We start from the raw sequence: 144179 nt of genomic DNA on the forward strand, positions 1-144179 counted from the left end.
TATTCTTGCTTAATTTCCTTGGCTAGAACCTCCAGTACACTGTTGAGTAAAAGTGGCAAGAGCAGACATCTTGTCCTGTTCTTGATCTTAGGGAGAAATCATCCAATCTTTCACCATCAAGTATGATGTTAGCTGGGAGCTTTACATAGATACCCTTTATTGAGTTGAGGGAGTTCCCTTCTATCCTAGTTTGTTGAGTGTCATCTTCATTTCTGAAGAAGAGTTTTGTCAGATATAGAATTCTTTGTTGAGATTTTTTTTCTTTCAGCACATCATATGTTATTCCACTGCCTTCTCACCTCCATGGTTTATGATGAGTTATCAGCTATCAGTCCTATTAACAATTCCTTGTTCATAATGAGTCACTTCTCTCGATGTTTTCAATGCTCTGTCTTTGGCTTTCAGCAATTTCATTATGGTGTGTCTAGTGGATCTCTTTGTATTTGTCCTACCTGAAAATAATTGAGCTTCTTGGATGTGTAGATTCATTTAAAAATTACATTTAGGAAGTTTTTTGCCATTATTTCTTTAATTTTTTTTTTTTTTTTGGATATACAGAGAGAGAGTGCACAAGGGGGAGGGAGGAGCAGAGAGAGGAACAGAGGGAGAGGGAGAAGCAGACTCCCCACTGAGCAGGGAGTCCGATGCTGGGCTTGATCCCAGGACCCTGAGATCATGACCTGAGCCAAAGGCAGATGCTTAACTGACTGAGCCACCCAGGCACCCCCAATATTTCTTTAAATATTCTTTCTGCATTGTTCCCTCTTTCCTTTCTTTCTAGGATTCCCATTATGTATCATATGTTGGTACATTTGATGGTGTTTCACATGTCTCTGAGGCTCTGTTCATTTTTTATTACTTTTTGAAGTTTTAGTTCCTCAAACTGGATGACCTCAATTGACCTATCTTTTCATTTGCTGATTCTTTCTTCTGCTAGTTCAAATCTGCCTTTGAGCCTCTTTGAGTCTGGTTATTATACTTTTCAACTCTGTATTTATATTTGTTTTCTTTTTCTTTTCTTTTTTATAATTCTAATTCTATAGACATGGTTTGTTTTAGCTCTTTGAACATATTTAAAATAGCTGATTTAAAGTCTTTGTATAGTAATTCAAACATCTGGGCTTTTCAATAATAGTTTCTGTTGATTATTCTTTTTCTGGTCTATGAGCTATATACTTTATGTCTTTGCATGCCTCATAATTTTTTTATTTAAACTGCGCTGTGGTTTAAACTGTGGTAACTCTGGGAATTGAATTTTCCCTTATTCCTAGGGTATGCTCTTATTGCTAATTGTTGTAGTTGCTCTTTGTTTAATCACTTTCTTGAACTAATTCTGTAAAGTTTATATGCTTTGTCTCATGTGGTCACTGAAGTCTCTACTCAGTTATCTTAGAGGTCAGCTAATGATTGGACAGAGATTTTCATAAATACCAAGAACAATAAATCACCCAGTCTTTACTGAGGGACTCTGTGCATTTTAGAGCACATAGTCACTACTCAGCCATGCAGTTCACAACCCTGCTTTAGCCTTCATTTCCTGCTTTTGCAGAACCTGAAGGTCAACAAGAAGTGAGAACGTAGGACATTCTTGGGCCTTTCCCAAGCATGCTCACAGCCCTCACATGTCTCTGAGCTTCTATATTCACAGAGATATGCCAGTCTTTTTCAGAGCTTCTACAGATATCTCATTCTACAACTTTAACTTTTCAGTCTTTTTTGGTTTGTTTATTGTTTACCACAATGGTCTCCATTTTCTCAGACAGCCACAAAATTAAAACACTTGCCTGCTTTGTTTTCAATAAATGTCTCCTTTCCCCAGAAAGCTTTTAATACTGTACAAGCTCTGATCAGCTGTGTAAGTCAGGTCTTCCGGGGAACTACCAGACAGGTCGGATAATGACAGTTCTTTGGAAATGAGGATTTGAACGAGCTCCATTTCCATTTTTCTTCCCCAGTGGCTGTCAAACTTCCCTGGGAATGTAAGCTGTTATTTTTAAGGCTCTACATAGCTGGAGAGAGGAGAATAGTTTTCAGACAACTTAAAACTCCACAAAGCTCTTTGTTCTTTCCTTGACTGGACAGTTTTTCTTGAATAAATGCTCTGCAGGTGGCTGCAAGCCTATAGTTAACTTCCAGAATTATACACAAGTTGACTCTAACAATTTTTCTAGTTTTTTTCATAGCTTTTATGGAGGGCAAACTATTGAAGATCTTTACTCATCCATTTTTACTGATGTCATCTCCTTAATATGGTTGTCTTAATATTAAGATGAGATCAAAATTTCAGGACATGTTGATACAATCCTTGTCATAAGTCTTCACAGACTTTCTTTTCATTATTAAAATAATGATAAATGATGTTCAAATAGCACTAACCACTTGGCCCTCTGTCCTAAGGTGGGATTCTTCAATTCTCTAGTAGCATCTAGGCCCCAAGCAGGTGCTGTTCTTCCAGCGATGAAGATTAGACAAAATAAAAACAAATAGAAGCAAACAAACAAACTAATATACAGATGTAGTCTCACTAGCGAAACTCTAAAAGGACTAGCTTTGTGCCATTTCACACAAGGGAGCTGTTCTGACCCCTTTATGTACATGATTGCATCCCTTAGGGAGAAACTGTGAACCTATAGTAAACTTTCATCATAAATTTTACCTCATTTGGAACACCGTGGAGGAGAATTTCCCCCCATTTTATAATAGAGATATAGAAAATAAAACAATATCCAAGCAAAAAAAATTTAAAAAGCATTCTTAAACATACGTGCAGAAATGTTCTTGAGTTGGCTTAAAGCAGTTTCAAAAACCAATTGTCTCTTTCTTTCCTGTTCCTTGTTTTTATGTTTTATCATTTAAAAAGGGCAGGTGTTTCATATTTTAAGAAAATATGTAAAATATATAGAAGAAAATACAGGAAAATAAATTTATGACAACTGGATAAGAACTTATTTCTTATTAGAACTCAAAAAGCACAAATCATAAAGTTAACGCTTGACAATTGTGATTATATCTACATAGAAAATGTCTGTATACACAAATATAAAATAAGTGAAATGATAAGCATCAGCCTGAAAGCAGTTTTTGAATAATAGGAAAATAACTATGAGACAATCCTATAAATAAATAAATAAATAAATAAATAAATAAATAAATAAATAAATAAATTTTAAAAAGACAAAAATTGAAAGAGAAAATGGGTCAAATAAAATAAGTAGGCAAATAAAGACAAGGACAAGGACACCTGTATGTATAATATATATTTGAGAATATATTTGCAGTGAATTCTGTGATTTGGCTTTTTAAATCTCCATTTAACATTCCTTTTTTTGAAAAGTTTAGAAAACTAAAGAATATATTTTTCTCTGAATCACTTGCATCTACACATCTGAATGAAATTTAACTTTCTTCAGTTGGATGGACTCTTAAAGATTTAACAGAGAGAAGTAAGTCAGAAATCATGATTTCCTTCTTCCTCTTTTTTTTTTCAAAAAAGTTCAAAGAGAAAGTTTTTTGTTTATCTGTTTGTTTATTTATCTGCCGCACTCTTCCAGTATGACTAGAATGTGGACGTGATAGCCATCGGTGGTGGTGTCGTTGGTGACTCCTTGATTCTAACCTAGGATGTAGGTTATAGAGGTTTTTCTGCAGCTTTCTGGGAACTGAGAATCACCTGTGGTAACGTTCGTGGCAGAAGCGTTAGCTTCTTGATTCTGGTGTTTTTAAAGTTGTGACCCCCGATATAGTAGCTGCCCTAGTAAAATATTGATCTGACAGTCATTGCTGTGTTCTTGGAAACTGTTCCTTCAATTCTGTCAAATACTTTTTTGTATACATAAAATTAGTATCATTCTCCATAGTTTCTTTTTTTTTTAATTTTTTATTTATTTATTTATTCATGAGAGATAAAGAGAGAGAGAGGCAGAGGCAGAGGGAGAAGCAGGCTCCCCGCAGAGCAGGGAGCCTGATGCGGGACTTGATCCCAGGACTCTGGGATCATGACCCGAGCCGAAGGCAGATGCTTAACCGACTGAGCCACCCAGGCGTCCCCATTCTCCATAGTTTCTGTGCCTAATAACAGTCATATGATTTTATATGTACATTGTGTGAGAATACTCTTTCCCCTATATCCAAACACTTACAGTTTATTCAGTAATATTTGTTATTGAGTGCTTACTGGTAATAACTGAACGGATATAGTCATTGTTCTCATGGAAATTATATTCCAGTGGAGATAGATAATAATAAGTAAATAAATAAGTGAATCCATAATATGACAGGTTGTGATAAGTGAAATGAAGAAAAATAAAGTAAGGTAATGGGATTGAGAACGATGGGGGTGCAGATAGGTTTTATTTTACATAGGGTCAATCAGGAGTGAGGTCCTATCAGATACCTGACTAAGAGGAAGGAAGCAAACATTCAGAGTTCTGGTTGAAGATTATCCCTAGCAGAGGTACAATTAAGAGTAAGAGCCTAGAGACATGAAGTTGATTGGTGTATCTGAAGAATAGGAAGTGATATATCATGACTGGAAAATTGGTGGGGGTAAGTGATTGGGTGGGGAAGAGACCACATCATTCAGGGGCTTCAGTAAGTCATGCAGTACAAATTTTACATTTTATTCTTAGTGAACTAGAAAAGCATAGTAAGAGGTCTTAAAAACTTTTTAAATTTTGAAATAATTATAAATTCATAGAAGTTCACACAGAAATGTACTGGGAAATCTCATGCACCTTTATTCCAGCCTCTCCCAATGTTGACGTCTTAAATATCTATCATACAGTATCAAAACCAAGAAGTTGACATTGGTGCAATCCATAGAGCTCATGCCAATTCCACCACTTGTCCATGCACTCATCTGTGTCTGTATGTATAACTCTAGGCAATTTTATTACGTGTGTTGCCTTGCCAAATTACCAGCAAAATCATGATACTCAAATGTAACATCACCACAAGATTCCCTCATTTTATTCTCTTATAGCCATGACTATACTTTCCCTCTTCCTAACCCTTGACAGCCACTACTCTAATCTTCACCTCTGTAATTATATTATTTTACCAATGTTTCATAAATGGAATTATGCAGTATGTACTCTTTTGACAATGCCTTTTCACTCTGCATAATTTCTTTGTTGTTCATCCAAGTTGTTGACTGTGCCAACAGTTAGTTTCTGTTTGTTGCTATGTAGTATTCCATGATAGAGACACACTACAGTTTGTTTGACAATTCACTTTTTGAAGGATATTTGTGCAGTTTTCAGTTTGGGGCTATTATGAATAAAGCTTTATAAACATCCAACTATAAGTTCATGCATGAAAATATCTCTATTTCTCTGGGATAAATGCTCAATAGTGCAATTCCTGGGTCATATGGTAAGTCTACTTTTAGTTTTGAAAAGAACTGCCGAACTATTTTCTATAGTGCTGTCAGAAAGATTTTGAAGTGAGAAATTATATGTTATGGCTTACATGTTTAGAAATATTACTGGCTTTTCTATGGTAAGTAAACTGAAGAGAGACCATGTAAGAAGCTATTACAATTTTCCAGATGAGAGATTATGGCCATATGGACCAGAGACAGAGAATTAGATGTTTTGAAAATAAATTTTGAATGCACTTTGATAGCAGAGCTAAAAGGATTTAATGATGATCACACAAGTGATATAAGAGAAAGAATCAAGAATGATTCCAAGGTTACTGGTCTCAGCAACCGGAATAAAAGAGTTGCCATTTACAGTGATAAAGATGGTTTAAGGAGAAGGAAGAGTCTGATTTTGGACATGCTTAGCTTGAAATGGTTACCCAGCATTAGGTAGAAGTGCTGAGAAAGCAGTTGAATCTAGGAATCTGAAACATAAATTTAGAAGTCATGAGTGAATAAATGGTGCTTAAAACACACACACACACACATACACTTTGTGGAGTAAAAGTAGAGAGAGAAAAGCTGAAGACAGAGAGACAGAGTACTGGAGTAATAAAAGATTCAGAAAAAGGAAAGACAGAGGACCTAGAAAGGGAGAAAATAAGGATCAGCCAATGAAGTAGAAGAAGAAACAGGAGAAAATATAAAAATCGAGATATGAAAAGAAAAAAAAATTAAATTAGGTGGAAGCGTTCATAGTTTTCAAATGCTGGTGATGTGTTGAGTAGATTGAAGACTGAGAACTGCCCATGAGACTGGGCATTATGGAGGTCACTGGGTACCAGAAAGAGGGCAATTTCAGTGGGTGGTAGAGACTGGAGAGTGTTTATGAGAGAATTGGAGGAGAGAAGTGGAAACTATAATGAGGGGAGTATTTTTTCTCATATTCTTAGGAATTGTTGTAAGAGAAAAGAAATGCCAGTGATTTTTAAAAACACTATCTTGTATCCCATTACTGTAATAAACTCTTATCTTAGTAGTACCTGGTACAGAAAACTTACAAAGACTGTACAGAGATTTCCTATAATTAATAATACAATATCACTAATATCTTACACTAGTATGGTACATTTGTTATAATCAATATACTAATATTGACATATTATTATTAATGATAGTAAAGCGATATCAACAGAAGTTCATTTCGGATATAATTTATATCAGAAAGATTTACTTCTGTTTACAGTATATTTGCAGTATGCCAATATGTAACTAAGATTATTTGTACAGAAAAAAAGATGATGATATAATGATAGGCGACATATACATACATATATATTCTTTATTATATACAAGAGCTAATAATAATAGTTAAACATCTTTTGAGCATTTACTATATGTTTTGTAGGTTCAGGAAATAACTCATGTTTGTTAGAGCTATAACTCAACATTATGTATTGTGATATAGCATTCTAGATGGTATATATCTTTTCATTTTCAACAAATCATTTTATAATTAAATTTATTTGTTCCAACGAATCATAATCTTGATGGCTTAATAAAGAGGACAGCTGATGGTAAAGATAGTTTCTCTTTCTGTGAGTCATTGTTTCTTAAGTATATTTTGTTTACCTCGTTTTACGCTCAGAGTATGATATATTTATTCTATATTCCCAAATTGTCTATGTTAAGAACTGCAAGAGTCTGAAATTTTCTTCTACTTGCAAGCTAACAAGTTACTTTGCCACAGTTTCATGGTGGCTGGTAGAAGACACAGGAATCCTGGGTCAGAGACAAAGGACAATTTAGTACATGCAGCCGTAGCAGATTTCTCTAGTTTTAACTGATGTTCTTTTTCTGTCCCAGAGTCCTGTCCTGGAAACCTCATTATATTTAGTTGTCATGTCTCCTTAGGCTCTTCTTGAATGCACAGTTTAGTTTTAAAATGTTTCCGTGTGGGGGCACCTGGGTGGCTCAGTCGTTAAGCGTCTGCCTTCGGCTCAGGTCATGATCTCAGGTTCCTGGGATCGAGCCCCGCATCGGGCTCCCTGCTCCGCGGGAAGCCTGCTTCTCCCTCTCCCACTCCCCCTGCTTGTGTTCCCTCTCTTGCTGTGTCTCTTTCTGTCAAATAAATAAATAAAATCTTAAAAAAAAAAAATGTTTCCATGTGTTACTATTTTACTTTGATTTTTAGAAATGGAGTTTTTGAGTATGTTATGTGTTTTTATTTTAAAATGTTAAACTTAGTTTTTTATATTGTTGGAATGGGTGGGGTTGGTGTCACCCTGTGCTCAATTCAATTTTTTATTCTGGAATTCCCACTTTGACTGGTTGAGATGAAAGAAAGTCAATTTCATGTAAGTTGCCTAAAGATCTGCAAGAACTCAGGGACACAGCAGAGTCAAAAGAATATATTTTCAGGGGAGGAGGAGGTTAGTTTACCCATTTTTATTTGCCACAATTGATACACCAAGCTAGTCAGCATACAACAACCTTTAATACTCTGGACTGTTTCCCCTTGAGATATTCTGAACTTGATACTTTTATCTGATTTAGTAAAATGGAAAGCTTAGTTAGCACCACAAAATTGCAATGTATCTTCAGCTCTTTCTGCAATAAGCAAAGCTTGCTTTGCTTATGTATCTGTCATACTGTTTTACAAGACAATTCAAACGTGAAAGGTCTCTGTAAGACACTAAGACCTGTGGTAGTTTTATTTTTTTTTGGCAATACAGTAACAGAATCAATAATATGAAAAGAAAATAAGGAAAGTGAGAGAAAAAGTGGTTTCCAGAATAACTTTAAGGTCTCTGCCATAAGCATCTGGATGTTAATGATAATCTCCAGAAGTACTGTAAACACTGGATAATATGCAATGACCTAAGGGAGTTGTTTATGTAAAAGATTAACTCATCTTGCTCTGAAGTCAGAGTTTCTTCGAAGTACCTCAATGCAGTTACAAATAGAGACCAGAAAGCCCCATTCAGTGAAATAGAAGGTGGTACTCATATGGGTCCTACAACCATATCATCTGGAGCTCACCCACATCCCTAATCAATCGATTGTCTTTCTCCAAACACATAAATATCTGGGATCCAGAGTTTAAAGGGTTATTATCACACCTTTCTTTGAAGTCAGAACCTAGAGCCTAGCTAACTTATATTTGTTTTTTCTTTCCAAAATTACTTTTTGAATTCTCTATAAATGACTACTCTACAAAGGCTGAAGTATTCCACTACTTCCTGGTTCCTCCTGTCTGTCCAAAACCCGGAATCATACCATGTTTGTGTACAATGTCATTTCTAGACCAGGAAAACATTAATGCAAACATTTATATACTAATACTAATAGTATTGACTGGTGACTGGAGTCCCTGGAGTCCCCCTAGAATTTAGAGCCTTCACTTTTCAGTCTTTCCATCCCCTGAGAAAAACAAAGAGAAATAAAAGCTTATGCTGTCGAGGTGTGTCTGTCTTTCCTGGCTGGAATTAAATTTCTTTGTTCCCATGCCTCACCTCTCATCTGGGTACCCTTCTCTTTATATGTCCTCCCCAACTGTTTTGTGTTACTTCCTGTATCTTTCTGTTCTCATCTTAGAACTATCCTCTTCAAGCCCTTTATTGGTTTCCTAACATCAGGATAAGGTGCCTGTGAGTATAATCTGAGTGTGGTAATGGTGGTAGGAGTCTTGGGGAGGCAGACTGGAGAAGATCCTGGAAAAATCCAGGGAAAGAATTTGGTAGCTAGAATAAAGAATGACTCCTCAAGGATATGCATATCCTAATTCCTGGAACCTGTGCATAAGTTATTTATATGTCAAAAGATGTTTATGGCTGCTAATCATTTGACTTTATATTGGGTTATCTGGGTGATTCTGTTGTAATTGCAGTGGTCTTTAAAAGTAGAAGAGGGAGGGACGCCTGGGAGGCTCAGTCGTTAAGCGTCTGCCTTCGGCTCAGGTCATGATCCCGGGGTCCTGGGATCGAGCTGCACATCGGGCTCCCCGCTCAGCGGGAAGCCTGCTTCTCCCTCTCCCACTCCCCCTGCTTGTCTTCCCTCTCTCGCTGTGCCTCTCTCTGTCAAATAAATAAATAAAATCTTTAAAAAAAATAAAATAAAATAAAATAAAAGTAGAAGAGGGAGATAGAAAAGTTCGGAGTCAGAGAGAGATATGTGACTATAGAGGTTAGAATAAGGAGACTCGAGAAAGACTCAATCCACTTTTATTGTCTTTAAAGACGGAGGACAAGACAATAAGCCAAGGAAATGTGTGTGTGTGTGTGTGTGTCTGTGTGTATTCAAGAAATATATTCAATATTTTCTGGCCCAAACAGGACACAATGAAAAAATTAGTAAAGAATGACAATCTTGAAATATTAATTTTACCACTGAGGCCGTATGAATGGTTATTCTATGTGAAATCTTGCCTTCTTTTATTCTGGCAGAGATGCATGAGGACAGAAAATTTGTCCTCAAGAGGGGTTCCCAATCATTAACAGAAGATGCTCACACATCTAGAAAAGAGAATCCAAGAGAATAAGCAGGAAAATAATGTGAAATTCAATACAGTCATCTGATAGTTTGTTTGGTAAAATGATTAAGAACTTGATTTTACAAGCAGGAGAAGGGACTGCTTGGTTCAGGATTACTGGAGAAGGTGCCCTGGAGACATCTGTGTTGGTAAGGATCAAGAGCAATGAATAGAATTTACACATGTTGAGAGAAGACAAGATTACACTGATGGAAAAGGCAGCAATCGAAGCAATGAGATGTAGGAACGAGGTAGAAATCTATGGACGCCTTGTAGGGAAGAATGTGATACACATTCACATAGGTAGAACTAAAATATATAAGGAAACTACTGACTGCCAACAGGAGATAAAATATATTCTGTAGGTATAATGGGGGCAATGACAAGCTTTTAGACAAGGTTGCCAATGTCTTAATAATTTCATATTTTTAAGAGAGCAATCTGGCAGCATGAGATAAAGAACAAGACTCCCAAGATATTGGAAGAACTGGGATTTTTATTGTATGGCTCCAACTGGTGATTAATGACTTGAGTAGGTGAGGAAGTGGAAAAGTGGAGTAGGCAGATCAGACAAGGATTTTAAAGAGGATCAGAAGAGCTGGCAGATTAGATACAGGGACTGAAGGAGGAAGAAGAGCCTCAGTCAACCCTCAGATCACCATGCTCTGGTGGTGGAAGAATGATGTGATGACGAAGTGAGGTAGCTGGTCAGGAAGTTAACAGGTGGAAGAAATAATGAGTTTTGGAGAATTGTTGATGAGTTGACAGAAGAATATTTAGATGGAGATCTTCTTCCAGATATTAAGGAAGTGGAGCAAATAGGCAGTAGTAGATTGGTTTGCCAGATTCCTAATCATGTATTGGCAATGAAGAATGCATATTTGTTAACTCATACCTGGTCCCTGTTATTTCTTTGAATGGGCACCTCAGTGAAGATTTACTGAGATCTGTGCCAGGTAGGATACTTGACATTTACATCTTTGAGAAATCTCAGACTGAATTACTTGGTGAGGGCAAGATAATCTTGGAACTTTAGTTGACAACACAGGCCCAGCAATGATCACAGGTCATGGATCTGGTGGGACGTGGTCCCGATGTAGTAACAATGCTGTTATTGTTAATGTCTATAGATAGAGAATTATTGGTTTAATTCATGGTTTAATTCATATCTCTTGGCAGCCTTTGGTAAGTGTCTGCTGTAGTGTTTGTGATGTGATGGGAATGAAGGGATCTTAGTTCCGGAAAAGACTTAAAGGGAATTCATGGCCAGTAAGTTCCAGGAATAAAATACTATATTTTGTCCTTAAGGAATTACAATTACCATGATGGCCACATTGAATTTAACAAGTTTCGATCCAGGCTCCTTCATGTTGGTAGGGATCCCAGGGCTGGAGCAATTCTATATCTGGATTGGGATTCCTTTCTTTGTTATCTACCTGGTGGCCCTTGCAGGTAACAGCATCCTTCTTTACCTCATCACTGTGGACCATAGCCTCCATGAACCCATGTTCTTCTTTCTCTCTATGTTGGCCTCTGCAGACCTCATATTATGTACCACGTGTGTGCCCAAAACACTTGGCATATTCTGGTTGAAAGCTCAGAAAATCACTTTTCCTGGCTGCCTTACCCAGTTGTTCTTTCTTCACTTCAGCTTTTTTCTGGACTCAACCATCTTGTTGGGCATGGCATTTGATCGTTACATGGCCATTTGTTCTCCTTTGAGATACACAAGCGTTTTGACACCTAGGACAATTGTCAAGATCACGGTGGGCATTGTCGGTCAGAGCTTTAGTGTCATTCTGCCCGTTAGTTTCCTGGTGAAGCGTTTGCCCTTCTACAGGACACACATCATCCCTCACACATACTGTGAGCACATAGGTGTTGCCCAGCTCGCCTATGCTGACATCTCTGTCAACATCTGGTATGGTTTTGCTGTGTCTGTAATGACTATTATCTCAGACCTAATTCTCATTGGTATTCCCTATTCTCTCATCCTTCATGCTATTTTCCACCTTCCATCCAGAGATGCCCGACAGAAAGCCCTCAGCACCTGTGGTTCCCATGTCAGTGTCATTCTCATATTCTACACACCAGCCATGTTCTCATCACTGCAGCCACAGTATCTCCCTCACCTTTTATATCATGTTTGCCAACCTCTATGTGGCAACCCTTCCTGCACTCAATCCCATCATTTATGCTGTAAAAACCAAGCAGATCAGGGCGCCTGGGTGGCTCAGTCGGTTGGGCGACTGCCTTCGGCTCAGGTCATGATCCTGGAGTCGCTGGATCGAGTCCCACATCGGGCTCCCTGCTCAGTGGGGAGTCTGCTTCTCCCTCTGACCCTCCCTCCTCTCATGTACTCCCTCTCTCTCATTCTCTCTCTCTCAAATAAAAATAAATAAAATCTTTAAAAAAAAAAAAAAAAAAAAAAGCAGATCAGGGACAAGGTCATCCTCCTATTCTTTCCTAAATGGATTCAGTGTCCCAGGGCTGGGAACATAGAGAAAAAAATTGTGGGAAGTCAAGTAATCATATTGATTTAATAGAATTTCTTATATAAATCAGTAGTAGGAAGCCCTCCAATAATGGACTCAATTCCTATGACTCTCAAGACCTTAATTTTGTTGGGGAAAATCACTGATAGAATTAGAGGAAGAGAGGTAAGGATTTTTCAAGTCCCTAGAAAATGACAGACATCAGATAGAAGAATCCCAATTTTCTACAATCAAAAACTTAAACGCGGGGCGCCTGGGTGGCTCAGTCGTTAAGCGTCTGCCTTCGGCTCAGGTCATGATCCCAGGGTCCTGGGATCGAGTCCCACGTCGGGCTCCCTGCTCGAGGGGAGGCCTGCTTCTCCCTCTCCCACTCCCTCTGCTTGTGTTCCCTCTTTTGCTGTGTCTCTCTCTGTCAAATAAAAAAATAAAATCTTAAAAAAAAAACCAAACTTAAACGCAAAAAATGTTTACTCTTCCTTTGGTCCTTTTATCTTGTTTCAATGTCCTTCTTAAATAAATTTTAAAAAAGAAAGAAAAGAAAAAATAGTACTTTATTCATAGGCTTGTTTAGCACCCAGTAAGCTCATAAATTCAATAACCATCTGCATGCTGAAAATTCCCACATCCAAAGTTCTACTCCCAATTCTTTCTCTGTCCCACATAGCCGACTCTGTATTTGGTAACACCTCCTGGCCATCCCACTGAAACTCCACAATCAACATGAACTAAAATTCATTTATTCTCAATTATGTCCTCTGAATATCCTTTAAATTCATTCACATGTTTCATATTATAATATGATCACCACTCTGTGTGTGTGCGTGTGTGCATGTGTGTGTGTCCTGGATCTGTTCAGCAGCCTCATTTGGAATTTGCTCACTCTAAATTTTTCTCTCTTGCATCCATTTTTTTACTCAGAAACTAGAGTGGTTTTACTAAACCCCAATTAATTATGTCAATCCTCTACTTAAAAATCATTCAAGTTACCCATTTTGCCTGCAAGAAAACTCAAATGCCTTAACCTATCTTCAAAGCCTTTTACAGCATGGTTGGTGCTAACCAGTTGTTGCTTGATGTCCGCTGATCCATCTCTCCCCCTTGCTCTCACTTTGGCTCACATGCCCTTTATGCTACAATCACCCTGTACGTCTTATGCTTTTTCAAACTGTGTTCCCTTTCCTTCTGAACTTTCACACATGCTATTTCCTCTGGAATTTGAAGCTTAGCTTGCACTTGTTATTTGCTTTTTAAGTGAATAATGATAATCTATTCCTGATCTAGAACACTGTGTGTGTGCAGGAAAGGGAGTGAAAGGAAATATTTTTTCAATTCCCTTTTATTGTTCTAGTTCACACCCACCAGGTAACTGTAATTTTTTTAAAAATGGGAAATAATAAGTGTTGATGAGGATGTGAAGAACCTGAACCCTGATGCTTTGCTAGTAGGACTGTAAAATGGTGCAGCCTCTGTAGAATACAGATTGGCACTTTCTCAAAAGGTTAAATATAGCATTATTAAATGACCCAGTCCTCCTCCCAGGTATATATCAAAAAGAATTGAAAACAGATGTTTACACCAAAACTTATAAATAAATGTTATAGTAGCATTATTTATAATAGTCCCCCAAATAGAAACAACTCATATCAAATGCATATCAACTGATGAATGGATAAAACAAATATGTTCAATCTAAACAATGGAGTCTTTTTCAGCCATTTGAAAGAATAAAGTTCTCATACATAATATCACACGGATGAACCTTGAAAACACTATGCCAAGTGACAGAAGCCAGACACAGAAGGCTGATGTATTATATGATTCCATTATTGTCAAAAGTCCAGAATAGTCAAATCCATAGAGACAGAAAGTCAATCACTAGTGGCTAGGTGGCTGGGGGAAGGGGAAATAAAGAGTGATTGCTTGGTGAAGATGTGGTTTCCTTGTGGGGCAATGAAAATGTTCTGGAATTAGATATTGGGGATGATAGCACAACATTGTAAATGTACTAAAAGCCATTAAATTGAACACTATAAAATGGTTAAGATGGTGAATTTTTATGTTATGTGAATCTTACCTTAATCAAAAAGTTAAATAAAATGTTCAGTATCACATAAATAATATATGATGAGCATAAAGCTAATTAGTCTGTCTGATTTCAAAGTATTTGCTCTTACTCATTGTCCTAGCTCCCACGAAGGCAGGATTTCTCCAGCACAGAGATCTCACTCTTTCACATCTTTTCTGAGCTAAACCAAAGCATTTTAAATACTCATGTTATCATTTTTGTCCTGAATGCACACACAAAGTGTTCTAGATCAGGAATAGATTATCATTATTCACTTAAAAAGCAAATAACAACTGTGTGGTTTCCCATACCCGATTCTTACAAAGGCTATACAATGAAGGCTAGGTCAAATGTCCCGTGCATGCAAAATCAAAGAGTGAAGAAAAATGTATTTTCCCTGCTTGTAGAAGCCAGGGAGATTATTGTTCCTTCCCCCGACTCCCCCTTCCTTCAGGGAAAGTTTCTTTGGAGTCTGATGAGAAATAAATCTCTCCAGAGAAAAAATGAACACTTGTTTTCAGCAATAAACCCAGCCATGTCTTTGTCCTTCTGGAATTAGATGAATCTCTCTGGAGATTTCTCACTATCTTTAGTTATCTCACTATCATTGTAAATTAACTTCCCAAGACTTGCTCTTGGCCCAGGATGCCAAGATTTTGGCAAAAATTACTCAGAAAACCCAACTCAGGGAAAACACAAAAATATCTTCTCTATACCCCAAATATGCCAGGAGTCTGAGCAGACAGTTGAAAGGAAGTTCCATGGTTATGGAGGAAGGTAGAATTTCCTTGAAAATTCTTGTAGGGACTTCTGAAGGAAGTGCAAACCCAGCCCACACTGCCTGGAATAGGGGCGGTGCAGACCGAGTATCTATGGTCATCTCCAATCCCAAGTGGGCGGCACATGACTGATAGGAAAAAGCTGTGGGAGGACACCTTCCTGCAGCTAGATTAACCCTGGTGGGAAAAGAAAGGAGGCAGGAGATAGGACTTTGCTGTATACAAAGGACGGGGGGTTTTGCTTTGTTTTGTTCTTAACCTTTGACTATAAGGAGGGTGAAAGCTCATACCAGGGAGTATAATGAAATTAACGACAGTGACACAACACATTTGTACAGCATTTTATAATTTCTAAAGTGAACTTGAATACAATTTTTCTTGGATCCTCATACCACAATCCTGTGAGATGGATGTTAAGGAGTCTAAAAAGAGGGTTGCTCAAGTGCAAATTAGGAGGGTGGCACAGGACACGCAGCATCCAAGCAGTTTGTGTTTCCAAACACCTAATTGTCTTGTTTTTTTTTCTCCCAATTTACAACAGTAAATATCAGTTCATTTGTGCACTCATGAGATCTATTATCATCAAATATTCCCATTTGTGTTACAAGATTGTGAAGGTGTTCTGTGAATAAAGTGAGCTAGAAGGGAGAACCTCCGTATTTCCCTTATTTATGCACAATTTTGGTGTGAACTGTAATCTGTATTCAATATAGCTGTTGGGGAGGACACATAGAGATCTAAAAATCTAAATAGTACATGGAGAAGTGTTCTATAAATCTTATTTTTCTTTGGTAGAAATAGAAATATGTTGTTATTAAATACTGAAGAACCCTATAGACATTTAAAATAGTAACTTTATGCCTATAAATACATGGGTTTTCAAGAACGTATTTACCTTTGAAATAAGGGACACATACAATTTGGGTCATCTCTATTCAATGAAAAAAGACTAATTTCACAGCAAGTAGAGCCTATCCTAAATGACAACTTATCTGTCCTCTTTTCTAATAGGACCCTTTCTCCTCACCTCTAAAAAACCACAAGAGTCAGTTATCCTCAGCAACATTTCCTTTTCAAATAAAACACAAGGTCCACTCAGCCACCGAATCTGTTTGGTCTTTACTCCATAGATAATTGAGTTCATCATGGGGGGAACAAGAACATAGAGACTGGCTAACAGGATGTGGACATGTTTGGGGATTTTTTGACCAAAGCGCTGAGCAATGACAGTAAAAATCCCTGGAAGGTAGAACATGAGGATGACACAGATATGGGAACCACATGTGCTAAGGGATTTCATTCACGTATCGTGGGATGGCAACCTGAAGACTGCCCGGAGAATGAGCCCATAGGAGATGACTATTGTCACCATATCTAGCACAACACTGAGTAATGGCACAGAGATTCCATACCAAATGTTGATGGTGATATCAGCACAAGCCAGCTTTGCCAGCCCCAAGTGTTCACAAAATGTGTGGGCAATGATGTTTGTCCGGCAGAAGGCAGATGCTTCACTAGGAAGATAATGGGGAAAACAGTTGCAAAACTCCTGAGCACTACAGCACCCCCTATTTTGCTGATGACACCATGGCTAAGAATGGTGGTACACATCAGTGGGTAGCAGATGGCCACATAACGATCAAAAGTCATGGCCAAGAGAATGCCTGACTCCACTACAAAGGCAAAATGCATAAAGAAGAGATAGGTTACACAACCACCAGAAGAGATGTCCACATCATCAAACCAGAAGATGCTCAGGGCTTTGGGTACTGTGGATGTGGATAGCATCAGATCCCAAAAAGCCAACATGGAGAGGAAGAGGTACATGGGTTCATGAAGACTGCATTCCACTGCCACCACGAGGATCAGGATAACATTTCTTGACACAACCCCCAGGTACATCAGGCAGAAGGGGATGGAGATCCACACGTGCAGCTCCTTCAGGCCAGGGATGCCAATGAGGATAAACATATCATAATTGACAATGGAATCGTTGGGATGAATGACTCCTGAATTATGGTATGGAATTTTCACCACTTACTTGTAAGGAGAGAGAAAGTTTAAGAGCTAGACTGTCACAATCAACTAGCATGATCAAAGGACTCAGACATCTGCTACATAAAATCTCGGTTAGGAAATTCCCTCCTACTTAAAGGTGGTAAGTATGGACCTAAATGTGTGCAGTATTCTACAGTGAGGAGAAAGATTCCAAACATTCAAAGTGGGATCAAAGAATTTCACAAAGATGCTTCTGAGGAAAATCCTGAGGCTGGTACTGTTTTCTCACACAACGGTCATAAATTTAAAATGATAAGTAAATAGGAAATTTTAAAACCTGTAATAATAAATTGTACTCTCTGACTAAATATTTTAAGACAGGGAAGAAAATTATAAATTTTTGTAAAGCATATTAAAAACCAAATAAAAACAAAAGTTTTTTTTTTTTTTTAATTGAACTAGTTAAACAACAATCCTGTTATCTGGTACATATATTTACCTAATCAACTATTGATCTTTTGATCAACTAAACACCTATTAATCACCTACAATGAGTATAGAGATATCCACATGTGCATCAAAGGGAAAAGTTCAAAACCTATAAATTAGAAATCTCACATATCAAGGTATAGTTTATAGAACCATGGTGCCAATACAGGTGTTTTCTGTTTAATTATTATCCATTGATTATAGGTACCCTTTGTTTTGAAGTTTCAATAGTGAAAAATTTTAGTGAATTATGAACGGCCATCATCACAGGTGGGGATACAGCTGCTTGAGAATGGGTGGAGCTGGTTATAGAACACCTCACTCAGATTGAGACTCTATACACGAAAGTTTACTTAGATTATTCAAAAATATAGTTTCCCTATCTCAGAGTTTTCTTTATTAACACATCCCAACTTCATTATTTTTTTTCCAACTTCATTACTTTAAAGAAGCATAATCATAAATAAGTAACTTGAGGAAGTTAAAAATGTAAATCATAGATGTAATTGGATACTGATACAAACCACTTCTTATTTAAACTCCTTTAAAAATAGATTTCATAATTTCTTTCTTTGTTGGTTTTTAATTCCTTCAATGTTTATTTCATAGGGTGCAAGCACTGAGTTTGAATAAAATTAGCAAACAAGAAAATTCTACCCTTCAGGAAACATAATACAGTTGACTTTCCTCAAATCGCCCCTCCCAGAGATTTTTGTGAAACCCCCTACCTCGTGCTAAATGCGTGTCATCACTGAAAGGTAACATATAATGGATACTATACTCCTTAAAGAAAATCAAAATAAAATTTCCAACCCTGCCATCATTTTAAGGTTTGTTTGTTTGTTTGTTTGTTTTGAGAAGGGATAGGGTAGGGGCAGAGGCAGAAGGAGAGAGAGAATCTCAAGCAGACTCCATGCCCAGCGTGGAGGCAACATTGGGTTCGATCTCAGGACCCTGATATCATGACCTGAGCTGAAATCAAGAGTCAGAGGCTTAACCAAGTGAGCCACCCAGGCACCCCATCCTGCCATCATTTTAAATAGACTAAAATCTTCATTAAAAGAAAGTTAAGCCTTCATTGAAAAAAAACTTAATTTCCTTACTAACAGAAAAACCTTGTTATTCTGTGTCAGAAAAGATAACTTATATACAAAGATATCTTAATTCATTTTATTTTAAAAATAAATGACATTTGGGTGCCTGGGTGGCTCAGTTGGTTAAGCGACTGCCTTCGGCTCAGGTCATGATCCTGGAGTCCCTGGATGGAGTCCCGCATCGGGCTCCCTGCTCTGCAGGGAGTCTGCTTCTCCCTCTGACCCTCCCCCCTCTCATGTGCTCTCTCTCATTCTCTCTCAAATAAATAAATAAAATCTTTAAAAAAAAATAATAAATGACATTTAATAGTTGCCATTTTTTATTGAATTTTTAAAAAGGTTACAAAATGCCTATGCTTGGTGTCATTGTTGAACAAATCACTGGCACATAAATATTTGCATAGATAGGCTTTCTGATGGATAAAACATGGAAATAATTATTGTTATATCTGCATAGTAAACTAATAGGAGATTTTATTTTATTTTTGTTTTGTCTTGATAGTTTCTATTTTTCTATTATATGGAAAAATACGACACTATTTTACTATTGTCAAATATATGACAATAATTTGATGAAGTTGTTTTGTTGTTATTAAAGAGAGTGCCAAAAATGCAAGCTTTTATTAGAAGTTATTTGATTTATGTCTTCCACCTTTCAAGGAATTTACCCAATATCCCTTCTAATCTAACTCTGTTGGACTAGCTCCAGACAAAGGACCCATCTATAGTTGCTCTTTGACTGTTAAAGAAGATGTGGTATATATAATACAATGGAATATTATGCAGCCATCAAAAGGAATGGAATCTTGCCATTTGCAATGACGTGGATGGAACTGGAGGGTATTATGCTGAGCGAAATAAGTCAATCAGAGAAAGACATGTATCATATGACCTCACTGATATGAGGAATTCTTAATCTCAGGAAACAAACTGAGGGTTGCAGGAGTGGTGGGGGATGGGAGGGATGGGGTGGCTGGGTGATAGACATTGGGGAGGGTATGTGTTATGGTAAGTGCTGTGAATTGTGTAAGACTGTTGAATCACAGACTTGTACCTCTGAAACAAATAATACATTAAATGTTAAAAAAAAAAAAAAAGAAGAAGATAGCAGGAAGGGAAAAATGAAGGGGGTGGAAATCAGAGGGGGAGCCGAACCATGAGAGACTATGGACTCTGAGAAACAAACTGAGGGTTCTAGAGGGGAGGGGGGTGGGAGAATGGGTTAGCCTGGTGATGTGTATTAAGGAGGGCACGTACTGCATGGAGCACTGGGTGTTATATGCAAACAATGAATCATGGAATGCTACATCAAAAACTAATGATCTAATGTATGGTGATTAACATAACATAATAAAAAAATAAATAAAATAAACTGGGAGTCTGGTATTGACTACCATCAATTAAAATATTCATTGGTGCCATAAATTTGCATGGCAAAGAATAGGGAATTACATTTACCAACAAAAGAGGTGTGTATAAAACAATACACAATACATTTGTTTTTTACTTCATATTAAGATATTTTCCTAGTATTTAAGGTTAAAAACCAGAGCATTCTCCTTACTTATACAGAGATTAACTTGCTGGACAAAATGACATATCTGATGTGGTGTCTCATGCTTTTAACGTGGAAGAATCTGTGTGCATGAGCCCAGACTTCATAGACAGGCAACCAAGAACTCAAAGTCAGGATTTCACCACCCACAGAGGAAATGATTTGAGAAGGACCCATAGAATCCATGATTTCCTTGATCTATCAAGAGCTTCCTTTCCCCAGACCACCCATTCAGGCACAGTTCAGATCTGGAGTCCCAACTGGGTTAAAAGATCAGAACACTCTCTTGAAATAGACTCTATTAAGAGCCTTTAGGGGTGCCTGGGTAGCTCAATCGTTAAGCGTTTGCCTTCGGCTTAGGTTATGATTTCAGAGTCCTGGGATCAAACCCTGCATTGGGATTCCCTGCTCAGCGGGAAGCCTGCTTCTCCCTCTCCCACTCCCCCTGCTTGTGTTCCCTCTCTTGCTGTCTCTCTCTGTCAAATAAATAAATAAAATCTTAAAAAAAAAATAAGAACCTGTTTCAGAGCAGACATTTCTCTAAAGAAGACATACAAATGGCCAACAGATACATGAAAAAATGTTCAACATCATTCGGTATCAGGAAAACACAAATCAAAACCACAATGAGATACCACCTCACACCAGTCAGAATGGTTAAAATTAACAAGTGAGGAAATGACAGATGTTGGCAAGGAAGTGGAGAAAGAGGAATCCTCCTCCATTGTTGTTGGGAATGCAAGCTGGTGCAGCCACTCTGGAAAACAGTATGGAGTTCCTCAAAAATAGAGCTATCCTATGACCCACAAATTGCACTACTAGGTGTTTACCCCAAAGATACAAATGTAGAGATCTGAAGAGGCACATGCACCCCAATGTTTATAGCAGCAATGTCCACAATAGCCAAACTATGGAAAGAGCACAGATGTCCACTGACAGATGAATAGATAAAGAAAATGTGGTAAAAATATACAATGGAATACTACTCAGCTATCAAAAAATGAAATCTTGCCATTTGCAATGACATGGATGGAACTAGAGGGTATCATGCTAAGTGAAATAAGTCAATCAGAGAAAGACAATTATCATATGATTTCACTCATGTGGAATTTAAGATACAAAACAGAGGATCATAGAGGAAGGGAGGAAAAAATAAAACAAAATCAGAGAAGGAGAAAAACCATAAGAAACTCTTAAACATACAAAAAAACAGGGTTAGTGGAGGGGAGGGGATGGGGGATGGGGTAACTGGGTGATGGACATTAAGGAGGGCACATGATGTAATGAGCTCTGGGTGTTGTATGCAACTGATTAATCACTGAAATTTACGTCTAAAACTAATAATACACTATATGTTAATCAACGAATTTAAATTAAAAAAAAGAGTCTGTCTCATTCAGTGATGGACTACTAGTGTTCTCATCATGCGCTCTCCTGTGAGTAACCAACTAGAATGAGATCATCATAGCTGTAAAGTGTCGCTGTGGGAGGCTCAAAGAGCAAGGTACAGGAGTGGTCATTATTCTTGGAAAGAGCACAAGAAGGCTGAGCCTAGAGGTAGGGAGAAATTGCTGCAGGGAGAGGAGAGGGGAAATGCAGATCCAGAGAATGAAAGTCATGGGGAAGGATGGTCAAAAAAATACAATCTAAAAAAATTACATCTTTTTTTTTTTAAAGATTTTTATTTATTTATTTGTCAGAGAGAGAGAGAGCGAGCACAAGCAGGGGGAGCAGCAGAGGGAGATGGAGAAGCAGACTCCCCGCTGACTAGGAGCCGATGTGGGACTCGATCCGAGGACCCTGGGATCATGACCTGAGCCGAAGGCAGAGGCTTAACGACTGAGCCACCCAGGCGTCCCTAAAAAAATTACATCTTTTACCTCCTACTCATGTGGCCAGTCCACAGAAAAAGGAATGGCTTCTTGAAATGTAGCTGATTACAGTAACTGCTACATGTCTGTGTCTAAGTTCACTTGTTATCTGTGCAACCTAGCTCAGTCACCTGCATCCATTCCCTCAACAGAAGGGAGACTCCCACTGCACAGAAGGCAGAATGAGCCCAGGATCATTTATTGCTCCTGGAAAATCCCAAGGGAGTGATCTCTGGGACTTGGTGCCTCTCTTGTCTCCCCCTAAACTGCAGACAGGGACAAATGAGTCAAGAAAATACTTACCTCCTTTCTTGATGAACTGGCAATAATACTTTGATTGTCCGTGTACTGAACCCCATGGGGACACCTCAGGCACACAGTTTAAGGAGGCACTCCCTCTCAGGGTCTTAAGTGCTCACTTAAATCCCTGAGAGGGAGTGCCTCCTTAAATTTTGTAACCTGGGCACCTCCCTAGCTTCACTCTAGTCCCAGCTCTGGAGGGAACATTATTTAATTCATTCTTGTGTCTTCTCAGCCTGCCTCATTCCTCATCATCTCTGCCTGGGCTACAGTGAAATTAATTAATTTTGTTGACTCTAAAGCTTCATTCCAAGTGCATCTTCCCCATTCGCGCGGCAAGTCCTTATGACAGCCAGAGTGGACTTTCCAATATGTCAATTTTATTCTGTCTTACTCCCAAGTAAAACCTTCTATGAGCCCCTTCATCCTTTAGCCTTTAAAATAAGATCCAAGTTCCAAAGCATAAGGAACAAGTTCCTGCCCCCCCACCCCCAAACTCTTCTGATCTCCTGGTTCCCTCTAAGCCTCACCCACCTCCCAGATGTCCCTCCACTCTCACTGGGTTCTCATTTGCTTTTTCACATTTGAAACAATGTTCTCTCTGACTAGCATGTTTCTAATCCCATGGTTTGCCTATTTTTCCTTCAAACACAGCTCTAACATAAAATAACCATCCTTCCCTCTCCCCTAATTCAGTGCAGCACCCTCCTCTGGTTCCTCACAGCTCCTTGTGCCTTTTAAGATCTTAGATCTTGTCACTCTGTCCTGGAACTGCCTGCTTCCCCATGAATCTGTGATCTCCCTAGGACAGTAAAAAAATGCCTTGGCCATAGCTGCTTCCACAGCCTCTGTCACACAGTGACTAGAATAAAATAAAACATGTAAAAATGATTGTCATGTAACGTCCCAAACAATGTACAAAATGCCTTACATATAGCCTCGCAGATCAATCCTTAAAACTTGTGAGTTGGTAAGATGTCCAAGCCCACATGAGGACTGGAGCCTGGATGTTTAAATACATTTCTTAATTCAAACAAGAGGACTGCTGGAGTTAGTAAATTGCAGCCAGCAGTCAGTGTTTGGCCACAAACCTTATTCCCTCCTCTATGCTGTCCTGTAGACTACGCCAACAAACGGGGTTGGATGAATGCGTACAGAATGGGAAACTGGGCCAGGGAACGCGCCGCTAAGCTGAATGTCATCTTTCAGTATGGTTCCTAGAACAGGCTATTCACTTACCAAAAAAGGCTTCTATTGCCCATAACTTGTTATACTCCTATTCATTTTTTTTAAGTATATGAGCCCAAATGAAAATAAAATACTTGCTTCTAAGGAGCTTATATTCACATCTTCCTCCTTCTTGCCTAACGGTCTTTGCATATACTTTTCTCTGTTTCTGGAATGTTCTCCCTTTTTCTTTTAGTCTACTGGAGATAATGTAGTGTAACGTGAAGTAGGGTTCAGGAGCCAGACTATCTAAGGTAGAAAATTCTCCACTTAGCAGCTGAACAATTGGATAAACTTCCTATGTATCATTTTTCATATCTATAATATGGAAACAATAAGGGGATCTACCATAATGGGAGGGAGGAAGGGCCACATTTGATGTTTCTAAAGGGTTTGGTCCTATAATTGACACATAGCAAGAGCCCAATAAATATTATCTCTTTTATTAGCTTTTAGTTAAAATTGACATCCTCTTTAAAATATTTTTTCTCACAGAATCTTTTCTCACCTTCCCCAGCTCTGACCAAATATCTCTATTATTTACTTTTATAACATCTTATAGATTTTCATCACATTTATCAAACGTAGTGATTATTTTTACACACATAATCTGTTGATTATTTGAATAATATATTCTTCCTCAATGGACTGAATGCTCCATGAGGAGAGGCATTGCATCTGTTTTGTTTTTCACTGTGGTTCTGGTGCCTAGGAAAGTGCCTTGCTCCTAGCAGGTGCTCGGTATATCTGCATTGAATGATTGAATGTGTGCGTGCAGGAAGGAATGAGTGGTGGCCTGCCCACCAAGCCAGTTTCATTTCTGAGCACTTCAGAGAATGTACCCGAGTCTGCTAAGTGACACCCATGTCCCAGAATACGTCCTATCCCCCCACACCTCTAATCTGTTGCACATGCTGGTCTCTTGGCCTGACATGTCTTTTTTCTGTTGATCTTTAACCTTTTTTCATCTTGAGACTCATAGTAGGTTAACTTGTTCCTCAAGATCTTTTCTAGTTCCTAGGCTGTGGTATGATTCCTCCACTCAGTTTCCATGGACATCTGTGGGTTTCCTGGGACTCTTATTCTGTATTGAAATTTCATTTTACAAGCCTGTTGACCTTAGCAGGTTATGTTCTCTAGTGGAATACTGATATTTATTTCTGAATATCCAGGGTCTAGCATAATGCCTGGTTTCTGGGCCTGACATATTATTCTTGTCTTAATAAATGTTTGTCGTGTGAAAAAAGTGATCTTGAAATCCTTTGACAGATATCATGCCTGGTGCTTACTGTATTTCACAGGTGCAGGTGGCCTCCCCTGTTGAAATAATTTCAAAGGGGGTGATTTAAGTAGAATTATAGTGGATTATCTTTAAGTGGCCCAAGTGGCTAAGAACTGCAGTTACTTTGCCTTGACCTTCAGTTCCTTATCCATAGGTAGGACTATATAGGATAATCTGTGTTCCTTTTTCTATCAGCTATCTATGCTGTGTAACAAGTTACCCCAAAAATTAACTTAACAATAAACATTGATTATCTCAGGCTCTGTGTGTCAAGACTTCAGGACTGGCATACCTAGAAGGTTCTGTTTTGAGTCTCTTACTGGTTGCAGTTCACAAGTTATTGGGGTTGCAGGCATCTGAAAGCTTGGCAGGAGCTGGAGGAACTGGTTCCAAGATGATCACTAGGTAGTGCTGTTTGTTAGCGAAGAGGTTTCAGCTCCTCCCCACACAGGCTGTTTGAGTGTCCGCATGGCATGAAGGCTGGCTTCGCCCAGAGTGGGCAATTAAGGAGAGAGAGAGCAAAGAGGAATCCTCAATGCCTTTTATGGGCTAGTCTCAGAAAGCGTGCATCCACCAAATGCTGTTTTTTAGAGATGAATCACTGAGTCCAACTCATACTCAGTTGGAGGAGAATTAAGCCCTATCCCTTGAAGACAGGAGTATCATAAAATTTGTGAACATATTTTGAAAGCACCATACTTGTTTATATTGAAATCACCTGAATTCTTTATCTTTGTGATGTTTCGTCATCTCGCCGTGGGGGCCCCTATATCCACCAGGCTATCAGCATCAAAATGCCCTAGGCTGCACATATACATCACAATACCCATACTGTATCTGGCACCATTGATTCTACTCAGAATAACAACTGTTTCCCAAAATATGTTATATGAATAAATGAAAAATTTATGTAAAACATGGCAGACACTTCCCCAAAGACAAAAGTAAATCAAGGGCAGCAATTAGATGCCATAGTTCTTTATTTTCCTCCCTACTAATCATGCTTGTCATAGGACATAAATTTTCCTGAAAAAGGAACTGGGATGGGGTAGGTGTTTGAACTGAGAGAAGACTATGGAAATGTTACAGTAAAAAAGAGGTTTCAGGCACCCAGTCAGTTGAGGGTCCATCTCTTGATTCCGGCTCAGATCATGATCTCAGGGTCCTGGGATCAAGCCTTGCATCAGGCTCCAGTCTCAGTGGGAAGTATGCTTGAGGATTCTCTCCCTCTCTCTTTGCCTCTCCCCCTGCTCATGCTCTCTCTCTCTCAAATAAATAAATAAATCTTTAAAAAAAAGAGAGGTTTTCATGTAATGTACACTTCTGTAAAAATATTCTGTTTTAATCTGAGTTCGTGATATCACTGTAACTGATAAACTGTTTAAGATTCAGCAATGAGAACTATTTCTCTTCTATATTATGCTATAACTTCAGGAAGACAATGACCATAAACTGTGTGTGAAGAGGTGGGTAATAAGATTTGTGAATATACAGGTATACATTTCAGGCTTTTTCCAGATGCAATGTAAAATTATTTTCTAATTGATATTATTATTGGTAACTTTATAAAATGTTATAAAATAAATGTCATACAAATACATGCTAATAACATTGATTTTACTACTAGTAATTGAGAACATAGTTGAATGCCTACTTTGTGAACAACCATAGAAATCTAATGGCAAACATCAGGAATAAGGTCCTTATCATCCAGAAACTTGCCTTCTAGAAGCAGAAACAGAAAACTAAATGGATAATTGCAATATAATGTGATTAATGCTAAGGCAGGGGTAAAGTCAAGGGGGTATAAGGGGTAACTTTCCAAATAGGTGATTCTAGGTTTTAAGCTTAGTCAGACAGAAAAGGATAGGAAGGATATTCTAGAAAGAAGGAATACCATATGCATAGGGATGATGCTTGCAAAATTATAATGTGTATTTGGAACTCCAAATAGATTAGTCTGGAATTTAGGGTGTTTGGAGGACAAGTGACAGGAGGTGATACTGCAGAGGAAGTCAAGGGCCTGAAATCACTAGATATTGTATGTGTATATTTATTTACACAAAAGGCTTTATAAACTCTGCAAAAATGATGATCATATTTCTCTTTTAGGAAGATGATTATGGCTTGAGAGAAGAGGATGGATTGGTGGGAAGGAACTGAAATCTTCAGAAGAGTGAGGGTCCAATAGCAGAGGGATGACAAGGGACTAAAGAGTGGGGACAAAGGAGGAATGTGTTCTAAAAATATCCTCAAGTCTCAATTGCTGGGGCTGGCAAGCATGTGTGTAAGGAGTTTTACATGACAGTTCAAGTGTTTGATCAATAAGACTGATTCGCGATAGCAAAGGCATTCCCTTTCTAGGCTTGAATCAGAGAAGAACCTGTACCCCTCCTTTCATAGGTCTATTTGCATTTTCATACTAAAATCACCATTACGTAAAGTTACACAAATGATTATTTATGACATAAAGGCAACAACCCACAGAGACATGCAATTCCTCTCTCTCTGTCTCTGTCTCTGTCTCTCTCTCTCTCTCTCACACACACACACACACACACACACACACAGATTTCACTGCGGATGGCTTTAGCAGTGGTGGAGAGTGTACTTGCCATTTTGTAAGCCCCAGGGGACTGTGCCCACTCAGAATACTGCCTGTTCTAGAAGACAGGAGTCTGCAGGGACTCAGTCCACCCCAGCCTTGGGACCTCAGAGCCTCAGGAGCTAGACCCCTGGGAAGTGCTTCCTGTGCAGGCCACAGCCACTAATTGGGTTTGTGGTTGTGGTCTCTCAGGGGCCCACAAGTTTTGAGTGCCCTCTCTAAAGTCCAGGAAGAGAAATAAAAGGACTGGTTGCTTGAGGGTGCCATTTCTGTGTATCTTCGGTCCTCACCAAGGACCTAGGTTTGGTGAGTGTTGGGGAAACCAAGGGCAGAGCTCAGGATCCTGGGGCAGCTAACTGAAGGACAGACAGAGGACCCAAGAGGAGGGCAAGGACATGCTAAGAAAAGACAGGGGTGGGCTCAATCCAGTATTCCCCATGAAATAGAGTCTGCAGGCCCAGGGGCCAGATTTTAAACAGTCTCAGGGGTTGGCATGAGAATGGACAAATGGGGCAAATGGGAATGAACAGGACTGGAACTTTTCTTCAGGACACAATTCAACTGCCCAGACCACATGGTCTGAGAGCCTGGATCTGGAAGAGCAGACTCAAACTCTGTGTTTTCTGTGTGATTTGAAATTTTCTGTTACTGTGTGGGTTCCTGGCATTTGTGTATACTTACAAGTGTTTGTAATAATAATGACATTACATAATAGTCACTACCTACTGAGAGCTTAACACTGAGCTGAGGACTTTTCTCATGTAATGCCCACAAAAATTCTATGAGGAAACAGGCATTTTGGAGAGATCATATAACATGTTTGGTATAATGAAAAAACAGGCACTGATCAAATGCAAATCTGAATCTTGACTCTAAAATGCAGGTTCTTAAGAAGTAACAATAATGTGACTTTGTGTAAACTTTGCCTAAGATTTCCGTGTGTGTGTGTGTGTGTGTGTTTTATTTCACTCACTCATTTATTATTTTAGTCACTTATTAATTAAGCTGTACTTTAAGGGAATATAGAATAAGTAGAAGGGAAAATGGAGGTGGAGTAGGGAGAGATGTGGCAGAAAAAGGACACAGATCCCATATCAAACAGAGACTTGTGTGCAATGATTTAAACATTATTTATCTATTCAACAAACCTTAAGTGTTTATAGAAATTAAACTAGAATCAAAATATAAAACTATGACTATGAAAATGTCTTTATACTCAAGACGGGTAGAAGATAGGCAAATATAGACAATAAAATTATGTGTGCTTCCATAGGACATAAGTACATGGTTCTGTGGATATGAATAAGAGGACCTGGTCTTGGAGTTAAGAAAACGTTTTCTGGAAGAATTTTCACCTCAACCGAGACAAAGGGGGTGGGCAAAAGTAAACAGCTTTATTTCTCTGGATAAAACTTCTTGAGCAATGTTAATACAAATGTTTTGATAACCATGATCTTTTTATCTTAAGTGGAAATGCCTTTAGCACTTTCCTGGTTTGGCATATTATTGGCTGCCACTTTGCATGGGTTTATTTTCCTTTATTTATTTAGTAACAGATATCTAAAGATTTCAAATGTATTTTCAGAGAAAATGAGAATATTCTTCTTGTCTTGACTCAATAACAGCATTCAGTTCCGGAGATAGTCACTGAGCACTTTTTAAGTGCCACTATTGGGCAGATATTGAAAGCATTTTTGAAACAACAATAACAACAACAACAAAAGCAGGAAGAACAAAACTAACATGATCTTTGCCTTTATAGAGATTGCTGTCTAGCAGAGAAAATAAGCAGTAAACAGGTGGTGGCAAATACGATGAATTTCAGAAAAGAGGAAATACGATTTGGAAATAGAATTTTCTAACATAGATCAGAAAGACTGTTCCCGGGGGAGTAATATTTCAGCTGAATGAAAGGGGGCTTAGTTGAGACCTGAATGATAAGTAGAACCTAGCATTGCTTGGAGATAGGAAGAGGGATGGGGACACTTGTTCTAAAGTCAAGGAGGAAATATGTGCACAGTCTCAAGAGTCAGGAGACTTTGGCACTGAGGACCATGTGGTAGCTTACCTGTTTTTAGAACGGCACACTTTATCCATTTAGACTTTATTTATCTACAATGACGGTTGTTCAGAGAAGGGCAGCATCGAGGCCTGGCCCTCACGGCCTCGGGTACCACTTTGAATAACTTGCAGTATGATAGCTCACCTGCAGGGAGTCATAGTGGTCTCACTTCTCTTCATCACATGGCTTTCCAATATCTCTGGCCTCATTTCTGTTCATCTGCAGAGAAGAAGTGTGAGTCTCAGCAGATGCTTATGTCAAAATTTGAAGAAATAACTGAATACTATAGTTGGAACCCTGGAAATAAAGTAGAGGAATTTACCATATTTCTTATATGGAAATTGCTTTTAACACACACATTTTTAGAAAAAGCAGGACTTCTTTTTCTGGCAAACATTCCTGGAGTGTAACAGGAAGACTGAAGAGGTAACAAGACCAGAGTGTGGATACCTTGTTAGCTATGCTGAAGATTTTTAATTTTGATTCCAAAAGGATTAGATCAATATAATCAATTGCACATGGGGATTTAAAGAGAGAAAAGTGTAAATGCAATTCAGGTTTTTGCTTTGGCTCATTTAGTGGATGGTATTAGTTTTCTGTGAAATATTATACACAAGAGGGGACAGAGGGTTTCTGAAGAAATATGATGGGTCTTAATTTTAATTTTTGAAAATTAAACTTGAGTGCTATGAGATATCCATAAGAAGATATCCAGAAAGGAGTTGAATATATGTGTCTTGTAAGATGTAAAGGAGAGGTAAAGAATTGGGAGATGTCATGTATAGCTATTAATTGGGATCTTAGGAATTGATGATCTAGATCAGGAAAATTGTGAAGAGAATAGGGGGCATCAAGCAGAGCCTTGAAGAACCCCAGGACTTAAGATACATGGAATATCTTCTCTCTTTTTTTTTTTAACATATAATGTATTATTTGTTTCAGAGGTACAGGTTTGTGATTCAACAGTCTTAGAAAAATGAACGGGGGAGAATCAGAGGGGGAGATGAACCATGGGAGACGATGGACTCTGAGAAACAAACTGAGGGTTCTAGAGGGGAGGGGGTGGGTGGATGCGTTAACCTGGTGATGGGTATTAAAGAGGGCACGTTCTGCATGGAGCACTGGGTGTTATACACAAACAATGAATCATGGAACACTACATCTAAAACTAATGATGTAATGTATGGTGATTAACATAACATAATAAAATAAAATTTAAAAAAAGATACATAGAATAAGAAGAACAGGCAAAGGATGAGATGAGATGCCAGAAAGGTTGAAGAAAAACTAAAAGTGTTGTGATAAAACATTGACAGGATATTTCAAGATGGAGGGGATAGTGAATAGTGTCAGATGCTGCTGAGAAGTCCAGCAAGGGTGGGGCATGGACTTCATTGGTAATGTTAGCAAAAGCTGCTTTGGTGTAAAGTTGAGGACAGAAATGAGATTAGCCTGGGTTAAAGGATAAGCAGGACATGAGAAGCATGTACGTGGTGTAGACAACTACATATCTAATTTAGACTAGAAACTATTTGAGCCATTTTAATTGTTTAAATATTGAAGGAGTAAACTTTTTAAAAGGCTAGGTTGAAGACAAAGGCAAGAAAGAGAATAAATGATTATGAAAGATACCTGACAAGATTGGAAGATTTGAGAGAGAGGGATGGGTTTGTTTTTGGATCCAGATACAAAAGGGATTTTTTTCCCTTTTTTTCTAATTATACACACACACATACACACACACACAGAAGTGATAGCTGTCTCACATGATTTCACACACAATGCCTTTGAATTTCTGTGTGAAGTGAAATGAAAGATTATCTGTTGAGAGAAAAAGAGTTGGAGTTGGTGGATGTGCTTGGAGAAAAGCAGGAAAAAAAGTCATCCAGGGAGACTGAGCTGAACAAGATCATGTTGTTGGGTCATTCGGCAGTGTTGTGGGTGAAGTTTAAGGTTGATGATCGTGAAATTAAGGGAACATAAACATATCTAGTTAAGTGCCTTCCTGTCTTAATCTGAAGAATTTATTAGGGTGGTGAATCTAGGAGTTGAGTTTTGCATTCATACATGATGGGAGCAAAGGCGAGCAAAATATGTATGAGAGAGTTGTTGACATGATGAATCAGAATTTAATCTAGAAAAGAGGAATGAAAAGACACCAGGATAGTGAATGAAAGTAGCGAAAAAGTCAATGCCCTGAGGGCTCAGGGTTGTTGAAGAACACATTGGTAATCACTGAACTGCATAGCTGAGCAGATACGGTTAGCATGTGTAAATGTGTGATAATGAGGCCAGTGAATTCTAAGTAAAAGTTCTTCAAGATAGAATCCTAGAATTGGGTACCTGACCTTTCAGGAACAAAATGAAGCTATTCAAGATGATATTATACCTTGGGGGCACCTGAGTGGCTCAGTCGTTAAGCGTCTGCCTTCGGCTCAGGTCATGATCCCAGGGTCCTGGGATCGAGCCCCGCATCGGGCTCCCTGCTCCGCAGGAAGCCTGCTTCTCCCTCTGCCATTCCCCCTGCTTGTATTTCCTCTCTCACTGTGTCTCTCTCTGTCAAATAAATAAAATCTTAAAAAAAAAAAAAAAGGTGATATTATACCTTGAGGGAAAAGGTTGGGATAGGCGACTGACAAGGATGTTACACTTGCTGTGAAATGATTATCACAATATGCCTAGTTACACCTATCACCATGCATAGTTGGAATTTTTTTTTGTGGTAAGAATTTTGAAGATCTATTCTCTTGGCAAGTTTCAAATATATAATATATTATTATTAACCTGAGTCACCATACTGTACATTCCATCCCCAGGACTCATTTATTTTATAACTGGAATTTTGTGCATTTGACCACCTTTACCCATTTCACTAACACCCGCCTCCACCTCTGTTTATCACCAACCTGTTCTCGGTGTCTGAATTCCATGATTTCATGTTGTCGTTGCGTTTGCGGTTATAGATTAGACACACACAGCATTTGTCTGTAGGTTCATAAGGGATTTATCTGTGTTTTCTTCATGTGACTTAATTTTATATCTTCTGCTATATAGATATCATGTATGTGTCACGTGCCATATACCCTATGGAGAATTTTTTTTATTACATGACAGTTTATGTAAAGACTTACTTCTCACGCAGCCTGTGGCAGGTTACTTAACTTCTCTGTGCCTCCATTTCTGCATCTTTGAAATGTAGGCCACATTATTACCTGTCTCACAGGGTTTTTAAGAGGATTATAGAAGTGATTTCATGTAAAGAGTTTTAGACTTGCGTAGTGTACTGAAGGTTTCCAAAAATATTTGTTTTGTTAGAGAGGTTGCTTGTTTGCTTTTATCTTTTTTTTTTTTTTTAACTTTTTTATTCTTATGTTAATCCCCATACATTACAACATTAGTTTTAGATGAAATGTTCCATGATTCATTGTTTGTGCACAACACCCAGTGCTCCATGCAGAATGTGCCCTCCTCAATACCCACCACCAGGCTAACCCATCCTCCCACCCCCCTCCCCTCTAGAACCCTGTTTGTTTTTCAGAGTCCATCGTCTCTCATGGTTCGTCTACCTCTCCGATTTCCCCCGCTTCATTCTTCCCCTCCCGCTACCTTCTTCTTCTTCTTTTTTTTTTTCTTAACATATATTGCATTATTTGTTTCAGAGGTACAGATCTGAGATTCAACAGTCTTGCACAATTCACAGCGCTTACCAGAGCACATACCCTCCCCAGTGTCTATCACCCAGTCACCCCATCCCTCCCACCCCACCCCCCACTCCAACAACACTCAGTTTGTTTCCTGCGATTAAGAATTCCTCATATCAGTGAGATCATATGATACATGTCTTTCTCTGTTTGACTTATTTCACTCAACATAATACCCTCCAGTTCCATCCACGTCGTTGCAAATGGCAAGATCTCATTCCTTTTGATGGCTGCATAATATTCCATTGTATATATATACCACATCTTCTTTATCCATTCATCTGTCGATGGACATCTTGGCTCTTTCCACAGTTTGGCTATTGTGGACATTGCTTGTTTGCTTTTATCTTGACCTGAGATTTAGAATGTATCGATTCCATATTTTTTCCACTAGAGGTCCCTCAATTACTCTCTTCGAATACATGTCTTTGACAGTTTCTTTTCTTTTTTTTCTTTTTCCCCCCCTTTTTAAAGCCACATGTTTATGGTTTGGGGAAGAGGTACCACAGAAGTTTAAATCACACAATTTGGAGTCAGAAGTACCTGGATTTGGGTCTTACTGAACTTACCTTCTATGTTAGTCTCTATAATAGGGGTATAATAATCCTGCTTGTATCATAGTGCTATTGTGGGTAGTTTATTTTCATTCAAAATATTGTAAAGATTCTTTTTTCTTATTCTAGGAAACGATGATAAATGGGCTAAAGTTACAATAAATGTCAATCACAACATGCTTACATATAAGTTAACCCTCCTAAAATATTATTTTAAAATGTAATAATATCAGTACATATTTTTTTTTAAAGGACACTTGAACCAATTTCTTCATTCAGTACTAAGAGGGGGCTGGAGGCTGAGTTGCATATCCACTTCCATACTGTGCTCCATGGTGGGGCACCAAACATCAGTCTCAGAGAACATTCTGGTCTGCAAATCCCAGCTGCTATAGTGTAAGGGGTATCAGGAGAGTAACTGCAATCAGCATAGGGTTAGTGTGCTGGACACACTGCAGTTTGAGTGTTAGGTTTTCCATATTGACTTCCCTACCTCCCAGGCCCCTTCTCAGTGCTTGGCATCTAACAGTGTGTCTCCTGAGCAATCCCCTGGTGTGGCACTGAAGCATAATGGAGGATTAGCTGTGGACTGGAATGATCTTGGCTCTCTGCCTGTTATCCAAGATGAGATCTTGGGTAAGATTATGTCTCAGAGTTTCAGATTCTGTAAAAAAAAATATAGGGGGATAAAAATACATATCTCAGGCCATATCCACAGCCATGCTGAAGCATGAGTTCTCTGTGGACATGACCTGGGAAGGCTGCTCTAAAGCTGTGAGTAGAGCGCTCAACAAGCTGGGGAGAATTGAGTTTGACCTTGACCTGCCCATCAACTCCATCAACTCTGAGCACAGTACAAACACTCTGCTGGAGACCCTGGGGAAAACAGAAAAGGCTCATTCTTACCTGGGCCCCAAGAAATGAGGGCTTGGACTCCTGGTCCCAAAATGGACCAAGAGGGCAGGACGCTGATCCTCTCCTGCCTTCCAGATAGATGTGAGCCTGGCAGTCCCACTCAGTGATGGGAGTTCCTGCAGACACCCTCACTTGCTCTGCTCCTTCATAGCTTCCCTATAATAAATTAGAGCTGTTTTTGTTGGAAAGAAAATACATATCTCAGAAATCTGTTCTAAATGAGCTAATACTTTGTAAAGCTTGGACTACAATAGGAGTCATAATTGTTATCTCCTTATTTTTCCAATTGTGCCCCACTTTCTTAGTTTCTTTCTTTCTCTGCATGTGGTTAAATTGTTTTTCTCTATACTCAAGTCTATATAGAAACTAATTACTTTGACCCAGGGAACACTCAATCATTACATGGAAATAAAATAGTATGCAGGTTGAAGATTCCAGAGGAACTGAGTGATGAGTACCAGGAGTGTCATGTCTGGGGTATCTTTCTTTCTTTCTTCTTCTTTTTTTTTAATGGGGAATCACTCATCAAGGCATGAATATTGCCTTTACTAGGACTGGGAGGTTTTTCTTGGTAGATAGGAAAGAGGAGAACTAACCTGAAGGAGAGGGTGAAGGAAGAATTACCATACAATTTACTCAGGTTCATTATACACAATTTGTTTTTCAGATACAGAATCCATTCCTCAGACCACACTGACCATGTATAACCTGAGTAGCTATGACACAAGTGACTTTACCTTTTTGGGCATCCCTGGCCTTGAACAGTACCATGTCTGGATCAGCATCCCCTTCTGCATTATCTATCTCGTGGCCATTGTGGGCAACAGTATCCTTCTCTACCTCATTGCTGTGGAGAGGAGTCTTCATGCACCCATGTTCTTTTTCCTTTCCATACTAGCCATGACAGATCAGATATTGTCTACCACATGTGTCCCCAAAACCCTTGCCATCTTCTGGTTTGGTCCCCAGAAAATCAGTTTTCCTGGTTGCCTCACCCAGTTATTCTTTCTGCACTACAACTTTGCCCTGGACTCAGCTATACTCCTGGCCATGGCATTTGACCGCCACGTGGCTATCTGCTCCCCCCTGAGATACACCACTATTCTGACCCCCGAGACCATCATCAAGATTGCAGTGGGCATCTCCTTTCGAAGCTTCAGCATCATCCTGCCAGTTGTATTGCTGCTCATACGTCTCCCTTTCTGCAGGACACACATCATCCCTCACACATACTGTGAGCACATAGGTGTACCCGGCTCGCCTGTGCTGACATCTCTGTCAACATCTGGTATGGCTTTTGTGTTCCCATCATGACGGTCATCTCAGATGTGATTCTCATTGCTGTCTCCTACCCCCTCATCCTCTGTGCGGTCTCCCACCTCCCCTCCTGGGATGCCCGCCAGAAGGCCCTTGGCACCTGTGGTTCCCATGTCTGTGTCATTTTCATATTTTATACACCTGCCTTTTTCTCCATCCTTGCGTATCGCTTTGGACACAATGTCTCGCACTTTCCACATCATGTTTGCCAACTTCTACATTGTTATCCCACCTGCACTCAACCCCATTGTCTATGGAGTGAAGAGCAAGCAGATCAGAGGTAAGGTCATACTTTTATTTTCTACCAAGTGTTCAGAATAATGTTCCAATGTGCTTTGGAAAGTTAACATCATTTTATAGGTGATATTAATATAGCAAGAAAGAGAAAAAACCTAATTCTATTTTATTTATTTATTTATTTATTTAGAGAGCACAAGTGTGTGTGGGGGGAGACAGAGGGAAGGAGAGAGAGAGAATCTTAAGCAGGCTCCATGCTTAGTGCAGAGCCAGACTCAGGGCTCAATCTCACAACTCTGAGATCATGGCCTGAGTCAAAATCAAGAATCACGCACTTAGGGGCACCTGGGTGGCTCAGTCGTTGAGCGTCTGCCTTCGGCTCAGGTCGTGATCCCAGGGTCCTGGGATCGAGCCCCGCATCAGGCTCCCTGCTCGGCGGGAAGCCTGCTTCTCCCTCTCCCACTCCCCCTGCTTGTGTTCCTGCTCTCGCTATCTCTCTCTCTGTCAAATAAATAAATAAAATCTTAAAAAAAAAAAAAAATCACGCACCTAACCAACTAAGCCACCCAGGTACCCCTAATAAAAAGCTAATTCTATTTAAAGTGAGAATTGTTTGCAGGTGCTTTTGCATACCAGGAAAATGGCATGATCTATATGCAGGAGATGGTTCTCTATATAAAAAATTCCTGATGACCTGATTATGTGTGGAACATGACGTTGTGTAGGATATAATGAAGAAGAAGAGGTGAAAACAGAGAGTTGACTTACTTTAAATAGACAAAGGAATACAAATTTGCAAATTGACATTTGCAGCCAATGAGAGAAAAATGTGTTAAGGCAGAAACACTGAAGAAGGGAGATTAAAAGTGAAAATATCAATGAATAATTCATTATTAGGGGGATTTTTAGATGGATTGAGAAAATTTATGATAATATTCAATACTTATTATTATTCATGATATGTGTCAGCAGTTTCCATTCAATGCCCCCCAACACATGAAATCCTTCAGTAGAAGTACTATGAGCAGCGTGGTCTACCAGCAGTGTTGCAATGAGGAGGAGAGAAGCATAGGTTTCTCAGTGCCAGCATTCTGAACGCTGGTGCTGGTGAAGGAGCATAGCTTCTAGACTCCAACACACATTGAGGAAGGGAGCTGCAGAGATGGTGCTGGAGATTTTGAGCCCGTTCACTGGGATAGTAAAGTGGTCATTTACCTCCACTGGATGGGAGCCCATGGGGCCCTTAGCTACAGGGAGTATTTCCTGGACTGGGAGAGAGAACCAAATACCAGACACAGTAGTGTAGTGCAGGGGGGATAAGCAGAGGAACTCTAGAGTAATGCATGCATGGTAAGATGCATCTAATTGCACAAAGATTTCACTGGAGACAACACTATATATTGTATTTAAAGAAAGATCTAGAGTTCTAGAAATCTAGATTTAGAAATCTTTCATTTGTTGACAATTATCCATTGATTTGGAATTGTTGGTTGAGTATCCACTGTATTGCAATAAGGTTCAAAGTATTCAGAATATTAAGGTAAATAATACAAAGAGACTCTGTTCCGCTTCTATGGAGCTCATAGTCTGAGGAGAGAGATTCACAAGAAACAAGAAAACAAATTATTTACTTTCAAAGGGTAATGTAACTGATAGAAAAATGAAGTGAATACAGTGATGCACTACAAGTGGGCGATGAGGACAGTGGCAGAGAGGACAGCACAGGCAAAGGTCCTGGGGCTGGAAACAGTGTGACATGACTGTGGAAAGAGCAGAGGTCAGTGTGTCTGGAGCACAGTGAGGTGGGGATAGCAGAGGAGGGAGGAGGAGCATGGCCAGGTCTTGTGGGACTGGAATCAACCAAACTTCATTCTAGGAGGAGGAGACTGAAGCCTGCAGAGTGATTTTTCCAAGGCACACAGCAAGGCAGTTATAAATGTGGAGCTAGAATACAATCTGCCAACCCCCAGTTCAGAGATTTTCCTACTCAACATAACTTCACTCTTGTGAAAACAACTCCAGAGGGAAGGAAAAATATGTAGGAATATCAGAGCCTGTTTTTCTTTTGGTGAAGTCCAGTTGTCTTAAGTCCATCCTACTAAATGAGTGTTCTGTTCTATGTACCATCTTGCTAAATGTGCCTTACAAATATCAGAAGAGATGTACTCTTATTTTCTACTGATTATTTCTATCCTGCTGAGAACATGGATTAGCCAAGAGCTGATTTTTAAAAAATTTACTGAAGGAATCTAAGTAAATGGATTCTGAGCTAATTTATAAGTACACACTCATTTCATCTGGGTAGGCACTCAAACCCATGGTTATTCATCAACATGCAGGGATGGCTCCCATGAAAGCTTAATGACCTAGAACAAGCAACACAGGCAGGGATTGTCTCCTGCACTGTGTCCCTTACCTTCTCCCACCCTCTATCTCTGGCCCAGTTATCTGTTAATATATTTTTACCATTCCTCTCCAAGGATGTTCATTTATTTCTGTGACTTACGGCCTCTTTGCTGGTAACTCTATATCCTTGAGTTCATATGCAATCTTCCTGATAAATCCTACTGTCTGCATTCCTACCTAATAAGGCCAGTATTAGGATTAAACAAATAATATAATTCATGTGCTTTGCAGATTGTAAAATACTAATCTAATGTTAGCTGTTAGGTTAATATTCTACTACTTACCACTTGCATTCTCATCTGAGAGGGGAATCTTATTAACATGCTTAACTCTGAGCTGATCATTGTCATTTAAAATCCCTCCTCCACTGGAGGGTATTATGCTAAGTGAAATAAGTCAGTGAGAGAAAGACAAATATCATATGATTTCACTCATATGTGGAATTTAAGAAACAAAAGAGATGGACATAGAGTAAGGGAAGGAAAAATAAAATAAGATGAAAATAGAGAGGGATCAAACCATAAGAGAGGAGGAACTTTAGGAAACAGGGTTGCTGGAGAGGTGGGATGGGTTAACTGAGTGATGGACATTAAGGAGGGCACTTGATGTAATGAGCACTGGGGGTTATATGCAAATGATGAATCACTAGATTCTACCCCTAAACTAATAATACAGTATATGTTAACTAAACTGATTTTAAATAATTAAAAGGAAAATACAATAAAATAAAATCCCCCTCCACTTCGGTGTTTATGGAAGTTGAAAACAGTTTAAGCCTGGTGTTTCTCTTCCCTCAAGGTCAAATCTACTGCCCCCAGATGCCAATGGCTCTTTGTGATGAGGCTGGCTGCAAACACTCTGTTCTAGTGTCAGACCATGGATTACATTCCATGGTCTGGTTGGATTTAAAAGAGAATAGTTATATAAATATCAGCACTAACTTTGTCACATATAAATTGTCTTATCCTATATATTTTTATTTTTACAAATTCCTCATCCTTTATATTAGTTATGAAATATTAAAACAATTCCATTAGGGGAATTGAAAGGTTTTACCTTTCCATCCTCAGAGTTTAGAGCTGCATCCTACAAATGGTAGGGATCCATGAATGTGTCTGTAAACCCTCTCTTCCAGAATTTCCACATTGTTTAGGTGTTTGTGTTTCCATTTGCTCTCTTAGATTTTAGTGCTACTCACTCCATCATCCTGTTTACCCCCACGTTAGCCAGACATTTGCATTGTATTCCTAGACCTGATCGTGCACATTTGTTTTAGCCAATTGCAAGTAGATGTAGTTATTGTGTTCAGCAGAATAATGTAGGCTTTATAAAAATGAGTAATGGAATGGATTTACAGTGTCTCTCTTAGAAAAGAGAAGGCAGTTGGAGATTTTATGCCTTGCACCTGTCATTTTGAACCTATGTTTTAAAATAAATGTATTTATAGGTCATAATTTCAGTTCAGTAACATTCACAAAGTACAGGTTATAGGAAACAAAACACATAGAAATTGGCAGTACTGATATGTAGCAAATACTACCCATGTTGCTTACAATCGGAAAGCTTATAGGTTGGCAAAAGGAATATATCACCTATATAGGTACTTTGGTCGGCTAATCTTATGCATTGTAATGAGTAGCATAGGATGTTAGGGAAGCACAAAGGAAGCATACCCAACCATTCCTCAGAGGCAAGGAAAGCTTTCTGGCAAAGTTTGTTTCTGTGATGGTCTAGAAGAACACAAAACCACTGAGCCTCAAGAATAAGGGGAACAAGACCTGCCAGCCAGAGGGGATTGCCTGAGCCTAAGCAAGAAATCATGTGTTTAAAAAATCTGTTAAGTTTGATCTGCAGGTTGATGGAGGAATCATCCGTAGTGATGATGGCATTGCCCAGGGAAGTTGTAGGGACCGGGCAGTGAGAAATAGGGGGACTCATAAATTGTCTTTGGTGGATTTAGGAAGCTGGTTGGAATATCAGTAGATGAGGCTTGTAAACTATCTCACAGCTTGATGCTATTGTTGGCATTTGGAAGTTAATAATTTATCACACATTCTTTACTTCTTCTTAGAAAATAATTGAGGATAGGTATAAGAGTCAGACAAATTGATATACAAATATGAGCATTATTTCCAGTAGTGTCAAATTCAAGAATGTGATATGAGTGTGTATTCATGTTGCCTTCTTACTATTTTCTTTCCAAGTGTAAACTTGGAAAGACACATCCAAGAGTGGGTCAAGAGCCACCAAACGATCACTGTAGTTCATTCTTCGGCTGAAGAAAACCACTGAATCACCAAGGTAGTTATACTTGTATAGGGACATATGTAGAGGGACGCCTCTAGAAAAGCTCTTCTCAAACTATCATTGAGCAAGGACAAGGTTTTTTTTTTTATTAATTTCAAAAACTATATATTAAGGGTTTTTTTAGAATAAAATAAATTCCTAGAAAAATAAAATTTTAAATAACCATGGAATACACAATCTCATATCTATGATTGTATTCAAAGGCATAGAATACATTATAATAAGTATTACTGGATTAAGCAGAGGAAACAAATTAAAGACTTGCAGAAATACACATACTGTTTCTTAAAAGTGTGCTGAGTGGCGTTTACTGTAGAGAATTTGTATTACATAGTGAAATAAAAATATTTTGCCAGCTTTATTTGTTCTGTGAGTTGGCTTCTGTATCCCTAACTACTCCCTTGTACATGTGATGTGATGTGGTCATTGTAAAATGGGCAGCCTGCCTAGGCATGGACTCCCACAAATAGCAGTGCAGGGTGGATTCCTCACTTAGAGCTCTTAGGAATAAATGGTCATGTTTGCAGAGTGGACTTGCTGTTTCTCTCTCTGGGTCATATCTCAACAACTGCTCCCACACACTTCAGTTACGATGTATCCACACATATTCCACAAGCGAAAGGCTGGACATGAGAAGAGGTTATTGGACTATTCTAGAATATTAAAACACAGGATAACAATATTATAAAGATTTTTTTGTTGTTTCTTGGGAACCTGTTAAGTTTGTTCTGTGACAGTATAAACACAAAACAATTCATTAAAACGAGGTCTAAAAACAAATATAAACCACGGAGGACATACTGTGAAATATGTTGTGATCATGTCCTCTTATACTCCTCTACATGGAACGGAAGGCATTTTCGAGAGAGGGGAGAGTTGTGAAACTAAATGTCTACTACGAAGGTCCACCAGCTACCCCACATGGGTCCAACAGGCATCTCAGAGAGCCAGAGTTTGTCCTCAAGCTGACTCTGCAAGCCACACAACCTTGAGTAATGTTGTGTTAGCTCTCCCAAGCTCAGGCACCCTGCTGGTGCTCCAGGCTTGCTGCTCTAGTCTTCACACCACCTCTTGGAGAAGGTCCTTGAATCATCATTGTACAAAGGAAAAAAACTGGGTCAGAAGAATAAGACACTTGCTCCAGTCTGTGTAGTAGTGGATCCTATTCAACCCCATGTCTGCCCGATTCAACAGCCCAGGCTCTTCCCACCATGCTGCTTTGTGTATATATTGGGCTAAGGGGCAGGAACAATGCTAAGTAATGAGGACTGTCCATGTCTAGGGGGCGGTTGGGTTTGTTATTTGTGGAGCGTGAAGCACGTCTCCATCTGAGTGTGCTGTGCCCCAACCAGGGGTTCTGCAGAGACCTCCCTGCTCAGTGTCTTCCTTTCCCGGGATCTGAGTGCATCAGGCACGGAAACCTGGGGGGACCAGGAGAGTCAGCAGAGATGACTGCAGATCTATGCTAATCCCTCATTAACAGTGCACAGCTGTGACTCGCAGGTTCTCAATCCCAGCAGGGATGCAGGGTCCATGTCCCTGATGGCCAGAGAAGAGACCCATAAATCCTTCCCACCCACACCTGCTCTCCCCCAGGCTTACCCCAGGAGCACCTTTAGAGTCTCCAGGTCTCCCGGTGCACTGACTACTGAATGGACAAGCTGGAGCAGCAGGGAGTGGAAAAGCCCTGAGTAGATGGAGGCTGGACGCCCCTTCCTAATCTTTAATCCCACCTCGCCAGCAGAGAGGTGAGAGCTCCTGAACCATACGCAGCAGGAATTCCTCAGCCAAGATCAGTCACACCCTAGACAGTGTGTGGGGACTCCTGAAAAGCTCTCTTCCAACTATGCCCTACCTGGATTTATCCCATAGTGAGCCAAGCACTGAAGGTCCTGTTAGAAGTGCCAATCCCCATGGGATGGTCTAGGTAGCCTCTTTGTCCTGGTGGAAATGTGTTGTTCACACCCTTTTTCAGAGAACAACTTTGGGGAGCCAAGGAGAGCATAGGTGGAGGCCAGCGTGCCAGGTAAGTTTGAGAAATAGGGTGAGGTGTCACCACTCGTTTGTCACTGTTGCTGGTCAGAAAAATGTGGAAGGTGAAGGTTGGGTCCAGGACCAGGGATTAAAGACAACACCCCACATTCTCTATTTTATTTGGAAGCAATCTTGTTTTCAACCCCCTTTTCTTGGCTCCATTGTCGAGGGAAGTTCCTTCTTTGGTCTAATCAGTTCTAATCTGATAGTTTCAGCCTGAATTTTAGCCATTGTTTTTTTTTTCCATGTTCAGGACCACTGTGCTTTCAATATTCTTTTGTTCAGATCCCATCTCATCTTTTTTGTTTTTTAATATGAATTAAAGTTTGGTTGATCAGGTTAGGAAATTGAGAACTAGGTGGAAAGGAACTCATTAGGAATGGGCTCAAGGAATAATACAAGCATTGAAAGTCATAATTGCAATTTTATATAATATGCATTGGGTATTCACTGTTTCAAGCAACATTGCTTTATTCATCTTTTATTGTTTTTTTTTTTTTGGTGGAAAAAAGCATTTCATAATTCAATTCATATACTTTAGCCAAAACTGTTTTTGATGTGGCCTCCTCTCCATGGAGAGTCTGTTCTATTGATCTTCAAGTCATTCTCTGGGTTGATTCCGCTGATGTGATTGTTATCGAGGCATCTCCATGGCATGAGGTAAGCTGAGGATCCTTCTACTCTGCCATCTTCCCAAAAGTCCCAGAGGTGTTTATATATTTTACTTATCCTTACAAGATTGCTGTAAAGTAGATACATTTATTCTTACCTCTGTTTAGGTAAAGGAAATAAAGGCATAGAGGAGTTGAGTATCTTGTGCAAAGTCCCACAGCTGGTATGTGACAGAACGAGGATCTGAACCTAGATAATGTGGCCTCGGAGTCCACTCTAGATCCTAACCATTGTGTTGAAGTGGGAGTACATGGGAACAAGAAAAATGGACTGGTGTCCCTCTCACTCCCACCTCCTCCGCAGTCTGCATGGGGATCACGAATTCCGATTAAACCAAGGGTCAAAGTGCTTAATCGATTCCCACCAAATCATATTACAGAGCTGGGACTGAACACTTGTTGCCGGAGCTCAGTTCTTGACTCTTCCACTCTGCCTTCTTTCTGTGGTCCTGCTTCCAGCTGCATTTAATGTTCCTTGTTCTGCTCTTCCCTGGAGAGAATATTTGTCCCTCAAGCCCCTTAGGTAAGACACAATCTGTGAGCCACTCTGAGGAGAAGGAGGCACTCTGAGAAGGATCAAGAGGGCAGGAAGAGGGAGGACACGGGCTCTGGCTTGGAACCCAGGGGGACGAGGCAGCAGATGGACGGAGGTGTGTCTCAGCCTGTGGCTGGTTCATGCAGGTCTCTGCGTCCCTTGGGCCCCAGTGACTCATGCCAGGAAGAAGGTGTGCATGTGTAAATGGAGTCAGAAGGAGGACCCCCTCAGAGTGGGAGTGGAAGCCCAGGTCAGATGAGCTGCCGAATCTGTGTGAGTGGCGGAGTAGCTTCTCCTGCCCAGAAGAAAATTGCTGTTGAGTGAGAAACAAGGCAAGTCTTCCAGGAGCGGAAACAGTCTTGGACTGGGATGCAGGAGATGTTGTTCTTCGTCCCAGCTGTGTGTGACCCTAGCCTTTCTGTGCATTGGTTTCCTGATCATAGAAAGGGGCACAGACAATGGGATGGCTTTGCATGCATGGGCAGGTAGGAGAGCTACAGGGCCCCAGGCCATGGTTCAGAGACAGTCTCCTGCCTGAGAGCTCAGGGGGAGCAGAGATCCTACTGCCACCTCCCTCAGCATGTCCCTTGTGAACCCCTGACTCAGAGAGGACACTGGGCTGTGTGAGGTCTGGAGATGAGACAAGGGTCCAGGTGGAGAACAGAGTGGTCAGTGGAAGAAGAGAAGCAACCCCTTGTCTATAGCTAAGCACAGAGCAGAGTCCGAAGTTGGAGGTTTGGAGAAGGTTCTCAGCCTTGTCTTCCTCCCCTTCTCTTAGCCTATGAGAGGAAGTAGAAGGAGCAAAGGTGTGGACTGTCGACATGGACCATATGGAGCAGTTTCCCTGGAATTTTGCCATAAGGAAGTATGCTGGTAGGGCCCCCACCCTGAGTTCAGGACTTTCTCATGGGGCCCCTGCCCGGTACAGGTTATGTTTGCCCTGTGGTTTTTGGGAGAGACATTCCCAGGCCTAACCGAATCAACATCTTTATTTCCTAGGAAAGGCTGGGTCTGTCTTGTTAATCCTGGAAGGATGTTCTCAGGGTTCAGAGGAGCCCAAGGGCCCCCATAGTGAGAGAGGCAAGACCAGACCCATGACTTGGCAAAGCCATATTCTTCAGAAGGAAGTTCTGGTTTCTAAACCAATGAGACTAATTTGGGGAAGTCTATCCTGGTTTATTACCTGATTCTTCTCTGCAGGATATCAAAATGTGGGGGTGTGAGAAAAGGCCCAGGAGGCCGTGCTGTGGAGATGCCTGGAGCAGACACAGAGCATAGGATGCTTGATAGACCCCTACCCACCACCCCTCCGCCACCCTGGGCCACCCTATTCTCTGCTCACCTGTCCCAAGTTCCTCACTCCCTGGAACAGCTTAAAATACCAAATGCAATATCTCATGAAGTTCATGGACATAACTGTGGTCTTCAGGCAGAGCACGGAAAGCACATTTTGGCTTACATCCTTTTGGTAGGCTGTTCCTTATCCACCTAAACGCAGGTAAGGAAAGTTTGTTCACCTCCACCATTTTCACCTACACTGCCATAGTGGCACCCGGCCCCAGTCCCTTTCACTCCTGCCCAACCTTGATGGTCTGCTGTGTTCTCTGGGTGATTAGAACTTATCCAAAAAAGAGCCACAAAGCTGGGTCAGGGGATGAGTGTCTACACTGGTCAAAGAAGGAATTAATTTTCATGACCAAGTTACTTTGAAGTATGATGAATAGAGCTGGAGGGAGGGATGTCAAAGCCATGGGCAGCTGGGACAAAATACTAGACAAATTGGAAAGAATAGGCTTTTTGGGAGAGTAGGTGAGTGGCTTACTCAAGTTTGAGTGGCCGGCACTAGGAACACTGAGCTTTGACTCAGGAAGCAACTTTTTCTTGTCTTAGGATACATCAGGTGAGAGGCCAGAGGACTAGAGACTTGACAAGAAGGTATTGGGAAGGGGCTTTCTTGAAGGACAGACAGTGGAGGCTGTAGGCATATGGATCTCCAATTAGCAGATCCATTTGAATAGTGGTGTGGGATGGAAATGTTTAGAGTGCTTAGAACAGCGAAGAGGACAGACTTCTAGGTGTGGGGAGAGCACATAGCTGAGAGAGACTCTGTCTGTGTAAAAAAGTCCCTTCTACCCCATCTCTGGAAGCACAAGTATGTCACAGTCCTCTTTTTCCCACGCCCCACCCTGTCCCTTTCCAACCCCTCTCACATGCTCAGTCCTTTCAGATGTTGAAATCTATATCCCTCCTGCTGAGACCATTCACTGGGACCAGAGATAAAAGCTTAGGGGAACTCAAAGGTCTTGCTCCCCTCCTGTAGCAGCAGCAAGATGCAGCCTGCCCTGGCCCTCTGGATACCCTTACTGCTGCTATTCCTGGTGCTTCCTGGACAGCCTCAGGTACAGCCTGAGGGTGGAGGGATCTCAAACAGGTGGGCTTCGGCCTAGCTTCCCTCATCCCTCTGACCTGTTTCAAGAAGTCCCAGGTTCTGAGAGAGAGTGAAAGTGGAGAGACCTAGGGATGTCTGGAAGGGGGATAGGATGCCCAGTCTGCTCTGATTGTTGCTGGGCTTGGGTAGGCTTAGGGTGAGAGAAGGAAAACAAGGATGAAGATGAGAGAGGAGGATTTCAGGGCTGTCCACCCTGCTCTTCTATGAGGCCTCACTTTCTGAAGAAATCTGCCACCCTTTTCCTAGTGAAGGATGCTGGAGCTGAGGCAGGCCAGCCTGGGCTGTTGTAGGCATGTGTCCTTTGCTTCAACATCCCCAAAAGCTAAACCACTGGGCTGGAGTTGCAGACTGAAGACATAACCTAATTAACTCCCAGGGCCAGAAAAACTAGTGTGGGACGATTCACAGGACAGGAGCCACACATCTTGATTCTTTAAGAATCTGTAAGGAAACCCCAGCTGTTTTATTTATTTATTTTTTAACTCTCAGAACCTCTAGTTTTCAACTTAAAATGAAGAATTCAAGTCATATGTTGTCATGTTCTTGTGAGCGCTAAATATCAGTCCAGAGTCCAGTGCCTCACGGTGTTGTTCATATTCATCTCCCTTCTTTGACAATTTGGAACACTCTGTTCCTGCTGTCTTCACAACAAAATGAACTTGTGGGAATCTACTCAATCTCCAGAGTAAAGGTACTGTATCCCCTAAACTGGTCCCTTAAGACTTCTTTTCAGATCAGCTTTCCTCTTTTCCACAGAGCCTCAAGGAAGAGTCTACTCCCAGTTCTGTGAACTGTGACCAGAACCAGCCAGTGTATGAGGTAGGTGAGGAAGGCCCCACCTCTAGGAGCTGGAAGGGGGCTGTGGGATGTTCTGGGAAGTCAAGGGAAGGGTCACTCCAACTCATGGCAGAAGAGTCAGTCATGGACAACCTCCTGTGCCAAGAGAGCTCTTCTCAGACACTCCAGAGTAGGGTCAGCTCTTCTGCTTCATGTTCCTAAACAGCACATTAGGACCCATGTTTCATCACACTTAATGTGCCCATGGCCTTGCCTTTGCAGCTGGTGAAAAGGGTGCCAGGTTCTGTGGATGAGGATGGCCTGTGCCATTGTGTAGTTCACCTGCCCAACAACCTCATGCCCATGAATCAGCTGGAACAGCTACAGAGTATAACCCAGGTGCTCATGGACAAGTATGATCAGGAGCTATCCAGGGTAAGCACTGGAGCTATGGGCTGGGGCTGGCAGTTATAGGAGCACATTCTCTCCTGGATCCAGCATGAGGATGAGCCAGGGTGGTAGAGAAATTGCTGAAGGAAGCATAGCCCTCATCTTTGAGATGAATCCTGAGTATGAAGGAAAAATTAGGTGTCGTTCTTGGGATTCTCAGTGGCAGTCACAGTACAGAGAGGCTTGTGTAGGATGTGCTTCCTCCATTAAGAGGACAATTCATGGGTATAGGTGCAGTGGGAGATGGGAAGAGGTTTTAGCAAAGGAAGAGGAAAGTGGGATGGCTAGTGCAAAGGAGATGGAAAAGAGTTGGAGTTGAGTTAAAATAGGGGCAATATCTGGAGAGTCTTGTGGGCCAGGCTGGTGAGTTTGCAATCAACGTTGTAAGTAAGGCTGAGTGAATGGAAATGTGACATCCACCCTGTGATGTGGGCAGTAGCTTTTCGGAATGGGTACTCGTAGAGCCCTGGGGAAGGTTGATGGTAGAGGGCCTGGAAGCTAGGAGTCTGTCCATTCATTTACTCACCAAGACACTCCTGAAAGTGTGTCTGTAACCAGGAAAGGGGGAGAGAAACTGGGCATATGGGGGAAATAGTGATTTTTCCTGAGGTGAAAAGAAGGACACGAATGTCCTAAGCTGTGAGATGGAGATAACACTAATGCTCACCTCAATGGCTGTTAATGGAACAAATGAAAGTGACAGATCTGAGAGTATTTTGTTGGCTGTGTGGCACTGGGGGGCATGTGAATGGGAGAAAGAGCCACAGGTGTTGAGGTTTAGGGGTCCTGTTTGTCCATTCCCCCGCACCCAGGTCAGTGAGTACGCTCACACCATTGAAGGTCAGGATAACCAGGTCCTGGAAATGAACCGTGCCCTGAAGCCCAGGAATCCCATTGCTCTTGCTTCCTCCTAGGAGGCCCCAACATACAACTTGCTGCGCCTGGAGCTAGAGGTAGCACGGGAGTTGGTGACCCAGCTTATGGCCAAGGAAGGAGGTAGTGAGACTGAGGACCTCCTCTCTCAACTCCAGAGCCAGGTACATGGGGATAGATTGGAGAATCCCTCTCCCCTCCATAGTCTCCTGTTTTATTTAATCTCATAAATTTGATGATTTCCAAAATCACTTATTTCTGGGGAAAAAAGTCACTGAGCTGGGCAATATGGGAGCCTCACTTCAGTTCATAGGAACAGTCCATGACCCATATCCTTGGCATCTCGTTTCCATAGGTGGCTAATGCCAGCCTCACACTCAAGCTTCTGGCTGACTCTGACCAGCGCAGCCTCCGTGCTTACCGCCAGGAGGTGGATGTTCTTGAGGGCCGGCTCAGCAATTGTGAGAGGGAGAAGTGGCAAGAGGCCTCTGGTCCACCCCTGCCCCCTGGTGAGGTCTCAGACTGAATTTATTAAGATCTCATCTCCCCAAAGACCAGATTTGGGAATAGGGGGTTGGTTATGGGGTACTGAGGGTTGGGCAGCAAAGGTCTTTTGCTTCCTTGCATGCTGCATCACTAAGGGCTGCAGACTGAGATAGGTACACTCTCACATACAGGCATACTAGTATGTACAGATATATATAAACACACCTATAATCAGACATGTACACTATCCTCTATTCGTGCAAAGTCACACCTGCTTATATAGCTCTGCATGCCCTCAGGCAGACAGACACATGCTGAAATGCACACATGGCTATTACACTTTCATTGTCCTCTCCCTGTGGGTTGTGTGCTTCACTCCTAGTTTCTACCTTGCCTGCTCTCTTCTGTAGGTTCTTGTGCCCACGGAGGCCTCCAGAAAGTCAGCCGACCCCTTGTGGTACAACTCAATTGGAGAGGCTACTCCCATATGGCAGGTGTCTGGGGTCGAGACTCAGCACCCGATCTAGACTCTTCCCTCTACTGGGTAGCTCCTCTGGGTAAAAATGGAAGGTGAGTTCAGGATGGTTTCTCTTTTGCAACCAGGTTCATTCCAAATGTTCCCTACCCTACCCTAATGGGTTTATTTGTAGCCCCAGCAGAGCTTCCTCTCTCCATTTTAGGTATGCCCCTGGACAAACTTAGCCTAGGCCTGACAAGCCACCTCCTAGAACTCCTCTCTGGATTAAGGAGGACTCAGATGGCCCTGAGCTCCTTCACAAACCCACTGTCCGAAATTTCCAATCCGATCATAATCTAAACTGGTTCTATCTATAGCCTGATCTTATTTCAAGAGCAAACTCTTCTCCACCTGGCCCTCAAAATCCTAGCTTCTTCTGAGGACAGTTTAAAGGATGAACTTGACCATACTTATGCCATGGACTCAAACAAAGCTGAGTTTGAATCTCAGTATTTAGAGTGAGCTTGGAAAATGCATTAATGTCTCAGACCCATTCTAGCCATTTGGAAAGTGAGGATAGTTAAATTATGAGAATATCATGTGAGATTCCGTAGAAAAGTGTGACCAGTATAATGGGTGCTAGTGGATGTTTTTTTAGATGATAAGATTGCTAACTGAATCCATGAGTAGATGAATGAGCCCTTCAATAACCTGGCAGCCTGGCTAGGCAGCTAGGCGCAACGCACAGGCAGGGGGTTTAAAGTCAGTCTATATAGGACTATGAGAAAGATCTAACTGAGTAGGAGATTACAGGAGGGTAGGATGAACATGGCTTGAACCTATCACTGAAGGGCCTCAGTGGAAGATCGTCTCAGATAGTGTTACTAATAACATTGCTCCCAATTCCTACAGGTGCTTTGTAGCAGGTGAAGCATATTAACATGACTTTGCTTTTTTAATCGTCTCAAAATCTCTGTGGGCAAGGCAGTACTTACCAATGTCAAGCAGTGACAACACTCAGAATTCAGGGATAATTTAAAGAACTTTCCAAAGTGATCTCATGAGCATAGGTCTCCCCAAATCCACCTCCGAACTGTGTCCCACTCTGGGACACCAATGTCTCAGGGGCAGGTGGAATGCGTGGAGTCTAGGTATAGAAGAGTCTCCATAAAGAAGAAAAGAATAATAGCTATCCCTTGATGATTGCTTACTTGGAGAGAAGTATTCTACTAATTGGTTTATTAGCATTATTTAGGTCAGTCCTGATATCAATGAGATAGATTCTTTTGTTATTCTTTTTACAGATTTTAGTTATGAGCTGAGTGAGTGACTTTGAGCAAATTACTTATTCTTTCTGAGAACCAGTCTCCTAGTCTGTGGGAATACAACCTAAGTTCTGGTGCTGTTGCTATAATTAAATGAGATAATGCACTCACAGTGTCCATGAGGCCTTGTTGAGTTTGATGTCAATGTTATTGCTGTTACTGATTTTTTTTACAGTTGTTTTTTGTCCCAGTATATTGTAAGTAAAAGAAGAGATTACAAATCAGTTCTGTTTGATTCCAAAGCTCCCGCTATTAATTAGAACACTAGCCTGCTCATTTTTATTAGCACTGCGTACCCTGATGATTCTGGTGTGGGGCTTCGCCTAGGTACTTTGACTACTACCGGCTGTACAAGTCCTATGATGACCTGGTACTGATGAAGAACTATGTGGAGAGGACGATGGGCTACGGTGATGGCAGCGGTAATACCGTGTACGAGAACTTCATGTACTTCAATTACTATGGCACACGTGACATTGCCAAGGTGAATCTCTCCTCCAACACCCTGGTGCTACGACGCCCATTGCCCAGTGCCACCTACAACAACCGCTTCTCCTATGCCGGTGTGTCCTGGAAAGACATAGATTTTGCTGGTGATGAGAAGGGGCTGTGGGTGCTCTATGCCACTGAGGAGAGCAAGGGAAACTTGGTTGTGAGTCGTCTCAATACCAGCACCTTAGCAGTGGAGAAAACCTGGCGCACCAGCCAGTACAAGCCAGCCATGTCAGGAGCCTTCATGGCCTGTGGAGTGCTCTATGCCTTACGCCCACTGAGCACCCGCCAAGAAGAGATCTTCTATGCTTTTGATACCACCACTGGGCGGGAGCGCCGTCTCAGCATCCCGCTGGATAAGATGCTGGAAACGCTACATGGCATCAATTACTCCCCCTTGGATCACAAGCTCTATGTCTACAATGATGGCTACCTGATCAATTATGACCTCAGCTTCCTGGTGTGGAAGCAGAAACAATCAAAACCACCAGCTTGAAAGCTCTCTTGGCTTCTTCCTGACCACATCCTGTCACACCTGAGAACTCTTCTAGGCCCTGAGACCCCTGGGGTAGAGTATTGGGAGAATCATGTCCCCCTTCTCATAACTCCAGATGAATCGTCCCCCACAATGGCCATCACTCCTACTGATTGAGAAATGTTGATTATATCTTTATCATTGATAATTCTGTAGAATTGATAATTCTGTAGAACTGATAACTCAATCCTTACATCAAAGTTCTTTTTAATAATGGCCTATCTGGATTTGATTGTGGTTTAACTGGGAAACAAACACTAACACTAACAAACACCTCTTTACTAGAATCCTAGAATTGTAGGCACAGCATTCTAATTTTTAAAACAAATCTATTCTGTGTTTCAAAACCCAGGAATCCAGCTTTGACAAATATAAAATTCCATGAACTAGGCTTAAGATGATAAGCCTTATGTTGAGAGCCTCTGCTCCCAGTGCAGAGACCAGGGCAACTGGTCATTAGAATGGGATATAGAAGCCCCCTTTATTATCCTCAGCCTCCTTCAGGGTACCTGGGGAGTAAAGAGGCAGTGTCTTGGTGTGAAAATCAATGTTTCCCTGTCCTGAATCAATCTCACTTTGAGTGCAGTTGAGGGAAGGACTTAGGCCCGAGTCCCATTCTAGGAAGTAAGCAGCTAATGGCTGAGCATGAGGAGGGTCTGACGTGGACTGAGCTGGTGGTCTAGACATTCTCAATAGAGAATCCTTTGGTGTGACACAGGAAGTACCCTGGCCAACTGTCTGTAATATCTTTGCTCATCTTCAACACACTGAGAATATAGAGGCCCAGACACTCCACCTCTGTTACTTATCTATCTGAGTGGTTCAGCTCCCTCCCATGGGGTCGGATGGAATGTTCAAAATTTCAGATCCCAAAGTCTTCACAGTCACACAGAGGATACCAGAATACTTCAGGCACACTGTCTCATGCTTATACTTCCACATATACAAACATTCACAAATATACATCCAACCAGACATATGGGTTCTTACTCATTTGTACAATATTTCCATCTACGTAAACACAAATGCACATTTTAACATATCCACTAAGGGAAAATTATCTGCTGCCCAAATATAGATCAAAACTGCATGGAACTGAGAATCTGTTTTAGTTGCCTAAACCCGTCCTGTTAGGAATTTCACTACGAATCACCTCCACCATCACCTCTTGATCTACAGACTTTTCTCCCACTAATGCTATGACACAAAGGTGGGCACTGAAGACTGGGCTAAGACACTGAATCAAATCTTTCTAAAGATTCTGCTAAAATGACATGTAGAAAAGACCAAGTGATAGCTGAATAAAAAATACTTTGCGAGGAAGGGCTCACTCAACTTTAATTTGAAATGCCCCTCAGGGAGCCTCCCCAGCTAGCCTTGCTCCTGCTTTTAGGATCAAGGAAATCAATCTCCACATGGGAGCACTCTCAGTTAAGTCCAGTATCACTAAACCTAGAGCCAAAGAAAACCATGACCTCCCTTTCCACTTGTGAACTTTGTCCTTGCTCCCTTTTCCTTTGTAAGGCCTCATTTTTTTGAGATCTCTAACAAAAGTAATAAGATCCTTCTTACAGGAGAGATTCCATTCTTACAGATATGCAGTTTTATCTATGGCTTCAGCAAACTCGACTTTCAATATAACAAGCCTGCAATCCCAACAGAGACACACACACAGCACCACAGACAAGCACACATCTCACATAAACAATCTGGTCTTTTTGTTTTTTAAGATTTAAAAAAATTTTTTAATTTGTTTGACAGAGAGAGAGCAGGAGAGTAGAAGCAGGGGGAGCAGCAGGCAGAGGGAGAGGGAGAAGCAGACTCCCCTCTGAGTAGGGGCTCAATCCCAGGACCCTGAGATCATGACCTGAGCCAAAGGCAGAGGTTGAACTGACTGAGCCACCCAGGCACCAACCCCGCCCCCCCGCCTTTTTTTTTAATAGTTCCATCCTGAGAACTTTGTCTTCTATTTTCTGGAAAATGACCTTATTTTATTTTATTATGGAGATCTGGTGACCCCACCCCTACCCCCACCCCCACACATACACTTATACAAATATGTCTCCCTTCCCTAGCTGGTCCTGGCAGAGACTGTGAGACTAGAGTTGACATCACAATATCCCTTTTTTGAAGAGGTTATGGTGTTGGTGGGTGGGGCAGAAGGGAGGGGCAGCCCTGGGTGGAGTCATCTTTACTTAGCCCACCTGGTACCAAGTATGAATCAGTAGCCACGACAGGCTTCAGCTGGGCCACATCTGGAGAACTGGGGTGGGGGGTATAACACCGCAAAATACCTGACCCCAGCTGGTCACTCATCCCTTTCTGGGCACCAGGGAAACTAGCCTTTGGTCTAAGAACACGACACCTGAGACAAAGGCCAGCAGAAATATTTGTCTGCCCTCACCCTTCTGCCCCGGCTTCCACCTGCTCAACATCTGCCCTCCCACTGAGGTCCATGCCGCATGTCATCTCTCGAAAATCCAGGATGGCTCAGAGTGGGCGTCCTTCAGGTTTGCCTGCAGACAAGAACATCTCTTCAAGTGTCACCCGAGTGATAGTGAAGACAGCAGGCAAGCAGGAAGACTTTATGATAGCTGATGACACCTCAGTGAGGCAGTTCAAGGAGAAGCTATCTGCTCACTTTAAGTGCCAGATGGACCAACTCGTGCTTGTCTTCATGGGCCGCCTTCTCAAAGATCATGACACACTGAGCCAAAGGGGCATCCTCGATGGTCACACCATTCACTTGGTCATCAAGTCCAAATGCAGCTCCAGATCCCTAGCCCATTCCTCCCGGAAACTGCTGACCAAAGAGCCCTGCCACTGGGACAGAAACACCGAAGGTAACAGCAATGGGGTATACCAACCTGCTGGTGTGAGTCACACCCCAGTAGAATCAGCCCTTCTTGTGGAGCCTGATGCATCCAAAATGCATACCCAGGATCTGGAAGTGGGTAGTCTAGAGTATATAGCACAGATGCTACAGAATCCTAGTATCCAGCAGCTTCTGTCTAACACAGACCTCATGAGACAGTTCATCTCAGAACACCCAGACATACAACAACTAATGCAGCAGAACCCAGAAGTCTCCCACATCCTTGACAATTCTGAGATCCTATGGCAGACTCTGGAGCTGGCCAGAAACCTTGCCATTATTCAAGAGCTAATGCAGATCCAGCAACCTGAACAGAATCTTGAGCATCCACTGAACCCACAGTCACACTCAGGCTTAGAGACAATGCCAGGTGGGGACAATGTCCTGGGTCAGAGTTATGTTGATTACAATGACCAAATGCTCAACAGCTCACAAGATCCCTTTGGGGGCAACCCTTTCACAGCTCTCCTGGAAGGACAAGTTTTGGAACAAGTTCAATCCTCACCTCCATCTCCAACACCACCCCAGGAACGACGGGACCAGCTCCCACAGCTCCCTACAACCCGAGTCATCTATACTAGTTCTTGTGGTTTATCCTCTATCACCTCAGCCAATGTTACCCCCAACAAGGTGAACCATACTCCTGGTGCCTATGCTACCACTATCTCCACCAAGAGCCGGAGTCATACCTGTCCCATTCAGCAGCTGGCTGCGGTACCAGCCTTACCTAGCATAGAGCTCACCCAGCAGCCCCAGGCAGAAGACAAAGATGCCACCATCTCTCTAGATAGCTCTGACCAGAAATTAGAGGATGACCTCCAGCCTTCTGATGAGCAGACCAGCTCCCAGATCACAGGAAGCATGATGCAGTTGCTTTTGAATAACCCGTACTTGGCAGCCCAGATGATGTTGTTCATAAGTATGCCCCAGCTGAGTGAAGAGTGTAGGCAGCAGCTGTCCACATTCCTGCAGCAGACACAGCTTTCCGACATGCTTATATCCCTAGCCAACCCTAAAGCATCACAAGCAATATTGCAGATTGAGCAGGGTCTGCAGCTGTTGGCCACAGAGGCTCCTGTTCTTCTACCCTGGGTTGCACCTTACCTGTGGGGCCTGGGTTGGCTTCCTGCACCCAGCTGCAGCTACCCTGACACAGTGCCCTGGGCCTGGGATGTGCCAGATATTGTTGAACCCAAACATCCTGAATGCTGCCACAAATCTGGAACAGTCCAGCAGAGGCTACAGTCGTTAGCTGGAGACCCTTCCCACCTTCCACAAGCCCCTGAGATTCGTTTCAGTCAGCAGATGGAATCTCTCCAGGCCATGGGATTTGGGAACCATCATGCCAATCTGCAGGCACTCATTGCTACTGAGGGGGACACCAGTGCTGCTATTTGCAAACTCAAGAGATCCCAAGGATTCTAACCACCATGCCTACTTATTACCTGCTTGTTACCTGCTACTGACCCATTTGACCACATCATCTGCCTCTTCCACCTCTTCTGATGCTTCCATCCAGGACAAGTCCTGGAACAGGAGAAACCAAGCAATACTTTCTCCACTGAATAATAGACCATTGGCCATGCGTAGAAGATCTGTCAATAAAATGGCTACTCCCACATGCCCCCATCTGAGGTTTGGCTTTGTTTCTTTTGCAAAAAAGGGAACTATCTGTGTTTGATGTGATATCCCTGTCTCACCTACAGTACATAATTAGTGCACACACATGCCACATGCATATATTAACATAGAGATAGAGAATCATAGTTTTTTATTTTTGAGAATCATCGTTGCATACATAGAACCACAAACTCAGACGTCATACCATGCTCACACACCCAAGGACATGTATATGCTTTGCACACATACACAAGGTCACATAGCTAAAGATTCATGTATACAGGCATATACATTCAACACATTGCACACTCAGCCAAGGGCATGCACAGCAACACACAAATACCTAAAGACACATACACACACCCATGTGTAGGGGAAGATAGTCATAACATACCCATACAAAAGGGAAAATTACTATAGATAGACACATATATGTAGTCATAAAAACTTTCTTAATTTTCCAAGTCCAAATTGTTCAAGTTTGAAAGTGGAAGAAGAATGGCCTGGTGGGCCAGAGTAGGAAAAGTCCACATTTCAGCCAGGTCTAGGTAGGTATTTATCCTCTTTAGGGATCTCTTACTAATTGCCATTGTTACAATCATAGGACTTTGCTGGACTGTTACTATTCCCTCTTTAGCACAGAGAGATACAGTTGCTTACCCTGACTGCATATTCCTGTCACCAAAACTCAGGCGTTTGGGGGCATGGCACCTTCCAAGAATACAAGTCCTTCGGCATATCAAATGTCCGTAGCTTGTGTTCTCTGTAGTTAGTCAAGGCCCCATCTCTTCCTCTTCCTGCCTCCCCAGGAGTATCACAGCCAATTGGTATGTAAACAATTACATATGTCAAATATTGTTTTAGGCATTGAAGAAATATCAGTGACCAAATAAAGTCAAATAAGTCAAATAATTTCATAAGTCAAATATTGCTTTAGGCATTGAATGAACAGCCGTGACCAAATAAAGTTCCTTTATTTAGGAGTTTACTTTTGTGGGGATAAGACTGTATTCTACTTAACCTATGAATAAGTGCAATGAGGAAAAATGAAGCAGGATAAGGTCTTCTACATACAGGGTAATCCAGGAAGGCCTCTCCTGAAAGGCAATAATTGATCAGAAATCAGAAGAAATTGGGAGAACCGAACATGCACTCCTTTGGGAGAAGTATTTTCCAGGCAGAGAAGTTTACCTAGGAGTAAAAGTGTGAGGTGGGAATATTCTTGATGTGTTTGAAGAATAACAAGGAGATGTTGTAGCTGGAGTGGATTGAACTAAACAATGGAAGGAAAAACAGGACATCAGGAAGAACTTTGTAGGGTCTGGTGAGGACTCTGGATTTTACTATGAATGCAGTGGAAAATCCCTGCTGGATTTTGAGCAAACAGTGCAGGTGTTTCAGTGCATGGATCTGGCTGCCAAGTGGGGAAAGACTGTGCTAGAGGTAGAAGTGTAAGCAGACACACTAATGAGGTAGCTCTTGCAATGGAGCAGGTGGGAGATGGTGGTGTCTGGAGCAGTGGAGGTGGCGATGCAGATTCAGATTCTGGTCTGCAAAGGGTACCCACAGGAATCCTGTGTGCTCCTCACAGACTACCCCTCCTCTAGCCCTGACACTGCCATCAGCAAGACTGAAGGAGAGCCCACAAAACAAGTGCTCCTGCAGATCTGCTGCCAGACTCCCACTCCCCCACTCAAACTAGTAAAAGGATAGGTCTCAAGAAAGAATTATAGCTAAAATGGATTTTCTACATTCCTATTAAGATGCCTCCACCCAATCAATTCATCTTTTTTTAAAGATTTTATTTATTTATTTATTTATTTATTTATTTATTTATTTATTTATTTAGAGAGTTTGAGCAGGAGGAGGGGCAGAAGGAGAGGGAGAGAGAGAATCCCAAGCAGACTCCTCACTGAGTGTGGAGCCCAGTGTGGTACTCCACTCGGGGCTCAAAGTGGGGCTCATCCCCAGGACCCTGAGATCATGACCTGAACCAGAACCAAGGGTCAGATGCCACCTAGGCACCCTTATCCAATCAATTAATCTAATTAAGCTTTATACCCTGTTTGCCTCATGTTATCTGAAAAGCCCAAGCTCTATTGTGTCACCTTTCTGATTCTTATCCCAATATGTTCTGAAAATCCCTCATGTGACCCAATTTTCCACTGGTCATCAATTCTCTGAACCTTTCCACCTACCATTTAGAACTCATAATTTAGCAACAGCAAATCCTTACTCTATCTATAACCTTTCGTCTAAATGATCCCCACCTTTTTGCCATAACTGAAATCTGGCTGTCCAATGACAACCCATACACTCTGTGCTCCATCCTGTTATGAATAAATTGTCTGTGGACCAAAATCAAGCTCTCTGCTTGGGCACTGATCCCAATCTCTCCAATTCATCTACTCAATAGCTTAGTCTTGCAATTATTTTCTCTCCCATCTGCATCATTTGTCCCTCCTCATTGTGTTGTTCCCATCAGAATAAAAGCATGATGTAATATTCTCAACTTAAGAAAAAACATAACAAAAACGTTTCTATCCCCACATTTCCACACAGCCATCATAACCTTTCTCTTAGGTAAAATACTCTTATTGAATCCACTTCATTTCTAACCCACTTGCTTTTAAACCCACTCCAGCCAGATTTCTGCCCCCTCCACTCTTCCAAGTCTAGGTTCATCATGGTCCCCCATTCTCTTGTCAAACCCAGTGGTCAGTTCTCAGCCTTTATCTTCCTGACCTACCAGCATTATCCAACACCATCAGTTCCTCTCTCCTTTCCGAAACTCTTCTTCATTTGCTTTGTTCCCCCCCCCTCCTTTTTCTGACTTAGTGTTTTATTTCTTCTCAATTTCCTTTGTGGAACACATCTAATATTCCAGACTTGTAAATATGTAGTGCCCATGCCTTGGTCTTTTTACCTTTATCCCGTTACTATACTCACTAATCTTATGATTCTAAATACTCTGCCAATACTGATGAACTGCAGGCTCACAATAGTGAACTCCCTCCCTTCATGTCCATTTGGGTATAAAATAAACATTTCAAATGTATGTAATTCTGAACTCTGGGTTTTCTGTTTAACAACTTTATTCCCTGGGGCACCTGGGTGGCTCAGTCAGTTGAGTGTCTGCTTTTGGCTCAGGTCATGATCCCAGGGTCCTGCTTCTCCCTCTGCCTCCCTCTCTCTTTTTCTGTCTTTCATGAATAAATAAATAAAATCTTAAAAAAAAATTTATTCCCTGGTCTTTTTTTTTTTTTTTTTTAATCTCAGTAAATAGCCAGTCCATTCTTTGGGTTCTTCTGGGGAATAACAACAATCTTTTTAAAAAGTAAAATAAAAACTTCGTGTCATTTCTGGCCCTTCTCTCATATGCTAGATCTTGCCCATCAGAAAGTCAATATGCTGAAGATATATAAAAAATTCATGTCTAATGTTGAATCAAAAAGAAGACAGAAACAGAGAATGCCAGGAAGAAGAACAATTCAGGGTGCAGTTGAATTTGGGTCTTCACAGGGACATAGGGGGCTAAGGCTAAGGCTTTCCTAATTTTGCAATCCAAGGCTGTCTCCACACACCACACACAGATGTGTGGAAGTAGGGCTCTCGACCTGTGATGGAAGGGTCAGCCCAGGTTCCTCACTATGAAGAAGGCATCAAGGTAAAGGAAATAGAAGAGGTAAGGGGGCGCAGTTGCATTCCTGGGGATACAGAGCACCTTGGAGAGGTCTCAAGAATCCATTGTGTGAGGCTGTGATGTCAGTGCTGAGGTCACAGAGGTGACCTGATGGAGCGGGTTCCGGCCCAGAAGGCTTCAGGGGTGGCTGTTAGCAAGATGAGGGCGCTTTGGAGCCCTGTCTAAGAGGAAGGACGGGGCCACAGCGGACTGGTATGTATGCCCTGACCCAAATCCTTCTTCCTGCCTTTGCCCTTCACTCATCAACCATAGACCTCTTTCTCAGGGCATCCAGTCTTCCTCTCCCGACCTGACACCTCTCAGACCCATAATCCTCCACAAGCATCCTATCCCGAGGACCTCATTGCCCCTTCCATGCAGACTCCCTATGGCCCCGCTCTGAGACCCCAGGCCCTCTTCCTGCTCACCTTTCTTACTTTTGCCACTGCCCAAAAGGATGATCTTGGTACCCCATCCCCATCCCCCAGCTGTGTCCCCACAGACCTGGGCCTCCTGCTGCTCACCATGGCCAAAAGCGGAGAGGCCCTGCCACAGGGCAGCCCAGCACCGATCCAGGATCCCCACCTCATCAAGGTGACAGTGCAGACGCCCAAGGACAAGGAGGATTTCTCAGTTACAGACACTTGCACCATCCAGCAGCTGAAGGGAGAGATAGCCCAGCGCTTTAAGGCCCACCCTGATCAGCTGGTCTTAATCTTTGCTGGCAAAATCCTTAAGGACCGTGACTCACTGGCACAGTGTGGAGTGCGAGATGGCCTCACTGTCCACCTGGTCATCAAGATGCAACGCCGCACCATGGACACTGAGTTTCCGGCTGCTTCAGTCCCTGCCCCAGCCCCCAGCCCTGGATCATTCCCTCAACCTAGCTCCATTTACCCGGCAGATGGGCCACCCACCTTTAGTTTAGGTGTTCTCACAGGCCTCAACGGGCTAGGCCTGACCTCTGGTGGTTTCTCTGACCAGCCAAGCTCACTGATGTGGCAGCATGTCTCTGTGCCTGAGTTTGTGGCTCAGATCATTGATGACCCTTTCATTCAGGGTCTGCTGTCCAACACAGGCCTGATGCGCCAGCTGGTTCTCAACAACCCCCATATGCAGCAGCTGATCCAGCACAACCCCGAGATTGGGCATATTCTCAACAACCCTGAAATCATGAGGCAGACGCTGGAGTTCCTACGCAACCCAGCCATGATGCAAGAGATGATGCGTAGCCAGGACCGGGCACTCAGCAACCTAGAGAGCATCCCTGGTGGCTACAATGTGCTCCGTACCATGTACACAGATATTATGGACCCGATGCTTAATGCGGTACAGGAGCAGTTTGGTGGCAATCCCTTTGCTACTTCCACTACTACTAATGCCACCAGCAGCAGCCGGCCTTCGAGGACGGAGAACTGTGACCCTCTCCCCAACCCCTGGGCTTCCACATATGGAAGCTCAGGTCGCAGGCGAGGCAGGCGTCCTGGAGACCAGGATGTATCTGAAACTAGAAATAGGGTTCCCAACATTCTGGGTACTATAGGGCTCTATGACTATCTTCAGCAATTACATGAGACCCCCCAGTCCCTGGGAACCTATCTGCAAGGCACTGCATCCACCCGCAATCCGAGCCAAGAACCACCACCACCACCAGGAAATCGAATCCCCCCAACTTCCTCCTCCTCCCAGGAACGTGAGGCCGGCCAGCCTCTCCCCAGAGAGTCAGTAGCCATCAAGGGAAAGTCCTCTCGCCCATCATTCCTGAGATACCCCCCAGACAGCAGTACTGGACAAGATGGAGACCAAGGTGGTGCAGGGAACGGCTCCACCGGCCACAGCACCAACATGCCTGACCTTGTCTTAGGGCTGGGGCGTTCTGCCAACAGGGCGCCATTCGTTCCTTCACCACCTTCCCCCATGGCGGCTACCCCTGGAATGCCTGAGCATGCTTGGCTGCCCCCACCAGCTTATCCAAGATCCCTGAGGCCTACCAGCATGAGCCAGGTCCCACAGCTGCAGGATGAGATGCGCCGGCAACTGCCACTACTTCTGCACCTTCAGGCAGCCGTGGCAAACCCTCGCGCCATGCACGCCCTGCTACAGATTGAGCAGGGTCTGCAGATCCTGGCTACCGAAGCCCCTCGCCTCCTCCTCTGGTTCATGCCTGGCCTAGCAGGGCTGGGAAGTATGGCAGGCGGAACAGAGCCTAGAGAGGGCGCCCTTATGCCTGAGGATCCCCCTGTAGCCCCAGGTCCTGAGGTTCCCCCAGCACAGGGCTCTGTGGATCTGGACCTCCATTCTACCCCTTTCCTCCAGATGTTGCAAGCTCTAGCCGGTGCCAATCCCCAGCAGCCGCAGCCCGAGACTCACTTCCGGGTGCAGCTAGAGCAACTGCGGGCGATGGGCTTTCTGAATCCCGAAGCCAATCTCCAGGCCCTTATAGCCACTGGGGGTGATGTGGATGCTGCTGTGGAGAAGCTGAGGCAGGCATAGGAGCCCTAGTTGTTCAAACCGTATCTTTTCCTCTGTGCCCTTGCCCCGTATCCCTCTCCCCTAACTCCCCCGTTCTCGAATGCAGCTGCACACTATGAACCAAATCCACTAAGATGCCCTTTACTGCGGAGACAGTGTTGTTCCAGAGTCCGGAAGAATGAGAGCCAGAAACAGGGTGAGGGTGCTGTGAGTGACCCAACCATCCCTGTCACTGTACCATCTCGGGGCCCCAGTCTGAGCTCTGCTTATGCCTATCTTAAGATGCAATTACATCCAATCTCCAGTGTCTGTTGCTGCCCGAGTCCAGTTCTTTGTGGGCTCGGGGGGAAAGGGGCCAGTATGGGAAACAAGCTGGCGAGGAGAGCTGTGTCTGCATGGGTGGGAGGGCTGGGAGGGAAAGCTCAAAGGTTTGAGGGTCAAAGATTTGGGAAGAACCAAGGAGGGTGAGCTGAGGCCTGCAGCTCCCCTGGTGTCCTTCCAGAGGTCCCCCAGATCTTGTATCCTGTAGGAGCTGCCACGCCGTACTCCGTTCTTTGGAGCGTTCCTACCACCAGCCTGCCTGCAGAGTGGGCACGGTTAGTTATTTCTCTTGCCCCTGAAGACTATCCCACAGGTGGCTCTCACTTTCTGGATTTGAGGCTGATTCCTGAGCAGATGGGGAGCCCCAAGAATTCAGGCTGAGTTCTAAAATTCCCTAATCGCACAAGGTTACCAAAGTACTGTCCCTGGATGTTGTCTTTCTTGCAGCTGCTGGCTCAGAAATGGGGTACTCACCCTGTGCTCAGCATTCTGCTAGCGGTTAGAGAGTCAGTGTGAGACAGAGACATGATCCTCCTTCAGGAGGCGATGGTCTGGGGGCACGGAGCGTTCCAACTGTGTGTGAAGACTACTCATTACATAGAATACAAGCTGAGAAAGGCGCTGCAAAGAGCAGGAGCTGTGGAGGAGCACACAGGCCTGATCTTGTCTGGGGAGACAGGGAAGGCTTCCTGAGTAGGCGCTCCAAGCTGAAATCTTAAAAGTGGTAAGAATGAAGTAGACAGACATGTGACAGGAGAGGGGAGAGCATCCCAGCTGAAGAGGCAGGAGGAGCAAAGGGGCTGAGGCAGGCTGTGTATGACACACAGGAGGTGCCCTCGGCCTCTCAGACTAAAGTCTTGTTGACACTCAGTGGTGCTTCCCATGACCTGAGTACTTCCAGGGTAAAAGTGACACAATTCACGAATCAAGTGAGCAAACCAGGCCTCACCCACAGGGGTAAACACTCTGGAGAAATGCACAAACACACTTAAATACACCCTGACACGGCACAGCTTTGTATATGTGTTCAAGCATACACACGGAACACGGTCTGTTAAAGGTTGATCTCAGAACAGAGATGTAAACACAAACATTAACGTTATATGCTGTCCAGGGAAGAAAAGGGGCTATGAGGGAGGGGACTGCTGCGGTAAACGTGGTCATGGTGTGTTCTTGAACATCAGAGACTCAGCGCTGGGTTCCTTTTAGGAACTTGGAGAAACAGAACCTCCCCACCTGGGGCTCAGGACACTTGTACCGACCTCTCTTACCTTTCAGCGACCAGCATGCATCAGAGATGAAACGAGCTTTGGGAGCAACTCTCTCTCACTGCTTTAGGTTTCAACCTCTAGGTGAAACAGGAGGCGTCAAGCTCCCCTTCAGTGGGGGGCAGGCGGGGGGGGGGGAGCTGTCCAGATCAAAGGAACTGCTGTTTATAGTGGTGCTAGGGGGGAAGGCAGGGGCAAGTCTTGCCTCTCTGTTTCCTGGAACCAATAAGGCAAGTGCTGTGGGGCTGCCTCTGACTGGGGAAGGTGTACCATGCAATCTCTAATTTCTATCCTGCAAAGGCCAGGTAGGTCTGAGAAAAAGCCTCAGGGAAAGATTACTTTCATTTGCCTTTCATCTGGGCCAAAGGAAGCATGAGGGCTCATTTGAAGTAAATCTCAGGACAGACAGTAGGTGGGAATCTGGGGCTAAGCAGGTTGGAATCCTGACTAGGGAGGAGAGTGTTCACTGAATGTTTTCAGGCCATATGTTAGGAGAGCCCTGGACAGTGGACTGGGTGTTTAGAATCTTGGTTCTAGTCTCATCAGAGACTGAACACCTCAGCTGGGTGTCCAGGAGAAGGGGATTCCTGGGACAGGGAGGGTCACTGGCCTCCACCTAGGGCTCTACCTAATGCAGGGCCTGGCTCATGGGAAGCACTCAGTAAAGACTGAATGAATGAACGCTGAATGATGAATGAGGAAATGAGCAACCAAATGAGAAAGTGGTTAGGGAGATGAAGCAGATGTGAACTGATAGAGGGTAGCCCAGGATGGGGCTTGTGCTTGGGGAAATGGGGACCGCTGGAGTTTGTGGAAGAGGGGATCTCGCAGGCTGATGTGGCCAAAACAGTAGCCTTCTCCAGATGTCCTGTTTGCTCCCTGCTGTGACTCTCACCCTCTATCAGGAGGCCTAAATCCAGGACCTGCACCTGGGGAGGACCCACAGCAGGGGTTGTGTACGTGCAGAAGAGAAGCGGGGTCCGTTTGGGTGATACTGGGTCTGGTGCCTGGCTCCACCCAAGGAAGATGTACCCTTTCTTCAGACCAAGAGATTTGCTAGAAAGCAAAGAAAAAAAAGAGAGAGAAAGAAGCAGCGGGAGGATTGAAGTCCGTAATGCTGTATCACAGCCAGTCAGGTAGGTGGACGGACAACAAGTTAAGAGCAAAGCATTATTCAAACAACAGGAAGTGATTTTATGCACCTGTTCTTTATTATTATTATTATTATTATTATTCTCCTCCTAATACCCCTGTCATAAATACACACATTTTTTTCTACATATTTTAGAGGTTCATTACTTATATTTAATTTTAAATAATAGTTAACATTTATTGAGGTTTTCCAAATGCCAGCCCTGTTCCAAGCTCTTTATATCTGAATCCACACAATAGCCCTCTAATGCAGGTAGTGTTACTATTCCCATCTTTCAGATGAGCAAAACTGAGGCACAGGGAGAGGGGAAAGTTCATGGCTTCACGTTATACAGCTTCTGCATAGTGGAGGCAGGATTTGAAATTAGTCTATTCCAGAGTCCACACTCTTAACCACTGCGCTCAGTCAAATTAAATCATGCTTCAATCTGTACCCATAAAAAGTAAAAAGGGGAGGATTTGTGGCATTTAATTGGGATCTTTGCCTCCCTGCAAATACCTACTGTGGACTGGAATATTTCCTTTGCCGTATCTTATATATGTTTATATATGTGTATTTATGGTGTTTTTTTAAATTTAATCAACTAGTGCCACACTTCTTAAACTGTTTTAACTTTGAAATTCTTAATGACAAAATGTTCAATGCTTGACTCATTATTCCTTTGCAAAATACCATTGTTTAATTTTGTCTATTTTTCTGCATATACTTACAATAGATCTCAAATTTCAGAAAAAGCCAAATGAGATCTTGATTGGCCACTACATTTATAAATTAGAGAGAATTGAGAATTTTACAACTGGCAGTATTTCCTTTTAGAGTAAGACATGTTCCCATTCAAATTTCTTTTGTTTGATATAAAGAAGGGTAGTTTCTCCAACAGCTGGTGAACAGAGTGGGAGGGATGGGAGTAGGCAAAGTAGATGAGGGGGATTAAGAGGTATAAACTTCCGGGCATAGAATAAATAAGTCATGGGAATGACATGTACAGCACAGGGAATATAGTTAGTCATACTGTAATGACCCGTTTGGTGACAGAATGCATAAAAATATCAAAGCACTATAATGCACACCTTAAACTAATAGGGTATTGTATGTCAATTATACTTCAACAACAATAACAAAAGAACTGTAGTTTCTTTTGTTACTTTTTTTGTTACTTCTTTTGTTTTATTAGTCCTATCCATTTGGGTTTATTTCAATGTTACATTTTTCTGGTTATTTGGAGTGAAATTTTTTCCTTTATATTTTCAGGATACATATGGTTGTGATGAAGCTGTGCTGTCACCAACTATATTATAAATTCTTATTTTAGACAGGTTTTTTTGTTGATTCTCATGCAAACAACTATATGCATCCTTGAAAAACAGTTATAAAGACTCCAGTGTTCTAATAGTTAAGCCTCTTTTCTACAATGAATTTGACTTGTTTTCTCAGTTTAAAAGCAACATATAAGTACAGTTAATCCTTGAACAACTATGTGGGTCCACATATATATGGAATTAAAAAAAATTTTTTATTATGTTCAGTTAGCCATCATATAAGTTTTTATTGTAGTGGAATTTTAAATTATTTTGAGTTGAGAGCAAAAACCACAGACATTTATTTACAACTACCCATCCCAGTCTCCGTGAGATCAAATACAAGTCAACTGGCACAGAGGTCGTACCTGCTGCCCTGTAAGTACTGGGTTGGGGGGGCGGCCCTGTAAGACCAGGACCAGGCTGGGCTGTAGGTCACTCCATGTGCCCATGGTGCAGTCAGGTCCATCGCCCCGGGCTGGTGGGCAGGAGGCTGGGCTGGAATGGAGGAAGTCTCCCAGAGGGCAGGGATGGCACTGGGCAGGAGCCCCTCACCTCCACTGTCCCCAGCTCACTCACCCCACTGCCCCCCCAACCGCCCAGCCCAGAGAGGCTGGTGCACTCACTTATGGTGGACTCACTTGTGACAGCAGCTGCATATGCCAGGGGTGGGTGGTACACCTCCAGGAGGCAGATGGAGCAGTTCCACTGTGCCTCCAGGCTGTGGTTGCTGCCCACGGCCCACTCAGGGGCTGCAGTTGGATGGAGGCCACGAGGCTGCAGAACATTGTCATCTTGGCGCTGGGCCCCACAGCTGCCTCCCTGGTCCCAGCCCTACCTGCCGCTTACAGGTGGAGTTTTTTTTAATAAATATACATACAATACTGTAAATGTGTTTTCTCTTTCTTATGGCTTTCTTCATAACATTTTCTTTTCTCTAGCTTACTTTATTGTAAGAGTACAGAATGTAACACATATAACATACAGAATGTGTGTTAATCCACAGTTTATGTTATCCCTAAGGCTTCTGGTCAACAGAAGGCTATTAGTAGTTACATTTTTGAGGAATCAAAAGTTATATGTGGATTTTTTACTGCACTTCTAACCCTTGCATTGTTCAAGCGTCAACTGTGTATATCAGGTAATATAGATAAGTAAAATAAGAACATAAAAACTAGCAATGCTAATACCATGATGGTTGTCCTTCCAACACATGTTACAAACCTGTGATACTATTGTAAATAATCTTTTATAACCTGGCTTTTTAACTTGATAATAAATCAGGAAGCTTATTTTCTAAGTTACAGAGGAGCCTTTTGCAATTCATTAGTTTAACCAATATTTCCTGAACACTTTCTATATGCCAGAAACTATGCTTGGTGCTAAGAATTCAATGGTGAACAACAAGATATGGTTCTTGCTCTAAGGAGCTTACAATATAGTGGCGATAAGAGACTTCCAACAAACAAACAAGAGATAGAAGTAACAGCTAACAGAGCACTCACTGAGACCAAGGCACTGTTTAATAAGCTTTGTGCCTATTAACATTTAATTCTTACAACAACCCTATAAGCTTGGCACTATCATTAACCAATTTTACAGATAGGTAAAGGAAGGTGGAGGAATGTTAAATGTCTAATTCAAGGTTGCACAGCTAAGCAGTGGTGGAGTTGGAGCTGGGATTTGAACCCATGTTTCTAGAGACCACACTCTTAATCTCTATTCTATTGCAAAAATAATTTTGAATTATAATAAATTTCATGTGGGAAATAGAGCAGGTAATTTAATAGTGCATTTAGAGGGAGGAGGGATATATATTTAGAAGAGTGGTCAGAATGTATCTCTCTGGAGGGAGTATTTCTGCAGAGACTTTAAGGGTAAGAGGAAGCCAGACATTCAGAGAGTTGGGGGAAGAATGTTCCAGGAAGAGGGGAAAGTGTAAAGGAGTTCCATGAGTTAGGTTAGAGTTCAACAGGTTTGAAGAAAAAGGGAAGAGGGCCAGGGTGTCCAAAGTAGTGAGAACGGGCGGGGAAGAGTCCTTCAAGGTGAAGTGGGAGAACAGTGGGCAGGATGGTGCAGGGTTGTGTTTCCTCCCACCGAGTATGGAGTGTGGATTTCTTTCTCCTCTCTGGGGAGCATGAATGAGAGGCTGGCAGGGGTGGAAACCAAGTCAAGAGAGAAGATCCTGCTGTCATTCAGGTGAGGGATGGTGTTGCCCTTAGACTGGGGTTCTCTACAAGGGCATATGGCAAGAAGTGGACGGCTGAAGAATTTTTGGAGATATAATTGACAAACCCTTCTGATAAGATCAGATGTGCAAGGTTAAGGAAAGGGAGGAATTGGGAACTCATTTACTTATTCAGCTAACATTAATTGAGCACTCTCTCTCTACCAGGTTCTGTGCTGGGTGCTGGAGATGGAAGGTGTTCTAGATCACAAAGCCCTGCCTTTGTTTAGCCAAAAGAGAGGAGGCAGATACACTACATAATGGAATTTCAAGCAAAGGGAGAGGCTAAGAAACACAGAGTAAGGAGACAGAAATTGACAGGTGGGCTCTTCTGGGATTGTAATCACCAAGCACATCACTGCAGAGAGAGTTTAAGCAGAGATGTGATGAATGAAGGGAGTGAGCAAATGAAAGTCAGGAGCACGAGGTTCCTGACAAATGGGATATCACTTAAAAAGCAGGCATGAGCAGGGTGTGTTCCAGAATACAAGAAGGCTGCTGTGCCTGGGGCCGGGTGCTCCGGAGATGGGTCAAGGAGTGAGCCCGGGGCCAAATTATCCGAGCGTTTTAGACTTGGTAAAGCATTTAGATTAATCTAAGTATCACAGGAAAACTTTTGGTGGTTTTGTGTAAAGAGGTGAGGTTAATTGATCTTTATGTGCTGCTGTGGGAAGTAGTGACTCTAATGGACCAAGAGAGAAAGTAGGGAAACCAGCCAGGAGGATATTAAAAATGTCAAGGTGGGGCACCTGAGTTGCTCAGTTGGTGAAGCATCTGGCTCTTGATCTCAGCTTAGGTCTTGATCACAGGATTGTGAGTTTGAGCCACGCATTTGGCTCCATGCTGGGTGTGGAACCTGCTTAAAAAAAAAAAAAAAAGTGTTGAGGTGATCAGAGTCAGGACGCATGTTGAAGAAAAAGCCCTAAATAATTACTGATAAATTAGATGTGAAAAGAAAGGACTCAGGGGGTGATTCCTGTGTTTCTGGCCTAAACAACTAAATGAATGATGGTATGAGAAGGGAGAAGGGGCTGCGGGGAGCAGTAAGTGGAGATTCTGTTCTGACATGAGCTGTCTTGCTTGTAAAACTAGCCGAGATAGGGAAGACTGGGAGAAACAGGTTTGGAGAGAGAGAGAAACAAGTGTTCATTCACTGTTTTATTTGATTCCATTTATCATGACAACAAAGGATTCTCATATATGCTCACTCCACGTTCATCCTATTGCTGGACATTTGTTTAGGTGAACAAAACATCACAAACTGCCGTGACAATAAATCAGTGTCTGTGTCTTTACTTCAATCTCCCTTTCTCCCTCCTAACCTCCCTCCCTCCCACCTTTCCTTTCTTCCTTCCTACATGTATTTTATTTAGTGTTTGCTAGCAGTGGGGTTACAGTAGCAAATAAGGTCCCTGTTCTCAGGGAGCTTATATTCTAGTGAAGGGACATGGAAACATAAATGAATAGTAAAGAAGAAATAATGACATAATGATAAGTTCTATGCAGATAATTAAAATAGACTAATAAGATACGAAATGGTTGGGAAGGGCTTTGTGAAGAGATGATTTGAAAGGTAAGAAGGATGAGCCCTGTAAAGATTAAGTGGACAAGCATTAAAGGCTTAGGGAACAACAATTGCAATGACTTTAAGGATGGGAAGGCACTTGGTCTGTTTCAGATATAAAAGGGAGGCCAGTGTATTTATAAAAGGGAGGCCAATGTGGCCAAGTTTTGTAGAAAAGGAGAAAATCATCATCAGGAAGTCAAGGAGACGAGCAGGAGTCCAACCAGGGGAGGTTTGTAGCTAGACAAGGAGTTTGGATTTTATTGCAAAAGTGATATGGAGGTAGTCTTTGCTACTCCCATCAAAGGGTCTTTTTTGGTTTAATTAAACAAATTTATAAGATTATCATTATAAACCACACTTGGCTCAAACCTACTCAGTGTATTATAGGAGGGAAAACACAGCTCACTAGCAGGACAGAGTCAGGCATTTCTCTCTTAATGGGAATCCTTATAGCACTTCCTGTTCAGTTAGCATGGCCACCAAGAGCCATCTTCTCCCAGGTGATAGTTCTGGTTAAAAAATAAAAATTAAACTCTCATTAGATTTTTTGGAAGCAAATTGCTGATAAGAAACACTGAAACTGCATATAATACTGAGCTTTTCGGGGCTCTTGGGTGGCTCAGTCAGTTAAGTATCTGACTTCGGCTCAGGTCATGATCTCAGGGTCCTGGGATCGAGTCCCGCATCAGGCTCCCTGCTCAGCGGGAAGCCTGCTTCTCCCTCTCACTGCCCCTCCCCCTGCTTGTGCACTCTCTGTCAAATAAATCTTAAAAAAAAACTACTGAGCTTTTCATGTAGTTTGATGTCTAATAAAACTGTTATTGGGATGGGAAAACCTTAGCCCATCTCTGTGAAAAATATGGGACTGTAGTATGTGTTCTGGAAATCAGATCTTAATAAACTTTAAGTCAGTGCATAAAGTCAGCATTTTATTGAATATGGTTGGGGTCCTGGGTCTAAGAGAAGATACCACACTCCCCTCACCAGGCTGCTTGGAGTTGTCTCCATCATCTGCAGCTGAACATGTCTCTGGGCATTTGGTCAACCCTGACAGGCACATCTGTTCTCCATATCTCCCAGTCTAGTTATGGACCTGACCACAAGATGTGCCAAAGATTGGCAGTGACTGTAGTGTTGAAATCATACTCAATATTTGACAAGTATCTGCTCTGTGTCAGATACTTTGGATTGTACTTTATATGCATTATCTCCTTCAATCTTCAAAACAAATCTGTGAAAAATTACCATTTTATAGATGATGAAACCCTGGCTTAAAAGGGGTAAATGACTTGTTGAAGGTTATTAAGTGGTAGGAGTAGGATTTTCCTCTAGAGAGTCCACATTCCCCCTTTTTTGTCCTAAGTAGTAAGTTTTAAATTGATTAAATAAATAGCAAGTTGATTGTTTTATTTTATTTTCCAATTATAAAAGGAATTTAGGTACAATGTAAAATATTCCAATGATGTCGGCTTCTCAGGAAGGATGAAGAGAGATTCTTGTGTTGAAGAACTCAGTGGACGACATGCAGGGCTCCCTCACTGAGACACAGTGTGTAAATGGACTGGCAAGGGCTGTCAGTGGGTGCTTGGGAAGGAGACATTCCAGGTCCTGACAATAGAGCCTGAAAGAGAAGAGAGAAGGGATGCTTCACCTCACAGGCTATGTAGGAGAAAAAAAAAAAAAATCCCTGGGAACATGAGGTATGAGAAAGCGATTCTGGACGCCTGTCACCCAGAATGTTCTGCTACATATTAATTTATTAGCTAATGCAAAGCCAGGAACGTTAGTTTGAAAATCCAGTTCTGCTGGGTGAAACACAAAGAAAATTCCCCAAAGGAATTGGTTTGACTAATAATATTTGTATGGTAGAAGTTATTCTGAGATCTGGGCATTCCCAGGAAAGGCCCCTTAGATTGCTTGCTGCCAGCCAGCCATGAGGCTCACTCTATGAAGCTTCCTCAGACTGAGAAGGTCTTTTAAACTCAGGAATCACAACTTATCAGAGTCTTGATATTGGTTGGATACAGGGGACACTGATTCAAACTAGTCCAAATTTAAGAACATATATCAATATCTAGTAGTAGAAAGATCTAGACGCTCATTTGTTTTCCATATCCAGCAGAACCTCCTGAAGGTGGTATTGTAGACAGCCAAGTGCTAATTTTGTAGTCCTTGGAAATTCCAGAATCAGAAAAAGGGTCAAGGATATAATGGTAAAATTCTGGCAGCCTGATGTATCCATCTTCACAGTAAAAAAATACAATTGCTGCAGAGATTTGACAGACTTAACATGGGGTCCCACCTGCCTGGAGTGGTCAAAACTGACTTAGAGAATCATCATTTTTCTGCTTTGGCAGTTGAAATATGTCAGCTCCCAAATGACAATTTTCCTCTTCAAATAGATCTTAAATTTCTTCACTGTTAAGTCATAAAGACCTAGAGTACAATTATTATTTTCTTATAATTTCTTTTGCCGCGGCTCTAATCCTGGAGAGTTGAGATCATAGCTTATGTCTCTGAGAACTGCTTAAATCAGAAGTTCTTGGGGAACATGATGTTGTTTTCTTAGAATTGCTTCAGTAAGTTACTTAGGCTGGTGGGCCTTGGAGACACAAGCTGCCCTCAAGCCCCCACTGAGGCTGGATGGACTAACTACACATCTTCATTCTGTTCCTATAGAAACAAGGCAATCTGTGGCCTTAAGGGAACTGGGCCATGGTCAGTATACAGCCATTTAGTGGAAGACAGGTGACTAGAACGAGCACTTCCTAAGCCAGTTCTCAGACCAGTACCTTTCCTACTTAGCTATATTTGTTTACCAATCTCAGGGTGGTATGATTTTCAACAGTGAAATAGGCTGGTGCACAACAGGTTTCTAGACAGAAACATTTAATTTTTTTCTGTTGCTCTTTAAGTCACATTGTAAAGAGAGCCTACCTTGGGCAGGTAGAAGAGACCTCTGCCCTTCCCCCATGCGGGTCTACTTTTCAACTGTGACCTCATCACTGACATCATATCCCTTAAGGCTGGCCCTGGCAAAGGACAGCCAACACCTCTATGGGAGCCAGGTGACCTCGAGGCTACATTAGGAAGTGGTGTCTGGAGGCTGTGGGTGAGTGGACCTCCCTCAACACCTACTGGTCCCTGCACCCAGGTGTGCTTACTGCTGCACCTGGGCTTCTACAGGTCCTCTGATTGTCCTGCATTCTGCTCTTGAGGAACTATGGCTCGGGCTAGGGAAGAAGCAAGGGACAGCCGGCTGGTGTCTGGTAGGGAGATGTTATCACGCATTATCAGAGTGTCTGTGAAGACCCCACAGGACTGCCAGGAATTTATGCTGGCAGAAAATAGCAGTGTCCACCACTTTAAGAAACAGATCTCCAAACGCCTTCACTGTGACACCGACCGATTGGTGCTCATCTTCACTGGAAAGATCCTCCGGGATCAAGACATCCTGAGCCAGCGTGGCATCCTTGATGGTACTACGGTCCACTTGGTTGTGAGGACCCGTCTGAAAAGAGTTCTGCCTGGTCCCGGAACTCTGTCAGGCCCCACTGGCCACTGCACGCATCACTCTGAACCCTCCACCTCAGAGAGCGCCGGGATGCTGGCCGGGCTGTGCCAGCTGGTCCGGAGCTCACCTGATCTGGCTGACTTTCTTGGCCAGCTGGCTCAACTCTTAACGGTTGCACCTGAATCGGTGGTGCAGTTCTTGGAAAACCCTGCGGTTCAAGGCCTGGTGAACGAGAAACCAGCCAGTGCCAGCCATGCTCCCGAATCCTCAAGGCCAGTACAGAAACCTGAGCCAGTTCTTAAGGCTCTGGAAACCTTGCAGAAACTGGCCCGGCAACAGGAGCTCCTGCAGGCAGATAAGCGGGGGCTAGAGTCGTTGAAGGCAGTGCCGGGTGGTGATAATCCTATGCGTCCAGTCTGCTCTGATATCCAGCAGCTCGTGCTCTTCACTCTGGCCCCACTGGTTGCCTCCAAAGGCCACAATCCAAGTTCAGAGCTTTGCAAAGAGGAGGCCAACGCTAACATTAATACTAACACTACCACGAGCATCCCCACAGCCTTGGCACCGGCCAGGACATTGGCGCAGAAGGTCAGGGCAGGAGAAGTTACCCAGGCGAGGTCTGTGGCCTCAAATCAGGCCAATTCAGAATGTGGGACGGGTACGCCAGATGGAAACTCAGGCCCGGATCTTCTCTCCCAGGAGAACCAGCAGCCTGTAGGGAGAGCCACTCTGACCAGTCAGCCGAGACCCTCGCCCTCTGCCTTGCGTAGAGCCTTGCATGTCCTGCAGCAGAATCCGGCTCTGCTACACCAGTTGGCAACTGGAAGCCCCCTGCGACATCATGTGCCACTACTTCCCATCCTGACCAACCCACGAGCACTGCAGGCATTGATACAGATAGAAAAGGGCCTGCAGATCCTGTCCAAGGAGGTGCCTGGGCTGGGACCTTGTTTATGGGGGCCAGGTAGGCCACCTGGGACTAGGGAACCCCCTGAAACCAGGGGTGGAGGGCAGGGTCAGAGAGCAGACTTGGTGGAACCCACTTTGGCTGTTCTTCAGCTTCTCCATGCATTGGCCAATGCCTGCTCCCAGTCCATACAATCCTCGTTATCCTTATCCTCCCTCACTGAAGGCTGCTACCAGCAAGAACTGGAGCATCTAAAGGCCATGGGTTTTGCTAATTGTGATGCCAATCTACAGGCCCTCATGTCCACAGGAGGAAACATTCATGCTGCCATTGAGAGGCTGTTGGGGGTACCAGAGGCCCAGGTCCCTCCAGCTGATGCCCACGGTACACCACCTCATGGAGAGGGAGGGAGAGGAAGGGGAAGGGGAGGGGAAGGGAAGTAGCATATTTTGAACTCCTCTTACTCAGCTCATGTGCACACTTGAACAGCTCCCTCCCTCACTGCCCAAGCTTGTTCTACATTAAAAAGATTGCTTGGATCTCATGTGTGATGTCAATTTGGGGGTAGGTGGGTGAAGAGAATGTTGTTTGGGGGAGAGATTGATCGTGTTACAGGGTCCTGGGTCCAGGCTGCTCTTATTCTCACACACTTAATCTCAGAGTGTTTTCCAAATGTGAATGTGAGGTGGGAACGTCCTGAATGTTTTCAGCAATCTAGTTCCCCACCAACATTGTCATCATCATCACAAACCACCTATGCTCCAACTCCAGGGAGACTCTGAAGGAATCCTGGCTTTTGTTCCCCCAGGAAGCCACTCTCTCTTTCACCAAGTACCTTTGTCTTCAGGCCCAGTCTCTCCATATTACAGAAAGCCCATCCAACCTCCCTCTCAGCTCAGGCTCTTTCTCTCCTACCTGCCTGTGTCAGGATCCTGCTTTGTGAGGTGAACTCCCACCACTTCTGAAACCCCATCCTCTCCTCCTGGGCAGGTTTCTTCCCTTTACACTGTAAAATACTTGACTCTGCTGCCCTATCAGCCACCGAAATTCTCTCTCCTTTCATCTCTGAATTTCTCCAGAGTGGCCATGTCTCCCCATCCTCTGCAGTCAGACACTTAACCCCAGGATAGTGTAGAAGCTTTCTCAAAACGTTCTCATGCCTCATCTTCCCATTTTTTTTTCTTTTGTACAAAATCTGATATACTGACCCATCTTTAAGCTGCTTTATTTAATCTATTTTCTTATCCATTTTTTGTTTTGTTTTGTTTTTATAGAGTGGTGCTTCCTGAGAGTATGCTACACTGATTCTTTATCTTTCAGGGAGTCTGACCATGTCCTTGGTTGTGGCTCTTACTTCTGTGTTCATGGTTCCTTCATCTCTGAGTCTATTTGTACTTTCTAAGGCCTACCAGCCTTCTCTTGGGTGTCATAGAGGAACCTCTGGCTCAGCATGACCAGATATAGCTCAGCATCTTTCCCCAGGCTCCATTCCTACTCTACATTCTAGGGTCCCTGTGTCTTGGTGAGAGTCTCCAATATTTTCCTAATCCACCCATTCTCTTCTGTAAACTCTGATCAGTCAATGAGGTGATTCACAGTGTAGACATATGAAGTATGCCCCAGAGGGCCAGGGGCCCTGTGAAACCATGCAGCAGGATACCATCAGATGAAAGAGAGAAGTGGGAAGCATGTTGGAGGTGTTACTTGGGGGAAACCAGGGACTGTAGATTCAGAGCTAGCCCCAGGGGCCAAATGACTCTGGGCTGAAAAACTACTGAATCTCATGCTTCTTGGGGGCTGGGAGGATGGACACCTCTGAGCTACACACTGTGACTTAATTGTTTTGTGACACTGCATGAACCTAGAGACCTGAAGATTGTGGCAGTCAGGGACTTGCATAAAATATCTCTGGGGCTGCATGACCCATCAATGATCCCGATACACAGTTAACTTTTCACTTCCCTGTGGCACCAGGATATTGGTCTGAATTTCTGAGATTAGTGATGCACATTGGGTCCCAGGGAAGAGTGGGAGTCTGGGGGTGAAGTGGGTGTGATAGGCAGGGCAGTCTCCTTGGCTCCTAGAAGCATGCTTTCTCCTTTATTACGTGGGCTCCAGTAGCCAGACAGCTGAGTCAGAGGGGAGATCTTGGCAATAATGTTAATAGTCTTCTTATGGACTGGAACTGCTACCTCCAGTCTTCTAGAAAGCCTAATGGCTTCTACACATCACCCTCCCCTTCTAGAAACTATTGCATTTTAGCTTCAGGATGATAAAAGAGCCCAAACCAGAACTTTAGGGAGTGGAGCTTGTCATCACAGCAGCAGAATCCTCCATCTGTCTGTTATCTATGGTCTGTGAAACTTGGAGTTTGGTCAATAAGGGGAAACCATGGGGAAGAACCGCCCTGTGCTGTATCCACAAGGTATCAGTCCTGAGTATAGGCCGCAGCTAGACCACTGTGCCATGGTGTCAGCAGCTGTGTGATCCTGCACCCCTCCTTCTCTTCTAGTCTCTGCTCTACTCCTTTTAAATTTTCTCCTTTGAGCTCTTCTGAGGCCACAGACATAGCTAGAAGAGGAGGATAGCCCAAGAGTTATGATGGATGGCTGATGAATTTGTGGGTGAGATGAGGGAGGAACTAGGCTGCAAACTATGGGACTTGTGGCCTAATATCAGACACATCATTTGCCCACTCATGAACCTGAATTTCCTTACCAGTCCATCAAGTCCCTTATAGCTCTATGGTCCTGAAAATCTAGTCCAGAGATGGGTGCATTTTAAATATTACTAGGGGAGCCCAGAGTTCTGAATCCTGGCCCTGCCTTTGATACTAACTTCCTGGGTTACTGACCCCCACTTTCTTCTGGGAAAAATGTGAGTTTCATGGCAGGCAATTAGTGTGAATGGTGAGCAGTTGCCTTGTGAGGGGGACCTTTTGATCAAATGAAGCCAGGATCTTAGAGGGAGCAGGCATAAGGCCCACAGAGAAGCATTTCAAGAGCAGAACAGCTGTTCCCTTACTCATTCCCACCTTCAGCTTCTTTTTATATATTTTTCTCTGTTCCTGAAATCATTGCACTACTGGGTCTCTTTACCATTTACTACCTCAAGAAACAAAGGGTCTTCACTTTTGTTGCTGTGTGTTCCTGCAGGTTGGCATCCTCACACATATCACGTACTGGATAATGCATGAGATATGGTCCATATAGATGCATAACCTTAGGAATATTAGCCTCTCTGAATCACATGCTCTTAATTTAAATTGCAGATAATAATCACATTTTGAATTATTGAGAGCAGTAACTGGGGACTTATTTGTGTATTTTAGAACTGAGGTCACTAGGGCAAAGGAGGGCTATTAAAAGACAATTTGGATTTTGATCAGGAATACCTGAATTCTAAAGCAGGGATAATTTTATAGCTAAAAAGGAAAGGGACTTCCAAATGGAAGACCAGAGGAGGAATGGGAGAAAATACAGTTTTAATGAGCACTATTCATATCCCAAGCACAATCTAAATATTTTAGAGATGTTATATAACATAGTTATCATAATAACCCTGTGAAATAATATAATGAAAAAACAGTCCTAAATAAGTGATGAGTTGGCTAATAATTTTCAGACTTTACATAATATTCTCATATTTATTGATTGATCATTTTACGTTAGCCACTATATTGAGTTTTCTACATTCATTAACTTACTTATTCCTAAAGACAGCATTAAGAGTTATATATTTTGAAAAAGTCAGATATTAACATTTATCCATTTGACAGTTTGCCAAACTGAGACATAGGAAGATTAAGTAAGCAACGTGCTCAAGGCTACAAAACTAGTATGCAGAGGAACCAGGACTCAAACCCAGGTACTCTAACTTTAGACTTTGTGCTCTTCAACACTACCCAAAGCACTGGAAAACAGATTAAACTTACCTCAAATGTTCACTTTTTTTTTTAACTTTGACTTGCAGAAGAATATTCCCACTATGAAGCCCAGACTCATTTAAGAAGAGGAATTGACTTGATCTTTAGTAAGTCTCAGAAACATTTGCAGCAAAAGAAAAAAATGTTAGGTGCATTCTACCTGGCATATCATAGGTACTGAGATTTCTCCAAGGCATGCTTATTCCTATTTGTGAAGTATTCCCAAGAGTAAAAATACTATCATCTTTCTTTTTTAAGATTTTATTTATTTATTTGACAGAGAGAGACACAGCGAGAGAGGCAACACAAGCAGGGGGAGTGGGAGAGAGAGAAGCAGGCTCCCCGCTGAGCAAGGAGCCCGATGCGGGGCTCGATCCCAGGACCCTGGGATCATGACCTGAGCCGAAGGCAGACGCTTAATGACTGAGCCACCCAGGCGTCCCTACTATCATCTTTCTGAGCTCTTCAGAGTTACTCCAGGAGCCTCAGGAACATGGTATGTTCAATATGATTTTTGATACCTCCAATTCATCTGACCTTCTCTTTCCTTCCAGGGCTTCCTCTCCTGTAAACACATTTCTGTCATATCAGAGGTCTCCATCCATGTGAATGCATCTAGACAGCTACCATACCCATTTATTTTCCTTATCTCCAAACTGTGCTCAAATTTCATGTTAAAATTTTCCCCAAGTGAAGCAGTCTCAGAAGTCGACTCTGAATCTCCTTGGTCCTAGCCCCATAGATGATTGGGTTGAGCACAGGAGGCACCAGCACATAGAAGTTCTCCAGAAAGATGTGCACACTCTTGGGGACTCGGTTCTGGCCAAAGCGGTGGGTGAGGAAGGAGAAGAAGGCAGAATGTAGAAGACCAGGATGACTCCGAGGTGGGAGCCACAGGTACTCAGAGCCTTGTGCCTGGCATCTTGAGATGGCAGGCAGAAGACGGCATGGAGGATAAAGCCGTAGGAAATGGCAATGAGGATGCAATCCAGACCCACGGCCAGCAGGGCCACAGTCAGCCCATAGACAATATTGACAGTGATGTTGGCACAGGCCAGGCAAGCAATGCCCATATGCTCACAGTATGTGTGTGCCATGATATGGTGACTACAGTAAGGCAGTCGCCTCAGCAAAAAAATGAATAGAGAGACAACAGCTATACTCCGGAGTATGCCAGTAAGGCCAATTCTGCCTATGATGTTATGGTTGAGGATGATTGTATATCTCAGTGGGTTGCAGATAGCCACATAACGATCAAAGGCCATGGCAAGAAGAACCGAGGACTCCAGAGCATAGATAGAATGGACACAAAACATCTGTGCCAGGCACCCACCAAAGGAAATCTCACCAGCATGGAGCCACAAAATGCTCATCATTTTAGGCACAGTGGTGGAGCTGAGAGCCAGGTCAGTGAGTGAGAGAAGGCACAGGAAGAGGTACATGGGTGCATGAAGGGCATCGTCCGTCACAATGACCAGGATGAGGGCAGCATTCCCAGCCAGAGCTACCAGATACATGGCACAGAAGGGGATGGCAATCCAGATGTGGGCCCACTCCAGCCCTGGGATCCCTGTCAGGAACAGAGTGGCTGGCAGACTGTCATCACTGAGGTTGGAAACTGGCATTCTGCATGGAAATAAAGGGCTCTACCCAAGGGGTAATGGTATGACTGCCCTGTCACATCAGGTCCTTAGTTTGTTCACATAAAATGATGACCCTTCTGTGAAACAATCTTGTCTAGGCTGAGAAAAACACATATTGTTTTTAACTTGTTCCAAATCTTAAAATACTCTATCACATATAATCCATTTTTTCCATCTATTTTCTATAGTCAAAATTCATGTTTTGATTTCCACATTCCAAGTGCCAGCTATACCGCACAGAATCCTTTGTAGGATAACTACACGTTAGTCCTAAACGTTAGTCCTAATCTGTCACAAAAATTTTGCAGATCCTTGAGAAAATTCCCTTCTCTGGACAGTCTCCAAGTATGAAGAACAATGAGTCTGGAATCCTAGTCACAGCTTTTCTACCTATTCATTATTTAGCATTGGACAAGTTCCAAAATATTTTTGAGACTCAACTGTCTCATTTATAAATTGGAAATGACAGCAGCCAGCTTCTTTATCTCACATGATTTTTTGTGGGTAAGAAAGAGTTAAGTATATGGGATTAATATGTTTGTACACCAGAAATAATGTCTTCCCCATTTGTGCAAGCTCTTTTTCCTGTAGCCACATTTTGAAGTGATATAGAGTATTATAATTATGCTATGTCTGTTTTACCAAGGGGAGGTCCAAGTTCAGAAAAATAAACTAATGCAATCCAGATCACATAGCATGTTACTGTCAGACTGAAATTACTTCTCAGGGCTCCAGATTCAAAGTTTGGTGTTTTCACCTTATGTAGCCTCACTTATATAGCCAATACTTGAATTTTTTTCCTTGCCAGATACTCTAATATCAGTATCTAATGCTGCAATCACTTTACTCATTATCTGGACTTCAAAGAGACAGATACTAGTGAAAGCCCTTTTTATTTGCCTGGGGACTTCCAGTGATGGCCCAGGCCACTGGAGGAAAAAAGCATGGGAGGTGGAGTGGAGAGCTGGAGTCACTACCACCTTCTTTTGTTCTCCCTTCCCAGCCTATTCTTTTTGGTTTTTTTTTGTTTTTATATTATTATTTTTTTATTCTTATGTTAATCCCCATACATTACATCATTAGTTTTAGATGAAGTGTTCCATGATTCATTGTTTGTGCATAACACCCAGTGCTCCATGCAGAATGTGCCCTCCTCAATACCCACCACCAGGCTAACCCATCCTCCCACCCCCCTCCCCTCTAGAACCCTGTTTGTTTTTCAGAGTCCATCGTCTCTCATGGTTCGTCTACCCCTCCGATTTCCCCCGCTTCATTCTTCCCCTCCCGCTACCTTCTTCTTCTTCTTTTCTTTTTCTTAACATATATTGCATTATTTGTTTCAGAGGTACAGATCTGAGATTCAACAGTCTTGCACAATTCACAGCGCTTACCAGAGCACATACCCTCCCCAGTGTCCATCACCCAGTCACCCCATCCCTCCCACCCCACCCCCCACTCCAGCAACCCTCAGTTTGTTTCCTGCGATTAAGAATTCCTCATATCAGTGAGATCATATGATACATGTCTTTCTCTGTTTGACTTATTTCACTCAACATAATACCCTCCAGTTCCATCCACGTCGTTGCAAATGGCAAGATCTCATTCCTTTTGATGGCTGCATAATATTCCATTGTATATATATACCACATCTTCTTTATCCATTCATCTGTCGATGGACATCTTGGCTCTTTCTACAGTTTGGCTATTGTGGACATTGCTGCTATAAACATCGGGGTGCACATACCCCTTCGGATCCCTACTTTTGTATCTTTGGGGTCCTTCCCAGCCTCTTCTTGCTGGCAAAGGAAGATTTCCAAAGATTACTCTAAGGAAGTTACTACTTTGTGAGCTACTCTGCCACTCTATGTGGGTACCAGAAAGCCTAGGACCAAGACACTGTGAAAAAGAAACTGAGCTGGAGCAACACTCTGGGTGGAATGGGGGCATCCTTCCAAATTGATCCCACTCGACCTTGGCTCTGGGTCACTATGTTACCTTGGAGACCTAGACTTTAATAATTGAACTCTGAGTTCTTTCTTGGCACATAATTTTTTTTTTTCTGTAATCTGATTTCAAAAACATACCTGTGTCAAGTGACATGTGTTCACAAGTTGAGCATGTTGAGGCTGGAGCTCTGTGATGGGTGTCACCTGTGAGCATGGGGCTGTGTGGAGAGTAAGTGGTAAAGCAACAGCTTGTGCAAGTGATATGTGCCTGAATGCAGTGGTTTCTTCAGGGATGTGAAAGTTGTGTTCTTGTGCAGGATGGGTGGATGTGATTTGGAGGATGATTGGGGCTGAGTGTGGAATCTGAGTTCAAAAGTCTGATCTGTCCTCACTTTTGTGAGCTCATTGAGTATCTTTAGCTTAGTTCTGAGTTCCAGCCTCCTCTGGTCAAGGGATTTGATAAGTGAGGTTATTTATTGACTCACTCTGATGCTCAATTATGAAAACCCAAGGCTGTTGGCTCTAGAGACTTGATCCATGGTGCTCATTCTTAGGGAGACAATAAGGAGGGGTTGAAAAAAGAGAAAGAAATGAGGAAAGAACATTTCCCATAGGGAATTTTCAAGGAAAGTAGAAATAAAATCTATTAAGTTTTATGTTTCTCTTCTCTTACCTTCCCCTTTCTTTCCTTTTCTTCTTTTTCTCTGTTTTCCCTGTTAATTGTGGTATCTCTCTGAATTTCCATGTATAGTGGCCCATGGTATTCTGTGTACACATGGCATCATGAATGCTATTTTTAAATATGGTGGTAAGAAATGGTTACCAGGCTCCATTGTCCCATTAGCCTTCATAAGTTCAAAAATAAGTTATGAAGAATTTTAAGAACATGGCAGCAGAATACTAAGTCAAATATAGGGTCCTTCTGAGCATAAGCATTATGCCACTGTGCAGGTTTCACACTCACAGAGCTCGCCCTAGGAGTGAAGCCATCAGTTCTCTAGCCAGATGTACTCAGATTCTTTGATATTACCCATCTATCAAGCCTTCTCACTAAGGGTTCCTTCCATCAAAGCCTTCAGAGTGCTATACCCTTTTCCCTTGTTCATGCTTGTCTTCTCTCAATTTTTTCTTTTTTTAAGATTTATTTATTTATTTGAGAGAGAGAATGAGCATACACAAGAGAGTGGGGGAAGGGCAGAGGGAGAGGGAGAGAGAATCTCAAGCAGACTCCATGCTGAGCAAGGAGCCCGATGAAGGGCTCAATCTCATGACTCTGAGATCACATCCTGAGCTGAAACCAAGTGTCACTCAACCTACTGAGCCACCCAGGCACCCCTCCTCTCATGTTAGTACAAACCATGGTTTTCAAAAACTTTTGCCTTGGTACTTTCCAAAAGAATTTTGCAATAGTATATACTCCCTCAAAAATGTTAAGTTGATATCAAAAAATTGTCATTTACTATTTAAATATTAGAAAAAGATAAAATGTACAGTATAGTGTGAATATTGATGTTTTTAGGATAAAAATACCACATCAGTCTTTTAAGAGTATCCTATGGAATGTAAACAGCCTTGAAATTTTCTTCCCTTTATTTATTATCCATTTAAAAATACAAGAACAAGCTTTCCACAACTGTTATATTTTTCTTTTTTTAGAGAGAGAGAGCATGAGTGGGGATGGGGGTGGGGCAGAGGGAGAGGGAGAGAGAATCCAAAGCAGAATGCACACTAAGCATGGAGTCCAATGTGGGGGTCAGCCTCATGACCCTGAGATCAAGACCTGAGCTGAAATCAAGAATCGAATGCTTAACCTACTGAGCCACCCAGGCTCCCCTGTAACTGTCATAAATTTAACATTATTGTTTGTCTCCTTGAAGTTGGTCCATTTTCCTACATATTAATTATTGTGCTTAAAAATCTTGTGATGATCACTCTTCCTTCCTTGTTTGCAATAAAAATTTATATGCAAATTGGAATTATTTATTTTATTTTCTTCAATCATTAGGCTCTGCATGTTAAAATGTTCTACAATTACAATTATTTTAAGTACACATTATACAAGCAATAAAAAGAAGCTTTAATTTCATAAATTATTACACATAAACCTATTTTAATACAAAGTTTTTAATAAGATAGATGGGGGTTTTCTTATTATTCCTTCAATGAATTTATATATCCAAAAATCAATATTGATGGTATGAGACAAGGTTCATCCTTAGTTATCTCCATTTAATTTTTATAAAACTAAGTTCTGGAAACTCTTGTTTTTAAATCAATTGCTATGAGTGGAAGGAGTTTGAATTGCCTGGCACACTGACTTAATAGAGATTCAGTAAGAGCTGGAATCAATTTCTGCCGTGAGAAAGGAGATTCTGCTTGTAGAAGCTTAAAAGAGAGTGCCCACAGAGCTGGGGCCCAGACCTTCAAGAATGGGCCACCAGGAGCTGGCGCTGGTATATGTGAGTTGTATGGAGGTAAGAGTGGAATAAACACCACAAACTGGAACCAGATGCTTTTACAAGAATCAACTGCTATTGCCAAGGATAAAATAGTTGCTTGGGTGACAATGACAGAAGCAGAAAGCTAACAGGAAAAGTAAATCCCTTCTTTTAGCTTCCAGTCTGTATCCAATGGCTCCTATTGGCAGAGCCTAACAATATATTTGATTTTAGAACTTTCAGATACTGCCCAAATACTATAATCTAAAACCACTTATTACTCTTAAAATAAGTATGTATAAGGCAGGGAAAGCAAACCTTAGCTGATATGTGGTGATGTAATTAATAAAGTGGCTTGTTCTGAGTCAGTTATTGAAATTATCCCTCTACATGTTACTTAGGAAACAGAGAAGAATATGAGAAAGCATGAAATTGAATTTTAAACATTTTTTTCAGATGACTGAATTTTTATAGCTAAGTATATAAACATAATCTTAAGAAAGCTAAAATCGGGGCACCTGGGTGGCTCAGTCGGTTGAGCGTCTGCCTTCAGCTCAGGTCATGATCCCAGGGTCCTGGGATTGAGCCCCACATCGGGCTCCCTGCTCAGCGGGGAGCCTGCTTCTCCCTCTCCCACTCCCCCTGCTTGTGTTCCCTCTCTCGCTGTGTCTCTCTCTGTCAAATAAATAAATAAAATCTAAAAAAAAAAAAAAAAAAAGAAAGCTAAAATCAGTATCATAAAAACTGATCTCTTTCTATCAGAGGTGGTTTTCTGGCGATTTAGGCTTTGTTCTTTCATCAAACTAGTTCCTTGGTATCTATCCTGGACCAGTCTTATCATCTAGCTTTCTGATGGTAGCCCTCGGACCGCTTAATACTCTAGGAAAAAAATCACAAATATCCACGAATTAACACAATGTAAATTTGCAGCCTCATACTTCAGCTTTACCAAGCAATTATTCTATTTGATACAGTTAATTTTCTCTATCATTCCCCTTAACTGCCATCTCAAACACCCACTGCTCTCTTAGAACTCGCTGCACCACTTGTACTAAACAGGTAGAATATTTAGAATTTGGTGACTAGTTAAACAGATATGAAGAATGCATGAGAGAAAAGATGAGTGGAATGACAGTTAGATTTCAGCCTTAGCTACCAAAGTCATGCCACTCACTGAGAAGAGGAATCTAAGAAGAAAAAAAGTTTATACTCATATTTTGGACATTTGATTTTAAAGTTCCTGAGAAACAGCCGATTAAAAGTGCCAAGTAGTCAGTTGGAGAATAAGAAATAAATTAGAGCAGGATATACAGATGAGTTGATTAGTGTATTTCAAAGATAGTGAAAATCTAATGTTTCTTCCGAGGTCATTCAGGGAGAGTACACAGAGTCAAAACCGAAGCTAGCTTAGCAAAGAACCATGGATAATGTTAATGCTTAGGAGAGAATGGAGGGAGGGCCATTTGTAAAGGAAACTGAAGAGAGGCACCGTGGTAGCTGGAGGGCCTGAAAGAGTGACATTACTGGTCCAAGAAAGGAGAAAAAAATCAAGAAAGAAGTGAAGTCAACTGTATCAGTCTCTGGACTGAGAGTCCATTGTATTCAGTAATGTTGAGGTCAGCGGTGACCTTGGAAGCATAGTTTTGTGGTGTGACATTACTAAAATATAGTCCATTATGGAGTTAACGAGGAACAGGAGAGAAGAGATGGTGAGAAGAGGGGGTGGCCCATGAGCATGCCCATTAGTAGGTCACCGTGAATCCACTTCCCCAAGCGGTAGAAAGTGCACTTCTCCTTATAAGACTTGAAGAATAGAAGGCATTGGATGTTCCAGCTAAAAAGATAATAGGTCGGAAGAAGTAGAGAGATGAGTTAAGACCAATACCTAAAGAATTATACTTGTCTCCATCATTGTTTAGCTTTTAAACCAAGGGAGATCTGTTTTGAAGCACTAAAGCAGGAAGATTTGTTTTTTTTTTAATTTTAATTTTTTTATTATGTTATGTTAATCACCATGCAGTACATCATTAGTTTTTGATGTGGTGTTCTACGATCTATTGTTTCCGTATAACGCCCAGTGCTCCAGGCAATACGTGCCCTCCTTCATACACTTCACCGGGCTATCACTCTGCCAATGGAGGGAAGGAATGGCTGAGAGCTGGCAGATTTGGCCCAGGGGCCAACAGAAGTCTGTTTTGGGAATTCAGATGTTGAAGGTCTACTCTTGGGCAGATATGATATCAATGAAATGGCAAAACAATTTGAAGAAATGTTACAAGGTGTGACAACTAATCAGACAACACAGTTGAGACAAAATAGTTAACGATGTACAGAAATGTTCAGGCCATGGCTAATAATGTCAGTGCCCTTAATAACAAAGCAGGGGGAAGAAAATAGTGGGCCTTTGCCTGTCCTTCTGAAATCAGAAGACCCCTTTTGGTTCTTATTGTCCATGCCTGAGCACTCTCCAAAGTCCTGTTACTGACTGGAAACAGTGTCTCAGATTCCCATGCTGTCTGCTCTCTCTATTACAAATCTAGGTTAATCAAGAAAGTACGGTACTAATGTAAGGGGTAAACATATAGGCTAATTAAAAAGAATGAACAGTTTACAAGTAAACCCATACATCTATGGTCATTAAGACTGTTTAATGGGTAAATATAATCTTTTCAACAAATGTTGATGGGATAATTGGATATCCACATGAAAAAGACTGAAATGGGACCCGTCTCTCAACTTATATACAAAAATTGACTCAAAATTAAAAAAAAAAAACAACTGGGGCTCCTGGGTGGCTCAGTTGGTTAAGCATCTGCCTTTGGCTCAGGTCATGGTCCCAGGGTCCTGGGATCGAGCCCCATGTCAGGCTCCCTCTCAGCGGGGAGCCTGCTTCTCCCTCTCCCCCCTGCTTGTGCTCTCTTTCTCACTATCTCTCTCTCTCTCAAATAAATAAAAAAATCTTAAAAAAAAGAAAATTAAAAAAATTAACTCAGATAAAAAATCTAAATGTAAGGTGTAAAACTATAACACCTTGAGAAGAAAACGTAGGTGTATTAATTAGACAATGGTTGTTTTGGTATAACACCAAAAGCACAAGCAACCAAAGAAAAATATAGATTAATTGGACTTAATAAAAAACAAATCTGCTCCCTATGACCCTCCCCCCTCTCATGCTCTTTCTCATTCTCTCTCTCAAATAAATAAATTAAAAAAAACAAACAAACAAACAAATCTTTTGTGCTTCTAAGGACAGTGTCATGAAAGTGGAAAGACAACCCACAAAATGGGAGAAAATATTTGCAAATCATACATCTGACAATAGTTTCATGTGCAAAATATATAAAAATCTCTTACAACTCAACAACAAAAAGCCAAACGAACCAATTTAAAAATGGGCAAATGATTTGAATAGATATTTCTGCAAAAAACAGACATACAAAGAGCCAATAAGCACATGAAAAGATACTCAGTTTCATCAGTCATTTGTCAAATGCAAATCAAGATCACTATGCAAAACCATTGCACACATATTAGGAAAACAAAACAGAAAATAAGAGATACTAGCAAAGATGTGGAGTGATCAGAATCCTCAAACATTGCTGGTGAAATGTAAATTGATGAAGCCACTTTGGAAAACCATTTGGGTTTTCTTCAAACAGTTGAACATAGAGTTACCGAATGACGCAGTAATTTTCTCCTGGCTATATATACTCTAAAGAACTGAGGACATTTTTCCACACAAAAGCTTATACATTAATATTCAAAGAAGCATTATTTGTAGCCCCAATATTAGAACAATTCAAATACCCATCAAGTGACCAAGAGACAAAATGTGGTCTATGTATACAATGGGAAATTATATCAGAAATGAAGCATTGATACATAATGAACCTTGAAAACATGCTCAGTGAAAGAAGCCAGACACAATCAGCAGCACACTTTATTACATTTAGATGAAATGGTCAGAAATAGCCAAGTCCAAAGCAACAGAAAGTGGATGAGTTGTCACAGGGGTCTAGGGTAAATGAGAAGGGGCAGTGACTTTCAGTGGTGATGAAGCTTCTTGGAATGATGAAAACATTCTGCACTTAGATATTGGTAATGACTGCACACCTTTGTAAATACACTAAAGATCACTGACTTGTACACTTAAAAACTGAATTTTATAGGGTGTGGGTTATATGGTAATAGCAAACTTTTAAAAAGGAAATCATAAAACCATGTAATCTTTGAAACTTAATAAAAGAAAGTTCAACTGCCTGGGACCCAGCTCTTTATGTGACACCATAGATGTGACACCATACCTAAAGCAGATGCAAGCCCTTTGGTTAGGGGTACTGAGGAAGGGTTCAGGTTTCCCAGATAGTTGCTAGTGCTGTTATGGGAAAGTCAAATGTTTACAGCCATAGGATGAGAGAGAACAGTTTTCATTTATTTTATCCTTTTTCTTTTTTTTCCTTCTGTGTTCTCTGGTTGTTTTTGAGGGAGGTTGGACAGAGAAAGGCAAAGATAAGAAAGATAATCAAATATGAAAGAAAGGCTAAACGGGGAAAAAGATAAAGATGAAAGTGATTAACAGGTATATGATGCATGTTCCAGGGTCACTGCTGGATAAAAATCTTTATTAGGTTTTCTGAAAATGTTAAGTGAATAAATGGACAGTCTATGTTTGGATGCAGCCCTGCCACTCAGTGGTATTATAACTTTGCACCTAATTTAACCCCTCGTGCACTCATTTTTCTCATCTGTAAAATGGGAAGTAAATATTTCCGGCTCCTGGGTGGCTCAGCTGGTTAAGCGTCTACCTTCGGCTCGGGTCATGATCCCAGCATCCTGGGATAGAATCCTGTGTCAGGCTCCCTGCTCAGCGCTCTGCCCGCCGCTCCCCCTGCTTGTGCTCTCTCTTTCTCTCTCTGTCAAAAATAAATAAATAAAATCTTAAAAAAAAAAAAAAAGAAGTGTGTATTTCTTTCTAAGTGTGATTGTTAGAGTAGAAAGAGATAAGGCTCATAAAGCTCTTGATGGAGTTTAGGGAACATTGTCAACACTCAGTATCATTGATGATTATTGCATTTCTATCACCTATGACCCAAGTCAGCCTTACATTCTGGCTTCTGAAAGTCCCCTAAGAAGAGGATCCTGGAGTGGGGACTTGGTCTGGGGAAAGGAAACCTTGGAGCTGAGGATCAGGAAGCATGAGTTATATTCTTAGCTTCCCATTTACTGGCCCCCTGGTGTTCACACTCATCATCTGATAGAGTTGCCTTAAAACTCATCCTTAAGAGGATCTCAGAAGCCATGAAGACATGGTGTGGGGACAGGTAAGCCCTGCTGAGCTGAGAGGAGAGGAGGCGTTGTCTTGTCCTTGGCAAACAGATCTGAATCACCCATGGGAATAGACAGCAAGCAGAGTCCACTGGGATTCCGCTGTGAGGACTCTAATCCCAGCAGGGTTTGACTGGGGGATATTAAGGGCTTACCATAGTGAGGCCCTCCACTGCTCAGAGCCTGACAGGCAGCTCCTGTGAAATGTGGTGTGTGTAGGGTCTTCGACAGCCTTGGCCTAGGTTGGGGAAAACACAGCCCATCCTCGTGGAACACTTGGGGCATCGCCCTATGATGTTCTTAGTATTCTCAAGAGGTGTTCTTGGTCTTATTTCTCTTCTTTCTTCATCTCCATGTTTAATATTCTAGTTACTGTCTTCCCAAAATTCCTTCTCTGGTCTGGCATTCCCCTTCCCTCACTTGACTCTCCCATTTCCATAGTATTTCCTCTCTATTCTTTATCCACTTCTCTCTGTCTCTTCCCTGCCCTTCGGTTCTTCTCTTTCTCTTTATCATGTCTCTCTTCATCTTCTGGCCCACTTTCTGCTTTGCATGAACACTGAGAAAACAAGGAACAGAGTAGAAGACTCAGCTGAACTCTAACATCTCTAATCAGGACAGAAGGGAGTTACTGAAACTGACCTTCTGCAGCAGCAGGGTTTTACTTAAGATAATTTGACTTCCTTAGAGTGGAATATGTGATGGGATGAAATGAAATCAAGGAGTGGGTGCTCAAGAAGGGAGTGACCCATGGTATCTCCTTAAGACCATCTCCTCTAAATTCCTCAGTTTCTTTGTGTGTCCTAATGAGAGCTCATTACACTGTGCATGGTTCCCGGGGCTTATCTGGTTCATCCTCCTACCTCTTCCAGTCCAGGGCTGCGGCTCAGCATCCCCATCCTTCGGCAGTAGTTCTCTGAAACTTTGTCCCACACCCTTATCCCTCTAGCAGGGAATTTCTCTCTGATTTCTAATCTGATTGTTCATTTATGTAATTCCAGCTTTATGGCAGAGAGAAAGCAAGTTTCCTCCTAAAGATACATAAAGTAATAAATTACTCAGTGGTGAGTAATTTCATTCAAGTGTTAGGAACTAGCCATGAGAGGTAGAGGACCTCTAACACTTGAATTCCAAAACTAGCAGGTGAAGCCACTTATCACAGGGTATGCAAGGGGTTTTGGACATTATGAAATATTCCTAAATGTAAATCCCTCCCCAAATGGTTGTTTCTGAAATTCTACAGTATAAGGAAGATGGCAAATGCATAGATTACTCCTTTGTCACCCCTCTTCACAGCCTTGTTTGGGCTGGTGTAAGGAAGTGTTTCTCATTTTCTACTCCTATTGAACTTTGACAGACTCTGAGATGAAAAACAGTGGTCTGTTACAGAAACGAAAGAATGCTATTCTTTAACAACTCAGGAAAAAATAAGGTAATGGAAAGAATGTTTTTAGCTTCATAGTTTTTCTCTCTTAATAATTCTCAAGCTTTTGCAATTGATTTCTTCTTATCTGTACCATAAGCTATTATGTGACAACAAGTGTTTTAAAAATAAATATTTAAGTTTAATATAAATACATTCAATGACTTTTGTGCTTTTGGAAAGCACAATGTACTATTTATTTTCTATCTAAAATGCTTTTTAAAATAATAACTTTTAAAGAATAACAATAGCAGCACTTCTATAATGCTTACTGTGGGCAGGACCTGTTTCAAGTCCAAGTTCTCTCTCTCGCCCTCTCTCTGTTTCTCTCTTTCTATCTTACATATGCCTGTATCCATATCCATAGGGCAACTCTCTTTTATCCCTATCTTAAAAGTAAAGAAACAAGGGAAGAGAGTTTAAGAAATTTACCTAATGTCACTGGAACTCAAGCCCAGGATGTTCTGGTGCCATACTCTTAATTAGTATTCTCTGATGCCTCTTGAGATATTTTGATTTTCCAGGGGTCCTGCATGGACTCTTCCAGTGTGAAATGTAGGCTGTGGATCATGTAAGCACCTCAGGGTGGAAATTGGATTAGTGAAATCTAGTTCAAGCCATGTAGCTGCCTTCCAAGAAATCCTGGACTAATTCTCTTCCCTTTCTTGGATACTTGGTTCCTCATATGTCAGACTGGATGTAAGTGTGAGCATCTCTTGGGGAGTAGCTAAGATCATAGCTATGTAAGTTTAGGCATTTGGAGGAGAGCTGTGATAATGATTACATGGAAGGCAACCAGAGGGCTACTCATGAACTTAATGAGCTAGTCAACTACCCTGAAGAACAGTTAATCTACTCTTTTTTCTGAAAGATGTCTAAGAAAGAAGTTTTTCTTTCAATGGCTAGCATTTCATGACTTCCTCTTCATCCTCCCAGTGTACTTAAGGAATAAAATCTGTGTATAATCACAATTTATAAATCTTTATGTTGCTTTTCCTTCCTAGGAACAATGGTAGTCTTAGACACAAGTTATAATTTCTCCAGAAAGTTGGATTGGCTTATAAAAAATGTCCCCAGCTTCTCATGCGTAACTTCAGAATCAATGCCTCTGATGCTCCCACCTTTATCCTGATGGGCTTCCCAGGAATGGAGGCCATGGAGTCTTGGCTATCCTTCCCTCTCCTTCTGCTCTACGCTGTCTCTGTTGTGGGAAACACGCTGATCCTCCTCATTGTTAAGGAGGAACAGAGCTTGCACCAGCCCATGTACTACTTCTTGTCTCTCCTTTCAGTCAATAATTTGGGAGTGTCCTTTTCCACACTGCCGACTGTGCTGGCTGCTCTCTGCTTTGGCACACAGGTGATTTCCTTTAATGCCTAGCTTGGCCCAGATGTTTTTCATCCACCTCTTCTCTTGGACAGAGGCTGGCATCCTTCTGGCTATGAGTTTTGATCACTATGTGGCCATCTGAAACCCCCTGCGCTATGCTACAGTGCTCACTAATGCCCATATTGTGGCAATGGGCTCATGTACTGTCCTCCAAAGCTTTGCCCTCATCCTAGTCTTTCTGTTGCTGCTGCACAGACTGCCCTTCTGCCACCCCCAGAATGTCCTCTCCCATGCCTACCGTCTTCACGTGGATATGATTAAGCTGGTGTGTACTGATGTCTCCTTCGATAGCCACTATGGGCTGTCCAATGTGCTATTCACCTTTGGCCTGGACTCTGCACTCATACTCATCTCCTATGTACTAATCTTGCAATCAGTGCTCGCCATTGCCTCCCAAGAGGAGTGCCCAAGACACTGAACATGTGCATATCCCACACCCTAGCTTGCTCATCTTCTATGTGCCAATGGTGAGCGTGTCCATTGTGCATCGCTTTGGTGCTGGCCTGCTCCATGCTGTCCATATCCTCATGTCTACTCTCTACCTCTTTGTGCCTCCCATGCTCAATCCTATCATTTACCCAATTAAGACAAAAAAGATACGTCGCAGGTTCCTCAAGATGCTCTTTAGGATTAAGTCCTTAGTCTCTGGTAGAGCTAGAAACCCTAGAAAATTTGGTGTAAGAGTTATATCTATTCAGACACCAAAGGAGGAGAGGATCAATCCAGAGAATGTTAGCACTACACTTTAAGTTATAGGATCAGCGATCAAACATTTAGTCTGGTATATTGGGCCAACACCTATCAGGACCATCTTGGGTCTTATCCATAAATCAACTATTTTAATGCCCTTTAGAAAGAGAAAAATGGTCTCTTTTCAAGAATAACCCAAAGAGGGGCACCTGGGTGGCTCAGTCGGTTGGGCATCTGCCTTTAGCTCAGGTCATGATCCCTGCGTCCTAGGATCGAGTCCCGCATTGAGCTCCATGCTCAGCGGGGAGCCTGCTTCTCCCTCCCCCTCTGCCTGCCTGTCTGCCTACTTGTGATCTCTCTCTCTTTGTCTCTCTCTCTGTCAAATAAATAAATAAAATCTTAAAAAAAAAAAAGAATAACCCAAAGAATGTCAAACATCACTACAGAGTGAGATTATTTTCAGGAGGAGCAGGGAACTATCTTCACGATATTTGGTGATGTGATATGTGGACTTCTGGTTATGGGCCTGCACAATTCTGAAAAAGCTAAGAGCAAAGAGGGGTTGATTATGGGCTAGATATCACATCTTTAACAGTATGCAAGTTTAGCTCGGGTGATTGGTTTCTGATGTTGCCAGGAGCCAGAGGTCTTCCCATAATGCTGTTTGAAAAATCAAGTTTTAGAGTTTGACAGCTGTGATAGTTAATATTACATATTAACTTGACTGGGCCACAGGGTTTCTAGATATTTGATTCAACATTATTTCTGTCAGTATCTGTGAGGGTGTTTCTGGATGAGATTAGCATCTGAATAGGTAAACTGAGTAAAGCATATTGCCTTACCCAGTATAGGTGGCCTCATCCAATCCATTGAATGCCTAAATAAAGTAAAAGTCCAAGTATGAAAGAAAGAAATCTCTGTCTGATGGTTTCTAAGTGTGGGCATTAGTCTTCTCTTGCCTTTGGTCTTAGGCTTGGCCTGAAACTGAAATCATTGGTTTTCCTGGTTCTCAGGTCTTTAAATCTGGACTGGAACTGTACCATCAGTTCTCCTGGGTCTGGACTTCTGGGTCTCTATAATTGTGAGAGCCAATTCCTTATAATAAATATAATAAATCTCTTTATAGACACATTTTATTGGTTCTGTTTCTCTGGAAGGTCCTGACTAATCCAACAGCTACAATATTTAAGTAGTCAAAATTAGGCTTTAGGATCCCTGGTATGTTCTTTGCACATGGGAGATCCTGAAATATCTAGGCACTTGGCTCTGCCAACCTCCACTGAAATTGACAGCCCTGTGCTTATCTCTCTGCCATGACCGTTCCCTCTTTTATATCTATCTGCTTTCCCCTCATGGAATCTGAGCTCCTTAAAGCAGCAATTTTGTCAACCACTTTGTCCAGTCTACATCAGACACTATAGGCCCTCCATTCAGATAATGTCTGATGATGCTGGAGCAATAATAAAAGAATAAGTGAAAAAATGGATGAATAAATAAGAGAAGAAAATCATAAGTGAATAAATTAATGAATGAACATATGAGCTAATAATACATTTTTTTTAAGTAGGCTCCATGTCCAATGTGGAGCCCAATGTGGGGTTTGAACTCATAACCCTGAGATCAAGACCTCAGCTGAGATCAAGAGTTGGATACTTAACTGACTGAGCCACCCAGGCACCCCATAATACATTTTCTTAAATCAGAATCTCATGTCAGGAAACATTTCCTTTCCCTCTCTGCCCCATAATCCTCCCTATGGAAAGAAGTATAAATTAGAGGTGACATCTTTCTTTTATTCCTTTATTTTTTTTCATTCCTCTAGTTTTATTGAAATATAGATGAAATTGACATATAATGCTGTATAAGTTCAAGGTATATAATATGATGATTTACTGCAGGTACATATTGTGAAAACATCACCACAATAAAGTTACTTAACCCATCCAGAGAGGTGACTTCTTGAGTAAGTGGACTGAATCTCTCAGTCTTAATTTTCTTATCTGTAAAATGGGACACCGATCTTTGATTTATCTACCTCATATGTTTATTTTGAAAAGTGAATAAAATAAGCTACTCTAAAAATTATATAATAATTTACTCATTTTATTTTGATTCAGCAAGAATATATACAAAATTCAGTGTTTAGCATCAAAGCATCATGAGTATAAACCAGAATCTGAATAATATTTTGTCTAAGATTTTTCTTGAACCCTAAGTAGCACTGTTCTATATTTGCTTTATGTGCCCACTGTACTCGGAATGTACTTTAATCATATCCATTAGTTTGGGTAATTTGTCTCCTCCACCAGACTATAAACAATTTATGGCCAGGGACCATATCTTATTTATGTTTATACTCTTCAGTCTCTAACCTAGGGCCTGAAATATACCAGACATACCCAAAAAAGTTAAGAAATTGGTTAATAAATGATTATATTTGTATTTATTTGCATACCAATTATCTCTTTGTATTTCAATGAATTAGCATATCCTAAAATGTTTTACTCTAAAATAGATAATAATTTTATTAAAGAACAATTTTATAAGACTTTCATATTGTTCAGAGTCTAAATACCATAAGAATTATGGATGTGACCAGAGTAAATAAAGAATAAATTGTACTTGAAATTTTCAAGTGTGCCACAAATATACTTTGCATATTTATACTGCTCAGACCTTATATACTGTAGAGAGGGTGGACCCATAGAAACTTCAATAAAATGCTAGCCCTGTGCCTGACCCAATATGTGGGCAAAGAAATATTTTTTGAAACACTGTTGCTATTTAATGATCTTGGCTCTGTCACAAATATGACTTATACTGAGGTTATTGTCTTAATAAGTGGACAATATACTTTCAGTGATAAATATTTTTGCTTGCTCCTTTAAATCTGAAGGACTTTGAAGCAACTATTTGGCTCATTTATGTACCTGTGAAAAGCTGTCTGGGAACATCTGGACTATTTTCCACATTACATTCTAGAAATAAAAAATTTTCAGTATTCTTCTCTTGCCCTAAGAAATCTGCCTGGTCTAAAAGAAGCTCAGTAGATGTTTGCTGTCTATGTCTTCTTCTATTCAGTCCATTAAATAGAACGTTCATGACTCTGCCTGGATCTGTAACTTGCCAATATGGAGGTAAGTCTCAGACTGTGACCTAATTTGCTAATGAGAACTGTGATTACACCAACACTGTCACCATCACAGGGCTCTGGTTATCCAGGTCATCAGATACATCTAATCTGAGCTCTTAGCTTCTTTAGTCTCTTTCTATGATGCAATTTCCACTACTTGGGTAGTAGTATGGTTTCTTATTCCATTCTTTTATTTTTTTTTAAGATTTATTTATTTATTTGTGAGAGAGAAAGAGAGAGAGAGACCATGAGTGGGCGGGGGCAGAGGGAGAGAATTTCAAGCGGACTTCCTGCTGAGCACCAAGCTCCATGTGGGCTCCATTTGGGCTCCATCTCACAACCCCTGAGATCATGACCAGAGCTGAAACCAACAGTTGGTTTCAGGCACCCCATCTTATTCCATTCTTTTAGAACTATAACATGAATTGCACCTGGTCTCTTTAAGCAAAACTAGGGTCACCCACTTGTTATGGGCTGGAAGTAGATCCAAGGGCCATCCAGTCTGTGTGTCTGTTTGAGTTGTTGGAAGCACATTGCAGGATATTTATTTTGTGGAACAGAAGGTGAAGGCATTCTCCACCTTGGTGCTGGTTCATGGAAAACCTCCTGGATGCACACATTGGAGGAGTGTAGGGCATGGGAGGTATCATTGAAGAGGATCTGGGTCTTAGATGGGGTTATTTGACCATCTGCCCCTCTACATGATTGTGGAACCTCAGGTGAGGTTCCACAGTCCCTTCTGTGCCTAACTCCTTCAGGTTCTACATAGCATACTTCACACTGCTGTTTGAGAATATGTGGGGTGCTATACCTCAACCTCATAAAGTCCTTCCAGTGTCTGAAGTCCAAGGAGCAGGTCATGGAATTCCAGTCTGTAGCCAGTCAATCAGAAGCACAGGTAACAACCCTGGCTTGCTACTAGCATCTGAAGTGAAGGACAGTCTTATGAGACTGAGCCTTCCACCTTGGATCTGAGGCTATCTCTAGGTAGATAGCACCAGAAGTGAGTTGAATTGTAGGACACTGAGCTAATGTCAGAGATTTGCTTGAATATTGGGGGAAACCCTCCTCCCCACCCCATATACATGCAGTGCAATTGCTACCAAACATTTAGGGTGCTTAGCACAATGTATGGCACAGGAAAGTTTCTCCACAAACAGAGAAAAGAGAGTAAAACAGTATTGCATAGAAATGAGAAAGTGGTATGCAACTGAATAAAAATATCTTCCTAAAATAAAGTGTGAAGAAGAAAGCCCCCCTGCCAAGCAAACAAGGACGATGAAAAAGAAGATATGTGATCCAGGAAGTGGAATTCCAACCCCAAGAGAAGAGTAGGACAAATTCCTTGCTGCCATCTGCATAAGAGACCTGAGAAGCAACAGAACAGAGGGCTTCAGGGAGAAGTTACCAAGAAGATTAAAAAGCATTTAATAATTAAATTCCACATATGAGTGAAATCATATTGTATTAACAGATGAACAAAGGGGAAGAGAAGGAAAAATAAGACAAAAACAGGGAGGGAGGAAAACCAAAAGAGACTCTTAACTATAGGAAACAAACTGAGGGTTGCTGGAGAGGAGGTGAGTGGGGGAATGAGGTAACTGGGTGAGGGGCATTAAGGAAGGTACTCAATAGAATGAGCACTGTGTGTTGTATGCAAATGATGTATTACTAAATTTCACCTCTGAAACTAATAATACAGTATATGTTAATTAAATTGAATTTAAATAACAATTTAATTCAAAAAAACATTTAATGGAAGAGTGGTATGATTAAATGGGTGGACAGATTCGAGGCAATGATAAACTCAATGGCTTCAGTAATTAGCCCAAACTGTAATAACACTCACTATTGGTCATAGATGCTTCCATGTTTCCTATTTCATACTTTCTCTCCTATCAAATTGCTTACATCTATTATCCCAGCCTTTTACTCCCAGCTGATAATCTTACTTTCATTTCAGAAGAAGGTCTATGTGATTAGACAGGAACTCTCAACTCCTATCACTAAGTATGCACTTACCTTCTGTTAAAAGATAAACCAAGGCACATTAAAAATTTTAAGAGTTCATTTGAGCAAAAACCAATTTATTTATTTATTTATTTACTTACTTACTTACTTACTTATTTATGTTAATCACCATACATTACATCATTAGTTTTTGATGTAGTGATCCACGATCCATTGTTTTCGTATAACACCCAGTGCTCCATGCAGTACATGCACTCCTTAATACCCATCACCAGGCTAACCAATCCCCCCTCACCCCTCCCCTCTAAAACCCTGTTTGTTTCTCAGAGTCCATAGTCTCTCATGGTTCATCTCTCCCTCCGATTTCTCCCACCCTTCATTTTTCCCTTCCTTCTCCTGATGTCTTCCAAGCTATTCCTTATAGTCCACAAATAAGTGAAACCATATGATAATTGACTTTCTCTGCTTATTTTACTTAGCATAATCTCCTCCAGTCCCATCCATGTTGATGTAAAAGTTGGGTATTCATCCTTTCTGATGGCTGAGTAATATTCCATTGTATATATGGACCACATCTTCTTTATCCATTCATCTGTTGAAGGGCATCTCGGCTCTTCCCACAGTTTGGCTATTGTGGACATTGCTGCTATGAACATTGGGGTGCATATGGCCCTTCTTTTCACTACATCTGTGTCTTTGGGGTAAATACCCAGGAGTGCAATTGCTGGGTCATAGGGTAGCTCTATTTTTACATTTTTGAGGCACCTCCACACTGTTTTCCAAAGTGGCTGTACCAACTTGCATTCCCACCAACAGTGTAAGAGGGTACCCCTTTCTCCACAACGTCTCCAACATTTGTTGTTTCTTTCCCTGTCCATTTTTGCCATTCAAACTCAACACCCAAAAAACAAATAATCAAGTCAAACAATGGGCAGAAGATATGAAAAGACACTTCTCTGAAGAAGACATACAAATGGCTAACAGACACATGAAAAAATGTTCATCATTATTAGCCATCAGGGAAATTCAAATCAAAACCACATTGAGATACCACCTTACACCAGTTAGAATGGCAAAAACCAATTTAAATCAGGAAGTATCCAATCTAGCAAATAGAAAGGAGCTCTGAGGACCTGTGCAAAAGAAAGACTTCTATGGGCAGAAGGGAGCCTGAACAAGGAAGTTATACAAGGCAAAAATTTTCTTTAAAATAAAATAAGATGAAATCAAAGAGGGAGACAAACCATAAGAGACTGTTAACTATAGGAAACAAACCAAGGGTTGTGGGAGGGGAGGTCAGTGAGGGGATCGGTAACTGGGCATTAAGGAGGGCTTGTGATAGGATAAGTGCTGGGTGTTGTATGCCATTACTTTCCCTTAGGGGATAACAGAAGTCCATCAGGCCAATTACTTCACTGGTACTCATCAGGGGATTCCTGATGACTAGTTTAAGATTCCATTCCTAGAACAGCAAATCTATAACTAAGCCTCTACTTGGTGGTGTGGGGCTTAACCTAAGTGACTCAGTGTTGGGCATGTTGTCTTGTTTTTAACATTTCTTTCTCCTGTGTATAGCAATGGCATAAACATCCCTCTTCTCCAAATTTCTTGGACTCACAATTGAAACTATCTATTGTCTGGCTTTGATGGATTAATTTCTCACTAATTTCCAACTTATTTTTTAAGCCTCCTGAGCCCTTCTATCTCCCTTTCTCCTCCCCAGTGTTTCTTCTCAAGCCTTCATACCTGTGCAGGTATTGTCACATCCACCAGAAATGATCCTTCTTTTGTTCTTTCCCTGTCCTCTCCCTTCTGCCTGAGACTTAACCGTATTCGTTTTATATTGCTGCTATAGGAAATTATCACAAACAGTGGCATCTGGGTGGCTCAGTTGGTTAAGTGTCTGCCTTGGGCTCAGATCATGATCTCAGTGTCTTGGGATCGAGTCCCACGTCGGGCTCCCTGCTCAGCTGGGGATCTGCTTCTCCCTCTCCCTCTGCCCCTCCTCCCACCTCATGCTCGCTCTCTCTCTCTCTCTCTCTCGAATAAATAAAATCTTTTAAAATAAATTATCACAAACAATAAAACAATAAAAATCTCTTATGCCATAGTTTCTGTAGGTCCGAAATCTAGAAACCCTAAATGTTTGGGGTCTCTCAAAGCCATCACAGTGATGGCAGGGCTGAGTTCCCTACTGAAGGGCCTGGGGAAGAAGCTGCTTCAAAGCTCATTTAAGTTGTTGGTTGAATTCAGTTCCTTGTAAAAGTAGGACTGAAGTTTCAAGTTCCTTTGTGGCTATTAGTTAGGGGCTGGTATTTTCTCTTAAATGCTGTCCACACTACTCCCATGCTATTCTTCAGCCCCCTCCAGTCATTGTGGGCAGAGCACCTCTCTCGTTTTGAATCTGACTTCTTCTGCCACATTTTTCTGATTCCAGCCTGAGAAAGTTCCCTACTTGTGATGACTCATGTAAATCAATTGGGTCTACATGAATCACTTAAAAGAAAAAAAAATCTTTAAGGCCCATAATCTTAATTATATCTTCAAAATCTTTTTTGCCATGAAATGTGCATGTTCATAGATACCAAACTTCAACATCTTTGTGGGGGGCATTCTGCCTACCACATTCACTTAAATAATATTTACTCATAATGTGAGAGTCAAGAGATGAACCTGGAAGTCTTCTCTGACTGTCCTAGAATATGACAAATTCCCTTCCTTTGTTCTGTCTTACCTTGTATCTTTTATCATCAGTCACCGAACTATATATGTGTTTCCTTAGGAGTCTCCCCAACTGGACTATGAATTGTTGTGCTTATTTATCCACACATTCCTCAAGACTAAAATCATGTCTACTATTGAATGAATGATTTGATTTATAATTACTTCTGTTAACATACACCTTATACCATAGACCTAAATTTAGGGTAAGAATTGTGATCTTGTTGTAAATGAAAAGACACCATTTTTTTTATATGGGAAATTAAAGAGAAAGAATTATGACAAAGGACCAGTAGATATAAAATACTGATAAATCCATGCATATTGATCGGGATTTGGGTGGTTTCCTGACCTTTTCCCATGACCATCAGTGTGACTTCAAGAAGGTGTAGGAGGGGATTAGGTGACACACTGAATCCTTTGGTCTGACTTATCTAAGAGTGGGAGTTTTGAAAAGTGACTGTATTTTCAGCCTGGTTAGTCCCAGACAATCATTAGGTTATCTGAGGGTTTCTTTCTAAACCCAGCTTCTTGTACTGTCTTCCCAGGAAAACAAATGCAGATGTTCCACACTCCCAGCAGTCCATAAGTACCTGAGCTGATAGAAGCTCAGGGACTACTTGGTGTGGTCTTATATTCTCAGGCCAGGGAGTTTGCAGAGGTAACTCGGTGAGGGGTTGGAGGAAGGCATGCAGGCCCCCACTACTGCTCTTCCTTCCTTTGCACCTTCCGTGTGGAGCTCTCACAGGTAGGTAAAGGGGAGTGTCAGATACTCCAGTCTCAAGCCTTAAGGCACTCTGCCCCTGAGTGGTATAATATGACCATCTGAAGGAGGAAAGGCTGTCCCCAATTTGAGTCAGGTTGTTTTATTTCCTGCATATGTTCACCTTTATCACCTTTCCAGTTCTACATTTGCTAGCTTTGCTCTTGTTCTCTCAAAGCCTGCCATGCTTTCTGCTTCAGGCATGACTTTCTCAGCAGGGTGACCCCATCAGGCTATATCTGGATATAGATGCCTTGATGTGAACAAGCACCCCCTCACTTTTCTCAGAATATCTGGTACGAGGGGCATATATAAAAAGACACTGGCTGCTTTGGAAGCCACTTGGCAGGACCTTACTTAATGCTAAAAGACCCTAAAATCAATCAAGAGCATCTGCATATTGCATGCAGAGACAAACAAACATGTTTAGGAAGAGTTTTCAGGTAGGGAAGACAAAGCAGTCCTAAGAATATGGAATAGAGGGGAAAATGCATCCTGTGAGGAAAGGTTAGAGGAGTCCTGAGTCATATGGAGGTTTGGCAAAGATAGATGAACAACTAGAGGTGAGGGCAGAGAGCAGCTCTAGAACTCAGAGTCGCAAAGTCCTGAAAGTTTTCACAACTGTCCACTTTTGGATCTTCACAACCCCATTAGCTCAGTTTCTTAGCATCGCTAGTTTACAACAAAGAGATCAAAAACCCAGAAAGGATCAGTGACTCAGTGGGTACATCTCCTGTGTGAGACCTTGTACTATGCACAAAAGGGACTCAACAATGAACAAGAGTCAGGGATGAGTTCTTGGAGCTGGCGAGTCAGGTGGAAAGATAGAATTCACAAAGCTATCATGCAGGCCAGGCAAAGAGGTGGGCACAAAGGGAGATGCAAACCTATAGGTATGAGAGCTGTGGCAGGGAGACAAGTTGCCTCTGCTGGCCATGACCAGCAAGTCTTCACGGAACAGGGCATCGCTGGTCCTGCACCCTGGAAGATGGATTGAATGGGCATGTTCTCATGTTCAGGACAGCCTTTGGGAGCTGAGGGGCTGTAGTTCTTATTTAGACAACAGCAAATAGATCAATTTGGGTTCCTTGAGGTACACGGAAGGGAATTTTGAGGACTGAGACCAGAACTACTGATTTAGTAGTTTAGACTGACTACAAAGGCCTTTAATTCTAGGCTAATGAGTTTGGATTCGATCTTTGGTAACGAGGGAGCATTCAAAGCTTCAAATCGGAATAGTGCCATTTTCAGATCCTACCTTTTAAAATATTAGTTTAGTTCTACTACAGATTAAAATAGTCCTACTCCAGAATGAAATAGAGAGAGGCATGAGGTTTATTAGGAGACTGTCATTATGGCACAAGAATGTGATTGCTTGGGTCTGCAGGGGAGACTGCAGGTGGAAGGCAATGGAGGAAGGTAGTGACAGAGGTATTTCTGGGGTCAGTATTTTCCTTGGGTTTTACCTTATTTAATGCAGTAGATACAGGAAAGAAAGTCAAAACAATATTTGGATTTCGAGTCTCAATCTTAGGCATAATGGTGGTATTATTCAAAGAGATGGAAAACAGAAAAGAAGCAACTTCATGGAATAAATAAATGATTATTGATCCAGTGGCTTTCAGAAGTTAGGTGTCATTTGGTTCTAAAAGACATTATTAAGAACTAACTTTTAGTAAATTAAATTATCCAGGGAGAAAAGTGATGATACAAGTTAATTGGGGAGAAGAATGCAAAGATGAGTAGGAATATGGGAATCTAGTGCATCTTGTTGAACGTCTGGAAGGTTATCGCTATGGATGGATATCTTTCTACCCATTTTCTTCTGTCAGGATGAATGGATAGAACTGACAGACTATATAGGAGTAGAGAAGCTGGAGAGTCATAATAAGGTAGTAAATGTTCAGTAGCATGAGAGAGTGGAAAGAGGAAAAGTTTATGGTTTGATGAATAAGTGAAATCCTTAGGAAGAGGGCAGAATAGTCAAGGAAGTAGTGACCAGGGCAATTTTGGCTCAGGTCTTGAATAAAGTGATGCCCAGAGATTGAGGAAAAGAGTTCATAGCTTTGAATATGAGAAGGAGCACTGTGGCAATAAGCACGGGTGTAAAGGACGGAAATGTGACCTACTTAGCCAGCTGGATAAACTGAGAAAACTCAGACAATTCCAGAGAACTTGGGGATAGTGAGAGATAAGGATGAGTGATTTGGTGAGCAAGATTGATTAATGCTATAAAGTAAGGTGTTGGGTGATACATGAGAGTCTTAAAATATTAGGTCTAGGCCATGAGTTAACCTGTATGTTTGTCTTTTTACAGGCTAGTGGTCCTAGAACCTAAGCAGTAGTGCCAACATGGGAGGTAAGTCCCACAGCAGCTCAGAGTTGCCTCCCTTCCCCCTGACAGGGCTCCCAGGGCAGGAGACCTCCCAAAACTGGATGTTTCTGCTCCTTGGTATCCTCTACATTGTCTCCATTGTGGGCAATGCCCTTATCCTTTTCATTATCAAGGATGTACAGAGTCTGCATCAGCCTATGTACTACTTCCTGTCCCTGCTATCAGTTAATGACCTAGGTGTGTCTTTTTCTACACTGCCCACAGTGTTGGCCACATTTTGCTTCCACTTAAGAAAGATCAGCTTTGATTCTTGCATGGCTCAAATATTCTTTATCCACCTCTTCTCCTTCATGGAGTCTGGAATTCTGCTGGTTATGAGCTTTGACTGCTATGTGGCCATCTGTAACCCATTGCGCTATGCCACAGTGCTCACTGATGCCCGTGTGGTGTACGTGGGCATGGCTGTTATCATCTGCAGTTTCTGTGTGGTTTTCCCACTGCCTTTCCTTCTGAAGAGGTTGTCCTTCTGCAAGGCCAATATACTCTCCCATGCATACTGCCTGCATCCAGATCTGATCCGCTTGCCTTGTGGTGACATCACCATCAATAATATTTTTGGTCAATTCATTGTCATCTCTAACTTTGGTCTGGATTCTGCACTCATTCTCCTCTCCTACATGCTCATACTGCGCTCTGTACTTACCATTACATCTAGGGAGGGAAGACTTAAGACACTTGATACGTGTGGGTCACATATGTGTGCTGTGCTCATGTTCTATGTGCCCATGGTTGGTGTGTCCATGGCTGCTCACTATGAGAGGCATGCCCCACAGTACATGCACGTGCTCATGTCCCTTATCTATCTCTTTGTGCTTCCTATGCTCAACCCGGTCATCTATACCATCAAAACCAAAGAGATTCGTCAGAGGCTTTGCAAAATATTATTGGGAACAAAGTTTTAAGCAGGAGACATGTTAAAATTCCAAGATTCAAGGGATATTTATTGTTATTCCACAAATTTGAGGGTTTTTTTTTAAGATTTTATTTATTTATTCATGAGAGACAGAGAGAGAGAGAGAGGCAGAGGGAGAAGCAGGCTCCCAAGGAGCAGGGAGCCCGATGTGGGACTCGATCCCAGGACCCTGGGACCATGACCTGAGCCGAAGGCAGACGCTTAACCGTCTGAGCCACCCAGGTGCCCCAAATTTGAGTTTTTAAAAACTGTTTTGACAAAGCTTTTTAAATTTCTTTTTAGTCACTAACCAATATTAGGATTTCTGCCTAGCAATAGTTACGACCCAAACCAACAGATTTTGCCAAGGTAAACTGGGTCATAATTTAGCAAAAACAAACAAAGAAAACAAAACAAAATTTGCTCAATTTCCCTTTTTTGAATCCAAAAATATACATCCTCATAACCTGTCCCTCATTTCAGTGTGATATGTTTCTCTTATCTTTGCTGAAAGTGCATGAGCACAAAGGAAGTTGTTTATACCATGGAAAGTCTGTCATAATGGGTAAAAGAATTTGTTTCCCCAAGATTATGTCAAAGGTAGTTTTATTTTTAATTTTTTGAGGAATCTCCATACTGTTTTCCATAGTGGAATGCTCTATTTTACATTCCTACCAATAGTGTGCATGAGTCCAAATTTCTCTACATCCTTACAACATGTGCTGTATTTTTTTTTTATAATAGCTATTTTGGAAGGTGTGAGGTGATATCTCATTGTGGTTTCAGTCTGCGTTTCCCTAAAGATGAGTGACGTTGAGCCATTGTATGTCTTGTTGACCATATGTAATGTCTTCTTTGGAGAAATGCCTGTATACTTCATATTTTTAAGATTAAAAATCAGGCTATTAGTTTTTATGCTATTAAATTGTAGGAGTTCCTTATATATTTTGGAGATGAACCCCTTACCAGATATATGGTCTGCAAATATTTTCAAGGTTGCTTTTACACTTGATTGTTTCCTTTGCTATGCTGAAGCTTTTTAGTTCAGTGTAGTCCCAGCTATTTATTTTGTTTTTGTTACCTGTGCTTTTGCTGTCGTAACCATATGATCCAGCAATCTCACTTTTGGATATTTATCCAAAAGAATTGAAATCAAGATCTCAAAGAGATATTACCATGACTTTGTTGCAGCACTATTTACAATAGCCAAGATGTGGAAACAACCTAAATGTCCATCAACCAATGAGTGGATAGAGAAAATGTGGCATATACATAAATGGAATACTGTTCATCCTTAAGAAGGAAATTCTGCACTATGTGACAATGTAGAGGACCTTGAGGGCATCACACTAAAGTGAAATAAGCCAATCACAGAAAGACAAATACTGCATGATTCCACTTACATGAGTTATGGAAAACAGTCAAATTCATAGAATAAAAGAGTGGAATTGGGGTTGCCAGGGGCTGGGGGAAGGGGGGAATGACCAGCTATTAATCGATGGGCATAAAGTTGTAGTTAAGCAAGATGAATAAGCTGTAGAGATCTGCTGTGTGACATTGTACCCATAGTCAACAATAATGTAGTGTGCACTTAAAAATTTGTCAAGAGGGCAGATCTCCTGTTAAATGTTTAAATAAAACTTTTAAAAAAGGATTATGCAAAAAATAGTTAAAATGAAATATAAATATATATATTAGCTATAGCTATTCATATCAGCATTTGTTTCATACAATATACACTATTCATCAACTTTTAAGATGAAATAAAAACAATTGCAATATAAATTGTACTAAATGATCTGGCTTCAATAATAAAATTCAGTAAAGTGTATATTATAACATACATCATATATGTTCACACATATATATGTGTATTTATTTATATGAACAATAGAAATGCATATATTAACAAACAATAAACAATGAAAGTGGGAACACTATGTAGCAAAACATGAAACATAGGCAAATAATTATTCTGCCTAAATCCATAGTCTTATAAAATGTTAGTGGTATTTTTTATGACAAAAAAAGAGAGGAAGTTAAGAAATTAAGCATTCATTTTAAGACATTATGAAAGGATAAAATACTATATAAAATAATTTTAAAATGAAAATGTTAAAAGGACTGAATGAAGGCGAATGGGAAAGATTGAAAATAATCCAATAACCAATCTTTAACAAGCTCTCAAAATAGACCAACCTCTAAAAATCTCATGAAATGGAAAATAATCTTAGGAATCATATATAATACTAAACTAGAGATATTTTTTAAATTACAGTAGCATGTTCTATAAGTAATCTGAAGTCTTGAATGAATTGGTATTTGAAGGAAAATTACAAAATGTAAATCCATGAAGACTTAACTGATAATTGACAATTACACTCCCACCATCTCCAACATATTATAATACAAGATCTTTTTCCTTGCTTTTCTCCCCACAATTTCAAGAAAAAGATCATGCTTTTTATATATCTTGTCATAAATAAAATTGGAAAGCTGTACAAAAGAGCACATATAATCCTGAATACAATACAGAAAAAATGTATATCAGCAAACAATCCTGTAGACAAAACACAATAATGTAAACATGTGTAAAGTTGTGAATACAATTAATAAGCAAAGAATAATCAACATTATTCTAAGATTAAAAGAATGACTCATTTTTCACAAATTCATCAGTATAATTCATCATATTAATGAGCGGAATAATAAAAAAATATGTAAGCAACAGTAGATTCCAGAAAGGGTACCTAATGAGTCCAAAAATCCAAAAATAAATAAATAAATAAAACAAAATTTTTCTGTATATTTTCTTAAGGTGTTATATTGTATACTTTCTGGTTAAAATTTTAAAAAATTTTCCATATATATGTATATACACACTTTTTTTTTTGCCATCACTTACCATTTTTTGGAGGAATCTTTAAGCAATGGAGTGAAACTTGAAATAGAAATGACTATTTTACCTTACCCTGTATCTGTAACTCGATAGTAAATCCTGACAACTCTAGATTTTGATTTTTCCAATCTTTGCCTCTATCTCACCACTGTTACTACCTTATTTTGGGCTTTCATTATCATCCCTTACTTCACTTGGCAATATCTTCCAAACTGATCTCACTGGTTACTGATCTTTTCTCTCATTTGCTCACGCTGAAGCCAGAATGATCTTCTTAAAGACTATCTGATTATAAAACTCCCTAGCCTTCAATGGCTCTTACTTTCTACAGGTAAAGTCCAAAAGCCTTAACATGTCTCTTAATAATATCACCGCTGTATTTTTTTATGTCTTACTACCCCAACCATCCCCACTCCCCAACAATGTTATTTTGTTCTAGCCGTATGGAACTACATGTCATTCCCGAACCCAGAGGCTGCTTTATGTCTCTGTATCTTTGTTCTGAGAACCTTTATTTAGACTATCTTGTTCATTTTTATCTGCCTGGAAACTGCATATCATTCTAATTGTTCATCAAAGATATGAATTAGACAAATACCATGGACCAGAGAGTGGTTCAGCTTTTTAGTTATCTGCTCTGTGTAGCGTTTTAAGGAATTCTTTTACACCTGCCCTTTATCTACTGGTTCCCTCACCTCCAATAGAGGTAAAACAGAGGTTTTATTATTTTTATGCTTCTAGATATTTTTCTGTTCTACTCTGTATATAGCTTCCTATTTGAATCATAAGCTTCTTGAAAGAATGAATTGTTTAATATTAGAAAGAATGTGAACTTTTTGCAAGACAGATCATGGCCTTAGAAAAATCCCAACTTCTCTGAACCTCAATTTACTCATCTGTAAATTGCTACCAAAATAACCAGATTATATTTTTATAAAGTTTAAAGATAATGTTTGCAAGATGGTTGATACATTGCTTGACATATAAGTACTCAATAAGGAAAAATCTTACATTTATAATAACCAAATTACTCCCAGAGCTTAACCTTGTACAAATTGTACAGATTTCAATAAATACTTATTGATTGGATAAATGAATGAATGCAACCACATTATTATTATTTGCAAGTGATGTAATTTGTGGATTAACACAAAGATCTAAAAAGAAAAATTACTAAAAATTGAGAAAATTTGCCAAATATAATAATACAAAACTGACAATTTCAAAAACAGCAAATATTTTAATTCAACAAACTTAAAAAAATAATTTCTCACAATAATATTTGAATGAGCTATGTTAGGGAACAAAACTTCTTGTATGATTGATGAGTTTAAAAATAAGCCTAGGGGCTCCTGAGTGGCATAGTTGGTTAAGTGATCTACTCTTGATTTCTGTTGGATCATAATCTCAGGGTTGTGAGATGGAACCCCAGGTTGGGCTTCCTGCTGGGGGTGGAGTCTGTTTCAGATTCTCTCTCTCCCTCTCCTTCTGCCCCCCCAAAATAAAATAAAATAAAAATAAACTTGGATGAATGGACACAAAATCATGTGTCTAGGTGGAAAGTTTAAACAAATACTGAAGGTGCTATTTCTTCCCAATTCAATTTACTTAATTCTGAGTATTCTGGGGAATACAACAACATGAGTTTAAAGCTAATTTAGAATTCTTACACAATGGAGATTACTTTCTGTAAAGTTTTTTTAAAAGGGGGGAGGGCGGCCTGCGTGGCTCAGTGGGTTGTGTCTGCCTTGGGTTCAGGTCATGATCTTGGAATCCCAGGATCAAGCCCCCTTGGGGCTCCCAGCTCAGCAGGGAGTCTGTTTCTCCTTCTGCCTATGACCCTCCCCCAGCTTGTGCTCTCTCACTCTCTCTCAAATCAATCAATCTTTAAAAAAGTGGGAAACGGGATAGGAATATAGTAGACCTCCCAAATGTTAAAACATGAAGGAAAGAAAATATTAGAAAGCTATACTACTTGAAATAGAAGCTACGGCTGCGATAACAGATTTCTAGTGCAGGACAGATTGGAAGAATGTATAAGCCACTGTAAGGTACCATTTCAAATAAAACATCTTATCAAATAGAATTTATAGCTGACACTTTTTTTCTTGGTAAAATCACTGACATAATATTGCTGTTAAACATTTATACATTTGCATGGAAAGTACTTGGAAGGAATAATAAATTATATTAGTAGATGTCTCTGGTTAGTGAGAATTGGGAAGTCTTATTTTTCTAATTATCTGTTATCTTCTACTTCTCTATAAAACATATATGTTATGTTTTTGATAAACTGAGGGAGAGAGGAGAGAAGGAGATGCAAGCGGGTGAAAATCATCTGAGAGTCCCACGGATCTGAGAGTCCCACGGAGGTGCCGAACCTCCCAGGGACGGAGTCTGAGCCCAGGTGCCCCTGCTGGCTCCCCACAGAGGTGCTTTCTGAATGCTCTGCTCTGCTCATCTAAGGGCTAAGCATTTCCTTTTCCTAGGGGAGCCATTCCTTTCAGATTTTGTATTAATGTAATGTTTATGATTTAAAATATGTTATATGTAATATATATAATTTTTAGGATAGATAGAGTTTTTAGTGTTTTCTTCACTACTGTAATTTTTATGTGTAGTCTGCCTACTGAAAAATCCAATACTGATTTTAGGCATTCATCAAATTTTCTGTGAGGATTAAATGAGCCAATCTATACCAAATAACCTATCATGGTCCCAAACACTTGGTGAAAGCTCACAACGTACCAGTTATTCTTCTGTCCCTCTCCAACCCTGGTAATGAGAGAAAGCATGGGCAGTGGGGATAGACTTTGGGTCTGGATTAGGAAAATTCTGTTCAAGTTCTGACTCTATAACAATTTCTCTGGGCATGACAGCCTCTGCCCCCTTAGAGCCTCCATTTCTTCATTGCAGAAGTTTGGGTGTGACACAAGATGGCCAAAGACTCTCCTAGTTTAAGACCTTTGATTAGTGTCTTAGGAATCAACCTGTCCTCACAGCCATCAGAGCCCCCAGAGCTCAATGGTTATCCCATCTTCTATTCAAATTCTTTCCTGGCAGATGAAAAATTGACAAGTCATCACAATAGTCCTTGTTTCATAAGCACTTAGCATGTGATATTAAGTGTCATAGTCAACTGGATCTACAGGCATTTGTACTGTAATTTTATAAATGAGCACTTGAACCAATTAAATAATTTTTCTTAAAGAACACTCAGACAGGGAAGAAGGTAGCTTTGAATCTAGATCTAGATGTTGGGTGACAAACTGTCCCAGTTTGCAGGACTGAGGGGTTTCCCCCATGCAGGATTTTCTGTGCTAAAACCAGTATAGTTCTAGGCAAATCAGGATGGTCACTCTATTTGCTAACTATAAATCATTAGGTTTTTAGTGGTTATGCTATTTTGCTTCTTGAAATCTATTTGGGTTGTAGGATAGTTAGTACAAGGAGCTCTAATTTGGGAATCAGTGAGAGTCAGAGGGTCTGGGATAGAATCCAGCTGTTTGTTGCCTTACTGAATGGGTTCCTTCTGGGCTTCTGTTCCTCTTCTCTAAAATAAAGAGCAACACAGTTCTAACTCTTAATTTCTTTGAAACCTCTAAGGGGGAGATATTCCAGGGCACAGAGGGGCCATCCCCTCAAGATTTTTTTTGCATTATCTACTGCTCCAGTAACCTCTGAGCCCTAGGACTAACTGGGCCCAGGGGACTCTTAAGAGACAGATTTATAGAGATCAAGGCTGGGAGGTTGTGTGCAGAGTAGGCAGAGTCCTTGGTGTTTCTTCCCTGGTAAATAGTTCATCAACTTCTCTCCTCCTTTCCAACAGAGCTGCCCTGGGGAGGTAAGTTGGGACTTCAGCTCTTCCCACACAGAGGTCCGTAGGAACCTCATTACAAGCTTCAAAACCCTAAGGAAATTAGGGTACAGCTATTTGAAGAAGGAGAAGCTGTCTATGATCTAAATTTAGAGATTTTGCCTGCATTTCTCTTCTTCAAACCCATACTCCCCATCTATAGTCCTTGATGTCTGAAATCCCACTATCCTGGCCTCCTACTTACAGATTTACTCTATATTCCTAGCATGTATAGACCTACCAGGCATCTTCTAAAGCTTTTTTTCAGTGCAAATGCTTCAGGGTAATTAATTCATACTCCAATATTCTCACTGGGTGGTGGAAAAATGTTGAGACAAAAGGTAAGAGCCTTTGGCTGGAAACTCAAAAGTGGGAAGACAATGTGGAAAGAGGACCAGAGGATGTCACCCCCTAAGTAACTCTTTTCATTACCACTCTTTTCATTACCACTCTCTTGGTTGCCATTTATTCAGTACATAATTTGCATCAGGGTCTTGAATATGAATTTTAAGTGTTTTATTCTGTTTTTGTTTTCTATACTATAGATGTCAAAATAAGGCATGAAGACATAAACTAAATGCACAGCTGGTATATGGCAAAGCTGAGATAAAAATTCAGTTATTAGATGTTAGGTGAGTTATTTAACTTATCAAATTCACTTTACACTTAAGAATGTGTAGCTTATAATACCTTCTTCTTCCAATAGTTTATTTATCTACTTAATTAATACTTACTGATTAGAACTAGAAAAGATAATCTTTGAGTCCTAACCCAGGGCTCTATGCCCAGTGACTTGGCTAAGCATTGAGAATAAGATGAAAAGTAGAAGAGACAATTATATGAACTTACAATTTATCGGGGGAGGAAGATACTAATCAAATATCCAAACAGATACACAATAATTCACTATGATTCTGAAGTGTGATGAGTCATGAAGAAAAATATGTATGAGATTCTATAACCGTGATATATAACCATGAGCAGAGAAGTAATGAATGATTCAAATAATTGAAAGATGGCAACCTCCCAGGTGGTACTGATGCTGCCTCATAGTAAAGATGTATGAATTCTTACTTCAAAAGTTAAGAGAAGCCATTGGAATATTTTCAGTGGGAGTGTAACACCATTTTATTTATTTATATTATAAACAAATAATTTGACTGCTTTATGGAGAATGGAGAGGGGCATGACACTCAGCTGGGTAATCATCAAGGAAGGTTCTGCAGACATCCTGGTTGGAGATGCTGAGGGTGGATGACTGTTGGAAAATAGATGGAGAGGAGAAGCCAGTGTTAAGTATATTTTGGGGAGATGGTAGTAGATTAATTAGATCTTGGAATGGGAGAGAGTAAGAGATGCCTCCTAGGTTGTTTTGGTTTGAGTACATGGATAGATAGTGATGGGCTTCCATAAGATGATAAATATTGGAGAGGATCAAGTATGGTGATTAAAAAGAAGTTCAACTTTGCAGGTTGTGTTTGAGATACAGATGAACTATTACAATTGATGGTCCAATAGGGAATTGAACGCTTGTGTCTACAGCTAGAAGAAATCTGAACTAGAGAGATAAATTTGGGATCACTGATGTACAGAGAAGAGATAAAGAAGAACATTATGAGTAGAAAATAATTTTGAAAATATGAGTTATGAAAGAGAATAGAGAAATGAGTGGTTACTAGAAGATTATGTGGGGACAATAAAGAGGGTTGTTTGTTTCTTATGATAGATCATGAAACTGTTCCTCAATAAAGAAGAAGTTGGTGTGAGGTGGGACATATCTGAATCTTATGAGAGTGATCTAAACTCCTGATTCTCAAACTTGGCTGCCTATCAGAATCACTTGGGGAAATAAAAAAAAAAATACTGAATTTTGAGTCCCACTGACAGATTCTGATTTAATTGATATGAGTGAGGTCCAGACAAAGGAGTTTTTTTAAGCCTCCTCAAATGAATCCTTAATCTAAACAGAGGTACAGTTTGTGAATCCTTAATCTAAACAGAGGAAAAAAAAAACATGTGAACATGCAGGAGAGGAAAACCTAAAGCAATCAGATATGGAGGAGGATGAGATTCTGGACCCTTGGTGAATAAGTGAGGGGCTCACGCAATAGAGGATGAGGATCTGGAGTGATGGTTGAATGCAGGAAAGAGAGGAGACAGCTCAGAGTCTAGATGGAGATGTCATCATTTGCACAGGAATGAATGCATCAACACACAGAGAGGAAGGAAGGACATATTGTACCTCATTTCTTGAAGAAGGTGGTAGCTAAGAACTGGTAGGGAGAAAGGGCAAAGTCACTTTCCACGACTGGAGAAATATTTGAATCTTTCTGTAAAGAACACAGAGACAGAAAGAACAGGGGATAATTGCCCTTCCTACCCCCAAAAAAGAGTCAAAGGATATCTGTGGGGAAGGATTTGGAGCCCAAGACACATCTGTGGATATGGTCAGACTGCAGAAAGTCTGAGATGTAACCAACAGCCCTAACCTGCTCCTTCCTGACCCTTTCATGATCTAACAATCAGAGAATCTAAGTATCATTGCCCCTTTCATCCTGAGGGCAGTGACCGCTCCTGATCTTCCACTGTCTGACCTCACTTCACGTTGGTTCTATTTCCCCAAAAGCTACTCAGGGACCCTCATGGGAAATTTTGGGACTAACATTTCTAGCACTACCAGCTTCACACTAACAGGCTTCCCAGAGATGGAGGGCCTGCAGCACTGGTTAGCTACCCTCTTCTTGTTGCTTTATGCTATCTCCATCCTGGGTAACATCCTAATTCTCTTCATCATAAAGGAGGAGCAAAGCTTGCAGCAGCCAATGTACTACTTCCTGTATCTGTTGTCTGTCAATGACCTGGGTGTGTCCTTTTCTACATTGCCCACTGTACTGGCTGCCTTGTGCTTTCATGCCTGGGAGATTGCCTTTGATGCCTGCCTGACCCAGATGTTCTTCATCCACTTTTTCTCCTGGACAGAATCTGGGATCCTGCTGGCAATGAGTTTTGATCGCTATGTGGCCATCTGTAACCCCTTGCGTTATTCTTCAGTGCTCACTGATATCCGTGTGGCTCACATGGGCATATCCATCATCATCTGTAGCTTCTGCATGGTCTTCCCATTGCCTTTCCTTCTGAAGAGGCTGCCTTTCTGTAAAGCCAATGTGTTAAACCATTCCTACTGTTTGCACCCAGACCTGATCCACCTGCCCTGTGGAGATACCACCATCAACAGCATGTATGGCCTATTCATTGTTATCTCTGCCTTTGGTGTAGACTCAGTGCTCATCCTCCTCTCCTATGTGCTTATACAGCGCTCTGTATTGGTCATTGCTTCCCAGGAGGAGAGGCTTAAGATACTCAACACATGTGTGTCACACATCTGTGCTGTGCTCATCTTCTATGTACCCATGGTCAGTGTGTCCATGGTTCATCAGTTTGGGAAGCATGCCCCTGAGTATGTGCACAAGTTCATGTCCCTGGTATATCTTTTTGTGCCTCCAATGCTCAACCCAATTATCTATTCCATTAAGACTAAAGAAATTCGTAAAAGGCTATACAAAATGTTTTTGAAACCTAAGCTCTGATCAGGGAGAGATCTTCTAGGAAGCCAGGTGCCCTAGGAGTTTGTTGTTATTGCTGATTTTTGGGTATACTTGGTCCTGGAGGGTTTTAATCTCCTTCTGTAAATGGACCTCTGATTGGATACCTGCTGTTAGTTGTATGGTACAGCCTGGCTATAACCCATTAACTCAACACAACAGGCTGCCTTACAATGTAATTAACTATGTCGCAGGTTGTTATAGATGACTTCTTTCAGAGCTAACAAGGAAGAGGGTCTTCAATTAGACTCTTTTATTTGTCCCAATAAACTAGTTATACCTACACTTTCAAGTAAATCTCAAAACAGACAAAAACTTACCTAAACCACACTATAACTGGAGATTATGTTACTTGAGATCAAAGGTATCACCGAATACATTTTAAAGGAATAATAATTTTGAGTATCTTTAAACTTGAAAAAATACAATAGCTGTGACCAACTTTTCACTTTTGAAATAAATAAGAATAGTCCTGAGTCTTATAAAAAGGAACCTATATGCTTGTCATTCTGACTAAGCAATGTAAATGATGTTAACACTTGAAATTTACAAGTTCAAACAAGGGGAAAAGTTTTGTGGAAAAAATCGTATGTTGTCTTCCATTGGGCGTGACTGGGATGATGATTAACTTTCTTCTAGGGAGCTAGTAAGCACTTTAAATGGAAAGCTAACAGACACCAGTGATGGATGGTGGGGCGAGTCTACTTCAGTGGCAATGGCAGTTTCGTTCACAGTTTGCTGGAATATGGATTTTCATGGCCTATAGTGAGCACCCAAGCCCAGAGACTTCAGCACTTGCTGGAGTAGAGAACAGTTGATAAGAATATTAGGACATTCAGAGAGCATAATCCCTGTAGAGTAACAGCCATGAGGCGAGAGGAATCCTCTGCAAATTCATGCAAAACACACACAGCACAGCCCACACAGGCCACGTGGCCACTTGGCAGAGGTAAACATAAACATGGCGGCTTTCACTGGACAGTGCCCAGGCTATGGCATAATTCAACTCTGTTGGATGATTGGGGAAAGCAGACACTAAGGCGGAAACATACTATTTTTAAAATAAATATCCTTTTCCATGTTTTTTTCCCTCAAAGGATTATGAAATAACTTTTCTAAAATAAAGCCATAAGGACTGAGTGACATGATATTGCCCTAAACATAGCAGCAATATAGCTCTGAATGCCAGATTAACCAACCATTACCAAAAAAATGAAACAGAGTAAAAACCTAGAAATAACACCTTCAACAATATTAGATGATGAAGAAATGGCAAGTACCCTAGATAAAGGTAGGTATAGCTAAAACACAGAGCAGGAAAATATGTGGTAGGGAGTGGGGTAGCAAAGGGGAATAACCAAACTTAGTCCAATAGGAAATGACAGACCCCCCAAATCACAAACACTCACCCCCAGTAGGAGAGGATGGAAAACTAGGCAGAAACCTGGGTGGTGGCTTTGAGATTGACTGGCGAAACTGGGAATGATCCTCATAAGATCCAAGTCCTCGTGCACCTGAGAGGATCGGGCAATGCTGTGGTGCTCCTAAGCATTTGAGAATCTCTGAAATGCTCAGCACACAAGCTTTTCCGGGAGGATTTGACCTCAGCCAGAAGGAAACCACAGATAAAACAGATAAAGATGTTGGAGTAAGAAAGAAGGTGCTGGTGACAGATGTAGGCTCTGGAAGAAGCAGGTGCAAGACAGTGCCACGATACTATAATTCTCAATGGAGCGCACCCCTTGGAAGGAAGGCTTGTAGAGCTCTAGAGCTGGAACAGAGGGAAGGAGCCACACATCCTCTAGAAACAGTCTTAGCTCTGAGACACACAAGTGGCCTCCAAGAGAAGTGCTCCTTGAAGCTGTTCACACAACAGCAGAGGGAGCCCCAGAGCTACAAAGCTGGAAAAGCTACCCTGCCATCTCAACCCAGTCCAGAGAATTCCCCTCCCATTCACCTGGAAAACCATCCTTCTGTATATATGGGTCCAAACACTGGATATGAGCTAACTCTGTACATAGTTATGAGCAAAAATGAAAGAAAAACAATGACAAAGATTAACCCATGGCCCTTAAAGTCATGATTACGATGGGAATCTTTCTTCTTTTTCAAAAAATGTTTTTATATCCTACAGCTTCAGTATCTATAACTGAATATTAGAAACCATATGGCTGACTTCAGTATTTCTTAGGTTTCTTTTTTTGTTTTTTAAACATACCTCTGAATTCAACCACAGAATTGAAAAGTCACAGAATAAGGAGCAAAGTGAGTGCCAGGTGTAACACAAAGCATTTCTGTCATCATTTTGTGCAGTGACACCTTACCCCTTTAGCAAACACACATGGAATGAGGAACTTGTGCTAAGCACTGGGCATGCGGCTAATTGAATTGGTTCCTGATAACAAAGAGCGGGTGACACTGAGAGATGTTTTCTTGTGTGTGTCTCACCAGTTGAATATGGACGTGTTAAGCTGAGCTCTGAATAAATAAGGGACAAAAAGCACAAAAAAGTGATAGAAATTCCTTTCAGTGTTCCAGAACTACTCACCCTCCAGTTCTTAGTTGGATAAGACTGCTGGGGTGTATACACACACACACACACACACACACACACACAGTAAATATAACCTGTTTATATTGACTATGGATTAAAGAGAAGTTTATTGAGGAGGCAGAAAATGAAAAGCTCTTAATTTATTAGTATAGAGAAAAAATCCATTACATATATGCATATGCGTATGTATGTTTAATGGCTGCCTAAAAAATATTGGCCAAGACCCTAATTAGCAGTATGTTAAAAAAAAAAAAAGGCTTTTCTTTCTGACATGAATTGCATTTGTTCAAACGGGTAAGATTAGTATTCAATCTGATATCTAAATGTACTGATATCTAAATAAATGATAAATTTATAAACCTGTTTATAATATTTTGTGTGGTCTGAAGGCTAACACGGTTAAGAAATTATATTGAAAATAAATCAGAATCAGTTTCAAAATAGTGTCCAATTTTCCAATTTATACCTGAATTATGCCTTATAACTTTCTTTCCTCCTGAAAACCATAAACTTGTTTTTCTATATTATTTGTAAACATGTTCTTGCACATATTTGGATTTTCTTTTTTTTTTTTTTAAGATTTTATTTATTTATTTGAGAGAGAGAGAATGCGAGAGAGCACATAAGAGGGGGGAGGGTCAGAGGGAGAAGCAGACTCCGTGCCAAGCAGGGAGCCCGATGCGGGACTCGATCCAGGGACTCCAGGATCATGACCTGAGCCGAAGGCAGTTGCTTAACCGACTGAGCCACCCAGGCACCCCCATATTTGGATTTTCTAAATGTTGAATGGTATTTCCTGTGGAATGTAATCATTAGTCTCCATCCGTGCTGAATAAATGAAATGGGAACTATTTCCACTCTAGTATTTGTAACCCAGGCATAGAAAGTTTTGGATATATCTGTTTGGCAGAAATTTCTTTGTTTGAGTTTCAGATTTATTTTACTTGCTTCTACATTTTTAGAAATTTTAGCCAAAGATCTGTTTATGAAGTTGCTGACTCCCAGATTTTTGTGTTAAAATCCACGGTAGATTTGGTTTATACCATGTCATGTCAAATGTCAAATACAGAAAAAGCACTTAGTGCTCTACCACTTCTGAGCTGTTTAACATTCACAGAAGACTTCATCTCAGTCAGAGACAATGCAGTTGACTGTCAAGACTAGTATTTAAAGTTGACTGAGCCATTGTTGCTTACAGGCTGTCTTCTGTGGTAAAAATACAGATGGCCACTCAGGAAGTTTGTTTCTCCTGGCTTGTAATGTGGGATATTTGCCTTAAAAAACAGCCTGAGATTCCCAGCCTTCATTCTGCCCTGCCACAGTTTGCATGAACATGGACTAGATCCCCACCAGTCACATTCTCTGTCACACTGCAGCTGTTCAAAACATGGTGTGGCTGTGCAAGCGGGTATTTAGAAGGAATAGTTAGTAAATACATCTCGGGAGACTTTGGCATATTCCTTCCAGCTTCCTTCAGATAGGTATCTCTCACAAACCCTAATGACTAAATTCTGTAATCACGGAACCCTCAAAACTAACACAGTGGCTCCCATATTGTAGGTCACAATAAATACTGTTGAAGGAATAAATAAAGGAGTAGCTGTTGTGTTTCTTTTAAGCAAACAAACAGTAAAGCTTGTAAGGAAAATAGTGTGTTGCCAGAATTATATCCAATCCCCTAAAAAAAAACAGTACATTTTTTTTTTTTGATTCAGGGTTGAATAAAGGAGAGTGTCTAAATATCTCTGCTAGGGAAAAGGAGATAGAGAAACACTTGAGAAAGAAAATTTTCTGAGCACCATGACTGGCAATAAAAGATGTAAGATCAAGATTTTGTCCAATCACCAGCTCTGTTTGTTGTATTTCTATTAGTTGAGATCTGTTTATGATCTAAACTTTTAGTGAATCTTGCCACATATCTATGCTTTGGGTGAGTGATACATGACTGCAGAAATGTATAGTGTTGACTGGGGTTATACATTCTATTTGAAGATTGTTGGGGCCTTATGCAAATTTCAGTGAAATATCTAAGGTTTAGGTAGTGTCAGCTGACTCCTGAGTGACACATGTACAAAACAAACTAAATTAAAAAATCATTTAACAGATAATGTATCTTCCTCTATTTTTTTACATATATTCAATAAACAAGTTTTCCATGGGTAAAAGAAGAAAAAAAAGGAACAAAAATACTTCATAATATAAATATGAATACAAACCACATACACCTACACCTAGTATGACAAACCCCATGAAACAAAATGTTGGCTCCTGATGTTGGTTTGAAATATCCTCAGGAGCTTCCCAAGTGTCCTTTGAAACTGGTCTCTGTATTAAGAGGACAGGAAGAGCCCCAAAAAAGAGGCAGGCCCCTCCAGATTGGTAGGCAGCAGATTTAACAAGCAAGGGAACTTACGTACTAGGTTTGTCTTGGGTGGTTGAAAGCCAGTACATCTTTACACCTGCTGCCAGAATCTTAGAAGTTTATATAGAAGTCTTATCTGGGCTCAGTCATGTATACTTTACAGAAAGTCTCAGCAACACGGGACTATCTCAAGGTCATGTCCTTGGAACCGGTTGTGGGAAGGGCAAGACAAACTATAGGCACATTCCAAGGACAGGGTCAGGGGTGAGGAGCCTTGATTGCTGGGGCCTAGCTCGTGGGTCGACCAGCAATCACGTCCTCCCCATGACCTTCCCAACAGACATTCACATCCAGGCACTGCTTGATAAGTGGTCCTCCTCTTCCCCTGCATGCGGTAATGCCTCAGCAGGACTCAGTTACTTGTTTGAGGTCAGGAAGATGGTAATTCACAAAATGATGGCTGACTTCATAAGCCCTTTGTTGTGTCTATGAAACTTGAGCCCTCTTCAGGGCACACACCCCACTCAGCTGTCTGGAGGGCCTCTGGTTGCCTGTGCTCAATGCACAGCCCCCAGCATGTGGATCCCCTCCTCTCTGAAAATGAAATAACATAGTGCAGGGTCCTGAGCCCACCTTGCATCAGCACAGTGAGACGACGTTTTTAGCTGATGAAGGAGTTGTGGGTATCCTCCTGGTGAGGCAACACCCTTGCTGTGGAGAACTGTAACTCAGAAGAAACACAGTCTGTGCCCCTGCTCTTATTTATCTTTTTGTGAACAGTGTCTGGGGAGGAGCACTTCTCATCCCACTGAATCTCAACTGTAGCACAAAGCTGACTCATCCTAGCAGAACTGTTCAGGTCTGAGGATGGCTTCCTGGAGGTGGGGCTGCACCTCGGTGGCACTGAGCAAGTGGGGCTGATGGTCAGCCATGCCCAGGGGCCCCTTCATAACTCTCTGCTACCTTGCTCTTGTTTCTGAAGATTCTCCTGCTTCCTGGGCTCACACAGAAATTAATTCCATTGAAGGGCCCTACAAATGGATGTGTGTTTTCTCCATTCTGCATTACATTCTAGTTGAATGGGTCTTACTGTGAGGCATGGGGGTCAGGAATCCAATTGTACCATTAATCTTGTTCTAGTTTCTTCTGTCTGTCTCTTCATAGACCCAGCCAACACAGGCCCTGGGGGATGAGATTGGCATCCCTGACAAGGCCATGCGAAAGCATGACCTTTATTATCCCGAGACTTTTTTCCCACAGACCTCAATATAGCCCCCATCCAAGCTTAGCTGAGCCAAGTTCAGTATTTAATTTTCTTAGGTGACCTAATTTTCTAAGGCAGAAGTAAGGGGCCTAAAATAAACAAAGTATACAATCTTCTTTGCTCCTTTTTAGTTGGCCAAAATCCAGATATTTTCCCATTTCAACAGGGAAAAATGTGGAGTTCAAAGAAAAGCTTGTTAAAAAGAGAGAGGAAATACGGTGGAGAGGAGCCAGAGGTGCTGATAGGAGGTTCTTATTCCAGTGTTCCTTGTCTTTTCTCCTTTCCACCTTGGTTGCCAACCTGAGGCCTGTGGTCATAAGACTGTCTTCCTCTCTCTCCCCAGAGTGGGAATCGGTGAGTGTTTTCCACACTTTCATATAGAGAAGGTTCCCCAAGCTTTGCCTTTTGCATGATAAATTACTATTACTACTACTACTACTACTATTATTAATTGAGGTGACAATATAGAGCTTCTTGTATGAATCAAATGGTCATTACTTGAACTGACTTTGAAGACCATAGTGTGACTCATTATTTCCCATTTGCAATCATGATGAGTTATGTTACCCAATCATGCCCCTAAAATAATTAGTTTAGTGGACAAGGGCACTTATATTATAAGTCTCTTATTTCACTTATGGGCATATATGGAAATCTGGATCACAAATACATTGTTTCCATTCAGAAATAATTCCCTCCTTCTGGTACCTGACACTTTTCCTTCATATTCTCTCAAGAAAGCTTCACAGAGAGAAAACTCTAGATGACTTTATGTTTATCTACTTGAGGTCTCGGGCCCAGTATTCCTGGTGAGTATGTCAGTCTCCACAGGGCATCTCCTTTAACTTAGTCTAAAGATTTTTTTTTTATTTATTTATTTGAGAGAGAGAGAATGAGAGACAGAGAGCATGAGAAGGAGGAGGGTCAGAGGGAGAAGCAGACTCCCTGCCGAGCAGGGAGCCCGATGCGGGACTCGATTCCGGGACTCCAGGATCATGACCTGAGCCGAAGGCAGTCGCTTAACCAACTGAGCCACCCAGGCGCCCCTCCTTTAATTCAGTCTAAATGTAAACCCAAACCTCATCTGAAAGCACTCCAATTCTGCCAAGGAATTTTTTATTGTATCTTACCTCCCTGGTATCAAGGAAAGAGCATGCAGGAAAACCGACTAATTTAATGGAAGGTAAAAAATAATTATTTTGTAATGTCTAAGTCATAAATTCTCTATTGCCTATCCCAGGGCTTTTTAGCTAGAAATTCTAGAAAGACATACTATTTGACATTTGTTATCACATCATTATATAGAAGAAAATTAAAATCCCAAGAAAGGAAGAGAAAGAGAAATCATACACTTAGTACAATGTCAAAATGAACAAAGGTTTATGGTTCAGATATTGAATATTGTTTTCCCTGTGGGAGGATGGATTGGTGAGCAGATGAAGGAAGCAGAGAGCAATCTGGAGTTTCTTCTAGATGTCAGTCTTTTTCAGCTTTCCAGGGTCATACATCTTATAGCAGATTCTGACTGTGCATCAAATTTCACTTTGTGAAGTTGAAACACTCACAAATGAGATGACAGTGAAGGCAAGGGGAAGGATAACAGTTGGAATGTTAGTAGTGAATGTTAGTAGTGAAGCCAACTCATCAGAGAGACAGTATTTGTAGGCACTGGGTACACATAATGAAGCCAGACAATTATTATTTTTTTATTTTAAAAAAATTTTTTATAATTTTATTATGTTATGTTAGTCACCATACAATACATCATTAGTTTTTGATGTGGTGATCCACGACCCATCGTTTTCATATAACACCCAGTGCTCCATGCAGTACGTGCCCTCCTTAATACCCATCACCGGGCTAACCAATCCCCGCTCCCCCTTGACAATTGTTTTTTTTTTAAAGATTTATTTATTTTAGAGAGAGAGAGCGAGAGCACATGCATGGGAGTTGGGGAAGGGCAGAGGGATAAAACCTTCAAGTAGACTCCCCAATGAGTGCAGAACCAGACATGGGGCTCGATCTCATGACCCATGAGATTACGAACTAAGCCGAAAGAGATTCAGTAGCTTAACCAACTGAATTACCCAGGAGCCCCAGGAGACAGACAAGTATTGAGTCTCATCTAGATCACCTATTATCTGTATTACTCTGAAAAACTGACTTAATTCTCTACACCTTATGAGATTGTTATGAAGGTTAAATGGATTAGATCACATCATAATTGCAAACAGTACCTGACACTTTTAATGACTCAATGAATTAGTTAATATAATATTGGTAATAGTTACTGTAACAGAAAATAATCCCTAGATTATGTCAATCTTCCTCTGTAAAATGTTGTCTAATCACCTAATGACTCCAATATTTACCTCTAAATGAATGCCATTGAGGTTATTGAATGTACTAGTCATTTTTTGTTATAATTTCATAGAACCATTTTCTGATATTTTACTTTTCCTCTATATGTTTATTTTATTCTAGAGGATATAAAGATAATGATGATACAGTGATGATGATGAATAATGACACCATTGATGACAACTTATGGCTCCAGTCAACATCAGATATTAAAAGCAAATATGAAAGTCACATTTTGATGGGGCAAAACATACGGATAATGGCTGGGCGATCTCCTTTGTCTTGGCACTATAAACGAGAGGGTTGAGCACAGGAGGGACAAAGAGGTAAACATTGGACATGAGGACATGTCTGTAGTGTGGGGCATGCTTCCCAAAGCGGTGCACTACTGAGATCCCAATCATAGGCACATAAAACGCAAGTACAACCAAGGTATGTGACACACGAGTGTTGAGAGCTTTCAGGCGTTCCTTGCGGGAAGCAATGGCCATGACTGAATGCAGAATGAGCACATAGGAGAGGAAGATAAGAAACAGGTCCATGCCAAATGTGGATACAAGAACAAAGAGTCCATAGATGCTGTTGATAGTGATATCAGCGCAGGCCAGCTTTATCATGTCTGGATGCAAGCAGTAGGAGTGGGAAAGAACATTGGATCTGCAGATAGGCAGCCTCTTGAAGAAGAAGGGGAGGGGAAACAGGGTGATGAAGCTCCGAGCAGTCACAGCTATGCCTATTCCAGCACTAACTCCATTGGTGAGCACAGTGGCATAGTGCAAGGGATCACAGCTGGCCACATGGCGGTCAAAGCTCATGGCCAGCAGAATCCCTGACTGTATCATGGAGAAGGAATGAATGAGAAACATCTGGATCAGGCAGGCATCAAAAGCAATATTGTGGGCATTGAGGCAGAAGGTTCTGAGCACAGTGGGCAGTGTGGCCATGGACATGGCTACGTCACTGAAGGACAGCATGGACAGGAAGTAGTACATGGGCTCATGGAGGTTGGACTCCACTTGCACGGCTCGTAGGATCACAGTGTTGGCTCCGAGGGCCAGGGCATACATCACACAGCGCAGCCCTGCTAACCAGGAGTGAGAGCTCTCCAGACCAGGGATGCCAGTCAAGAGGAAGGAAGCAGGATGAGTGACACTGAACAGGCCCACGGCAGGGGGAAGCCAGGGCACCTTGAGGACTTCTGAGAGTTGCCCTTACTGGAGGACAAGAAGCCAGGGAGTAGCACACACAGGGCATGAAGTATACACAGTGGAAACCGATGCCTTCCTGAAATCACTGGTTAGGGGAAAACACGGGCAAACTTCTTTTCTTCATATTTCCTGATCATCAGGCTACAAGCTGGGCTAAAAACTCTCTGTCTTATAGATGAAGGAAGACACTGATAAATGTGTCACAGATCTCAATTAGGTACAAGAAAATCTTTAATTCTTATTACGTTAAGCTATATTATCTACAATTTTAATGTGTCCTTGGAGGAGCATTGAACAGAAATAAGTCCAAGTCCTAGGACGTTAGTAAAAGGACACTGATAGTTTGAGTCCTCAGGAACTCACATTATTAACCCCTCACCACAGAGACACAGCCTCGGGTACTGCCTTACTCAGCTCTTCTTATAGTGACACATGTTACTGACTGCATTTCCAGAACTTAGGCACAATAATTTTTCCATTGGAGTGATTAGTTTGTATTCTCCTGTTATTCTGATGTTCTGGACGCTCTTTCACCTTCATTGCCTTATGATGGATGAAGATAGACAGAGCTGGAAGGCTTTCCATCTGGCAGAACTGTTTCAGGCCAAGGCACCCTCCTTTGGGAGAGGAACTCCAGAAATATTTTCCATTTCCCCTTCCTCTCCCAACCCTAACAAAGCTAAGCCAGAGTACAATCTCAGAGTCCTTGATGATCCGGATGGCGGAGGAAGGGCCCTGGGAGCCCCAGGTTTCTGAAGTCCCCAGAAATGCTCCCAAGAGGACTAATGCAGCATTATCACACTGGGAACATTCCTGGCATTTCAGAGGTGGTATAGGATTCGGATTGCCCTGTGGTTGACAAGAAGTCAGTGGCCACTCCTCTTCACGATTGATTGCATCCCTTTTGGTCATAGAGCTCAGTCTGTACATGCCTGTCTCCCTCTATGTGGTTGCTTGGGATCCACCCCTGATCCACACCACTCATCCCTTTTTTCTCACCCCTGACTACAATTCCTATTCTACATACAACCCTTAGTGAATGAATTTAGGGGGAAAATAACAGAAGACAAGTGAGCAAAAGTGAAGAGAACAGAAAGAAAAGGGAGAAGAAACCAGGCTTCAATGAGCAGGATTCTCTGCAGGCAGGACAAAAGCCAATCTGCATGTAGGGATCTAAGTTTTAGTGTTTGTGGAAAACAGGCTGCCTGACAGTCCCAGGATCACAGTCTTTCTCATCCCCAGTAGCGACTCACTTTATGGATTGTCTGGATGCATGTGAAGAAAGGAAATCAGTGAGAGAGAAGCAGCATGTATTGAGCACATTATGTACCAGATACTCTGCAAGCAACTTTATATCTATTTCCTCAGTTAATCCTTGACAGAGGTGGAGGCTCCTGGCTGTGAGCCTGACTCTCAGTGCGTGGCCAGTAGGTGGTAATGCCTCAATTTGAGTAAAGATATGTAAGACTCTCTAATAACTTCTTCAGTCTTTGAGGCAACATTAAGGGGCTGGAGAAGAAGTTGAACAGGAAAATAGAGTACACATTTCTGAATGGAGATTTCAAAGGTACTCTTGGACCAAGGAGATGGTCATAGGCAGATTCATGGGGCAAAGGAGATGCAGAAGTCCCTGTCTCCAATGCTGGACTCAAGTTCCTATGCCCCCAGAACTCAGAACCCTTCCTTTCTCTGCAGCCACATAGGAACCAGGTGGTTTAGGGGAAGGGGCGCTGGAGGGAGTGAGGAGCCCAGGGACTAACCTGGCTCCAGCTTACCCTGGCTGTGTGAGCTTGGAAGAGTCTAGTTCTCTTTCTGTGTGGAGCCTCTTCCCCCTTATCACTCCTTTTTTTGGGATATATTCTATGATCCTTTATGGCTCTGATGTTCTTTTACATTTTAATTTCTAGTCAAAGAGAGAATGCCTATGAAAGTTTGTTGTGCAAGAAGGCCCAGATAGGCAGAGATGGAGCTGAAGGATGAACAGAGTGCTCTTCTGATGAAACAACCTTGAAATCAAGAACAGGATTAGAAAAAGATTAGAGATTCTTGGCTAAGTCCAGCTCCTGTAAACTTTAGGACTAGCTGATATCTCTACTCTTTTATCTCCTGGGTAACTTTTACATACCTTATCTCAGAATTCATAATCAAGTGCAAAGTGTTGTAATGTGTTCACTCAGCTCTTAGTCTGATCGATTTTGTAGACTGTGAACACCTTGCTCCAGGATTTCAGAAATTTGCCTGTGTTCTGAGGTGACTTTCCTCCCTGAACTGCTACAATGTTAAAGAGTCCTAGCAACATGGATGCCAAGGCCATTGAATCTGCAAGGTGAGCTATGTGCAGAAACACAGTGCATTACCCAGAGTTCCACAGTTGGTGGCTGTGCCAGTCGAGGGGTTTTGCACCTGCTCTGCTCACTCTACTATAAGCTCCTTTCTGCTAACCTCCAGGCACTCTCTCCCTCTTCTGCTCCCCCACCCGTTTCCCAGTTTCACTCTTAGAGCAGGGTCAGGAGAATCAGCTAGCTGCCCCCTCATGGATTTCAGAACTCACCAGAAGCCAGACAGAGGAGAGACACTGAAGGAACAACACACCCTTCTCTCTCTGTCTGCTAAAGTGAATTCATGCCTGCCCATTTTGTATCTAATTCTTTTTTTTTTAAAGATTTTATTTATTTATTTGACAGAGAGAGAGAGCACAAGTAGGCAGAGTGGCAGGCAGATGGAGAGGGAGAAACAGGCTTTCCGCTGAGCAGGGAGCCGGATGTGGGGCTCGATCCCAAGACCCCAGGATCATGACCTGAGCCGAAGGCAGCCGCTTAATGGACTGAGCCACCCAGGTGCCCCTTGTATCTAATTCTAAGCCTCTGAAGAGAGCAGAGTGATGCTGCTTTGTGTCTGAAAATTCACCAAGAGGGTTTTAGCCTCTAGAGGTCCTTAAAGACCATTGAGAATAAAGCATGCGTTCCTGTTTCTGAAAAAGAACCCAGCAATTAATTAGCCAGTCCAATTCTCTACCCAGTGCAAGACACCATCAGTGATGGCTGGGCACGGGTGTAAAAGAAGAGTTCATTATCTCTTGGGTAATCCCAGGATTATGTAATGTGTTGACCAAGCCCAACAAATAAGATATAAGCAGAAAAATTTGCTTTACTGATCCCTTAAATGGATTGAATTGGGCTAGTTCTTTTTTCCACTCTGGATGAAAACTGAGTTTCCTAAGATTTTTGGTCACATTCAGATGATAGCACATCCTCTGGTGAGCCTAGTGGGTGATCACAATGCACAGGCTGATGTAATGGTCAGACTTTCCAGCGTTCAGACTCACACCATTTCTCTTCTCCCAGCCCTCACTTGCTAACCATGGCTTTTGAAGTCCCCTTCTGAAAGGAAAGAGAAGGGACAGTGTATGATTCACAACCTATGAGTGTTTCAGTTGGCTGTTATCATGTTACTCTGTGTGTTAAATGTTTAGACCTGACTCTCTCATATTGTGTTTCATAGATTATCCATGAACCTTCTTTCCCTATTTTACTTTTCTTCACTTGATTTAAATGAATATTTATTTATTCTCTATGGCTGCTTATAACTTCATACAAATATAGATCACCCTTGTAGAACCATATGCTCTGTTGGACTGGATCTAAGACAACGCCATGACAGCTGTCTCTAGCATACAGCTCATCCAGCTCAACCTTCCACCACTGCAACAAATACCCACCCCCAAACCAGCACTAGGCTCTCATTCCAACAGCATGGGAACTTTCATCTCTCCATTTAGATTTACAGGCATGAGTAAGGACCGAGTCTGCCATATCTCTCTTTCCCCAACTTTTGGGGGAAGATATGGTACCTTAGTAGAATCCTTGAGGTGCCTCTCTGTTGACCCAAGGTAAAGTGGGATATACCCCTCTATCCTTTTCTCTTGGGTTTGGGGAGTGATGTTGAAGACTTAGTTCTTTCTAATAAATCTAACCAAATCCTCTAATTCCCAACTCTTATAACTTTAATAAGGGTAGAATGTTTCAGTCACAGCACAATTAACCTTCAGGGCTGGATAATTCTTTGTTGTAATGTGATGTCCCTTGTGTGGTGCAATATTTTAGCAGCATCACTGGTTTTCACACAGCAGGTGCTCCACCCCAGTTATGACATCCAAAAATGCCTTCAGACATTGCCAAATGTCCCCCAAGGGACAAAGCACCCTGGTGGAGAACCACTGAGTTCTGAGAAAGAGTTTAAAGTTTAGCTAACTATTTCTGTGAAAACAAATTCCAAACTTCCCCATGGTTGTTCATTAAGAGTATAGTACTCATTGTCTTCATGCATTAGCCATTTTGAGATATGAAGAGTTCATTTAAACATTCTCTTCCATTTAAGGGTACATCTCAAAGTCCTGGCAGATTGGAGTATGTTCTTTCCAAAGGCCATTTTCTGAATTGCAGTTGTGCCATTTGGGATTTGCCTGTTTTCTTTTTCAAACCCTTCCCTCTGCAAGGATTGCAGCTTGAGTGCAGACAATGCCTTCATTGCTCCCCTTTCCCACCATCTTGGTTTACTCCCCAACTTAACAACATAGTTTAGAAAGAGGTCTTACCGCACCTGTTGCAGGTTCTCAAACACTACTCTAGTTCAGGTTTTGTGCCTCCGTCATTGTGCCCTATAGTTTTCTTTGCATGAAATTCTGCTACCTAAGCTCTTCCTGCTGAATCCCACAGCTGTAAGTTCATTATAAGCTTTATCTGCTCTTTGGTTCTTTTCTTAACGTGTTCTGCTTTTCGTGATGCCCTAGGTTCTTTTCATTTCTTCATTAAAGAATTTATCAAATACTACTGAAATCTCTACAACCTTAAATAAGTTATGGACTCCAAGTTATATTCATTGCCTTATCCCCAGTACCTAGCTCAGTGCTTGGGTCTTGGTTTTCCTTTAGAATGAGTAGATGAAAAAGATTCTTGCCAACTTCATAATCACAGAAATCATGTCTTACATAGGGTCTGGAACCTCTTTGTGTGGTATAGGTATTTATCAGCTGCTTTTGGGTTGGAATGAGCCTGTAGACGTATACACATTCAGGGAAATAGTCAAAAATGTTCCCATAAATTAGCAGTTATCTCATGTGGTCTAACGGTTTCATCTACATTTATTGACTCTCACTGGTTTTCAAAGTTTCTTTAAAACTCAGAAGTTGAGAAACATTTTCAGAGGTGAGAAATAATATGAGCAGTATGACCAGCCATTTTCAGAATATTACATGGAATTTGGAATCTATCACCCAAAGATTTGAACTTTATTCTGGCACAAGTGGATTTTTTCTCAAATACTTCCTTTTCCTTTATTATACCTGAAATGTTGCTGATGTTGTCAATGAGGAGATTTATTCACAATTTTCTCAGGCTATCACCACAAAACTCACTTTGAGGACTATGAAGAAGAAAGGTATCTGATTTCTTTCAATTCCCCCTAGTATATCTTGGGGGATCAGTAGTATTTGTTGAATAAAATGTGAATGAATAAATGAATTAGCCAAGCATAATTGTTATGTATCTACTCTATGCTTTGAATGATTAGAGCTTTCAGACTGTGGAATATGAATTCTGTATCCATATTAGTATCAATTGATTTATAAAAAAATTACTCAAAACACTCTCTGCAAATAAATACTCCTTATCTCATTAAATAATGAACTCTGAGGCAATGACATCATAAGATGCTCAACATCACTAATCATTAGGGAAATGCAAAACCAAGAAAATATCACTTTATACCTACCAGAATGGCTAGAATTAAAAAGTCAAGAAGCAGAAAGTGTTGGTAAGGATTTGCAGAGAAAGGAACCCTTGTGCACTGTTGGTGGGAAGTAAACTGGTGCAGCCAATGTGGAAAAAACATGAAGCTTCCTCCAAAAATTTAAAATGGAAATACCATATGATCCAATCATTCCACTATTATTTACTCCCCAAACCCCCAGACACTAATTTTTAAAGATCTAAGCACCCCTATGTTATTGCAGGATTATTTAAAATAGCCTAGATATGGAAGCTGCCCAAGTATCCATCAATGGATGAATGATAAAGAAGATATGGTATATAATGGAATGTTACTAGCCATAAGGAAGGATGTGATCTTGTCATTTGTAACAACATGGATGGACCCGGAGGGTATTATGCTAAGTGAAATAAGTCAGACAGAGAAAGGCACATCCCACATGATTTCCATGTTATGGAATACAAAAAACAAAACAAACAAACAAAAGAAACAAGAGCAGAAACTGACCCATAAATACAGAGAACAAACTGAAAGTTAGCTGGGGGCAGGGCAGGTTAAGGATGGGCAAAATGGGTGAAAAGGAGTGGGAAATACAGGTTTCCACTTATTTAATGAGCAAGACATGGGAATAAAAGGTGCTGCATAGAAAATATAGTCAAGGGTATTTTAATAGCTTTGTAGGATGAAATATGGCAGCTATACTTGTGGTGAGCATAGCATTACATATAGATTTGTTGAATCACTGTGTTGTACACCTGAAACTAATGTAATATTGTGTGTCAACTACACTCATAGAAAAAAATGTGAACTCTGCCATATTCCTTAAGCCCCAGGGGAAGTCTAGGAGTAGCTTGATCAGGTGGTCTGGCTAGGATTCTCTCATGAGGATGCATCTGGCTCTTGCTAGGGTTGCAGTCTCTGAACGTGGCTAGGTTTGGAAGATACACTCTCAAGCTCACATGGCTGTTGGCAGGAGGCTTCAGTTCCTGGCTGCACAACCTTGTCCACAGCAGTGTTCTTGACATAGCTTTCTCCAGAATGAATGATTTGAGGGTCAGCTGGTATAATGCCACACTGCTTTCTTTCTTTTTTTTTTTTTTAAGATTTTATTTATTTATTTGACAGAGAGAGACACAGTGAGAGAGGGAACACAAGCAGGGGGAGTGGGAGAGGGAGAAGCAGGCTTCCCACCGAGCAGGGAGCCCGATGCGGGGCTCGATCCCAGGACCCTGGGATCATGACCTGAGCTGAAGGCAGACGCTTAACGACTGAGCCACCCAGGCACCCTCTTTCTTTTATTTTCTGGTTGTTTCGAGTTCATGTTTGCCTCACACATGGTCATTTATTCCTTATTCTATTACGTATGAGTGTCATCGAGCCCACTGTCACACAATGGGAGGGTATCGCCCAGGGGCTTGGACACTGTAGCTGACGATCTTGGGGGCAGTGGAGAAATAAAGGTTTCAGCAGGTAATGCTGATTATCAGAGTAATTTCCAGGCGCTTGAAGAAAGTATAATGACCTCAACGCTGAGAGGAAAAGAAAAAGGGGAAGTTCCTTGGATTCAGTGGTTATAAATCACGTGGTGGTCACACAGCTACTCCCCTTCCCTTTTTGTTCTCTCTCTGGCCCTCATTCTCCTTCTCCCCTTCCCATTACCCTCCTCCCTCTTGCTTGTACTCCTCTTTCTTCCAGACCTCCCTGTGTTTCTTCTCATTGTCTCATCTCTTCCTCTCCTCCCCCACCTGTCTTCTGCTCCCTGTTCCCCTCCACCTTCTCTCCCGCTTCTCTCTCCTGACCTTCTTCCTCAGCAACAGCGGGGACAGAAGCCCTTCCTCCTGTTCCACATGAGCAAACCCTATGCTGCAGCTCATGCGGCGCCTACCCTCCTGTTCACACTGCCAAGCACAACAACACATAATGAAACAAAACCCTGATTCTACACTGCCTGACTGGCTTGAAGCTTCCTCTGTTTATTCAAGCAACGCATGTGGAGCTTTGATTAAATGCTGGGCTGTGTAGAGCATGGTGGCAAGCCTGAGCATATCAATCATATATTCCTAGTTCCAGTTTTATTTTCTTCATCCCACTTTTCAGGCTCCGAAATTATCCTTTTTTAAAAAGATTTTATTTATTTATTTGAGAGAGAGAGAGCATGAGAGGGGAGAGAGTCAGAGGGAGAAGCAGACTCCCCGCCGAGCAGGAAGCCGGATGCGGGACTCGATCCTGGGAGTCTGGGTCCATGACCTGAGCTGAAGGCTGTCCTTAACCAACTGAACCACCCAGACGCCCCTTTGAAAGTATCTTATAGCAAAGTTGGCCTACCTTTTAAGATATTGTAGCACACCAGTAAGTAGTCCATAAGCATTTGTTGAATGAATGAATTCATGATTCCTGCTCTGTTGGATGAAAATATTTTGAATGTGTTTCTTGCTTAAGCATCTGTGAAATTTTAGTGTCTGTTCTGTTCAGTTTTTTCTCATTATATGTAGAGTGTGTGCTCTGGTACTCCCACACTATGCCTTACTTTGTCCCTAACTGTCCTTTCACACAGACTGCAATGGATTCACTTGTTTTATTTCTAACTAGACCATAAATCCTCCCAGAGGAGGATTCCAGTGCTCCTGATCAGCATGTGTCTCCAGGCCCTGGCATAGGGCTTGGAATGTTTTATACAGTATCAACTTCATAAGTATTAGCCACAGTCTAACTCAGGAGACAAAAAACAGGGTCCAGAGACAGTACAATTGGAATATAACCACATCAGTTCCTTAAATGGAGAAGAAATAATGTAAAAAATTGTTGGCCAAATATTAGAGAACCCACAAGACAAAAAGGGCATGTGAAGGTATAAATTCCAAAAGTCACTTCCAACCTTAGGTCTGGGCAACAAAAGGAGGGGATGGGAATGTTAATTCTTACCAGATTGGAAGAGAAGCCCCCCAGAGTTGAAACTCAGATTTTGGAGAGTGGATGCTGTTTAGGTGGTGCTGGGGTCTCAAGAGTTCAGACAAGAGACCATTGTGCCTGGAACTCACTCCCCTGGGATGGGTCAGTGAGGGTGGGAGGGGTCCTCCCTTGCAGGAGTCCAGCTCCAGCGGGGGTGGGTCTCTCGTAGGAAAGGACGGCGTCGGCAAATGAGGAGACACAGATAGAGGATCAGGTTACAAGCATCTCCGCCTGACAGCCTCGGAGGAACTTTATTTATATGTTAGGATATTTTTGTTTTCCAAATCTTAGATCATTTTCTGGATTACAGACATAGCCTTCTTTCATTTTTCCTTTGTAATGATTAACATGACCTTTATTGATTTCCACTTATTGACTTTCGCTAAAACTAAAAAACAATACGCAAAGAGAAAGGTGCTAGACAGAGCGTGACTGTCTTGTTATTTTGTTCTATAGAAACTAATTCTTCGTGGAATTAGTTTCGTTATGATTGCTTAGATAGGCGTAACTAAGGTGAGTAGTCACTTTATCATGAAACCCCAGAAATATTCCCACAATTATAAAGATTGCCATTAACAAAATGAAAGAGAATAGCAGGAGTCAGCTGTGGAGTCTCCTGTTTTCAGGATCGTCCCCCATACTTGGACCTTGTCAAACAGCATGAGTAGCTTGGCTCGCGCCACTCCCTGGCTTGTTCTGAGGTCTTTCATAGGTCATGGTAAGACTGGTTCTGGAGATGTGGAAAGCTGCAAAATGGAACTAATAATCCTATGGAATTAGCCTCTCTGGTCCTTGGGTGCAGGGGCCACTGCCTGAAATAGGCACTGACAGAGACAGAATGCAAATCTTCTTTCCCACCCCTGCTTCCCCAAGCCTTCATTTGCAGATTTGGGGAGCTGGCTGGCAAAGAAGAAATGCTGTCTGCAGAGGCCTGGCCCCAGTATTACAAAGAGTCGTATATCAGGTTTGAGACAGACAGTAACATTATAAACAGCACAATAAAACAATGAGCTTAATCCTGGGAATTACTTACACAGGTTTCAAAAGAGCTGAGAAACTGACCAGCAGAAGGTAATAAAACCTAGAGGTTTGCAGCAGCAGAAAACCACTGACTGCAACCCCCGGCGGGGAGGGTCACTGGTGGTATTGCTGGAGCTGCAGCCAAGGTGACCTTGCCCCGTGGAATTTGGAGCCAAGGCAGAGATGCAGACCCCTGCCAGTTACTTAGCTTCAGGCAGGAGAGTGGAATGAGTGACCTTCCCCCTGTCTGCTGATGCTCTGGACACCTGAACCCATCTCATGCTGGAGTCTGCGATATTCATGTAAGGACAGGAGGAAGAGCTACAGAAGGGTGAGTAGTGCATCTGAGGGTAAACAGGCCTATCCTTGGTACCGAAGAGAAGCATAATTCATTCGTTCACTGCAGGGTGATGGTATCCCTAGCACTCTAAGATCCATGATCCCTCATGGACTTCCATCCTCACAGCCAGCACCATGGAAGGGGTCGACTCACTGTAATGTGTTGAGGATGAGAGTAGTTGAGCTTCTAGTGTTCTGAGGGGTAGAAATTCTGTTTATAAGACCTTTTCTCTCAAAGCCAGATAACCAGATTTCTCAGGTGACTGCTCCAAGATTGGCACACAATCAAAGCTCCTGAAATCCTTAAAGCCTTACCAACTCAAGTAGAATTCATGACTCTTTCTTTATAGCATTGTTTATTTCTACCATGAAAGCCGTGATAACACTTTGTTATAGTTGGCTCTGCATGGATCCGTAGCCTACACTGCAGAGAGCAGTCTGGGGAAGGAGCCAGATGCGTCTAGGATGGGGCACAGGGATAGTGGGGAGTGTTTCCTTGTTAAACATAAGGAGCTGACCTTGGGACAAGACAAGCTCCAGCTGTAAATTGGATTCTTTAACCATATGAAAAGAAATAAATTATCTAAGTACATGAATGTATCCCAGAACACATGTAAGTACTGAGTTTATACAAGAGATGATCAGAGTTGGTTTCAATGGGGACTTGAGATGGTTGAATTTTCACTGCAGTTTTTAATGTGGTGTGTTCTTTTTTTTTTTTTTAAGATTTTATTTATTTATTTGACAGAGAGAGACACAGTGAGAGAGGGAACATAAGCGGGGGCGGGTGGGTGGGAGAGGGAGAAGCAGGATTCCCGTCGAGCAGGGAGCCAGATGCGGGGCTTGATCACAGAACCTGGGATCATGACCTGAGCCGAAGGCAGACGCTTAACGACTAAGCCACCCAGGTGCCCCAAAGTGGTGTGTTCTTTCAGAAGAATGGTCTATGTCTTACTCCATTTGTTTTTTATTTTATTATTCATATTGTTTGCCACCATCAGGCAAATACCCTTTGCCTCAGTTTCTCCCACCCCCACCACCCTCTCCTGTATCCATCCAGGGGCAGGGCCAGAGTCAAAGCTAGTGGGTGGGACTGGGGTTGGAGAGCCATGTTGAGCAGTCCCTTGGAGACACCTTGTTTTATCAGACCCTTGGCTTGGGGCACCTTCCTTCTCCACGGTGGGACACCTGGCTTCTGATTGCTTTGTCGTCCCTGTCTGGTGGTGGACAATGGGCCAGGTGGGCCAGAGCTGGGCTAGGTTGACCCTTGACTCTGGCGGAACTTCCAAGTCCCTCCCAGTGAGTCAGGAATTGGATGGGGGTGTTGGGCCTGGTGCTGAGGTGTAGGGGATTCTCCCATGACCCTTCTGTATGAGTTCTGACAAGGATCGGCATACTGTAGACCTCCAGTTGGAGTGGGCTGCTTCCCCAAGTAGTTAAAAAAATTCCGAACATTTTATCACGTACAATTTCAAACACACAGAAAACTTGAAATAATTTTATAGTGAACATCGGTCTACTTACCACAGATCCTTGGTATTTTATTATGCTTGCTTTATCATGTATCTACTTATGTAGCCATTCCTCTATCACCCATCAGTTCATTTATCTTATTGATGCATTTCAAAGTAAGTTGCAGCATTAATGCACTTGTCCCTAAATAGGTCAGCATTCTTATCATTAACTGAAGTTTAGTATTTTGTGTAGTTCTTAGATTTCTTTCAGACATATAATGCACAGAACTTACATTCGATAAGTTTTGATAAATGCATTGATTTTCTTGTGAAATATGTTTATGACCTATTTCTAGGTAGTCTCTGAGGCATATTTGCACTGTTGAATGGATCAGTTTTTTAGTATTTGTCTTCTTTGCAAGAATAGGCACTGTTATTCTGTATAACATCAGCTTTGAGAATAACACCTGGAGGAGAATAATGCTCAAAAATGTGGGGCTTTAATTTTTTTTTTTTTTGCTTGGTTTTATTTGAATTGAACTAAGTTTGTAATGTTTAGGCTCCATACAGTGTTGGAGTCAAAGGAATGCTTAAATAAGAAGCATGCTGTGGATGCTGACATACATTTGTACAAAAAATATGCAATGCATTTAAACTTCATATATGAATCCATGAATAGATGTAGTGATGGGAAGTCATTGGGGATTTTGTTGATCTCTTAATGGGAATATAGATATGTTTGAAATGTATACTTTAGGATATGTGATCATGCGACTATATTTAAAATATATTGTTTCTTCAAGGATGCCTATGAGTCTCCAACAATTTCTAAGATTATGTCTATAATCTACATGAGTCTCTATAATTAATGTAAGAATACAGAGATTCTGGTGTGTGTTTGGTGTGTCAAGATATGTGATTGGTGATTAGAGAATAGGGCAATTGAGCATATTTATGTTTATCAGTTTGTATGTGTATGGATTGAAAGGAGGCAGTGAGAATGTTAGTAAATAAACGGCTGAATATGTCTAGCGCTACATTTATGGGAGTCTCAGAATGTCTAGGACTACTCATGTTTGTGTGCATACATGTGTTTGTATCCCCTGATCAAGGACAGATTAACATAGTAATGGATATGGATGACATCAGGATGATGAGGCCAAGAACGGGATTCTCCTGGGAGCGATTCTCATATGGCCCAACTCACTACTCATAGATACCACCTTCTCTATTATTTCTATTTTCCCTCCTCCCATCACAAACAAACAAGCTCTGGGATTCTAGGATAGTCATAAATTTATGAGTCCTAGGAGAGTGAGCTGATACTACTCTCCCAGCTGGACTCACAGACCAATACATCCAGCTACAGAGAAAAGAACCATCTGCCACCCAGTGAGTGCCCTTCCTTTGGATTGCCCACGTGGGCTCCTTATTTAGAAGGTGTTCCAAGCTTTAACACTCTTACTGAAACTTCAGACTGACTCTGCCCCTCGTATTTCCCATCCAAACATAAGCCTAATCAGTTTGCTGGCAAAGTCAAGGATCACAGATTCTGATGCCAGGTCTCATCTTAACCAAAACCCTAAAACCAAACCAGATACCCTTAAAGTTAAAGAGATCTAGATGCATCAGATCTAGATTTTGTCCTCTTTCTATTCTATGATTTTGTTTGCCTGCAATTTGAATTATTGTTTCATATCCTTAACTGTTGGATATGCAGCTGGAGACAAAGATCACAGAACCGAATGAATTGAAGTCATTCAACCATGTGGTATTCAACCTCAGCTAGATTTCTAGGATTGAGTATGTCTTGGGAATATAATCGGTGGCGATATTACTGTGGGTCCGTTAATGCTGATGTATTATTTGTGGCACTGTGTGTATATGTGCACGTGTGTGTGTGTGTTAATAAGCCTGTGTTCTGGAGAGTATACATACGAGAGGATATTTGAAACACATTGTATAATGTCAGTGAGTAGCTATGAGTCTTCCTAAATTCTGTGGTTGTGATGGTGTTGTGTGTGACCAAAGGAGTGCATGGTAGTTTCTGTCTGTGTGATGTGAGATAGTCCCCGTGGATATCTGAGTTCTTAAGTGTGTGCAGGAGTATAAACATGTATATTTAATGTCACCTTTGTGTGACCATGTGTGTGTTTATGCTCATCCACATCCTGTGCAAAAGAACCACATTGTTGTGTCTCTCTCCATCTTCTTGACTTTTCTTCGTAAAGGTTAGCCACATTTAGGAATCCTTAACTGACACCCTTATGGTCCAAACAATGAAAAAAAAAGTTTGTTAGGTGGTGGCAGAACATGTTTTCTTTGGGGTAGAAGTTTTCAGAGTTGCTTTCTAGACCAAGAAAAGTCTGGAGCATGGATGAAATATGCCCTCCTGGTTTACCTAAATTTGCATACCAGGATTTAAGGCCAGTGGGGAGGGTATATCTATCTTGTGAGAGAGAACTTAGTATCTGTTGGCATGCTTAAGAGTCTTTCCATTTCTTCAGTATGTGGAAATAATCTTGGAGTGAAGATGATTGAAAAAACAAATCTGGATAGGTTGGATTTGAGAAGACTTCTTAGAGACATTACCTTTAAACCTGGGTCAGGAAAAAGAGAGATGTTTAGGGGGGGAGTAGGGAAAAGTAATCCTACCAGTTAAAGGATTCCTTTGGATTCTCATTTGGATGAGAGAAAACAAAGGAATAGACATATTCCTTCTCATGGTCCACATACTTTCAGGATTATTATTAATATCTGGGTGTTATCCAGCCTCTGGGCACCATATTTCACTGTATTTACTAAGAGGACTGGGAAAAAGATGGAAATTCTAGAAAGTCAAATGAATAAGGAGTTGTTATAAGAAAATACGGGAGTCATTATGCCTAAATTCCAAAGCGGAACTTATTTTTTAATTTTAAATATAGATTTTTCCAGTTTTATTGTGATATTATTGACATATAGCATATGTCAGCTTAGAGTGTACAGTGTGACAATTTGATACACGTATATTGTGGTGCAAAATGAGCACCACAATAAGATTAGTTAACACCTCCATTCCCTTACATAATTTCCATTGTGTGTGTGTGTATGTGTGTGTGTGTGTGGTGGTAACATTTACTATCTACTCTTTTGATGACTTTCAAGGGTATATTATAGTATTGTGAATTATAGTCATTCTGCTATTATTAGATTCACAGAATTTATTTATCTTAGAGCTGGAAGCCTGTACCCATTGACTAATATCTCCACATTTCCCTCACCACCCTCACTCTCAGCCTCTGGCAACCACCATTCTATTCTCTAAAGATTGGAGCTTTAATTTTGAGATATCAAATACCATGGAAATAGTTACAGAGATTATTGGATTAAGGCTAAGAAGCCTTTTTTATTTTTTAAAGATCTATTTTTTTATTTGAGAGAGAGGGAGAGAGAAAGAGAGAGAGCATGAACAGGAGGGGCAGAGGGAGAGGAAGAGAGAATTCAAAGCAGACTCCATGGTTATCATGGAGCCCAGCGCAGGCCTCAATCTCACAACACCCAGATCACAACCTGACCTGAAACCAAGAGTCGGACAGTTAACTGACTGTGCCACCCAGGTGCCCCAAGGCTGAGAAGAAGTCCTTTATGATATGGTTTTCTCAATCTGCACCATTCTGACTATTGTTTATTTTTCCTGGAGTTAGACTGACACTGCTTAAGGAGAAAGACAAAGAGGAGTCAGTAAAGAAGCTACAGAAAGAGATGTCAAGTAGGAGGAAATGGAGTTGCCAACAATATTAACTCTGATGGAGAGCTCACATGGATGAAGAGAGAGTGTTTTCATTCAGTTTAGCAACAAAGAGGTCACTGGTGAGCATAGAGAAATTCATTTCAGTTGGGAGGGGGAAGTGTGGAAACCACAGTACAATAAATTGAACAGTAATAGAAGGTAAAGTCAATAAGTTTGAAACCCTGACTTTCAGGATCTCAGAATGGAACTGGAAAAGCAGACACATAAACAAGCCCCCTTCCCATGGCAGAGAGACAGTGTTTCAAGGAGTCTGACTAAGAATTAGGGAAGGTAATAATGAGGCAGCAAGAGAGGGAAGGTTATATCTTTATGATGGTCTGTCTGGTCTTGTACATGCTTATTGCCTGAAGGGAAAGAGACAGAAAAGGAGAAACTGAACTTGCAGTACAATAGACTAGTGGGAGAGGTTTCTGAAAGCGATAGCAGGAAATGGAATTCTGGAGGTGAAGGGCCTGGCTTTAGACAAGGGCATACACCTCTTTCTCAGAAACCAGTGGGTAAGAACAGATAAAGATGTGAGTTTAAAATTTAGGTGGTGGTAAAATGACTCTGTTGGTCTGTCTCTGTCTTTTCTAATAAAACATTTGCTTCTTTGGTTTTATCCAGCTGTACACCCAGAAGTTTGGTTACAGAATTATAAAAAGTTGAGGTTTCAAGTATGAATGTGAAAGAGAAACAAAGAGAAGATGAGAGTACCAGTCCCAGTGGGAGAGTGGGTCAGAGAATAAGTGAGGAGGAGCTCATACACAAATAGGCCAGGATAGTATGGGAGAGTTATTGAGACACTGAGAGCACTATAAGGGCATGAGAAGGTAGGACAGGTGGAAGGTAGAAGACTATTGTAATAAAGTAGAAAATAAAGGAATTTAAGATTTTACAGGTGGAACAGTTTTTGGTGATGACACATCCAGGGATAGCTGTGGGACTGGGAGACTGAGGAGAAGTCTGAGTAAAGGCTATTGAAGCTGTAAGTTCACGGGGTAGAAGAGTCATCTGCAGCATCACCCAAAGGGTTCCCAAAGGCATGAGTGGTGTTTCCTTTTCCCTGTTTATCTTAATTTCTATTTGTCCTAGATTTCTAAAAGATGGCTTCTGGGGTGAGATGGGGGAAATGAAGGGATGATGCACTTTAAGGTGAAGATTAGGGGGCATCATTCATGTTGCCTCCTACCTTGTTGCCTTACCACGTCATAGGCACTCCCCGATCATCACACTTTCATGGAGTTTCTACCACGGCCTAGACAGGGGACTGCGCACCGGTGATACAGAAATGAGTTGAACCCAGTTACTATTCTCAGAGAGCTCATAGTCTAATGAGAGAAACAGAAACATAGACAAACACTTTCCATCTCTAACCTTTTGTGTTGGAGACAGGATGTCTGAAAGAAAGTGAAGAACTCCCCCAACACACCCTTTGGGGCTCACCCTCCATCTGTATTCTCCCACCTGCCTGCCATGTTGAGCCTCAATGAAACCCCCTTCCAGCCAGCCACACTCCAGCTGACAGGCATTCCAGGGATGCAGACAGGCTATGCCTCGGTTGCCCTGGTTTTCTGCATCCTCTACCTGATTTCCATCATAGGCAACCTCAGCATCCTCACTCTGGTGTTTTGGGAGCCTGCTCTGCACCAGCCCATGTACTACTTCCTCTCTATGCTCTCTCTCAACGATCTGGGGGTGTCCTCTACACTTCCCACTGTGCTTGCTACCTTCTGCTTCAACTACCACCATGTTGGCTTCAATGCCTGCTTGGTTCAGATGTTCTTCATCCACACTTTCTCTTTCATGGAATCAGGCATACTGCTGGCCATGAGCTTTGATCGTTTTGTGGCTATTTGTGACCCACGACGCTATGCCACTATGCTCACCAATAGCCGCATCTTGGCTATGGGCCTGGGCATCCTTGCCAAGAGTTTCATCACCCTTTTCCCTTTTCCCTTTCTGGTAAAATGACTGCCCTTCTGCAAGGACAGAATTTTGCATCGTTCATACTGCCTCCATCCAGATCTCATGAAAGTGGCGTGTGGAGACATCCATGTTAACAACATCTATGGGCTCTTTGTGGTCATTTTCACCTATGGCATTGACGTGGCATTCATCCTGCTTTCCTATGCATTGATCCTGAAAGCCGTCCTGGCCATCACATCCCAGGAGCAGCGGCTCAAGGCACTCAACACCTGCATGTCACACATCTGTGCAGTGCTGGCTTTTTATGTGCTCATAATTGCTGTCTCTATGATCCATCACTTCTGGAAAAGTGCCCCACCTGTTGTTCATGTCATGATGTCCAGTGTTTACCTATTTGTACCCCCCATGCTCAACCCCATCATCTACAGCATGAAGACAAAGGAGATACGCAGAGGGCTCTTCAAAATCCTCCATAAATCCCAGATTTGAGGAAGACTACTAAGAGAAGTCTTTTGGAGAAAAGACTAGGGCTGTTTTGCCAGCTTTAGGAATGTTAAAACACAGGGAGCTTTAATCCAAGATCTTGAGAGCTATGAATATGGAACTAAGAGAACACCTGACTCAATAAAATGTCGTAAATATATACTGAATATTTACCATGTGAAAAATCTTGAGCTAGTCGCTAAGAATGTTATAATGGTGAACAAGGCATATTGTTAAGTAAGAGATAGACATATCAAGGGAAAAACATAAAAATGAGTACAGATGCCCTGAAAAATGTGTGGCATATATGGAAACAATGGAATTTTTACTGAGCAAACAGGCTGAGCACAAATAATCCTACTACCACTCAGAGTGAGGGAAATGATAACCATTAGACACAAAATTCTGTGGAGGCTTGATGCTGCATGCACAAGAGAAGACCCATTTGGTTTTCGGAGATCAGGCTAAGACTGTGTGTCTGTGTGTGTCTGTGTGTGTCTGTGTGTGTGTCTGTGTGTGTGTCTGTGTGTGTGTGTGTTTATATAAAGTACTTTGTGAAGGATGAGA

At 41.6% G+C, this 144179-nt stretch overlaps 12 protein-coding genes and 2 pseudogenes across 12 annotated transcripts; 11 read left to right on the top strand and 3 right to left on the bottom strand.

Moving 5' to 3' along the window:
• Positions 1-11215: 11215 nt before the first annotated feature.
• On the top strand, positions 11216-15407 carry LOC118003984 (olfactory receptor 52H1-like). Its single transcript, XM_034995117.1, is given in 3 exon segments — positions 11216-11994; positions 11996-12113; positions 15258-15407. Coding segments are annotated over 3 exon segments (1047 nt in total).
• Positions 15408-16220: 813 nt separating this feature from the next.
• On the bottom strand, positions 16221-25798 carry LOC118003985 (annotated as a pseudogene).
• Positions 25799-34690: 8892 nt separating this feature from the next.
• On the top strand, positions 34691-34917 carry LOC118004235 (copper transport protein ATOX1-like). The gene has a single exon (XM_034995479.1). It carries the CDS (start codon positions 34691-34693, stop codon positions 34892-34894), a length of 204 nt encoding a protein of 67 aa, XP_034851370.1. The 3' UTR covers positions 34895-34917.
• A 667-nt stretch (positions 34918-35584) lies between these two features.
• LOC118004128 (olfactory receptor 52H1) lies at positions 35585-36523 on the top strand. Its single transcript, XM_034995307.1, is given in 3 exon segments — positions 35585-36134; positions 36137-36386; positions 36388-36523. Coding segments are annotated over 3 exon segments (936 nt in total).
• Positions 36524-45213: 8690 nt separating this feature from the next.
• On the top strand, positions 45214-52197 carry LOC118003986 (olfactomedin-4-like). Its single transcript, XM_034995118.1, has 8 exons — positions 45214-45314; positions 46713-46791; positions 47598-47660; positions 47901-48053; positions 48983-49105; positions 49297-49402; positions 49838-49997; positions 51537-52197. The coding sequence occupies exons 1-8, from the start codon at positions 45214-45216 to the stop codon at positions 52195-52197; spliced, it is 1446 nt and encodes a 481-aa protein (XP_034851009.1).
• A 2323-nt stretch (positions 52198-54520) lies between these two features.
• On the top strand, positions 54521-56536 carry UBQLNL (ubiquilin like). Its single transcript, XM_034995120.1, has one exon. The coding sequence runs from the start codon at positions 54692-54694 to the stop codon at positions 56534-56536; it is 1845 nt and encodes a 614-aa protein (XP_034851011.1). The 5' UTR covers positions 54521-54691.
• Positions 56537-60938: 4402 nt separating this feature from the next.
• On the top strand, positions 60939-63181 carry UBQLN3 (ubiquilin 3). Its single transcript, XM_034995342.1, has one exon. The coding sequence runs from the start codon at positions 60939-60941 to the stop codon at positions 62904-62906; it is 1968 nt and encodes a 655-aa protein (XP_034851233.1). The 3' UTR covers positions 62907-63181.
• A 10347-nt stretch (positions 63182-73528) lies between these two features.
• Positions 73529-76162, top strand: LOC118004127 (ubiquilin-3-like). The gene has a single exon (XM_034995306.1). The coding sequence runs from the start codon at positions 73943-73945 to the stop codon at positions 75581-75583; it is 1641 nt and encodes a 546-aa protein (XP_034851197.1). The 5' UTR covers positions 73529-73942; the 3' UTR covers positions 75584-76162.
• Positions 76163-78896: 2734 nt separating this feature from the next.
• Positions 78897-81015, bottom strand: LOC118004169 (olfactory receptor 52D1). The gene is given in 3 exon segments (XM_034995362.1): positions 78897-78948; positions 79775-79925; positions 79928-81015. Coding segments are annotated over 3 exon segments (966 nt in total). The 5' UTR covers positions 80691-81015.
• An 11908-nt stretch (positions 81016-92923) lies between these two features.
• On the top strand, positions 92924-93978 carry LOC118003988 (annotated as a pseudogene).
• Positions 93979-104691: 10713 nt separating this feature from the next.
• LOC118004158 (olfactory receptor 51I1-like) lies at positions 104692-105804 on the top strand. The gene has a single exon (XM_034995347.1). It carries the CDS (start codon positions 104860-104862, stop codon positions 105802-105804), a length of 945 nt encoding a protein of 314 aa, XP_034851238.1. The 5' UTR covers positions 104692-104859.
• Positions 105805-114574: 8770 nt separating this feature from the next.
• LOC118004082 (olfactory receptor 51I2-like) lies at positions 114575-116136 on the top strand. The gene has a single exon (XM_034995237.1). It carries the CDS (start codon positions 115192-115194, stop codon positions 116134-116136), a length of 945 nt encoding a protein of 314 aa, XP_034851128.1. The 5' UTR covers positions 114575-115191.
• Positions 116137-124901: 8765 nt separating this feature from the next.
• LOC118003989 (olfactory receptor 51I2) lies at positions 124902-133540 on the bottom strand. The gene is made up of 4 exons (XM_034995121.1): positions 133466-133540; positions 130888-130951; positions 126526-126579; positions 124902-125827 (listed from the first exon to the last, which is right to left on the bottom strand). The coding sequence occupies exons 1-4, from the start codon at positions 133538-133540 to the stop codon at positions 124902-124904; spliced, it is 1119 nt and encodes a 372-aa protein (XP_034851012.1).
• Positions 133541-142297: 8757 nt separating this feature from the next.
• On the top strand, positions 142298-143618 carry LOC118004104 (olfactory receptor 51I1-like). Its single transcript, XM_034995272.1, is given in 1 exon segment — positions 142298-143618. A coding segment is annotated over 1 exon segment (942 nt). The 5' UTR covers positions 142298-142676.
• The last annotated feature ends 561 nt before the right edge of the window (positions 143619-144179 follow it).

This window comes from Mirounga leonina, unplaced genomic scaffold, assembly GCF_011800145.1.
Source record: "Mirounga leonina isolate KUSES-001 unplaced genomic scaffold, KU_Mleo_1.0 Mir_92, whole genome shotgun sequence".
In the NCBI taxonomy this organism is placed as follows: Eukaryota; Metazoa; Chordata; class Mammalia; order Carnivora; family Phocidae; genus Mirounga; species Mirounga leonina.

Excerpts from the sequence above, each read along its gene's own strand:
- UBQLNL (XM_034995120.1), top strand. The coding sequence starts at position 54,692 with ATGCCGCATGTCATCTCTCGAAAATCCAGGATGGCTCAGAGTGGGCGT.
- LOC118004127 (XM_034995306.1), top strand. The coding sequence starts at position 73,943 with ATGGCTCGGGCTAGGGAAGAAGCAAGGGACAGCCGGCTGGTGTCTGGT.
- LOC118003989 (XM_034995121.1), bottom strand. The coding sequence starts at position 133,540 with ATGAGCTGCAGCATAGGGTTTGCTCATGTGGAACAGGAGGAAGGGCTT. Across the intron at positions 130,952-133,465 it reads CGCTGTTGCTGAGGAAGAAG|GCTCATTCCAACCCAAAAGC; the intron begins GTCAGGAGAGAG and ends ATACGTCTACAG. Across the intron at positions 125,828-126,525 it reads AAATATTTCTGGAGTTCCTC|CCTTCCTCTTGACTGGCATC; the intron begins TCCCAAAGGAGG and ends CTCATCCTGCTT.
- LOC118004082 (XM_034995237.1), top strand. The coding sequence starts at position 115,192 with ATGGGAAATTTTGGGACTAACATTTCTAGCACTACCAGCTTCACACTA.
- LOC118004158 (XM_034995347.1), top strand. The coding sequence starts at position 104,860 with ATGGGAGGTAAGTCCCACAGCAGCTCAGAGTTGCCTCCCTTCCCCCTG.
- LOC118004235 (XM_034995479.1), top strand. The coding sequence starts at position 34,691 with ATGCTGAAGCATGAGTTCTCTGTGGACATGACCTGGGAAGGCTGCTCT.
- UBQLN3 (XM_034995342.1), top strand. The coding sequence starts at position 60,939 with ATGGCCAAAAGCGGAGAGGCCCTGCCACAGGGCAGCCCAGCACCGATC.
- LOC118003986 (XM_034995118.1), top strand. The coding sequence starts at position 45,214 with ATGGACCATATGGAGCAGTTTCCCTGGAATTTTGCCATAAGGAAGTAT. Across the intron at positions 45,315-46,712 it reads TCTCATGGGGCCCCTGCCCG|CAGCAGCAAGATGCAGCCTG; the intron begins GTACAGGTTATG and ends CCCCTCCTGTAG. Across the intron at positions 47,661-47,900 it reads AGAACCAGCCAGTGTATGAG|CTGGTGAAAAGGGTGCCAGG; the intron begins GTAGGTGAGGAA and ends TTGCCTTTGCAG.